Source organism: Tasmannia lanceolata, unplaced genomic scaffold (genome assembly GCF_043159265.1).
Source record: "Tasmannia lanceolata isolate RefF3 unplaced genomic scaffold, GAP_Taslan_0.1 ptg000008l, whole genome shotgun sequence".
Lineage (NCBI taxonomy): Eukaryota > Viridiplantae > Streptophyta > Magnoliopsida > Canellales > Winteraceae > Tasmannia > Tasmannia lanceolata.
In genome coordinates, this window is record NW_027518685.1 from 16,443,700 (window position 1) to 16,585,980 (window position 142,281).

The window sequence follows — 142,281 nt, forward strand, 5'->3', positions numbered from 1 at the left end:
AAATCACAAGAACATTGAAATCATTTAAAATCACAAAAAACATCAGAAATTTAAAACAACAAAAACATTTGGAAAAATATTAGACGCATTTGAAAATCAAAAACATTTGAAAACATCAAAAGCCTTAAATCATTTGGAGTGTTAAATTTTAGTGGTAGTTAGGAGAGTTCGATTTTCGAACTACGTTGGCTTGATCCTCTTCCACGAGGTACGTAGTGCAGCTTGGGATCTTCATCCCAAGTCCAGCCAAACTTTGTAAATAAAAAATGCTTTAACCCTTCAACTTTAAAACCTTGTTTTTAACAAAAATCTTCCTCTAGAGTTAGGAGTTTGTCTTAGATAGAGAGTTTTAGAGTTAGGAGTTCGTCTTTGATTTGTTGTGTGTTTGTTGTGAGTTTGTTTTAGAGTTAGGGGTTTGTCCTAGCTAGGAGTGCCTCCGTCCGGTTAGTTGGCGATTCACATCGCCGACTGATGACTAGGTCTTGGATACGTTAGCAATCCTATTGTTTTCCTTAGGGCATACAGCCTAGTTACACGTAGGTTATAGGAACCACCTGCATTAGCTTAAGGCTAACTTGCATTTAGTTAGGGCATATAGGGTGTCCTAAAATCTACAATTCACTGGAATTTAAATAATCGTTCAAGAAGCTTTAATAATTAGTCCGGTCTTTTAGATCGAGTCTAAGATAGAGGTCTAGGTGTCTTAGGCATCCTAGCTTAGAATAGACGCGAAGAACTACGTTGCCTTGATTCTCGTGGAGGCGGGGATACGTAGGCTTCTTTGGATGAATACCAGACCATCCGAGGACTCGGGCTTAATCATTTAGAGTCTTAGGATTTGTTGTGTAGTCATCGTTTGTTTTGCTATGTTTTCTTGCTTTCTTATGCAGACCTATACCTTTAGTTGTAGCATGCATGTGTTCGTCCACCAGAACTTAGACACCAGTTAGGTATGTCACTCATAACCTAGTTGTCATTAGGTGACATTTATTTCGGTTCTTTTGTGTGTGCTTATTTTCCTCTCCGAGACATGCATGATTAGATAGACGTTTTCTCGGAGAGGTGTGTTCCCATTTCATATGATTTTCGCCCAAAACTCTTCGAGGTTAATAATAAATGGCATAAGAGACCAAGTGTTCGCACTCGGGCGAATTGGGGGCGCTCTTCGGACCTTCTCCATTCGTCATCAGGCACGGACCTTCTATATCTCTGGTTATCCATTGCAAACAGAGCATTTGTTTTGGTTCCATGGCGTGTCCATGGATGGCGACTCTGAGTTATATTTTCAGATATATCTTGGTTTCGAGCTCTGGCTCCGGATCAGGATGTATCTTTCTTTTTATGTCGCCACTCATGCTATGCTGTGAGGGTGGCATCCGTTTCGAGAGTTCCCTGGCAGAGCTCTCCTTCACATTGTGGAGATCTTAGAGGATCGCAGGAGGGACCTCGCGTCCCTCGCCGCACTCGTCCTCGGATCGGGTTCCACACCTACACACTTTGCTATGTTGACCTTCAACACAGAATTCCTCTGGTTGTTGTATGTACAGTTCCTCAGTCAGATCACCATTCAGGAATGTCGTTTTCACATCCATCGGATGCACAATCATTCCTTCTATCGCTGCTAAAGCAATAAGAACACGAATTGTTGCAATCCGATAAACTGGTGCATAAGTGTCAAAGAAGTCTATACCTTCTTTATGAGTGAAGCCTTTAGCCATCAATCATGCTTTATACTTCTCTATGGAACCGTCTGCACGCAACTTCTTCTTGAAAACCCACTTGCAACCAATGGGCTTAGCACCTTCAGGAAGATCTACTAGCTCTCAAGTATTGTTCTGGATCAATGAGTCCATCTCATCATTAACAGCTTCTTTCTAGAGTAAAGTATCTCTAGAACTCATCGCTTCTTTGAATGTCTGTGGATCTACTTCAACACTGTATGTCATAAAGTCATCCCCAAAAGATTTAGCTTACTTGATACGCTTTGAATGAGGCTCATGAGATTCAGGAATGATGGAATCATCATTCACATCAACTTCCTTAGACATGGTTGAATCTCCATTGATAACCTCCTGAGAAGACAAATTCCTCTGGTTCAGTAGACTCTCATGCATGAGAGTTTTCTGGCAGATCACTAAGTGTAACATTCTTATCTTTGATGAATTTGTCTTCAAAGAACTCAACATCTCTAGCCTCAATAATCGAGTTAGTGCCAAGATCCAGAAACCTTCGAGCATCACTATCTTCTGAGAATCCTAAAAATACGCACATATTAGCTCGTGGTCCAATCTTTGGTCTCCTAGTATCTGGTGTTCTAACATATGAAAGACACCCCCATACTTTAAGAATATACAAACTAGGTGGATAACCATACCAAAGTTCATGTGGAGTGATCTTTGTCTTTGAATATGAAACCCTGTTCAGGATAAAATTTGCAGTCAAGAGAGCTTCACCCTAATAACATGAAGGAAGTCCAGCAGTGATGAGCATCGAATTCACCATCTCAATGAGTGTGTGATTATTCCTTTTAGTAATTCCATTTGATTGAGGTAAGTAAGAGGCAGTAGTTTCTGCCACAATACCATGCTCTTTGAAATACGCATTTGCCTCATTGGACCGGTATTCACCACCTCTGTCATTTCTGAGCTTCTTTACATGTCGACTCTATTGCTTCTCAATCCTGACTCGGAATTCTACAAACTTCCCAAAAGCCTTTTTTTTTTCTTCAACAAGTACACATGACAGAATTGAGTGTGATCGTCGATGAAGGTGACGAAATACTTCATACCTCCTCTTATAGTGAAGCTTCTGAAATCACACGTATCAAAGTGAATCAAATCGAGATACTCTGTACTCCTTGTAACTTTAGGAAAGGGCTTTCTAATAATTTTGGCTTATGCACACATTTCACACTTTCGAGGTTTATCACCCCCACATTTGGGTAATAATCCCAAACTTTTCATGTCTTGCAACTTCCTATAGTTAACATAGCCAAGTTTATTGCGCCACAACTCAGAAGAATAATAAGAACCAGTGATTTCTTTAACAACAGAAGATACAGTGCTCATTTTGTACATTCCATCAGTGCGGTAAGCATTTCCAAAATACACATTGTTATAAGAAAGAACAGTCTTACCACCTTGGAAATCAAGACGCATACCAGCATCACATGGAAGACTGCCAGACACTAAATTCTTAGCTATGGATGGAACATGCTTGACATTCTTCAGATTAAGAGTCTCCCTGACGTGCGTGTCAACACAACAGTCGCAGAACCGAGCACATTAGTAGTAGAACGATCTGCCATAGCCACTTTCAACTTTGAAGCCACATAAGACTCTAGCCGCCAATTTTTGGTGCACACATGACAACTAGCACCAGTGTTTAGCCACCAATTAGTAGCAACTGAAGTACCTTCCACATGAGAGATTACTGCCACAAAATTTGAAATCTCTTCAAATCGGGTTTCTCCTCTTGAACAGTGTATTAGATTTTAAGAAGTTGCATTCCAAAAATCACTTTTCGACGCCAATCGTTAAAATCAGAACTGTCAAAGTTTTCAAGCTTTAGGACATAAATTCCCATAGATCTTGTAGTATCCATCTTATACGAATAACGTCGTAAGATTGTTGGTACAAATAGGGGGAAATTATAAAATGAATAACTGCAAATATATATTTTTAGAGAAAGATGGAAAGATCAAACCGAATATAGATGATCCTCGGAATATGTAGAGCTGGTGTACGTCCTCGAACGCTTTGCTTAAGACGTTATTCGGCCCTATTCCGGTGCAAGGATCTAACGACCGAACCGTCTCCAGGAACAACAACTAAGTGTTGGTATGTACCTACCAAACACTTTAATGGCAAAGCTTCGAGTCTCTCTAGTTAAGCAAATCGGGCTCTACAAAACACTTTGAGGCTTCTTGTGTAGATCTTAATCTCACACCAAAATATGGGACACACCCTTGGTTGGGTTTCCTTTCACACACCACAACAATGGTGTAGAGCATTTTCCTTCTCTCTTTTCTCTCTTATTAGAAGTTAGCCAAGAGTCTCTTCATTTTTTGTAATTACCCTTAATGAGAGAACTAAAGACATTCAACTAAAAATGAGAAAACCAAAGAGCCACCATAAATGGAATACAAAGAGTCACCAAGAAAGGCCCACTCTTTTGTCCTTTTGTGAATGACTTTTGGAGTACCAAGGAATATGGAAAAGCCACCTTAGAGCCTCAGCCCAATTATTGAATATTTGAAACTAAAAAATTTTAATAAAAAAATCCAACAAATAACACCTCTGTTAAATGATAAACACTCCACATCCGCTTTCTATAGTTGTGCTCACAAGTCACAACCAACTCTTTTCTCTTTTGTTATCTTGTATTCTCTTAAGATTATTTTTTTGCCTAAACTGCACAACCACACCTTGTAAAGACGTTTATTGACGGAGTAAAAATAGTCAACCGATGTGAAACTGACATGTGGCACTTTGAGACTCAAAAGCAGCTAGGGCAAAAGGGTAATTTCACTACTCGACCCTTCAAGAAACTGCAAACTGCATTAATGTGGTATTTTGGGAAACCTTCTCTTCTAGAAATCCTTAAAGACATATACTGTGAAGAAGATATTTCATGAAACAAGCCCCCTTGAGAGGCATGATTCCTTAAAGGCTTGGGACTCTAATATATAAAAGGGTGATAAAATTCGAGGTACGGGTCTCATTCATGCATACACAGTTCAATTCTAGACTCTCTCAGGTCTTATCGTACTATTATTACAGCGCCTAACTTAAGCATCGAAGAGTCCTCTGGGTGTCAAACTCCAACCCTCTTTTTGACCGGTGTTGTGTGCATAGTCCATCCTTCCGGAGTTATCTCAGTGCAGGTTCTCTTCTGGGAGTCAGCTCAAGTTCTCTTTTGGGAGTCTGTCCAAATTTAAACGGCAACAGATTGGTGTCGTCTAGGGAAAGGAAAAAAAATAAGATCTAAGCATGGGACCAAGGAAGAGCAATCGCAACACCACCCAGTAAAAAACACACTCTGAACGTACGTGAGGAGTGATCCATCTCAAGGTGTGATTCTTAGAATAGGCCTCAACCTACCAAAGGTCGTTCTGACTCCCAATCAACACTATATCAAGAGGTTGCGGCAGCGATTGGCCAAGTGAACGAGTTAGCTAGGCAAGTTGCAACCCCAACCATCTTGGTTAAACAACTGATTGAGAAGGACGACAGTGAGCCCTCGTAACGAGGAAATTTGGGGAGGAGCGGAGATGACCAAACGCCCTCCAAAAAGAACACAAACAGCCAATCAGACTCCGTCTCGAGTCTTGACTAGTAGTAACGGCCTAGCCGTACCATGGCTTGTCATACCATGGCTTGCCCAAATAAGCCGATCTCAAAGAATACCAAGGTCCATAGGAAGATCGAGGAGATGAACTTGAAGATCACGGTGATGGTGAAGGAAAAGAGCATTGCGGATGAACTGTGGCTAGTAAGCGAGACACCCTTCACAAAGGACATCATAGTGGCTCCCTTGCCCTGGGATTCAAGATGCCCTAGATCGACCATTACGACGAAACGACAGATCCCATCGACAACCTCAAGACCTTCAAGGCAGTGATGCTATTGGATGGAGCGCCCGATGCAGTCATGTGTAGAGTCTTCTTCGATACACCTGGTTAGGTACACTGTGGCCATTGTTCTTAAGATCTCTATGGCTAGTTTGAAATTGGTTAGTGTACGCGCACATAAGATCCCCTTCGTAGTTGGTGCAAAGACGGATTTTCATGCTGTGAGGAGGCCGGTTACAGTTGTTGCAATAAGGAGGATGGATCGAGATCCCTCTCCAGGTATGACTAAGTGAGTTAACGGATTTGCAGCTACGCATTTGCATTGGCCGTGTTGATTTTGACAGGTAAAGTTAGAACCAGGATGAATCGATGATGTGTAGCTGGTACTTCGAACGGCCAATGGTGGTTCGCGGCGACATCAGATCGGTAGCGACATCGATGAAAAATCTTCAAGTGGTTTGGAAACAATCCAAGAAAGTTGCCTAGTTTCCTACTACTACTCTTTCCTATTTTGATTATGATTGTGGGTTGTGGTGGGAAGGTAAACCGAGAAAGGAGTCGGTTTACGTTTTTGGAGAAACCTAGATATAAGTCCTCATCAACACAAAAGTGTATGGTGGCTAAAACGAGCATGGAGAGAGAGAGAGAGAGAGAGAGTTCTCTTGGGTTTTTCCTTGGGTTCCTCTTGGGTTTTTCTCGGGTTACTTTCGTGTACGATGTTGGTTGAGACGGCAAGGAAAAGGGTTGCACTTTGCTGGTTTGCAGGTTACATTCTACCTAGTGGAGATTTTATTCTTCCGTGTCACTTATTGTAGCAGCTATATTTTCTCTCTCGACCTCGATCATGTCTTCATTTTTTCTATTTAAAAAAATTTCATAATTTCAAAAAAAATAATGGATAATAAACATCATGAGTATCTATATATAACATAAAACAAATTAGGAAGAAGAAATGCATTGGGCAAAATACCATATGTATCATAAAAATGTATCATATTTTCACGGGTGATTGCACGCATCCGTAGGGAATATTTTGTTAGAGTAAGTGCCCTAAAAATGGGATTACTCTCTCTCTCTCTCTCTCTCTCTCTCTCTCTCTCTCTCTCTCTCAACTAGCTTTTGAGTTTTTAACTCAAAAGGCATTCAACAAGCAAAGCTCCATCATCTTAAAGGTGTTTTCCCATATACAAATTCTGATTTATATAAGAATACAATTAAGGACAATTGTTGTTATATCCCCTTTGCGCAAAACAAATGATTCTATCGAATCAACTTGTGGGTTCGCGGTGTTTAGAACGATCGTGAGCGTTCGTGGAGTAAATTACGTAGAAGTTTTTCTTCGCAACAACAACTGAGGTAATTATTTGTTACATGTCTTTTATTTTATCACCATAAGAAAATCTATAAATCTAGATCCTAGAATTCCTTGGCAAAGGGCAAAATCGTTGGAAATTTTTTATTCCACGCGATTTTATTCCACTGCACATAGCGATTTTGCCCGGGAGTTACAACCCTTCTAATATAATCCCGCCCTAAAAGTTGGGGTGGAGATACCCTATGTCATAAAAAATGTGTAATATTAAACAAAAGATCACACTATCAACAATTGATGAACAATTGTAAAGAGTGTCCGCTAATGGTCACTGCCACGGATATGCAGCATGTGCCTAAGAAATGGAAATTAACAAATGGTCTATTTAATGAGAACAAAATAAATTATTTACTATTGGAAGACAAGAAATCTAATGCTATATGGTAGGTTTTAATTTGCAAGACTTTAGTATATATTACGAGAAATTGTGGCTTATTAATAAATATATAATACTATATATTAGGGATTTGCTAGGGACCATCATCCCAGAAGGCATGCAACAGCCGGTCCTCGAAATGGCTTCTGCGATGGTCAGTTGCAAATCCCATACCATCTTTATCATCGTCACCTGTATGTAGAAATGAGGGGTTGAGCTTTTGGCTCAATACCTAAGGCTTTCTATATCAAGCTCGAGGTCGCAGGTTCGATCCCAGCTTACCTAAAAAATGTATATAGAAATGATAAATTTAAGGAAATGATATCAGCACAACCATGTTTTAATAATTACACAAACCAAGCTCGTCTTTTCATTTTTAATTGGCTTGTGAGAGCTTTTTTGGGAATGGTAATGACCTTTGACCATGGTTTTAAATTTCAGTTTCCGTACGGGTTTTGAACGCCACCGAAATCGAAATTTCGAATGAAATTTCGGCCAAAATCCAGCGAAACGATAAAAACAAAATTTTATTCGATACCAAATTTCGGCCGAAATTTCAGTAAAATATTAAATAAATTAAAAAAAAAAACAGGTTTTTGATTGAAAGTTTGGAAAAAAACAAAATTTTCACCTAAATTTCGAACGAAATAAAATACCGTTTCGGGTATTAGACGTTTCGGTGTCACTCCCAACCAAAACCCGAAATTTCGGATTTCGGTCGAAATTTAAAACAATGCCTATGGCAGCCCTTTAAATAATAAAATACAAGATAGTTAGTGCAAATATAAAAAGATGGTATGTGGTGATATCATTTTCCTAAATTTATTATATGTACAATTTTGAATATGAGGCAGGGCGGGTTTCTCAGGTACTAACAACTAACAAGGTGCATCCAAAGTAAAAACATAATTATAACATGGGCTTTGAGAAATAGGCCCAAAGCTATCTTAAATAAGTATAAAAGCCCAAACTCTTGCCCAAGATGGTTTACTTGCTTAGGCTTTTAGTCTAGCCCAACCCAACTCTCACCCATCTTTGCATACAAATGTAACAAGGCATATATTTATAGGAGACTTTTTTTTTTTTTTTTTTTGCTATGTCCCTATGCGATCAATGGAAAATAATAATAGCATTATTTTTTTACTACATAGTTGGGCGGATATAAAGATCATGAAAAAAAGTGGTAAGATTTCCTTTTCTATTGGGTTGAAATTTTGCAAACTTTAGGCTTACATCACTACCCTTAGTAATAAGCACTACAGAACCCTTTCAAACTCCCTTCTCTCGAAAATGGACTCCAAGCTCTCGTTTCCAACATCAGCAACAAAAATCTCCCTTGTCTCAGAAGACCCAAAAAACCCATGAGAAAGCAAGCCACCCCTCAGTCAGGAGAAAGAAAGCCAATGAGAAAAATAATGTCATCTCCTCAGTCACGAGATGATAGCCTTCCTCCCATTGAGGGCATATCATCAGATACAGAGGACAAACCACTGAAAACAAACCGGCAAAAGTTCAAAAAGAGTCATAGAATCAGGATGTTGAGTCAAAAGATGATAGACCTCCTAGAACATTAGGGGCATCAAGTTCTCCCAAGCTATCTACCCAGACTGGCATTTCCATGCTAACTTTAGCTTTGTCGAAAAGGGGAGTATCTGGCTCCTTTGGGTTCCAAAGACAGCCCGATCAATGTGCCAAAATACGTTTCTTCGCCATCGGTTTGCTCATAGGGTACTAGCATTTTGGGATCATTTGAGTCCTTTGTTTCCCTACCTAGTGTCACAAGGATAAGGACGATGGTTTTCCCACTTAAATGTTTCATCTTTCTTTTTATTTAATAAACCGGTAGGGGCCCCCGCCAAACCCCAGCTTAAGGAGAATTATTTGAATTCTGTAGAGAGCAGAGAGACCTGATGAATTTGCTCGTATATGAAATCCTGCTATTATTTGAACTTCCAACCCCTTTATTTTGTTATTATAATTCCCAATGAAGCTTTCATATATTAAAGGTGGATTCTGTTTTCATATCCTATATATATATATATATATATATATATATATATATATATATATATATATATATATATATATATATATATATATATAAAGCGGAATCCTATAAGCTAGATGAAAAACTCTTGATCAAATTAATGTTATTTTTTTATTTTTTTTTATTTTAATTTAAAATTTGATTAAAAATATGTTATCGGTTATATTTCCTTACATAATCTCTTTGGGTGGACTAATTTAAATATTGAATAAATGTTTGGGCTCTTTTTCTTTTTCCTTCTTTTTTTTTTTGTAAAGTTTTTCATGTAATATATGTTATTTAAATAAATAACATATATTACAACTTCCAGATATGGTTTAAAATAGGGGTGCAACTTGGGTTGGGTCGGGTTGAGCTTTTGCTAAAAAATGAATAGGAATCAACCCGAATTCCTAAAAATTGACCCGAATTGCACCCCTAGTTTAAAATACAATGAATATAGCATTTTCATGCATACAACTTCCAGATATGGCTAAATAAATACTACTTCCAGATATGGTTTAAAATACAATGGATATATAGCATTTTCATGCATGATTTTCTTCTTTTTATTAGTATGAGAATCTAATTTAGGTGCATTCATATTGTTACTAACAAGAGGATGTATTTGGATGTGCATTGAAAGTGCAATTTTGGGTCACTTTGGAAAGTTTGACACGGTCTGTACTTTGACGGATATGCAGTATGTGGTCTTTCATGCATCTGTGGATGTTGAAAGGCTAGAAGCTTATCAGGTATACCTATAAATTTTTGCTTTTTTTTATGGTTTATAGTAAGTAGTTTTATTTTTCCACAAGGGATACTGGTAGATAGCCTGAATATGGTTGTGGGTTATCTTGAAGGAATACTATATCAGAGGCGGGAGAGAGAATGTGTGATCCAATTTTTGTTATATCATGGTTGAAAACATTTCAATGTGGTTTGAAAAAATTGAAATGTTTTTAAATCCCATCAAAATCTCCACTAAAGTCGTCATTAAAATCCCACTTATTTTGCCATTAAAATCCCCATTAATAGGAATCCCTCTATTCATCTAAGTGGTATTTGAAAATTAGGGATTCAAAAGTCACTTACGTATTCCAAAATCTATAATTACTGATATATGCTGATTTTTAGGAATCTAAATAGGTATTAAATCTATTGAAACCGAGAAACTTAATCCAGTTGCTGATTTTTAGTCAAGATGGTTTATAGATTTTTTTATAAGTTTTATAAATGCATACTCTTTCCTCAGCCCGTGCATAGCACAGGTTTGCAACTAGTACTAAGAAAAAGAAGAGGAAATGACTAAATACCACCCTCATTTAAAATAAGAGGTGGAAATAGTGAGTTAGAAAAGTGCCAACAGTAGGCCCTAGGGATATTATTGTTTAGAATAAAAAGCTGCAGAGTCATATGGGATTGCAGAAAATCCATAAACCTTCTCACAATGTAGTTTGAAAAAATTGGCTCAACGACAGCAGGGTTGAGTTGTTCACTTCTCAACTTCAAGGAAACCACACCACCTTACCTTATCTGCTAAAAAACAGCTATCATGAGTCCCCCCGCCTTTAATTTTCATCTGATGAGGGCCCATGTTACGTTGGGTCACGACCCCTCTCTATTGGATATTTTTAAAATATTTAACTTTTGTTTTATCGAAAGAGACACTTCTTTTATGTGAAATGATATTTCTCTTCAAAAGACACTCGAGGTGGAATTGGGCCCTGCCGGGCTGTGGGTTTTGGCAAGCGGCATGAAACGGCACGCCACGACAAGCGGCCCGCCAAGGCAAAATCAGTTAAAAGTGAGCATATGTGGTTGTTGTCGTAGGCCGGCACGGCCTGGCCGCGGGCTGTAGGCCGTGCTTAACCTCAACCTTATTCGTGCCGGCACGGCCCGTGGCCAAATAGTATTGTGCCGTGCCGGGCCCATGGGCCACATTGGGCCAAGAAGTATCGTGCCTTGCCGGCACGGCATGGCCCATTTGCCACCTTGAAAAGAAATTTGTGTTGTCACATTGTATTTTGATTGTGAGGAATGCTAATTCACAGGGGCCCTTGCAAAATAAGGGGCAAAGGGTGCCCCCATTCGTCAAATACCATTAAAGACAGCACAGATAATTGCAATCATAATTCGCTGTCTTTAATGGTTTTTACCAGTAGGGGCACTCTTCTCTTTATCTCTAAGTACGAGTACGGGCATACTGCTCGCTATTGAACTTGGGGTACAGCCATGATCATAGCATAGGCATTGTATGCTCAGGACTTGTTTCCTGGTAGCCATATACATAAGTGGGGAATTAAAGTCTCTAAGAGAAAGCCTTAATTGGCTTGTCTTGCCTAACTCTCATTTCTAACCTTTTCTAGTTCCTCTTTGTGTTCCCTACTTTGATTATTTGTGTATCTACTACCATTTGGTCATTCATCATACCAATTTGTCGTCCCAGCACTCCCTCCCCTGGCTACCGCAATTACAGATCAATCTTTTCATCTGATTTGGGCCCAAAGTACGTGGGTCTAGTGGTCCCACACGTCTCTTATATTCATTCCTAAAAGCCCAGGCCCACGGTCAACTTCTCACTCGGCCCAAGGCCACTTAAACTTATGTGAGAGAGAGCGAAAGATGGGCGATGGAATCCAAAGGACATGTAGCCGGGTGCAAAGGCTGAGTAAAAAATATCCAATAGTTCTACTTTCCTTGTTCATCAAATGGAAATAAAGACAAATCGGACCAGAGAGAGAGGCCCATCATGGATGGATCATGGGCCAAAACCTAAGCCCCTCAAATAATCTTTATTGTTTGATCTATGATCTTATGAATAGCTGGTTTACAGTCTCTGTGGATACCACCAAAATGGGTCTGGATTTGTAAATAAGATTATATTGTTACAATTATTTGAAAATTAACTAAGCATTAAGGCCACTTTGGAAGCCATTAAAAAAATTAAGATATAAAACTATCATAACCATTATGGGCGCATCTATTGTATTTTTTGTACTTGCAAATTTCTATATTTTCTCTATAGCTATGTAAATTCCAATATAATGATTAACTAGCTTATATTTTTAGCATTTATAAAGAAAACTAGTCAAATGTTTGTGCATTGTGCATCGCGTTTTCTTATGAGATTGTATGCGACGACTATATACATATAACTTGTAAGATTAGGAAATCTTATTTGAAGGATGCGAAGGAAAAATATGTCTTGGTTTTGGGCTTGGGCTTCATTTCTCATAAACCTTGAACTTAACCATCATTAAGTCTTTAAGCCAAAGTATGCCCGTTGGGCCTATCTTTTTGCTAACAAACATCCAATCCAAGTGGGCCCCAAAGTTAGACGGCTTTGACCCACCAAAGGTGGGACCCATTGTCCCATAGTAGGCGCATCTTACCATAGAAGTCTTATTGTATGTGGGCCCCGCAAGTGTACGAGAATTCACGCGGTTTACATTGATCTGGTCAAAGGAAATCCCTACCCATGCGCACCGAAATTGAGTCCCCACGTGTACGGCTGTGATGCCGTCTCGTTTCATTGGATGGTGTCCTTTTCCTACTCCGACGAGATTAAAGTGTTCGGGTTGTGTCCCACGTGATGCCACCAGAAATATCAGAATCAAATACTTCAAAAAATATATATTATTTTTTAATTTCCCAGTTCAAACCAAAAAAAAGTAGACAGCGACAGCGAAGACTAATGTCTTCGATCAAATGAATCACCACCGTCCACTCATTTACTCATCCGTGGATCAATATGATGGCATGGTAGAGTTAACGGCGCCGTTAGATGGTGAAGAACGCCGTCTCCTGCTCCCTCGTTGGAGGACCGTCTAGCAAAACCGCCGAACCGCCGCCACCGTCACAGACAAAGATGACGGAGGCGCGTGCGAGAGATGACCTAGAAAACCGCCGTGATGGCTCTGATACCGACAAATCTGGGCCGGCCTTGGGGTCTTAACTATCGACACGTGTCTCATGGAAGGACCACACGAGCCGGCCGTCAAATCCGTCCTTTGCTGTATGGGAAGAAGTCTACTTACCGCGTTTTTTTTGTCTTCCTTTTTCCTTTCTGGCTCTTTTTTCTCTTTTGTCCTCACCTCTTCCACGTTTAGCAACTACTTGTCCCCTCCTTTTTTATAAATTCACCCATCTCTTTTGTCCTTTTGTAAATGAAATCTCGTGATATTAAGGAGAGATGTTAAATACGAAATTTTCAAAATCCCGCACTTCCGTCTGGTTCTCCGTTTCCCTAGAAAACCAGACGGAAAGTGACAACACTGGTAGCACATGGAAACCCTTTTCCCCATTTCTACTCACCATTTATGCCGAGGGCTAAAGCACAAGTCTCAAAAGCGGAAACATGAAACAGACCCAATAGTATACACGATTTGTTTCTGAGATTAAGTCTAATGAGCAATTATCAAAAAAGAATAGAAAGATGAGGAAAATCTACGCAATCTTGCTCGCCATATGCTCTTTGGAACGATCTCTTTACTTTTTAGAGTAGAAAGATTTTTGGGTCGAGCTCGGAACCTTGCCCGAAGCTCTCAAGTTTGAAGGTTTCTTCGTCCCGTTTGTTGAGATATCATGGTTAAGCTTTCCTTAAACCCAATGAAAGAGAGAGTTCCTCACATTTTTCAGATAAATAAATACAAGAAGGGACGATGTTGGGTAGTTGTACGCCCTCTTTTTGATATATCTTCTACTTCTATATTTCAAACTTTTTTTTCAACGACTGTTGTTTACTGCGTGTTGGAAATTATATTAAACCATCACTACAAACAGAAATAAACAAAGGCAAAAAAAAAAAAAAAAAACATGCAACGTGTATGTATATTTTTTTTCATCTTCATATAAAAACGAAGGCATATTTACAGCAGGGTTTGGACTAACTGCTCTCTCTCTCTCTCATGCAAACCAACATAAGAGGATAAAAACCAGAAGCAAGAAGAAGAGACATAAAGAGAGAGGGAGAGCGAAACAAGATTCCTGAGAAAAGACAAAAAAGCAATTATCTCATTTCAAAAAGCAAAAGACGAAGTGGGGGGAGGCTCGTTCAAGTCAATCGACAGTCCACGTCTTACAATGCCGACAAAAGAGTCCGGTGTCGGATCGGGAACTCGTTCAACGGAGGACGGAGTTCCGTTACGGACAATACGAGTGTGGAGGAAGTCCGTTAAAACGGTGGGGGTAGGGGAAGGGAGGTTGAGATCAAAGGGGAGAGCTGGGGTGGAAGAGGGAGGAGGAGGTGGGAAGTTAGTCTTGGCTTTGGAGCCTCTAAGAGCCCTGGCTGCACCATCATAAGCCATGGCTGCTTCTTCAGATGTGTCGAACGTGCCGAGCCACACTCGTGTTTTCTTCCACGGGTCTCTTATCTCTGCAGCGTACCTTCCCCATGGCCTCTTTCTCACTCCCCTGTAATGCCCTTCTCGTGAAGAAGCCATGAGAAAAGGATAGGAAGGGTGAGAAATATATCGAAGGGAAAGGAGTTGTTTCACAGGAGTGTGGGCCCCAGAGGTGTCTGCTTCCGTAAGAGTCGGCTGGGTGGCACAGGAGTGTGGGCCCCACAGGTGTCTCTCTCAATGTCCGACTGACTAGATACAGGTAATTGTGGGGCCCACATGGTACTTTCACTTGAAAACGAGGCCGTTGATTTTGTAGAACATTATGACGCACGCAACCAACATGATCTCTACGCATATTTGAAATCAAGGCCATTGATTTTGCAGAACATCATCATACCACCCAAATGGTTTCTCTTTTACTCCCTCCATTAGAAGGGTCGACTAGGCGGAAACCCTACACGAGAAGCGTGTGAATAAGGGCCTGGATCATCCGATAAGCTCAATCACTTTTGGCTGGAATTATGGCCACCGTTGGATCAGCTGGTCGATTCAATCACTATTGTGGAGCTGCAAGTGCATGGAAACACTTTCTATTGTCATCCAAAAAATTACCCACTTCCACACGAATCCTTTGTCGTATTCACTAGGCAATCTAATCATCGCCGAAGGTTATACAAAAATTAGGGGTTTTTTTGAAAAACTGGTCTTCTACGTACTTTAAAGTTATTTTGAAAAAGAGTCTTCTGGTTTGACAATTTGTATATTGAGTCGTCATTTTTGTGTGAATTTTGCAAATAAGAATATCATGGGCCAAGAATGCTACTGTATATAGAAATGATAATCCCATAACCTTATTCAAAACTTAACTTTGACCACCGTAGGTAATTTTGGTCTCTTTACAAGGTAATTTTTATCTTTTCACATACAGACCGAGTCAAAAAAAATATAGCATGGTAAAAACCATCTGAATCTACGATCCAGATCACCAAGCTCAAGATTCTCAACCAAGTAGTACACATATCTGTGATCTCAACCAAGTCTTTCACATGTGTGGAAATGTCATCACCATATCTCAACCAAGTAGTTCACATGTGTGGAGACTGACAACACATCATCGTCACCATGTGAACTCTCAGTTGTACTTGTAACTCGAACATACATTTTTTCTTCCCTTCTCTTGAAATTTCATGTAGTCATTCATATGCTTCTGTGGCAATATTAGCTCTCTAACTTGCGACATTTTCTCGACTTTAATTAAGGTTCCTTAATAAAATATACTAGGTGTGCAACTTGGTTGGGTTCAATTTCGTGTTGGGTTAAGTTGACATTTCCTCAAGTTGGGTTGGGTTAGGGTTTTGAAAATAAACTGATATGTATATGTTATGGTGTATAGAAGAAGTAGCAAGGTAGTTATTGTAGGGATTTGAATTCAGGCTTGTGGGTTTGTGTTTTAGAGTTATGCGTGGTAGTTATTGCCTATGTGTGATGTAAATGGGTTAGAGGGTCAGCATGTGACAACTACTTTTATTCTTGTATTTAAGTAGAGTATTTTAATGAAATTAGGTGTGAAGAAGAGAAAATTACAGCAAACAAGGGAAACTTTGTTTAGGAGAGTCATTTTTCCTCTCGATTTGATCCACTAGGAGGTCCGTTGCCTCGAATCAACCATTCCATCACCTCTTTCTATATTTTTTCTTTGTTTAATTCTGTTACGGCTAATTAGGCACGTAATATAAACCCAATTTAATTGTGTGTGTTTTACTGTTTTTGTACGAGCGAGATTGAAAGACCAATAATAGTTGAAAATGAAAAAAAAAAAAAAAAAAAACACCTCTTCTAGTAAATGCAAGAATATAAACCCGTATAAAAGATGAACCAACCTCAGCCATTAGGTCCAAGATCTAATCCAACGGATAAAAATAGTCATGACTACCGTTCAAGGTGAGACTCACTCACCAAGCTGAAGTGAGGGTCACGCCGCCGTCCATAAAGTTTTCTTCCGTGAACCGACTAATATGAAATGCTCCGAATATGACCAAGAATTCATGCAACTGACGGGATGTCTCCTGGTCAAAGAAATAGCAAAGAAAAGCACCAAAAAGCGGGTTATTGGTAGGCTCTTTCCTAACGGCTTGTTGGGCCCACATTTTGTACTCATTTGTCAGTCTGATTGGCAAACAAAAGCCCAACTCATGGCCACTTGGTTTGTTGATCCTAGCCCTTTATCCATCAAGCCTCAATTTATCTTCTATGGGCTACAAGATGAAAGGCCTAGATTACGTAGGTACATATCACCCCAAAATTGATGGTCACGATTGATTCGGATAAATTCCCCTACCCCCACCTCACATTATCCGTTAAGTTTTGAAGGAAAAGAACAATGATAGAGAGGGTGAATTTATGCTCAAGGGTGAACCATTATCACAGGAACCGATGCGGTGGGGGTGGCGTGGGCAGGGGGATATCATTTCTCTAAAATAATTGTCTTTCCTCTTTAGTGCTTTGGAGAATTGGAGCACAATGTAAGTACGTCAGAGCCAGAAAACGATCCAAGTCGTCCACTAGTTTTTAACCCCAATCAAAGTTTACCGGTTGGCCCACTCAAATCCAAGGTCTCCATGACTAACGGAATAGTGAGAAGGCAAAGTAAAAGATGTTTACCCCTCTATATTTTTTATAATATTATAATACACGGAATTTTACTATTCAAATGAGTGATAAATAAATATAGGGCAGTGATAAATCGACCCCTCAAAATGATAAATCGACTCTCATCTATCTCTCCTCTCTAACCCGGGTTAGAGAGAATGAGGATAGAGATAGACACACGGGGAGTCGATTTATCACCACCCTGAATATAACAGAATAACAGGGAAGAAAAAGAGAGGGCCGGCTTGTTGGAGTGCTCGACCTCGAGGAAACAAATTCGTCTTTCAAAGGAGAGGAAGTGGCCCACTTCTGCCGTCCAAACCCAACTTCCCTCTTTTGGCGGTTGCTTTAAAGCGTCTCTCACCCATATACGTGGCGTAACCAGCCACCATGAGCCATTTCAGATGTGGGTCCCACTGGTAAGACAAAACTACCGCTAACTATCTCCCAATACGTCACGCTCCCTGGCGGCCGCACGACGTACGTACCCAACCCATGCATGCACACATGTCATCCATACCTATGACCATCACCATAAATAAAAAAACTAATAAGAAAAAAGAAAAGAAACAAAATCTTACGCGTAGATTCCTATGGCGACGACCGGACCCACTAAATGCGGCCGCCGCGCCTCCGCTACCAATGCCGTGTCGTGTGGGGCCCGGCCATCTTACTTTCTCTCTCTTCCTTCCTTCCTGAGATCTGAAATGTACACGTGTTGCAGTATCAGATCTCGAGATATTCATCGTCAGGACGGAATTAGTTGAAGCCCCTCAAAACAAGCCTCGTGATTCGTTCGCGGAACCGCTCCGCCGTCCGTGCCGTCGTCTCTATTAATTTATGAGAACAGAACGGAATGCATGCGGGCTACTGTTTCAAGAAATTCCGGATTTCAGGCACCATTGAAAAGAAGAATTAAACACGGGCTGATCTTCGATATCAGTTGGTGAAAAGACCTTGATACCCTTCTGACATCCACAGAGTCCTCCTTTTTCATTGCTGCATATTAAATTCGCACACTTCATGAGTCTTCTTTTAGTTCATTTGAATGTGTAGTTGAACTCATTTGAATGTGTATTCTAACTGACAAAATCTTGGGTTCATTTCTATCATGGCCGTCGGAAATAACTAGAGACAGATGGATGCTTGACATGTGTTGAAAAACTTTTAGGAATGCTGACGCTATTGAATACGTTTTGGAACGCTGACGTTGTCTTTTCTCACTTCTCTTTTAGCTTAGAACGGTAATGTTATTGAATAAGTCTCTTTGGCTTAGAATATTTTCCTTTCTCTTTTGGTCCTCACTATTTATACCAGCGTACCTATTATTTCCATCGGCGTACCTATGAATTCCGCCGGCGTACCAATTATTTCTGTTGGCATACACCCTATTTCAGCTGGCGTACCCTTTAATATTCTGCGGCGTACTGTAGAATCCAGCGGCATTCTCATCCAAAAGAGACGTGAGAAATAAGAAAATATTCAAAAGCGTCGTCGTTCTAAGCTAAAAGAGATATATTCAATAATGTTACCGTTGTAAGCCAAAAGAGAAGTGAAAAGATTCTATGCCAAACGAGACGTATTCAATAACATCATCGTTCTAAGCCAAAAGAGAAGTGAGAAAATATAATAATTGACTTTGGGTTGTCAGCGTTCCAAAAAGTTTACCAACATGTGTCAATCATCTATCAGTCTCTAGTTATTTCCAACGGCCAAGAAAGAAAGTCCGAGTTAGAGAGTTAAGAGTTAGGAGTTCCCGATGGCCCTTACACTCGGATGTCGCTTGGTGGTTGGATTTCTAACCAGGACAGACAACACCAGAGTGGAGAATTCCTTAAAGATATTAAAAAGGTGGCTTAAAGATAAAGAAGGTTGGTTGACCGCCTCTTTAATGTCCCTTGTCATGAACATCTAAACGTGCCTTTTAAGTGCCTACAGAGGTATTGTATACAAACGTTTTCTCCTTTCAACAATTAGCACGATCTAGCTTAGTCTATAAGAAACCTAATCCAGTGTTTCATATCCGGGAGGCCCTTGTATAATAAAGGGCCTCACGCCTCGAGCGAGTAGGAACTCTTTTAAGCGCCTAGTGGAGGTGAATTCGAGATGGAAGGAAGCCCTTGCCGGGGTTATGGGGGAGCTCACGACATGGTATATAATTAGATTCCTCATTTAGTTGAGTGTTCAGTATACTCCTTACTCCTTATTTTATGAGTAAAGGTTATAAACGTTATATTCGATTCAAGTACTCCCTTACTCCCCCTTTTCTTCTCTGTTTGTTATTTGTTTCACCTTTCTATATGTTGCTTTTGGTGGTGTGAAAGCAAGATAGTCACATTGAAAATCAAAGGATTTCGAAATAATCGGAGGAGGGCTTTGACAAAAGATGAAATTTGTTGTTTTTCTTTCCTTTGAAAACTCTTTTCTTATTTTAGCAAGTGGAATACAAGAGGCTTCACCAAAAACTGTGGTTTGCGAAACGAACCCAAGGTTCAGCTTAATTTGAAGAGGAAGAAATGAAAAATGAGACTCTGTCGATGTCATATCAGAAGGGTATTAGGGTCTTTTGACCACCTAATTTTGAAGTTAGCCCGTGTTTCATTCTTTCTTTAAACGATGTCAGTATTCCGTAATTCCTTGAAACACGAGCCCCAGTCAGTACTTTTCTGTTAATTTATTCCTAATATATTAACCCCCTTTTTCTTCCTGGGGCCACCCCTTCTGCCTAAAAAACAGTATTTATAGGCGGCGGCGGCAATCAGCGTCGCTCGGGAGAAAGAAGAAGGCAACGTACATTAACAACAAATGCTTCAAATCACTTGACAATGAAAAGGATTAAGGTGGAATTAGTATTTCCTTAAAGAAAAACATTTAAGAAATTTTGGATATTAGAGAAAGATAATTAACAGAGGAAAGAAAGGATTAATGTCATATGAATTAATCTCAGAGAAGATTACATCTGCAATTAAGTAAACATAAAGAAACTCTGGATTTCTTGGTAAACACAAAAAAGATGGTTAATCATCCTATTTACAGAGTCATCGCTCCAGAGTGATTAACAGTACAACAATAGGTTAAGAAGCTGCTGCGCTCTTTCAAGAAAACACCAAAAAAAAGAAGAGAGAGATCGAAATTCCGATATAAAATAAAAATCCGGCACCGGCGTAGGTCACGCAACTTCCGACGACGGCGGGAAGTTCAGATCGAAATCAAAAACTCTCCTCGGCGGTGTATGATGCAAATCAAAGACGGAAGAAGAATCGGAATCGCTCTGTCCGCTTCCAGCATGGTAATCGGCAGCGAATCTCAGCCGTTGATTCTCCGCTCTGACTATAGAGTCAAAGTAGAACAGAGGATGAACGGGAGGGAAGGATGAGGAATGGTGCTGATCAAAGGGGAATCGAACGGTGGCGCCTTTGGCGAGATGACGGAGGTGAAGATCGGCCGGAGGAGGAGGCGGAATCGGCGGCGGAGAGAAGATTTCACGGCCGGAGGACTCGACGGTGCTGCTCTGGCTAGGGCTCTGGTTTTCCAAGGACGGAAAGTTGGTTTTGGCTTTGGATCCACGGAATCCTCGAGCGGCCGAATCGTATGCCCTAGCCGCTTCCTCAGCCGTATCGAAGGTACCTAACCAAACACGGCTTTTCTTGCAGGGATCTCTGATCTCAGCCGCATATCTACCCCACGGCCTCTTTCTCACTCCTCTGAAATGCACTTCTTTCTCTCCTCCTCTCCCTCCGCCATTACCGTTTCCCTTTGGCGCCATTAGGAAAAAAAATCAATTTCTCGTGAGAAGATTGAAAGAGAGGGAGAAGGTTTTGAAGTGAGTAAAGATGAGGCGGAAGAGGGGAGTTTTTATAGAGGACGCGAGAGCGTGGGGAGGAGCCAAAAGAAAGCGCATGTATTTATGCGTTATTTTATAAAACTACGTCTTGTTTTCAAGTATTAGTCAAAATACTACCTCTTCGTAGTGTTTTTCACAAACACCACAACGCGCATTTACTTGACTTTTGTAAAAGACCGATATACCGTTATTATATAAAAAAAGAAAGGCTACTAATATTCGCACGACTTAATTTTGATAAAGAAAACCCCATGTCAGAAATTGTGCAAAATTTGACCTCCAAATATCCTTTTGTATTAGAAAGAGATAACAGCAGACTTAGATAATGGAAAGAATAATAAAAATAAATCCAGTATGGAACCCTTTCCTTGTTTCTTCTTTCCTCGTACCTAATAGAAGAGTTTGTTTTCTCGGATTTTTTTTCTTCCCACTTTCTTTTCTTTTTCTTTTGGTTTTTTTTTTTCCAGCCCCATGATTTTCAATTGAAAAACCTGTTTGAAAGAACGAATATTCTTCAATTTTCATCTTTTTGCTTAACTAAGAGGGAAACTGAACAAATCCCTACATGGAAAAGTATTTCTAAGCACGTACTTAGGGAGCTCCCTAAGCACAAGTGGCTTAAAAAGCCACCGATTGGTTGCTTTTGTAGACCCTGCAGAGGTGGACCACCCATACGAACCAATCTTTGTGCATGTAGAAACACTTTTCTCTTTTTGAGAAAATTAGGTAAAAAAAAACATGAGAAAGCTTTCGGTTAGGCTTGAATTTTGAGTTAAAAAGAAAAGAAAAGAAAAACAAATAGAGAAAATTGTTGTTAACAACATGTGACGAGTCTATTTTTTGGATTGAGATAAAATTAGAGGTCGTGTTTTCTAAAACCCCAGAGAAAATTGAAAGTATTAGCGTAGCGGTCAACAAGCGGTTTGACTGTCCCGCCACAAGCGTGTTTTCATTTCCTTACTATTATTATTGTCCGGTGATTACGTGGCACGCGGGATTTCGAGAGACACGTGTCACGTGGCCATTTCGTCCCGCGCTGATCGGTGACACACGGCAAGAAAATTGTCTAACGGCCGTTAGACAATTTTACATTCATGCATGGGAAGAACATACACTGTCCTTTCTAAGTATACGCTTCACTGACTCCGTTCTCACCTTATCTAATGACGTATGGACACGTGTCCCTGTGCCTACCTCGTGACGGAAGGATATACGTCCGTTTCGTCTCCTCGTACGGTATCAAAATGAGGGTTAATTTAGATAATGTTTAGATCATCTGACATCGAGGGTTAATTTAGTAATTTCGAGTATCCGCGGCAAAAGATCGAGGTTGCCGCGGATGTTAGGCAGGATCAATATAAGTTGATTGATATTCGCACCCCTTTGTTTTAGTAAGTAGTAAGTTAAGTGCACGCCATGACGACGGTGTGACGCGTATCGGCTGCCGAAAGGCGGGCTCCACCTTGAATTACTGCCGGCTAGTTATAAAAGGCTTTTGACATCCCAATCAAATGTCTACAGATGGACGGTTGTAAATGGAAGATAATCTGTAAATGGATGGCTACAGGCCTACAGTTACCCAACCAATATTATTTTAAAACAGGTGACAAATTCATGGTTGGGCTCACACGTTTGACTCTCTTTTGCGCGCATGATGTACGTTGTGTTGCTTGTGGAGCGGCTCAGAGAAACCACTGGTGCTACCGTTCTGATTCCCCTCTAAACAGAATGGAAAAAAGATTAGGAAAGTGATATATTCACCCCCTTTACTTTCTAAGGGCACCCTGATTTAGTGTTTTACAACCATGGTTTTAAATTTCGGTTGAGAACTTGAGGCCAAGGTTTTAAATTTCGATTTCCGGGGTAGTTTTGGTCCTCACCGAAACTGAAATTTTCGGCAGAAATTTCAAAATTTCGGGCGAAATCCACGAAATCAGATAAAACAATATTTAATTCTATAGAAAATTTCAGTTCCAGAAAGTATTATTAATGTAAAAAAATATACTTTTTGGGTGAAATCCCTAAAATTTCGGCCGAAGTTTACGGGGAAACGAAATTTTATACCGTTTCATGTATACACAATTTTGGTTTCTTTCTCGACCGAAACCAGAAATTTCGGTCCGAAATTCTGGATTTCAGTCGAAATTTAAAACCTTGCTTAGAGACCGAAACCAAAATTTGGCAAAATCCGTACCGTATTTCGGCCAAAATTTCATGATTTCAGCTGAAATTTCGGTTTCAGCTAGGGCCAAAATACATACCAAAACTGAAATTTAAAACCATGTTTACGACTACTTGTTTTACTCTAGAAGGGGGTGATCCAAGAAGGGGCCAAGCATATCTGATGGAAAATTTGATGAAAAAACTAAAAAATTCATTACAACTGAAGCAGAAGCAGAATCATCGTACCGCCCATTGGGAGGGAAAGTGATTCCAATAGTTTCTTCATTAATTCCGCCCATCTATGTTTTTGAAGAAATTATATGATGAAAGGCCTTACGAACACGTAAAGGTGGTACGATAAAGGTATCACCCTTGATAGAGCTGCTGTTGGATCAAATATCAAGGATGGGATGATGAGTACATCATACTATTTCTCTATTTTAGAGTCGGATGAATCTTTGATGGACTATCCAATCTGAACTTAAAAGGAACATAATCTTACATGGAAAACACTTTCAAAACGGGATTCTGTGTGGAAAATAAATACTGGAGTGACATGATCTTGACACATTTTTTATTCCTATAATAGGATCGAAAATTATCTCTTCGAATACATACAACTTACAAAAACGGTTGGAAACCTAAATCGGAAATTATCTCTTCGAATACATCATTGGAGTGCTTATTGATTTGGCCTCCTCCATGTTGGTCTTTTGATTGTTAGATTTGGAGAGAGGCCTTCTATCATGGTGAATCGATCAAAAAGACTAACAAGGCATGGCATTTTGTTTCCTGGAGAATCTGCTATTATGGGAGCCTACTATGAGGTTCTAAGCATAGTACTAAAATTCATCAAATCAACTCAAAACTCTTCCAAGTTGAATCAACTTGCTTACAGAACGAGTTATTTCGCATATAACTCGGTAACCAGTAGGAGTGAGCATTATTCGGTTAAAACCGAATGTCGGTTCGGTTCGGTTTTTTTCTTTTCGGTTCGGTTTCGGTTTTTTTTCTTTGGAAGTTCGGTTATTCGGTTTCGGTTTCGGATTTCTCAAAAAAAAAATTCGATTAACCGAAATTATGGATGAAAACCATTTTTTTTCAAAAAAAAAGTGTTGTATGTGCACTCCGTAGGATGATCAAAACCGTCCATTTGATTGATCACAACTTAATTAGGTTATGCTCAAAAAATCATTTCGATCAGTTGATCCTAGCCCTCCGATCCAAACTGAGATTTTGATTTTTTTTCCCTCTTTTTCTCCCACAATTCGGTTCGGTTTCAGATAATTTCGGTTTGGTTTCGGTTACAGAAATTTGGTAACCGGTCACCAAATTTCAGTCTATTCGGTTCGGTTTAAACCGAATAACCACCCCTACAACCTAATATATCTAAATTTTCCGCTTTCAATCACTACAGACCACACCTTGGATGGATTAATATATAAGAAAAATAAATACTCATAAAAAGTGGATGCAAATTACTAGTAAAATATACTCAATTTCTTTTAGTCACCACTGACTGAGCCTGAGCCATCGAGATGACTGAACTCGACAAACTTACGAGTTGAGATGAGTTTTTAAACTTCAGATTCACAAAGTTCTGGAAAGATGAAAAACAGGGATAACATTGCAGACCTACCCAATACAGAAAACACAGAGATACCATATATAGATGAAAAACAAGTATTACAAATGGTTGAAAATATAAACCAAAAATACCCACTTTGTTTTACATGGATGTGTTTTGCTTCAGCAAGCACAAAGACTAGGAGTTGAGTAGTAGGAGTTTTGAGAGTGAGCTACCACTCATCCAGCGGCAAGGACCCACAACTCTTGAACGGCCTACCAACAGCCTGAATCACTGTAGCAAAACCTCTGTTAATCAAAACAAGATTTCGTAGTCATATAGAGATTTTTTAGAGAAAAAAAGAATGGTAGATGACTGTTGAGAGAGAGAGAGAGAGAGAGAGAGAGAGAGAGAGAGAGAGAGTTGTAAGATGTTTATGAGTTTAACACTTAAACTATCATGATTCGGATATGATCTTATTGATTTACCTTGAGTCCCACATACCATATATGTATAAAGGAATTTACATTCTCAGATAATTAATAGCTATAAAAGAATTTAAAGACGTAAGCTGTTTAATAGTAAAGAGAAAATTACATTTTGTAAGATGTTTAATAGTTAAGAGAAATGTACATTTATAAGTTATCTGATAGCTAAAGAGTTACCCATGTTTTCCTATTATATAAATTCATTCGATATAATGTGTTTGTTATGCGGGGTATTTAATAACAAGATATTTAATAAATATAATCTTTAAAAAAAAACTATAGAGATATTTGATAGCTATAACGAAATTAATACTGTAAGGTATTTAGCACTTTCACCCCTTTTGTTTGTCATAGGAGGGGGTAATATCAATTGCCTAAGATTTATTCAACTAATTTTTTAGAGATATGCAAAGAGGCCATTAGCTGTGGAATCAAAGATACTTTATGAAAACAAGAAAATGGCACGAACTATGTGTCATGTGAAAACACTCTTATGATTCAAGTTTTATGAGGCAAAAATAGAGCCATAGCCATAGCTTACCATTCAAAAAATAATAATACAGCCATAGCTTAAAAATAAAGGCATTTAATAGCTGGCTATATAGAAATTTACATCTATATGGTATCTAGTAACTATATAGAAATTTTCTTGTGTACGATATATAATAATAATGGAGAAATTTACATTTTGTAAGATAATTTAATAGTTAAATGAAACTTTACATTTTAAGGTTTTAACTTCCAAATAACTTTGAGAGCCACCCAAATTCCAACCCCCTCCCCTCTACATATAGTATGGATAGTGCATACAAACATTTAATGATCTGAAATCAAGGACAAAACTACTGTAGACATGCTGAACCTACCACATGAGCTGTTCATATCAATGTGGGGCCCCATGTGAATGATATAGACAAAGTAAAAGTAATGGTAGTGTTAAGCATCCAGGAAGCATTGGTAGACAAGAAAAAAAAAAGAAAAAAGTAAGCCTTTCACATTTGTGCATATGGCTTAATCGAAGAAAACTTAGAACCTTTGTTGAACAATCCCAGCATTGTGTTACAGAAAAGAAAAAACAAGATTATAGGCTGTTACAACTACATCGAACATGTAAAAGAGAGAAGAGAAGAAGGTTTTGGGGAGAAATCGTGAATTAGAGAGTTCTCCCTCACGCACATATTTATTTATATATATGTAGCTCAGTTACATGCAAAGACATAAATACCCCCCATAAAGAGGGTGTGCACATATACTACGATATCCAACACTCCTCCTCAAGCTGGAGAAAGTATATCATACATTCCCAGCTTGTTACATAAATCACTTAATCGAACCCTACTCAATGGTTTTGTAAACATATCCGCTATTTGATCATTTGATCTTGTAAACACCGTGCAAATCTGCCCTTCTTGAATCCGATGACGAATAAAGTGACAATCCACCTCTATATGTTTTGTCCTCTCGTGAAAGACTGGGTTCATGGCGATATGAATGGCGGACTTATTGTCACAGTGGAGAGACGCAGGCGACGAGTCAGGTAACCCAATCTCTAACAAGAATGACCTCAACCAAATCAGCTCACAACTTGTATATGCCATGGCTCTGTACTCAGCCTCTGCACTTGACCTTGATACAACTTCCTGTTTCTTGCTCTTCCAAGACACTAAATTACCCCCAACAAAAGTATAGTAACCATTTATGGACCTCCAGTCTGCAGGAGAGCCTGCCCAACCTGCATCAGAGTATCCCTCAATCTTCATGTGACTATGCTTTCTGAAGAGTAGTCCTCTACCAGGAGCTTTCTTCAGATATTTCACTACTTGAATGACCGCCGACCAATGAGATGTCCGTGGTGCACTCATATACTGACTCACCACGCCAATTGCATAAGCGATATCCGGACGTGTGACAGTGAGATAAATCAATCTCCCAACTAAACGTCTGTATCGGCCTGGATCCTTTAGTAACTCCCCCTGATCAGATGAGAGCTTGACATTCGGGTCCATGGGAGTCTCAGCTTGCTTTGCTCCCAGAAGGCCAGTCTCCTCCAATATATCTAGTGCATACTTTCTTTGTGATAAAGATAGCCCTATACGTGAATATGCTACCTCTATCCCTAGAAAGTATCTCAAACGACCAAGGTCTTTGGTGCAGAATTCCTTCTGAAGGAACTCCTTCAGCCTCTGTATACCCACACTGTCACTTCCTGTAATTATGATATCATCAACATACACAATCAGAAAAATCCTACCATCTTTGCCCTGAGAGCTGAACACTGAGTGATCTACAGCATATTGTTTCATTCCAAATCGTATCACCGCCTCACTAAATCTTCCAAACCAAGCACAAGGAGATTGTTTTAGACCATATATCGCCTTGTGTAACTTACATACAGCATTCCGCATCTCTCCCTGAGCAACAAAGCCAGGAGGTTGCTCCATATATACCTCTTCCTGCAGATCACCATGCAAGAATGCATTCTTGATATCTAACTGATGGAGAGGCCACGACCTGTTGACTGCAAGGGAGATCAGAACTCTGATAGAAGGACTCTTGGCCACAGGAGAAAATGTCTCAACATAATCAATGCCATATGTTTGTGTATACCCTTTGGCAACCAATCGAGCCTTCAGCCTTTCTACCGTCCCATCAGGTAAATATTTCACTATGAAGACCCACTTACAGCCCACCACCTGAGCACCCGGAGGAAGAGAGACCAACTGCCACGTGTGATTCTCTTTCATAGCACACATCTCTGCTTCCATTGCCGATCGCCAACCTGGATGAGCCAAAGCCTCGACAACAGAGGGAGGAAGAGAAACTGAAGATAGAGATGACAAAAAGGAATTGTACAAGGGTGAAACATAAGCATAAGAAACCACATTAGAGATAGGATGATGAGTCGAATGAGAACATGTACGAGAGGCAATCGGAGCTTCAACAGGTAAATTACTTACCTCAGAAGCATCAGGTGAGCTAGCAAGCTGTGATGAGGCTGGAGGGCATGAAGGGGCATCTTGAGAAGCAGGATGGTGATGACGACGAGAATAAACCTGCGGAGGTTTAAGGGAATCTACAGATGACGAAATCGGTACTGAGACGGGCAACGGGACAGGTAACGGCAACGGCAACGGAACCTCTGGGTCAGGAACCGGAGAAGAAATAGGTCTAGTAAAATAGGGCTTATCCTCAAAAAATGAAACATCAGCAGAAACATAAGCACGATAAAGTTGAGGACTATAACACCTGTAGCCCTTCTGAGTGTGAGAATAGCCTAGAAAAACACATTTAATCGCTCGTGGTTCCAGCTTATCTAATCCCGGGGTAAGGTCATGAACAAAACACGTGCAACCAAACACTCTGGGAATTAAGGGAAACGGATTCCCAGAGGGATGCAAGACAGAGAAAGGAGATCGATTATCGAGAACAGATGACAGAAGGCGGTTCGCCAGAAAACAGGCGGTGAGAGTGGCTTCAACCCAATATGATTTAGGAACATGCATTTGGAAAAGAAGAGTCCTCGCTATGTCCACAAGATATCGAATTTTCCTCTCTGCAACCCCAATTTGCTGAGAGGTATGGGCACACGATGACTGGTGAATAATTCCACGACTCAATAAAAAATCCTTAAAACCATTAGAAACAGAGAAATACTCATGTGCATTATATGTGCGTAGGCATTTAATGGAATATGAATACTGAGCAGAGATTTCAGCATAACATGAGCGAAATATATTAAAAACTTCAGAACGATCTCTTATTACATATAACCAAGTCATCCTTGAATAAACGTCTACAAAAATAATAAAATACCGACCTCCAAATATAGAAGGAGTCCGACATGGACCCCAGACGTCAGAATGAACCAGCTCAAACGGACGTAGGACACGACTCACTGAACGAGACTTGTAGGAAACACGATGGTGTTTTCCATACTGACACGACTCACACTGAAACGGACTAACCGGACCAGACACAACCGAAGAATACTGCAGACGATCAGCTGGAGGGTGACCAAGACGGCAATGCCACATGAAAGAATCAACCGAAGTACTCAGTGATGTAGGTGCAGTATCACCGCCAAGGTAGTAGAGTCCATCCACTTCATGTCCTCAACCAATCCTCCTCCCAGTTGCTAGATCCTGAAAAGAGAAATAAGAGGGAAAGAATGTTACCGAACAGTTAAGACGACGAGTAAGTTGGCTAACAGAAAGAAGATTACAAGGGAAACTAGGTACACATAAAACAGACGAAAGAGATAAATGAGAACCAACAGATGTATCCCCTGTACCAGAAATAGGGCATTTTGCCCCATTAGCCAAAGTAACCAATGTCGAAGAAGAATTAGGCTGGAAGGGGCTAAGTAGGCTACTGTTACCAGTCATATGATGAGAGGCTCCAGAGTCAATGAACCATGAACTAGAATGACTGAGAGAGCAGGATGGGGTGCTACCTTCCTTCGCAAGAGTTGCAGTTGGTTCCCGTTATTTCCCGTTGTCTCGTAGACGTAGAAGAGCCTCGTATTCAGTGCGGGAGACAACTAAGGTGTCAGAAGGATCAGTAGGAGTCTCGGAGGGAGTCCCTAAAACATGATGTGCTGTGCGAGATGGTCGCAACTCTGGATGTAAATTATAACAAAAATCAATAGTATGACCCTCCATATCACAATGGGAACAATAACGGTTTCCACGACCACCAGTGCTACGCCCTCCTGAATCACGGCCAAAACCACGACTACGACCTCTGCGACCACGTCCACGCCCCCTTGTGCCTCGACTGTAACCCAACTGAACGGCCATGGCAGACTGCTCACCAATAGTATCCCCATGATCCTCAACACGCAATGCTCGCTGAACCCGAGAGAAGACAGCATCCATGTCTGGTAAAGTACCACGGCCTAAGATCTGCTGACGAATAGGCAAAAAATCACGACTCAGTCCATCCAAAAATCGAACAACACGTAGCTCATTTTTCTGCTGGGCTAACACAGCAAGATCGGTAGATGGAGGATGATAAATATCTATCTGCTCGCACAGGCCAACAAAATCAGAATAGTACTCAGAAACAGATCTCTCACCCCGCTTCGCGCTAAAGAAGCCGATGTAAACATCACAAATCCTAGTGAGATTGTTAGTCCCCGAATAGAGAGTTTCAGCACGTAGCCAAACTGCACGAGATGTAGGCAGAAACAACATATGACCAGCAATCTTGGGCTCCATACTCTGACATAAGAGTGACTGAAGAAGGGCATCGTCCTGACTCCACTTTGCGTAGGAGGGATCCTTAGAATTGACGGGATCCGAGATGATAAAACTCAACTTGCCCTGCCCTCGGAGATAAAGCTGAACAGATCAACTCCAGGCGGGATAGTTGGATCCATCAAGCTTGATGGACGTCATAGAGGTCACAGGAAACGAGCCAGATAGTGTAGACAAGGTGGAAGGCAAAGCCATATCGAATCCCCAAAGTATATCTCAATGTTCTGAATATGTAGATAGCAGAAACAAATAACGACAGCCACCAACTACACACGCAACCACCACAATAACCAACAAAGAACCAACCACCACATAAACATCAACCAATAGGCGAACAACGAATAACAATCAGGGCACAGAAATCACCAATGATCATCACAACTCATAAAACCACGAACGTAGTCACGATCCAAGAAGGAGAAACCAATAGCAACGAGTACCAACAACCGATCACCATCCAATCACTAGTAAACGAACAATATCAGCATAAAAAAAAAGGGTATGATATCACACTCGAATCACCAAAAGCCCGAGCCAACACAATAATCATGAGAAAATCATGAAATAAGAGCTCGGAACCAACCACAAGATGAAAGGATCAATTAAAAGGAGTTTAGAACATGAACACGAGGTAAAGGTGAATAAAGAGAGGTTGAGGGAATGATTTTTGTGAAGAATGGAAGTAGGGATAGGGTTTGAAGGGAAATAAGAGGCTGGGTTGTCCAGGGGGGGCAAACAGTGAAGCTGCTGAGTTTCCAGGGGGGGGCAACCAGGGGCGGTTGCTAGGTTAGGTTTAGAGAGGAACTGTTTCTATTTTTAGGGCTTATGAGTTGAGGTACCTTCAATCGCGATCTACGATCATCTTCAATCGCGACACAGCTTTGATACCATGTTACGGCTACATCGAACATGTAAAAGAGAGAAGAGAAGAAGGTTTTGGGGAGAAATCGTGAATTAGAGAGTTCTCCCTCACGCACATATTTATTTATATATATGTAGCTCAGATACATGCAAAGACATAAATACCACCCATAAAGAGGGTGCAGACATATACTACGATATCCAACATACGCTAACTAGATCCACCATAAAACATTTTATATTATGATATTTCTTTTATCATACACTGCAAAATATCAGATATGAAAATGGTTTGAGGACAACAGTGAGGGTGTCGGGGCAGGGCCAGCTGCCGCTCCCTGTGTGCCCTGCACATGGGCTAGAGTAATGATCACGCACATGGAGAGTGGCCACCCCAGCCCTAGTGTCTCCTTGGGCATCATGCTAGTACTTCTCTATAAATACTGCGAGAAAGGAGAAAAATAGTTTATGAAATATTTTTGTTGTAAAAAATAATCTTGCAATATATTATTTTTGTTGTGTATACAACAAAATAGAATATTACAATAGAACATGTTTATTTATTTTTTATTTTTTTTGAGACATGATAACGAAATTTTATTCATAAAAAATGATTACAGAATATGTTTATTTTTTAATCCAATTAACCCCTCAGCCTTTTTAATTTAATTTGGTTTTGAAAAGAAAATAACTACAAAAAACAAAAAACAAGGCTGCCTAATGAGTTTTATATATATTAGGATTGTGCTCAAGTAAGCAAACATCTTTCTTTTTTTGTGATATATAATTTGAGGGTTCTTCATATTTTTCAAAGAAAAAATATGAGCCAGTAGAAGTACAAGGGGGGTCCACTTGTTCAGTGATCCAAACCGTTTATTTGTTAGGCCTTGTTATGAATGAGTCATGCGTCAGAATCTACTCTCATTGAACGAGATAGAATGGAACATGTTTGTATCTTTAGCTAAAAGTAACTGTGAATTGATGAGTACATGTTACCTTTTGTACAACAAATGGAGTTGCCACTAGGCATCTTCACCATCACTCTCACTTGTGCGGGAATCGGGATAAAATTCTGAGTCAACTCCATCGACTATCCTCCCCCTTTCCAACAAACCAAAGCAGTTAGTGGGTTAGTATTTAGCCGTTTGTTGGTCGGTCGAGAACACAGCCCCCGCAACATAAGAAAAAAGATTTTTTTTATTAAAAACACGAGAAAAAAGATACGGAGACATGTCAAGCCAATTCAAGAAGAAACAATGTACCGTTCCAGAACAAATTTCCCTTCTTTATACTTCTGACTGATTTCATGGGCTGCCTCCTGAATGACATTTTAGTGAGCAGTGAGAACAACCACAATGCTAGAGGTTTGGTAGTCAGAAAATACTGAGCAACTCCCAATCAAGATGCGACACATGGCGAATAATTTAATTATTCCTCGTACGATAACAGTATACCTTGAGGGAGCCAACTTCCTATAAAATGTATCCAGCAACTCTACTTAAACCTAGCTAATGAGTTGAATGAGATCTTACATATTTCCATCCAACGATTTGCCCACAGCAGCAGCAGAATATGTCCGCTACAGTATGCATTCCAGAAAGCATCATCCTCTCTTCATGAACTCCAACACTGATATTCACCCTGAAACAAATGAAATATCAAATAAAGTAAACCCCAATAGACTTATTTAGAGCTCTAAATGGCACATAATGGGCTTTGAACATTGCGAAAAAAGACAAAAATATCCACAACGTAGAACTAAATAGAAGTTAGGTGAACTATAGAAGAAAATCAGGCTCACATTTGAGTGACCTGTCTAACTTGAGCTGATATTGTATATAAATCCACTGGTTGTCAATATAGCTTGTTTGCCTTCCGAGAGGGGTTTTGCATAGCCTCTTGCCAACATTTATGAAGGGGTCATCCTTTTCATTGGTATTTGGTTCTTAAATGTAACTGAGAGCACTGAATAAACACACTAGCATTTCCAGGATGTGTTTGTTGTGGCCTCTGACAAGGACGCCTTTGTCCAAGATTGTTACGAACAGGTGGAGGGGTGGGTTTCTTAGAAAATTAACTGCAGCAAAACCTTTTTAATAGGGAGATTGATCAGGTCATCGGGTGACTCATCTCTTGAAATCATGGATTCCCGTTACATACAGAAATATAGTAAAGATAAAAGGTTTGGATCTGGAGCTGTTCGGGGTGCTTATGGTCAAATCGTTCTACAACTAAATTGTTCCTAGCCCTCCTTCCTCGAAGCCGGACAGAGTTTTAAGCATTCCTACACCTCTGAGGGCCTGTGCATTCGGATGGACTGCTTTTCTTAATGGGATTCTCATTGTGAATCACCTGCGTAACTGTAACATGTTGATTATTTTTCAATGTGCTTTATTTTAGGAGGCAGGGGAGGCTGTGGACCATGCCTCTTCATTGCAGGTTAGCCAGAGACATTTGGAGCTGCATACTAGGGAGATTCAGTATGTCCTGGGTCTTTCTCTCCTGGCTTGCTGATCTCCTGGAGTGCTGGTTTTTTGCCCCTTGGAGGAAGGGAGAATTTTGTGGAGAGCGGTGCTCTTGGCCATTATTTGGGTGATTTAGAAGGAAAGGAATGATCAGATCTTTAGAAGTTCAGTTAAAAGCTCGCAATTCATCTTCACGAAGGCGATCTCGCTAACTGTCTCTTAGGTAAAGATCCTTCCTACCTTCAGATTTATTTCTCGTTACGACCTTCGGCGTGCTTGGAGAGATATCTTCTCTAGCAGGGAGCAAGTTGAGGTCCCTGCCCCCAGGTGGGACCCCCTGTGTATGGGCTCTTCGATGGATCTATAGCCTGGAAATTCAGGGTTAGTTGGATCAGAGCTTTCGTTCGGATGTGGTCACATGGCAGCAGGATCTCTATGAGGAGATTAGTGATGACTCAAATGGATGACCTATTCGGAGCTCTCAAGGCGGCAAAGAAGATAGACCAGATTCTTTACTCAATAGATTCTTCAGTGAGACATGGTCAAATCTTTTTTAGTGGGGGAGAATGATGGAGGACAGCCTTCAAGAGGGTGGGGAGGGCATTATGAGAGTGAGACCTATTAGAAGTACCTTTTTTTTTTTAATGGTCCAATTAGAAGTACCTAAGGGTTTTTCCTTGGCTTGTAGGGGCATGTTGGTTTCTTTGAGAAGCTCAATGTCATGGGGATCGGTTAGTTTGATCTAGAATAGAGTTTACTATTCATGTGGCACTATTCACCCACACGTTAGTGTTTATTATTAGTTTTTATTTTCATGAGTAATTACATGAGAAACACCTAGACTTAGGGTTTTTACTTGCTTATGTTAAAGAAAGCCCCTTATTAGAGTTTTAGCCGCTTAGAAAACTTTAAAAGTTGTCGGACAAATGGACATGTTATATGCCTTTGGGCAAACTACAATATGATATGAATGAATGAAAATACTCTTTTGCTCTCTTGCAAAAACATGGATGTGATGTCTGCAAGTCTTGGTGTGATGCCTTGATTTCCTTCGATGTGATGTCCTAGGGGTGGCTTCGGTTTCGTTGGTGTGACTCCAACAAATTTATCTTCTCCTTCTACTTCAAGATGTTATGCCTTCATCCCCTTTGGTGCCTAGGGTTCCATTAGTATCATGCAGTGGACTGGTTAGTGTGATGCTTTTTTTTATAATGGTAGCAAATTTCATTAATAAAGAACGATTGAGAGAGGTCGGCGATACAAAGGACAAAAAAAAAAAAAAATCCGATTCACAGGGGAAGAAAGTCAAACAGCTCTAGATTCTCCTTAACTCCAGCTTCCCTAGCCAATCGGTCTGCAGCGCTATTGGTAGATCTCCTAACATGCAAGAAAACAATCGACACTCCTACAGTTAAATCGGAGATTTCATCAAAGAGATGCGCAAAACGCCACTGAGGGACAGCCGACCCTCGAAGCCACCGGATGACATTGAGGGAATCTCCCTCCACTATCACCCTATGCAACTCACTCTCTCTAACCTCTTGGTACCATGATGAATGAAGCGAACCTCAGCTTCATTTGGATCTGCTATACCGATCGGTCCTGAATATGCCCATAAAACTTCACCAATTGAATCCCTAAGGACACCATATATGCCTACCTGACCGGATTGCCCATACTAGAGCCATCAAAATTTAATTTTAATAAACCCCTCGAAGAGGGCTGCCGAACTTGCAAGATGGGGCCTCTCCTTTCAGAACTATTTAGTGTGATGCTAACGTATCTATCATCTTTATTCTCCAGTGGTTTTCTTCCATTATTTACAAAATCTTCTAGTTCTCTTTCCCCAAGTTCTACCAGTAGATCTCTAGTTTTAATATTTTGGTTTTTAGTTTTTACATAATCTAGGACTGTTTGCAACTCATTCAAATCCCCGAGTTCTCAATCCCTTACATCATCTAAACTCTCGATCCCTTACTTTTACAACTGAATCGTTCATATATTCCTTTTATCATACTCAACTCAACTAAGCCTTTGTCCCAAACTAGTTGGGGTCGGCTAATGAATCCTTCAGAAAAAATTTCATGAAGAAGGCGAAAGGATCTACCCAGCTCAAGTTGACTAAGGTAAATCTAAACCCTATAGGTGATCGTGTTAATACCAGCCAGTTCAGTTTGGTCAATTATTTACTTTGTTAGATCTGAACTAGTCCATTATATAGCCCATTGTAGACAACTAGACAACTAGTTGCCCTACAAATCAGATCTGTAGAATTTTCTTGAGCTTCATTCCCTTTCCATATTGGTCCTACATTAGCAAGCCTACCATTTTTCATTCAAACTCATATTTTTTCACTTTTGCCTAATTTTTCTCTCAGATATCTTCTGACTGTGAGTCTCAAGTGAGGTGCATGTTAGCATATCACTTAAATGCCCTTTTAAATCTATGCAAGGGTCCACTTATCTTTCACTTAAGCTAAGAGATTAGCACCATCTATCAAAAAACACTCCCCTATCCAAAAACCCTTCTCTGTTCATCCAGACCCTAATTAGCTCTCATTCAAGTGTTAGGGCTGCACTTCTTTATCTTTTTCCTCTTGCCACCTTTTTCTCTCCTACCCTATCTTTTCCGCAGCCTTTCACTGCTCTTTTATCTATTGTTTTACATCCTATTCTTCTTCTTTTTTCTATTTCCCGAACACCTTTTTTTTCTTCCATATATTCATTTTTCTTTCATTGATGGCACCTCTTTCTTTCTATTGTTCAGTTCTTCCTTTCCTCTACTCCCACAATTCTTTTTAATGGTAACCTCTACTCCCACAATTAGTCACTATCAAATTTCTTTATAACAATTTTATCCTATGGAAGGGTCATCCTTTCTATTGCGTTCGCTCAAGGGTCAAGGCATTCATGGTCACTTATTCTCTTTCCTCCCGTATGAATATAATTTATCACCATGTCTTGTTTGATGAGTCTCATTTATATAATCCTTCAAGCATTGTCCATTAGCTTAAGGAGGAAACATCCAGAGCAGTACTTCCACAGGCCACTCCATCAACGACTCCTAGAATTACCGCAGAGCCTTGTGACAACGTAAGAGCCATAGCTTGCAACCATATGAGAGATAGTATATTCGTAAAAATAAACATAAACAAGCCCTGGCCACTCAAAAAAAAAAAACATATGGATTGAAGCAAACACCCAGAGCATGGTTTGATAGCTTACATTATGCACTCGAAAAAAGGAGATACAAGAGAAGCATGTCAGATAATTCCATATTCATCAAATACAGTCAGACACATATGGTGTTAGTAGTAGTTTACAAAGATGAAATTATAATCAGATAGACTTGAAATTCAGAAGAAGACAAATAACTTAAAAGGGGATTTTTGACATTAAAGATCTTGGTGAGTTGGGATTACAAGGACAAGGGAAAAATGTTATTGCCACTAGAAAAGTATATTGTAGATCTCTTCAATAGACTCCCCATGTTGAATTGTAAACATGATAGTACGCTAACAACTTTTAATAGCAAGATCAGTTAAAGGAAGGTGAGAAAGTTAGAGATCCTCATACGTAACACAGTTATAGGGGCTCTATGGTATCTTACATTTAGTACACATGACATCATCTATGCAATTAATCAAGTTTTTCAGTGTCTTAAAGATCCGGAAGAGAAGTATTGTAGGCAGCTAAACTGATTATGAGATATATTTAAGGTACATTATACTATGGATTATTTTATAAAACTCATAAGACAAAGAAAGATGGTGTGCAAGGATACTCAGATGCTGATTGGGCAGTAGAACTAAATATAAGGAGAACAGTTATTATGGTAAAGATTGCTTAGTTTGTTGGAGCGGTAAGAAAAAAACGAACACTGGCCAGATCCAATGCAAAAGGAGAGTATAGAGCCATAACATCAACCACTACACAGCTCGTAGTTGAGAAATCTCCTTACAATAGTGTCATTTGAGGAATGATTCTCATACTCTTCATTGTGATGATCAAAGTGCAATTATCTCAAAATCCAGTTATCCATGCCATGACAAAACACACTGAGATTATCTATCTCAAGAAAGTTGGGCATTCGCTATCATTTACAAGAAACTTTCAAATGAAATTCTAAACAACAACGGTGATTTGAGATTAAATGAGAAGTGAAGAACTATAAAGAAACCACAGCATCGTATCAAAATCATTATTGTCAGAATGTGAAGATAGCTTGTAAGGAAGAAATAGCATTTCAAAGCTCAATGTGGTGCCTAAATGTGCTTTAGCTTCGCCTCCTCCAAACCATTCAAAAAAAAAAAAAAAAACTTCACCGCCTCCAATCTGGCTTCATAGCTACAAGGCAAGACTTGAGGTGCACCTAGACACACTTGTGAAACCTAGAAACCAACACAGTTTCCCTACATGGCTTAAATTGAATGTCACCTAGTGGAAAGTCACATGGTTGTATTCTAAAATAATTTACTAACAACAAAATCACCAATAAAATGAAGTTTCCATCCAAAGACAAGACCCATCATCAACAACACAAATAAGCAGATTGTAATTGACAATAGCGTGCATACAGCAGAATTGTAAAGAACTCACACGTTATTGAAAAGGTATGCCTTCCCTCGATGACAATGGAAAGCCTGCTACGGGTGGAAAATAAACAAAAGTCAAACATGATTACAATATTACAATCCAGCATATACTGATACAACATGTGATATTGAAACACTGGCAATTGCATTAAAAAAGGACTCATGCAAGAACAAGGTTTTAGTAGTATCCAAAAGCTGTACTAATTCTTCCCTTCAAGGCACCAAATTCTTTCACCACAGGTAACAAGCATATATGATAAAGAAAAAAGAAAGGGCATGGTAATAGTTCCATCCAAACAAAAATAAGGGTGCAATAAGTGCAAGCTTTCAAAATCTTTGTTCAATCATCATTCATTTTCATTCCATCGTGGCTAACAGAAAAGTGTCATGAGGCTTACAATATATATCAAAAATATGAGAATTAGAAAGGTCTAAAACCCTAAACAGAACTTCACACTTTTAATCTAAAATACCCTCTAATGACTTAATACACTCGTAACTCCAATAACTTAAGTGATTTTTAAAAGACACAGAGAAGTTAAAATTTGAACTTTATGATGGTTCCCATCAATTTTTCTTCTAGGAATCTACAATGATTAGGGTTTAAATTAGGTCCATCCATATCTTTCAACCATGTGAGGAGTAGGTCGGCTGATTCGGATGCCGACAGGCTAGAGAAAGTCGTTTGAACTTTTCTATTTTCTTCCTCTGTGAGATCAATTTTATATGTTCATTCTTCCTTTGTTCATTGTATTGATCATCTTGGTCTGTCTGTGCTCTTTTATTAATGAAATTCTTTACCATTCAAAAAAAAAGTATCAGAATACTATATTCTTATCTTTGAGAAGAAGAAAAAAAACCTAGCCTGCAATCTAACGAATGTGTTTCGTAATGTATACGATAACCCATCAACAACATAAGACCAGAAAAACGGTACATGAGCAAAAGAATAAGAGACAGGATATTGAATGGAAAGAACTTATAGAGAAACAGATGAATGAATGAACGGAGACGAACCCTAGAAACGAGGTCTTCGGCAAGGGCTAAGTGGGTACGACAAAACTGGCATCTGTAAACCTTACCATCCAATTCCACTACAAAAACCCTTCCCATCTCTTCTTTTTCTTCAAACCCTAATCATCCTCCACCCGCTTTTTCACTGTGTTTATCTGATAAATGGCATCCGTACTCCACGAAAAAAAAACGAAAATAAAAGTGAAGAAAAGTACGGAATAGGGGTAATAGTTACGATGAAGTACGGATTTCGAATACCTTTTAAAGTAATCATCACACACGGGTGATTTTTCAAAAACGGACCCCAATACTTCTAGCATCAACACAAATCTCCTTGCAGCTTCCTTTTTTTCATTACCGTATTTAATACCGACAAAATTGGCACGCTTCACAAGGCTCGTTTTGGTTCGTCTTGATGTGTATTTGAAACGACAAAACCTTGGGTTTGTTTCTATCTTGGTCATCGGAAATAACCATAAACGGATTGATGCTTTACATCTGTTAAAAAACTTTTGGGAACGTCGACGCCTCTATACACGGCTCGTTTAGTTTGGATTTGAAATTTTCCTTTGAACCCAGAGTCTCTTGGGTTCGTTTAAATCTTGGTCGTCGCCAATATGCATAGGTCGGATCCACGACACACGAACATCAATATGGAACGGTAGCATCTTCTAATAATACCGACATCTCTTTGTATGAGATTCTGTCAATGTACCCATTATTTCTGCCTGTGTACCCCTGAATTCCACCGGCGTACCCCTTTATATTTCGGCGGCATACTCTAGAATCCGACGGCGTATTCGATATTCTGGCGGCGTACTCGATACATTTGGAACACATGTTTGAATCCAGAAAATCCGGTAGCATACCCTAGAATACGGCGGCGTACTTGATATCTTTGATCGATGGGTGTTTCTTGAATCTAACGGCGTACTCAAGAATCCGGCTGCTTTCTCAGCCAAAAGAGACATGAGAAATAATAAAATATTCAATAACGTAACCGTTCTAAGCCAAAAAAGATGTGATAAATAATAAAATATTCAATGACATAGCCGTTATAAGCCAAAAGAGGTGTGAGAAATAATAAAATGTTCAATAACATCGTTGTTCTCAATCAAAAGAAATGTGTAAATAATAAAATATTCAGTAACGTAGCAGTTCTCAGACAAAAGATAAGTGATAAATAATAAAATATTACTTTAAAGATAATGATTGACGTTGGGCTGTGAATTTATCAGGAAGAGAAACATACGACATGTCTTAAGGGAATTAGGGTCTTTTCCCACCTGCTTTTTAAAAATCACCCATGTTTGATGATTAATTTAGAAGGTACCTAAAATCTGTAATTTTTGGTAATTAGCACGCCCATTCCATACTTTTCTCATAAAAGTGTTCAGGTGCCTATCAGCCAACGAACGGCTGAGATTAGACCAATGGCATTCTTTTCCTGATTTGAAATTTTTGTTGTTTGTGCCGAGGGGTCCCGTATTCTATAGAACCCCTTCTTTCTATAGAACCCCTTCTTCCACGTTCTTATATAATGTAGGCGTTTGGCCTTTCATTAGAAAGAACTACTGAATAAAAAGACAGAGCTTCGCATTGATTCTACTTAATTTGATGACATGTTAGGCTTTTATTAATCAAGCTCGGGCCACCTGATTGACCCAAGCATATTTGAAACCCAACATCTAAGAGGGATGATCTTAAACATAGACTGTTTGATTTCATGCTGTTATAGTAGAACTAACTACGTCCCATTTTAATGAGGTAAGGTGTCATGCCCTTGCTGTATCCGCAAACAATGTCACTTGGATACATTACAATCTTCATGCTATATAGGTATTGATATTGACATAGGTAATGTACCAATGTCAGTACGACATGTATGGTTGCAAGTCTAGTCCTGTATGATCAATCGAAACATATTGAGATTGGCTGCCACTCTGCCATAGGCCTGCAGCGGGTAGTTTTAGGGTTTTTCATGTACCTGGTATTGAAATCAGGAGAGAGCGAGAGAGCGCCTTATTAGGAGGATGACTGCATAAAAAGTCTATTTTTACAATCAATGTTAAATTGTAAATTTGGGTAAGTAAAAATCCTTGATCTTGAAGAACATCGGAAGGCAACCCACATGATTTTAGTCTTATCCAGAACGAACATCCCATCTGTAAGATAGAGGACTAAAAACAAATCAACCGTTGCGAAATCCTGACATGATGCTTAGTAAGTCAAGTGCTTATTGTTGGGGGGGTTTCATGTAAAAGCAAAAGATCCCACGTCGGATAAGTGCAAGTGTGTAGGGGTGCAACTCGGGTTGTGAAGAGAGGATCTTGTACAGAGGAGAGAGAACGTGAGTTGTGAAGAGAGGATCTTGTACAGAGAAAAGAAAAAAGTTCTCTGTTCATCTTAGGAAAATAGAAAAGAGGATGTACAATTTATAGTTTTTGTGAATAAAGTATTGGAATAAAATCTCTCCCTCTCTCCCCATCTTCTCCTGTCCATTGTGGGTATTGCTTCTTGCTGTGATTTTATTTTCTTCGGGTGTATCAAAGATTTAGTGCTTTGATCCGTGATTTTCTACATGTCAACCCTAACCCAACCCGCCACTAAATTTCTCAACCCTAACCCAACCCATCTAACCAAAATCGGGTTGGGTTGGGTTGGTTCGAGTTCCCTTGGACTAAATAGAAAAATACAATAACCCATAGAAAATCAAGATAAAATTAGAGGGCGAACGTCGGGTTGCCGAAGCCTCAACCCTAACCCAACCTGAAATTAAATTGGGTTGGCTTTTCCTAACCCTAACCCAACCTAACCCGAGGTAATGCCAACCCAACCCGAGCCAAAATCAGGTTGAACCTGTCGAGTTCGGGTTGAGCCCAACCCAAGTTGCACCCCTACATGTGTGTGGATGGACTTATAAGAACTTGCGCACCCTCATAACGACTAGCTTTTAAGGGTACAAACTACCCAAGTCCCAACAAGTGGTATTAGAGCCGGGGTGTTGTAACCCCTGTGTGCTTTTGAGGACGGAAAATTCCCTCAAGAAAGATCTCGGCGACTCCGGTATGCATCCGATGATTGAAAAATCCCTCGGAAAAGATCTCGTAGTTCCCAGGTTGCTTCCGCGTGAGGGGGAGTTTGTCGGATGGAAAAATCCCTCGGGAAAGATCTCATAGTTCCCAAATTGCTCCAGCATTGAGAGGGAGTTTGCAGAGAGAGACTGTGGGGTGAGGGGGTCCACGTAAAAGCAAAAGATCCCACTCATGGCTTTCTTCCGATCCCAACGGATCCAATCACATAAATGAGGCAAAGCATGGGACCCACTTATTACTTTTTAACAAGGAGCCTGCATGTCACTTTCTTTTTTTAACACCTTTCCACTCATCAAGAACTATTTTTTTAAGCTATGGCAGGGTAGGTCGTAACCAAATTAAGTTAGCCGTGTAATACATCATAAGTAGGGTTGGTAAGTTGGTCCTTAAGAGGGTGGTTTTCTGAAGTTGGTGCTGTACCCCTCTGCAAATCAAACGAGGAAGACTCATTTCCTCACTTTTGTAAACAATGTCTCTTCATTTCTAATAGTAAATACCAAACTAAAATACTCACATGCACCATAAATTCCTCGTATTTATGGGTCAATTATTTTTCCTTTTATTTTTATGAGTGCCAGTTGTACACCGCCAATCAAAACTGAGATTGTTCTATTTCCACGGCGAGATTATTTTAGTGGATTCATCATTATTTCTTAAGAGTGGGCCATACGTTTATTCACCAATCAGAAAGGGTCTGCGAGTGTCTGACTGCATCGTTAGCTAAATCCAAATCAAAAGCTGGGCCTTTTGCTCTGGTCGATTTTTATTTCAAGAGATGATAAAAGGTAAAAACCCACCTTGGTTTTGGGTTTTGTTGGTCCAAAAGTCTTCTTGTATTTCATTGTGTATAATAAGAATTAGGAAAAATTATATGACATTTGGGTGAAACGTTCCTTGTGCATTTCGTTTGTTAGACTCTCGTTTTCTTCCCCATTTTCCTCCCTATTTGGTTGTTGGTTGACTCCACTTGAAGCAACCGTTGCCTTCAATCTCTCTCCAAATCCTTCATGGGTTTTTCTGGGTTTTGTTTGATTACTAAGGATTTGTTGAAACAGAGAATTTTAGAGGCATTTTGGGATTGAATTCAGGTGGTGAGATGGTCAGGAATTTGGATTATTCTCCACTGCCCAAAATAAAGGGTGTTGGGGGTTTTCTATCGGATGTTTTTGTTTGTAGCTTTGTCCTTTCGGGCTTGTTTTTGCGGTTTTCAACAGCTCTGAGGCCTCTCAGGGAGAGGGCTGGTTCGTGGGGCGATGAGGTGGGTTTCTTTTTGCGTCTTGTTCCTTTGTTTCTATGCTTAATCTCATCTAGGTTTTGATTTTATCTTTGCCTTTTAATGGATTGTACTAGTTCCTGCTAAGACCATAGAGTAAACATTTGCCTATTTTTATGTGTATCTAGTAGTCTGATACAGAGAGTAGCATATTGTTCATGTTCTTGAATGTGAGATAATTTTTTGTAGATTGAATCTAGATATTTAAAATGCTTGATGTTCATGTTGTTTGGATTTGTATTTCCTTTTAAACAACTACAAACCTAGTAGTTGTGGACCAGGGCTATCACTAGGTTCCAAAAATTTAGCTCGGGCCCCGTTCGTTTAAGATTATGAAAACAGATTGTGACTGCTTAATGAATTATTGGACTCAAATTTAAATGTAATTTTGAGTCTCATAAATGAATAGGGACTTGAGATTCGAAACACTATTGATCAATCTGTTTGACAATTGCTTGTAAGTTGAACTAGAAGTCATAAACTGGGAGCTGAAGGACTTAATGCTCAAGAGAGAGAAATTGGATTCTCTGCAACTAGAGAGAATGGGCTGGTGAATTTGTTTGGCAATGGCTTGCACATTGAACGAGAAGTCGGAAAATGGGAGCTGGAAGATGTAGGGTTTGAGAGAATAATAAACAGAGAGAATATGGGCTGGTCAATTTGTTTGACAATTGCTTGCACATTGAACTAGAAGTCAGAAGTTGGGAGCTGAAAGATGTAATGTTTGAGAGAAAATGAAGCTGATTTCTTTTCATTCACTCAAAAGGAGGCTGATTTCTTTGTAAACAACGAGAGAGAATGAGCCGAAAGTTGATTTTCTCTATACACAAGTAACAAAAACCATGTGCGATGCATAAGATTTGGTATCAAAGCGGCAACTCTGGTTCCTCTTCAATGAGTTTCTTAGCTCTTAAAGCTACAATAGATTTGATCTTAGTCTTGATGATCAAAGTATGGAGAAGATCTCAAAGTTGCCGTTAATGGAGGAGGTTGCTGATTTGGCTGGTAGTCCGCTGCAGGCAATGTCTAAGGGGAAGAGAGCAAGTCGAAAAGAGGGAAGAAAGGGCTATTCATAGCCAAGATAAAAAGAGAGAGATGAATAGAGATTCAAGATCAAGAAAGGAATCATGACTAAGAAAGGAATCAAGATCAAGAACGGAGAAAGATAGGGGTAGAAGGGGGCGGCTTATTTAGCCAATCGTGAGGGTTTGAGAAAGATAAGAGCAGAAGGGGGTGGCTTATAAACCCAACCTTGGGGGTGCAAGAGAGAGGAGAGGAGAAGTGAAAAGGATGTAAGAAGGGAGAAGGATAGGGACAGAGGTGAATAATGTGAGGGGAGAAAAGAGAGAAGGAGAAGAATAAGAGAAGTAAAAGAAAGAAAAAGAGAGACAAGAAGGGAAAGAGAGGAGACGAAAAAGAAAGGGGAGAGAGGGCGCGGGTACATTGACGCAAGAGGGGGCTTCACCTTTTGATTTCACAAAACTCAAGAGTTTTAGGTGGTGTGAGGGGTATTTATAAGTAGGGGCCAAAGGTCTGGCCAATAGGATTATAGAAAGCGATCTAAAGGAATTTTGCATAGTTGGATGGCAGTATTTGTCTCAGTAATTCCTTTCTTCATTTTCTTTATTTAGATGTTTCAGACAGTCAGACATGCCCAGAGCTTTTCTGTTCATCAGTTCCAATTAGTATCTTTTTCTGCCGAAGCAAAAGGAAACATGTTTGCCCACTTTTGACACATAGTTGCATCTGATATGTGATCCCCCTCCTCCTCTGCGGGGAGTTTATATACTTCGGTTGTATTTATAGCTTTTTTGGTTCTTGCAGCGGCTATTTACTAGAAGAGATGAGAGTGACCTGGGTCCCTACTCTCCTTGGAACATTACAGGAAGCTACAGAGGTTCGTGTGTTTTGTTCTTAAGATGCTATTCATCTGTTTGTTTGTTATTTCTTGCCCTTAAAATTGTCAAGTTCTTCATGCTATGAAAGCTCACCAAATTGGGTCCTTGGTGCTAATTGGGTGTCAGGTTTGTACTCCAAACGTATTTAGTTCAAATCTTAAAACTGTTGCATGTGTCCATGACCATGGTTTTAAATTTCGACCGAAACCGAAATTTCGGCCTGAGTCCCAAATTTCGGCAATTTCGGCTGAAATTTACTTTTTCCCAAAATTTAGGTCCAAATTACCGAAATTTCAGCACAAGTTTGAAAATTCTTTTTTACCGAATTTTGGCCGAAATTTTGGTTTCAGATGTCCGAAACCGAAACTGTAAACCTATTCCATGACTTGTCAACAGTACTTTCCACTAAAGCAGGAGTGCACCTAATATCAATCATTTTTTCTTTAATTATCTGAAAGCAACCCGTGATCATAGTTTTGGGTCATTTCATTCAGTGCTTTGCATTTTATAGGGTGCATATGCACCAAAAAGGCATATGTCCTTGTTGACTTAATTGCTCAGGAACTTACATTTGTGCAGTGAGTTCTTTTCATGTTTAGTTCTATCCTTCCTAATTTGCTCAATCTCTGTCAAGCCCGCTAGACAAAAGTGCATAGGATTCTACTCTCATATTATTCTCTGGTTTCGGCTTGTATATGATTGGTTTTTCTGATGGTACCTACGGGAAACTGCGAGATGCAGGAACTTGGAGCTTTCTAGAGACCAACAATAGCTCTTCTAGGTTTCCTGATTTTGGAAAATCTAATGGTGTATCTGTCTTTGAACTACTGAGTACTCCGACAAAGATAACTGGTGTACATTATGTACAGGTAAGGAGGCCGTTACATTCCATTTCTATTTGTCATTTGATGCCTATATTAGTCATTCTGGCTCATAAAAGTGTCCATATTATAGAGATTTGCCCTATAAATGATCATTAAAATTCTCTCTTACACAAAATATTTGTTGGAACTTGGAACTGAGACTAAGTTCAGCTTACAATCTATTCGAAAAAAAAGTTCAGCTTGTTAATGTAGAAGTGTCCTATGGGACTTCTGGTATGGATTGTTAGAATAAATTTGAAGAGGCAGGTCTTTTAAAATTTTAATTTTTTTATGTTTGAGCGATTTAAATTGTTATTTTTGCTGTATTCCTTTCATACTGCAGATATGACAACTGAAATTCCAAAATTCCTTGCACAAAGTGCAGTTTTTTTTTTTTTTGAAAATGGACACAAAGTGCATTTGTACATGTAAAGTAGGAAGTTACAAGAAAAACAGCGTGTATTCTATGGGTGTATGTGATGACATCTTCCCTAATATGGGTTCTATGCCATAATAAATTCTGTTATGCTACCTGGTTACTTCAGATTGCAAAATTTCTTAAAATTTTGAATTAGTAAAATGGAGAATGCTGCTGAAGGTCTACTCTCTTTTCTAAATAAAGATGCTGATTGCATCTTTTCTAAATTATATTTCCTATGATTGGAATCCAATATAGGGCTATGTCTTGTGGTATAGATGTTTGTTCTTTAATATGCCTGCTTATGTACTTGTATATTATATAACAAATTTTGCCTGCTGATATCTGCATGACCATGTTTTTATAATGGGGTGAATTCCCCTTGTTCTAGATAGACTTCTTAATTGGATTCTGAGAGCTTTTTGGGAACTGTAATAGCCTTTTACAGTTGGTTAAGCAGTGCAAAACAAGGTGAATTTGCCCCATTTTCAAAACATGGTCGTGCGGATATCACCATGGTTTTAAATTTCATCCAAAACTAAAAGGTAATGACCGAAATGTTTCCATTTCCATTTCCATCCCCACCGAAACCAAAATCGAAACAACCAAAATGTATAAACCAAAATCGTAAATGTAATAGTGGGATACTAGATTAGTATGTATTACATAATTATATTTATATGAATTGCATGCAAGATGTGGTGCATGTATTATGTATAAATATTTATATGAATTACATGCGAAATTTGGCATGTAATAAATTATCAGAAATGTGCGACAGTACATGTTACTAGGTATTCGATTTTTTAAACAATTATGGATGGTTTTCTTACTTATGTGATGGGTTTTAAGTGTATATTTGTACTTATTCTAGCATCTTCTGAAGTACCATCTTTAAATTCTATCATTTGAATATGCTTTTGTACAGGATTTCCTCCGGCATTTCCAACTGAACCGAAATGTTTCCGTTTCCATGGCGTCCAAAACCGAAACTGAAATTGAAATTGAAAACCTTGGATATCAGCAGCGAAAATTTTCAATGCAAAATTCATCTTTATTCGTTCCATCTCCCATTTGCTTGATCTCTTACATGACATGCCATTTGGCCCATTTCTAACACAATGATCTGCATTACCGCTGCTAGGGATAAACTGTTATAATTTAAGGCAAGATCTTTAAGAGCTGTATGATCCTAAGAGTATAGACATAATTTCTGAGGTGAGGTTGCTCCCATGCAAGTAAATAATACACACCCAAGTGGGTTTATTTGTCGCACTGATTTATTTTTAATTTTTAATTTCTGAGGAAGTTAACTTTTGTATTGAAGAAAACAAAGAGAAATATAGAAGTGATTACAGCCTCTGGCAGTAGAGGGGATAACAAAAAAGACATAAAATGTGCTAGAGCACCATGACTTTACATCAGTCATGTACATCTGAGGTGCAGTTTCTACACACCTGCAACCAAAATTTGCAAAACAATTCACTATTGAGTTGCTTCTCCTGTGAATATGAGGCAATAAAGACCTCTCCAAACAAGACACCAAAGCTTTAATCTCCCTACCTGAAGATAATAATCTTCAAGGAGTAGGAGGATCTCTTATTCAGCTAGCAAATTTAAGTCCGCCTAGATCACCTCCCCTTTACCACTTGAACTACATGTCACAACTTGAGTTGAAACTGATCTTATGCTTAAGTATTTTGCAAACACCAAGACGACAGTATATTTCATAAGTTGTCCATTCCAACACATACAGTAAGGTCCTGTATGGATGTAGTTATTTCTTTTTATCGGAAAAAAACTTTCTTCAGAAAATGAGTTTTCTATGGTTTTTTTTAATCGTAAAAATTTCATTAAAGCCAGGAAAGACCGAGATGGTCCACTCCAAAAAGAGTACAAGATGAGAAAGCAATACAAAGGGTTTTTTTTTTGAATGGCAAAAATATAGGGGTGCAACACGTGGACTTCCCAGGAGGTCACCCATCCTAGTACTACTCTTGCCCAAGCAAGCTATATACAAAGGGTGTGAAAGAAAAAAAATACAATAAGCAAAAGAGAAGATCTATCAGGGGGCATAAAATCAAACATCTCTAGCCCCGACCTTCCAACCCCTTCCCGCGTCAGTTTTCTATGGTTTGGTGATCTCATTTAATAAGGATTTTACTTTTTTGGGAAACAACAATCTTTAATAAACAAAGACAAAAGAAAACCCGCCATCTTCCTTTGTTTAAATGAAATGGTATCTTCTTCATTCTCTCCTCAAATCGGCAAATCCTGATTTTGGGTTTTGCGAAGCACGATAATAGTGCGTGGCAAAGGTTAGGGTTTCACTGGAAGGCGACTCAGAGCTCTCTTCTCTCCCATCAGTATTTAATTTGTACCCTAATACTCTCCATTTCCTGTTGTGGGACCTTGCATGCTGGATATAGTTGCAGCCGCTGGAGCATGTTGTTGGCGGTATGTGGTTGTGAAGAAGATGAGGGGATTTTCACTTGCTTGCCAGATTACTTGCCTCTAGAGCATGCTATTTCCAGATCCACCTTGATTTTGACTTCTACTGGCCATGATTTCCTACTAGGATCACAAAGAAGACAGACATTGTATTTCTTTAGAATACAGGGTGGAGAAGGAGGGGACCCGCTTGCTTGCCGTGAAGAAGATGAGAGGAATTTCTTACAATCGCGAAAAGGGGAGGAACCAAACATGAGACTTTAAAATTTCCAAAAAAATGACTTATGTAAACCAAACCATAAAAAAAAGGAAATCCAGAAAACAGAAACCTATAAAAAGTTTCCAAGACAGTTTTATTTTCCATAATTTTGAAATTCCTACATCCAAACCTGCCCTAAGTGAAAACAGTAAACAAAATATAGTAAGTGTTAAAAGTGTAAATGATTAAATAACGCCTTCTCCAACAGCTTAAGCTTTTGGAGTAACTGGTCCTTTCACAGTAAGCAATTTTAATATTCTATTGACAACCAAGACCGACCTTTTTCAATTTGGAACTATCATCTGGGACAGCATTCTGAGGTACATGATCTGAGTAATGTGTTATGTTCTTGCTTAACAGAAATGTATCTTAAAGCATGTCAGGGTTTCACTTTTTTTTTGAATAATAATGACATAAATTCAAAAGAAAAGGGCCAAAGGCGGGAGGCTGAGATGTTTAGTACAAGCAATGCCAAAAAAAAAAAAAATTTACTAGCAAGAAACAGTCACGAAGGAAGAAATTCAAAACGTTCCAAGGCATCTTTTGTTGATGCTGGATTGCCCTAATTGACCGGCCTCGGAATTTGTGGATCTCCAAACCTGTTGAAACTTGATTAAATGATCCTCCATTTCGGCAAGGATCTCCTCAATCGCATCTGCTCATCTCTAGAAGCAATCCTCTCTTTTGGTCATCCAATTAATCACATACAAGGGATCACCTTCAACGATGTTACGATCTAAATCACTAGCATCACTATAGTGAATCCTAACCAAGAGGGCTTGCACTTCCGTGGTGGTCATGTCCAACCAACCCAACGCCCTGAAAAAGCCCACCTTGTGGTTCTACCATTGTCACGAAGAAGACCCCCAACCCCATTCGGTCTCGGGTTCCTGAAGTTGGATTCGTCAAATTTGAGCGTAATAAATCAAGGAAGGGGTGGAGTTCATCTAGGGGATGTAGTGCTGGATATGACCTTGCTTAATCTCACTTCATCCCACGATCTTCTTAGCGTATTTTTTGTCACTGCCATGAAGTTCGACAAGATACCTGTCAATCGCAGAATAAGAGAAAAGATCCATTGTTGATACTTGCGAATATCTGTAGAAGTTCTTTTGAAAACATGCATGTTTCTTTCTTTCCAAATGCTCCATAGAACTTCTAGAAGGAGCAAACTCTATAGAGCTCTCAAAGAGGTGGAGTTTGCAGTGACCGTAAGTCTTGTTTAGTCCACGGGGCGAAGGACCAGCTCTCAAAGAGGTCATCAAATCGGATAGATGAGACACATAAGACTAGATCGCCCAAGCAAACCTTCGCAATTAAAAATATGGTTGACGGATTCCCCCACCTCGAGGCAAAGGGTACAATGATCATCCTTTGGCTACACAAGTGGTTCACTGTGAGGATTTTGTTAAGACAAGATGTCCAGGCCAAAGCATAAACTCTAGGGGGCAGATGTTCTCCACCCTATGTTTGCCGACGAGGGGTGTGTGTGTGAAGCTGGCCTTAGGCAGTTGAAGAAAGAATAAACAGAGAAGACGCTGTCAGGTGCCAAGGTCCAAATCCTCCAAACCTCTCCATACCTCACATTCACTAATTCTAAGAGCTCCAAAAGACTGACCACTATATCAATCTCTCTGTCGAAAAAATTCATGTGAAACTGAACACTCCAGCTTATACCAACACGAATTCTTTGAATTGCCTCTTTGACCAGGCATTCTCATGAAGAAGTGGTATGAGTCTATGAGAATTTAGCTTTAAGGGTCTCCTCTCCACATCACAAATTATACCAAAATCTGAGTTATAACCTTTGCACGCTCTAAAGAGAACTCCTCTTTGTAAAAGAGGAAGACCTGAGATAATCCCTCTCCACATTGTAGCTCCCATGTGCCTATGAGTATCTAGCGGAGGCCACTTTTTTCAGAGGTGTCTACGATCCTCGCCGAATCTCCAGATCCATTTGCCTAGAAGGGCTTTGTTCATAACCTTCACGTTTCTGATTCCTAAACCACCAGAGCACTTTAACTTGCACACAACCACCAAATGAAATCTTCTCTTGGACTCGGATCATTCCACAGGAAATTCTGTTGTAGCTTTTCGATGCACTTGTTGACACTAACCGGTCGTTTAAACAAGTACATGTAAAACATATAGGGATTTGCAGTGACTGCCTTGATTAAAGTGATTCTGCCGCCCAGAAAAATGGTGCTTTATTTCCAAACAGAGACTTTTCAACCTTCTAAATTATCGGATCCCATAAAGCTCGATGATGACTACTTCCACAAATCAATCTACGTGGAATTTTCCCAACATCACAACTGAGGATGCTGGTAAAATTTTCCTCACACCAAAACCTATGAATTTGTCTTAAGTTTATTAGATTTGGGCAAATGGTTATGGAGATTTCGTCGCGAGGGCTCTCATCTTTGGTGAAAGTTATTATTGGGAAATATGGTGTGTCTCGTGGTCATTGGGTGGCAGTTGATAGATTCAGTTGTAAGGGAGTCATTGTTTGGAGAGAGATAATGGAATTCCACACAATGTTTTTGGAAGGTATCAGATCCAATGTTTATTCGGGGGAAAGAATCAGTTTCTGGAATGATATTTGGTGTTCTGATCGGCCTTTGAAGCTTATTTTTCCTGTTTTGTTCTTGATGGCAGTTTCTAAGGACACTGTTGTTTGCGACTAAATGGAGAAGAGTGAGAATGGAGTTGTATGAAGGCCTGTTCTTAAAAGGAACTTCTTTGATTGAGAATTGAATATGGTAACTAGATTCTTGGAACTCTTGGAATCAGATTATATTAAGCAACATGGGGAGGATAAGATGGTATGGATCTGGAATTTATCTGGTGATTTCTCTGTCAAGTTCTCTTATCAATTCCTTATAGCAAGTCCTATATCTTCCATGGCGGCTAGAGTTTGGGAGATGCATGCTTCTCCAAGGGTGGGTACTTTTGCTTGGGCGGCTCTTCTGGGTAGGATTCAAACTGTGGACTTCTTGCGCAAGCGTAAGATGGGGATTGTTGATCATTGTTCTTTGTGCATCGAGGCCGGTGAGACAATTGACCATATATTCATATATTGCAAAATGGCCTTGGCAATATGGGGAACCTTCTCAAAAGATTTGGCATTACATGGGTATTCCCTGAAACACTGATGGAGCTCTTTCTATGTTTGCCTTTGGTCCCGTGGAGTAAAAAGGGTAAAATTTTGTGGAATATGTCTTTCTTAGCAATGCTATGGGGTTTGTGGAAAGAGAGGAATGTAAGAATTTTCAAGGGAACGGCTAAAAGTCACTCCTTGTATGCATGGTTTTAAATTTTCGTTTCGGCCGAAATATTTCGGTTTTGGTGGAAAACGAAACGAAATTCACATTGAGTCGGAAAAGTAACAAACTTCGCCGAAACGTTTTGGAAATTTCCGAAATTTCGTACCAAAACGTTTCGGTTTCGCTGATGACCGAAACCGAGATTTAAAACCTTGCTTGTATGTTAAAGTAGTGGGTTTAACTATCTCTTGGGTGAAAACCCTCCCTCCCTTTATATTCATATTATCATTCGACCTTTGGCACGGATGGAAGGAGATTTGCAATGGTGGAGAAAGAAGACAAAAAGTCTTGCCGAAGTGGGAACTCCCTCCTGCCGGCTTTCTCAAGTTAAATTTTAACGGATCTAGTCTTGGTAACCCCGGTCCATCTGGGATTTTTTTTTTTTTTGGGGGGGGGGGGTGTTCTTCATGATGAGATGAGTGTGGTTGTTTGGGCCATTGCTAGGCCAATTAGTGTAGCGGGTGTAATGGAGGCGGAAGTTCGGGCTGCTCATCAAGGCATTATGTTGGTGAGCCAGGAGATGCTAGAGAACTTAGGGGTTGAAGGGGACTCCCTCAATGTTATTCATTGGTTGGAGGGAACATCATCGCACCCTTGGAGATTTGATAGATTTTTTGATGAAATCTCGGACCACATTGGATCATCTTCGCTTATCTTTCGGCATGTACGGAGATCGGCAAATGACTGCACTGATAGGCTTGCGCGGGATGGGGTTTCAAAGGATGCTCTTGTCCTCTTCGATGAGCTTCCCCCTTGAATTTCTTATATCCTTCTTTTATCCCTTTTATTTCATGTTACCGGCTATATGTTTGTTTTTCATCTTTGTATTTGACCATCTCGGTTTATCTTCATTATAAATTTATCCGCCACTTAAAAAAAAAAAAAGGGTTTATTAGATTACCAAGTAGGCTTCGTTTGGACCAGTGTGCACAGTGTGAAACTTAAGGAAGAAAAAAGAAGGAAAAAAAGGAAGAAAAACAAAGAAAAGATCGTCTTCCAAATATCATGCTTAAAAATGTGTCATAAACCTTTCAAGTTGTCCAAGAAGAAGATTTATCGAGACATCAGCTTTTACCACAGACATTGTATCCCCCAAAATTACTTTCACTTGGGCGGCCTTCTCTCTAAAACAGTTTACATGGAATGGAACAGTTAACTAGATATTTGTTTGTCCTTCAGCATCTGAACTTCTTGCATAGATTTAGAGTTAGAACCAATAGTCTGGAAATAACTTCTCTATATACAGTACACTGAATGTGGCCTTTCTCAAGTGGTCAATTATGGTTAGGGTGGGTGAAATAATTATAGCTCACCTATCAGAAATGAAAAAAAAATGTCGTGCTGAATACCATTTATAATTCCTGTTTCTAAACCTGTAATGGTTGTTCTTCTGATTTTTTTGTAGATGATCCTTGTGTTCATCTTTCCGTGTTACTGCTGTAACTTTAATTGCTTAAAATTTGTTCCTTTTCCACATGTGTTACAGGGGACAATTATTTTCCCTGATGTCTTGGACAATGAGCATAATTTTGGAGTTACTCAGATCAGAATGGAAGGTGTATATATATGGCCTTTCAGACAACTTCGAATGGTAGCCAATAGGTAAAATGCTTGTATCTTGACTATGCAAGTCAATGTTAAATCTAGTATAGGCTTAACTCTATATTGGCTCACCTATTGTTTTACAATTTTAGAATATTCAAGCATCTGGTTTTTATTTCATCTTTTTGTTGGATAATCGATGGTCCAAGACTCAATCTATGTTAGCAAAACTTCACATTTTTTTTCAAAATTTTAAAAATATTTTTTTAGTTTCTCCGGAAATATATTATTGGATTTATTAAACTTGAAAACTTTATTTTTTTTAAATAACTTCATTTTAATTTATTTAAAAAAAAAAATGAAAAACTTCGTAGTGGACGAGCATCTCTCCACTCGGGATTTTGAATTGAGATATGGTGTTGGGTGTGGAGAACAAACTGTTTTAGATTGTCTAAATTATTCTAATTCGGTTATATGCTGATATGATCCAAATGCATTATAGGTTGTAAGGATATTTTATCAATTTTTGTCAGGTTGAACTGCTGTTTTTTATTGGTTTTTATGAAAAATGCATGTCCCATTCTTATGTGATTGAATCATTTACTTCAGATCTTGCTCTATCCATTTCACAAGGCAATACAAAGTGCAGTAGCAAGTTCCTTGCTGTGTTAGTCTCCAAGTTGTTGGACCAGATTTTTCTCTATTTTGGTAAAAGATGCATGCTTTTTTGTTTTTTGAATGGTTATGGTAAAAGATGCATGTTGCACTTTCTTTTGACTTTATTTTCTTAACTCCGTCATTACTTTGTTTTTTTGAGTTCTCTTCTACTTGAAAACTACATCTAATTTGCTCAACTTGTTACTGTATGAAGTGCTGTGATACACTTACCCTCCAAATAAATTTGTAATTGCACGTTTCGAATTTGACATGTAACTATTTACTTTGATGATCTTACTAAACATTTTCCATTGACATTTTATCTAGAGATGTACCTTGATTTTCATCTAATTTTAGAGCCAATAGCAACTTAATTTTTACTGTTTGATGCTTTTATGCTGTAGTGGAACAGATGCAGAGCTGGGTCAAGAAGAGGATTATTTTTTATCCAATCCATATAACTTGGTAAGTTGTCATTATTTTAACATGTTATGACTTTTTTAATGTTACATTTTTGTGATAACTGTAAATGGCACTTTAATTGTGCTGTGTTAAGCTATAAGAACGAACTACGTATTTTTCTCAATTCCCCACCTTTTAGTTTGTCTTTATTATAGTATTGCTGTAATAAAAAGTACGTATTTTTTCTCACCTAAGAACGAACCACGTATTTTTCTCAATTCCCCATGATCTCTGTCTTTTTTAATGAAATTGGCTACCATTCCAAAAAAAAAGAAGTAATGCTGTACTAGATTTTGAACCCTGTAATTCAGTTACAGCTATAAATAAAGCTATCATACTTCAAAAAAAAAAAGTATAGTTGCGTGTCACCTATAAAATTGGCCTCTCTTACAAAATAGTAAGCATTGGGATCTGCTCTATTCTTGTATGTGAGTGATCTCCATCACATGTGGTATGTTAAGTTGGCTGCAATGTGACAAGGAGTTTGCCCCCATTAACATCTTTGTACTCGTACTATTGTCGCATACTCCAACCTACACATTTATTCATTCGATGACTTGCAAGAAATTCATATATTCTCATCTAGCACATGCATACCTACTAAGTAATAGCTCTTAATCAACCATTCAATCAAGGTGATGTAAGTGCTGGTTCAAAATCTCATTCTAGATGTGCAATGTGCAAGGCATTTGACACTACTTGAGAAGTGGATATGGCTTGTTGCCGACTCGTGACTCCTACACACATGCATGAGTCATAAAATGTCCTAATACACAGTTATTTATCCCAGATGAATAAAACAAATCCCATCATGATAACATACATGCCTTGGATTAATATAACTAGTAACTTGCATCTGTTTTTTCATATTTATTTATTATTATTAATGGATAAAAAGAAAGCTTATAAAACCAAAGATACATCCAAACCTACAAACCCCAAGGAGAGGGCCTACCAGGGAAACTAAAAAGAAGAGGTGTACTGGTAATTGATTACATCTTTGAAGGACTCCGAAGTTAGCTAAATGATCATCCAAATTATTTTCCTTCACGATCTCGGTTATCAATCCCAATTTGTTTCGTCCATTTTCAAATGAAACGTTTCGTACGCAAAGGAAAACCGATATAGAAACCAGGTATGAAACGTCCCTGTCAAAATTATTTCTATACCGATCTGTGTTGTTCTGTTTTGTTTGTGTCATTTTGTATGTGTCAGATGGAACATGACGATACAGGGCGAAATGCTCTGTTTCCTCAGAAATTGTATTTTTTAAAATTCCAGTAATTTTAGAACTTTTGTTATGTTTTAGTTTTTTCCTATGTTAGCTTCAAGTATTTCATAATTTGTTTGAGATTGGAGGAGTTATTAGGTGGGAAGGTGTCGATTTTTGTGGAGGAATGTTACCTGGTTGGTTTTTTTTTTTCGAATGGTATTACCTGGTTGGTTCTGCCAGTAGTCATATGGTTGTTCCAAAAAACTGGAGACGTTATGAGGACGCCCTTTTCCAGATTGTTGAATGACGTAAGGTTTTTGTTGCATTGTGGGTCTTTCTTCATTCTTGTGAGGTTCTTATATTGGGAGGAAGATTTGATATGGCTGGATGGGTTTCATTGAAGCGGAAGAGGTTTATCTTTCATTGTTAGTGAAATCTAAGATTTTCTGGTGGAGTTCAATATCCCATTATCCCATATTTTGCATGTGGCAAATGATTTAACGGGTTTTCATTATTATTAAGCGGAATCTTAATCTTGTCTCGGGTCATCTTTGCAGCTTGGAATGTATGTCTGATTCATTTTCTTCTGTGTTCTTACTTCAAACAGCTTGGAGTTTTCTCATCTCAGGTGTTCCAGGAGTCCCCTCGAGAAAAGATTAGGAGGAAGAAAAATTGTAATGCTACTGTTTAGTCTTGCTTTAGATTCATTTTGAATATAAATTGAAAGTAATTTTTATCCTTTCGTGTTGCAGCACTTACTAATGATGTGGAAAGACACTGCAATTTAGAGATTGCAGCTCAAATTTCACGTATTTCATCGGGCCAAAGTGGTACGGAACTTAAAATTATTTCCCAATTGAGCAAAATTGCTATTTTTGTGTGTCTGCCGACTCTGTCCTCTCTTTTTTTATGCGTCTGTCCTCTCTTTTTTATGCTGGTAATTCTCTTGTATTTTTTGTTGAGCATATGCATGGAATTGATTGTTTTCTTTTATTTGATTAAAGTAGTTATTTACAAAACAGAGCAACTTTTTAAATTGACATGACCTGGTTCGATACCACTTTGGCGAATATTCCAAATATTATGGCACAAAGAGTTTCACAGTTTTGGTTCCTTAGATTTCCTTTAGAATGATCCTTGGTTTGGAAAGTTAGGAAGTTTGGCATAACTTTGAGAATATCTCTTGTTGTCTGTGTTACTCTGGCTCTCTGCTCTATAGGATGTGTATGAAATTTCCCATGTCCTAGCCAGAACAGTTGAACTTGTAGGTAATTTTAGAAGGGGCGTCAGAGAGGTCTGTCTTGAAGCAGCTGTTAAATTATAAAAGATAAATAACGCCTTTCTCCAATAGCTTTAGCTTTTGGGGAAGTCGGTAAGTTTGGAGAAGTTGGTAAGTTAACATGGTATCAGAGCCAAAGGTCTCGAGTTCAAACCTCCCGGATAGCGAAAATCCACATGCAATGGTCGGCCCAAAGTGGGACCACATGTGCCACGCGTTTGCCAAGTGGGCCACATATGCGGGGGAGTGTTAAAGTAAAATAGATAAATAACGCCTTTCTCCAATAGCTTAAGCTTTTAGAGTTGGTAAGTTAACAGCAGCAATGGATAGATAGTAGCTTATTTGAAAGAGCTGTTTGCTTTGTTTTTATTTGCATAATTTTCTCCGAATTTTCACTGTTTCTCCAAAAGTTTTGTTACCTACAAGATTGATGGATTTGTGGTTTTGTTCTTTTTTAAATGAACAATCGTTCTATTTGCAAATTTAGTATCTTAACTTTGGAACTACCATCAAAATTTGGTTTCAACCATCCTATAGGTGGAGGAATCCATTTTGTACGATTATGATCTTCATTTTCTTTTCCTTCATCACCATTTTCCATATTTTAAGAACAGACATTGCACCATCAAGTGATCCAACAAATCTCCCATCTTGCAGAAGATCCACCAGTTTGCAAGGTGCATTTTCTTCTTTTAAGGCGATCTCATGTATTGATTTTCTTACTCACCATTGATCCTTCTTGCATTTGCCATCCGATGGAAGAATTTGGAATTCTGATCCCCTCCTTGAAACAAATAGCACGGGATTTTAGATGCCAACTAATTTCATTTCTTCGCAATATCTCTTCATGGTCCACCTTAAGAGCCATCCTCTCTTGCCTTTCCTCCAAAACATTCTCCTCTTCCTTTCTATCAAGGAGCTCTATTGCTTGTAAAATCTCCTCTTTTCTGAATTTTTTCTTTTATACTCTTTGCTTTTCCTTTATTTTGTTTTTCAATGCTTTCGGCTTTCTGCCCTTTCCAACCCACCTCATTGCTGTCGTTCCACCAATTTCTTACTTTTTCATGAAATCATGTTATCTCACGAATTGACATGGCCATTTTGAAGGGCCTCGGACCCCCATCAGAATCATTTAGCTCCAACAAAAGGGGACAGTGGTCGGAAATTTGCCTACGTAGGGTTCTCTGTATAGTTAGGGGAAAGTGCTCCTCCCAATCTTTGGATATTAACACCCGATCCAACCGACAAAGTATAGGATTCTCCTGGTTTTTAGAACAAGTGAATTTTGAGTTTTTGACCCCTCCAACTGTAGATCTGAGGCTTGATCTTATGGATTCCAAGGAATAATGAGCAGATCTTGGATGGAAGTTATGAGACCAATCATAAGGGAAAGGAAGAAGGAAAAGAGAATGAAACTTCGTGATAATGGGTTGCTTGTTGTACACTCTGCTTGCCCCTTCTTATTCACTTAAGAATATATACATGAAATGGAAGTTGTAACCCTTTATACATAAGTAAATACCAAAACACCACAACACAGATGCGATATTATGTATATCTCTACACCAAGGAGTGAATAAAATGATTTTCCATTTCGGTATGGTGAAGTGGCACGTCTATTATAAAATTGAACAGAGAAGTGAAATTAAAAACTCAAATCAGTATTACTTGATCCTTAAAATGAAAGTTTTAACTTAAAAAGTTAAATATATTTTCAGATGTCTATCTTGAATGATATTTCCACAATTTCCACTTCTTTCAGATGTTTTAGGATTTTATAATCCATCATCTGGTTCTGGCATCTACTGAACTTCTGGGGCTTTTGATGAAATGTAATTGTAGTGAGTCTCTTTGCTCCACATCTTTTTGGAACATCTAGACCATCTTCTGACTCGCTACAACTATGCATGGAACAATTATTTTCCATTTTACTAGCATTGGATTGTTTTTGGCTCTGTTAGTTTAGAGCTTTTTCATTGAGTAATTTGAAGCAAATTTCTTGTCTTTGCCTTTTACTATTCTATACTAGTTATGCTGAAATTTATTTATTTATTTCCAGTAGCTAAGTCTCATTTTACATACTACTAGATGGAGATCATGAGCGTTACCATTTGGGAGGATTGATGGAAAGTCCTGCCTTGGATGATGATGGGGATTGCTTTCCACCTATTGTTTTAAATGCCACCTCAGTCAACATTGAGGTCTACTACAACAAAGCAGTCAACTATACTTTGATGGTCACATTTGTATCCTCCATAAAGCTAGACTGCGTGGCTTTGTCTTCTCATTATTAATTTGTTATCATTTGGATGCTTCGTTTGGAAGCCTTACATTTTAACTCCAGGTCTCTTTTCTGCAAGTTCTTCTGCTGATTCGACAAATGGAACATAGCAACACTCAATCTGTAAGATTTAATTTATGAGACTTGTTTAGTACCATCTGTGTCATCAGTCAATGCATTTTATTCTTCAGAGTGCTTTTGAAATATGTATCTAACTAGTTAGATATTGTTTTGTCATCAGGGGGCTTCAAAAATTTCAATTCTAATGATTGGGCAACAAGCCATCATGGATGCTTATCTTTGTCTTGTACATCTAACCGCTGGGATATTAGTTGGTGAGTGCAGTGAGTGGTGCTTTCTTTTTTGAATGGTTTTCAGTGAGTGGTGCCATCAGCCTGTTCTAAAAGGCCTCCCCGACAAGGATTGAAATTTTGGTTTCGGTTCCGGTTTCGGCCTCAGCTGAAAACGACATTTCTGTTTGGTGAAAATCTTATAATTTCGGCTGAATTTTTAAATTTCGGTCCTGTCAGAAATCCAAAATTTCTGTATTTCAGCCGAAATTTAAAACCATGCTCCCCGATGCGATTTTAAATTTGATTTCAACCATTTTTTCTATCGGTCAATAAACTTCACTAAATACCGTGTTCCTGTTCAAGTGCATATACCCAATCAGAAGATACATTACCAGTTTGAACTCTGAAGATTGCTGTCACTTCAACAAAAACACTTCTGGCAATTTTTTTTGGTTTTGATTAGTTGTGTGAATTCCACCCTGCGATGTTAAGCTAACAGTATGGATTTCATGTCCCTTGTAACCCCTTACACAACCTAATCTACTTGGAGAACTGTTAGGACCGATATTCAGATGTAACTATAATATTAAGTTGTACCATTAAAAAAACTATAATATTCAGGTGTAAATGTATTGGCATTATTATAAAAGAAAGAATCTAATATTCAGATGTAACTATTTTATTAAGTTGTATCATTAAAAAAAAACTATAATATTCAGATGTAAATGTAACGGCATTATTATGAAAGAAAGAATCTAATATTCAGATGTTACTATTATATTAAGTTTTTTTTTGGTAGGTATTATATTATATTAAGTTGTACCATTAAAAAAATACTATAATATTCAGATGCAAATGTAATGGCATTATTATAAAAGAAAGAATCAAATATTCTGATGTACCGATAATGGCACATTTTGTAAAAGATGGGGGCAGGTATTTTGTTAACTATGATGGAAGATGTGGCCGCCATGTTACACGGATTCTTCTGAATGTGTGAAGTACTCGTGTTGGACACATTTTGGATTCCAATACTTAATTATTCACGACATTTTTAGACATCTGTTATCTTTTTTCCCATAAATATTACTACCACAACTTTACAATTGATCATTGAATTTGGGTTTTTGACAATTGATGCTTGAATTTGGGTTTTTGACAATTGATGCCTGAACTTGGGTTTTACATGGATTTTTGACAATTGATGCTTGAATTTGGCCTTATGCTGCTTTCCAGTTGCATTGACATACCGGGTTTTTCATAGAGCATGTAATTCAAGTGAATGTCCTTATATTCTCTATTCTGGGGTTGGCATGACGTTTCTGCTCGCATTGATCCTGATATTATATTGTATATGCTTTTTTGCAATTTTAGTTGCTGCTTAAAACTGTTATAGCTGTTGTTTGCAACTATGACTTTTCTAAAGTTATATGTCTTAACAAAGATTTTATTCATGATAAGCACATTTATCAACTCATGGTTCACATGCATTAAGTAAATTTTTGTAATTGGATCCAGAATCACTTTTTAATGCTTTTGCGACGGCTGCCTTCTTCAAGTTTGTGGTCTTCTCCATCTTTGAGATGAGATATCTTCTTGCAATATGGAAAGCGGGTAGACCAATGAGTACTGGAGAAGGCTGGGAAACAATGAGACGTGAGCTATCAGTTCTCTATAGTCGTTTCTGTAAGTACTCATGGTGAATATAAACTTTTTCATGATTATAAGACAACATGATGGTATGTGGCTTGCATTATTGACATGATGAGATAGAACGTATTTTTAAATTAGTTGCAAGGTTAAATTGAGCAGATATTGGTTTACTTTTATTCCACTTACATTCCCCCTATGTAAATTCTACTTTGTTTGCATGAAAAATCTGTCAGTGTTAAATCATGACATAAAGTTGATTTCGAGAATCAAATTGCACAGGTCTTTGTTTGCATTTATGCTACTCAATGATATCCACTGTGAAAATTTACTTTGTTAGCATGGAAAATCTATTAAATCGCTTCACCTAGAAGGGTGCAATATAATATGGAAGTGTTGTAATATTCTTTAAATGGTTGCATATAGATAATTGCATGTACACAAACTTCTGAACTGTTCAATTGAATATTATGAAACTTGATGTTGGAAGTTGGAACCTACTTTATTTGTCAGTAGTGATATGCAATCTGCCTGATCAGAGGAGGCTGTGTACACGACTCCTCAACTTTTTTTTTTTTTTAAAGACACAGGGTATCCCCACCCCGTTTTAGGGCTGGACTAATCCCTATGGATGTACAAAACTCCTCAACTTATTAGGGCAGATTAACCTTTCGTCTAATGGCTCTTTGGTGACAATGGGCCTGCAGTCCGACCTTTCAACAGGCCAATTGCATATGCCTGTTTGCCTCTTTGAGAGACCCTTGATCAGATGAAATTAGCGCGAATTCTTTCCTCCTAGGCATGCTACATTGTTGACAAAACCAAAAAGGCTTTGCTCAATCCAAAGACTGAGCATAAATTAATTTTGTTAGCGCTCTTATAGAGCAGGACAGCTACGTTGTGTCCTGTTTGCGAGTCACCGAGGATCCACAACTGAAATGGGGGGGATTTACCCTTAGTGGTCTAACAAGAGAGTTTATCTTTCTAACTGTATTCTCTGGTTTTTCTTCTGACAGTTATTAGGTGGTGCTGGCTTGTTAAAATGCAAGCCTAATGAGTTCATGATTGGACCATATTTGGGATGGTTTTCATGTGTGGAAAGCTGGCTCGATACTTTGTTTTTTATTCATGTGATGAGGGTGAACCTAAAAGAACTTGACATCAGCTAAAAACTTGTTACTTGGAGAGAATACTAAAATTGTCCAAGTTGAACAAGTTGATGAACTTGTTAATAATGATGAAACTAAAAAAACTCTGAAAATCATAGAAGAATACTCGAGACATTTCTAAGTCAAAGTAATTGTGAAATAAGGATGTATCAATACAGAGAGAAGATCGATTGAAGGTGTGATGTCGACCGGTTAAATTACAGCTTCGGTTTAGATGTTGGATCAGGTGTCCTAAAAGTGGGGGTGAGTATTGTAAATTAATAGGAAGATATGCACTCAAATAAACCTACGTTGCAGAGGAATCAATGTAGTAAGGCGAAGTTACCCACTCAATCCAACCTAAATTATGACAGTGATCGTTGATGCTGAGTCAGGTGTCCTAAAAGTGGGGGTGACTATTGGAAATTAATAGGAAGATATGCACTCAATTAAACCTAAATTGCAGAGGAATCAATATAGTAAGGCGAAGTTACCCACTCAATCCAACCTAAATTATGACAGTGATCTGTCTATGAGGTCTGTTTGATGACACAAATTGGATGATTTGCACAAATTGGGAGGTCTAATTAAGAATTGAATACTTTGATTCTAAGGATGGTCAACTTTTGGTATTTTGCTGGGTCTATTAAACTTGGAGAGTGGACCCAGATCATTGAAGTTCATTTGATAGTGTATGTCAACAGTCGTTGTGAAGGGATGAAAATTGGTGTTTGTGTTTTCTGTCTCACTCTTTGTTCTTTCTCATTTCTGCTACTTCAAGTAATGTTTTTGTTTACATCACTTGCACATATTTATGTAAATTCATTATACATTGATACATATAACTAATGAATGACAGTCCACACTATATCAATAGTGTAAGGATTTCTTAAACTTTACATGGCCCTCCGGTAAAAGTCGATCAATAGCTCTTCTCCTTCGTTTATCTCTTTATACTTTTTTTCAAGACTTCTAAGACGTGTGATCTATGATTTTCTTCCTACCTTTTATTAACTGTGTCTTTTCTTCATTATCTTCTTATTTCAGAATTCAGATTTCAGACCCAGGATTTCACATATTTTTTTCCCAAATATTTCTTCAAACTTCATCCAATTCTCCATTAAAGCCCATAATCATCCATTAATTTCTCTCTAAAATTTCGCTCCTCATTCCATATGTTCATATCTTCCTTGGATTTTGCTAACTTGCACCACATTTAAGTTTGGAGCATGCTAGCAACTTAACATTTAGGTGAATGTTAACACCCAACTTGACCATTTTTCTTTCAAACTTCAAGTTTTCTTATGCTTAATGATTGTACCCTATTCTTTTCCTTAATAATTGTCGCAATCCGTGAATCTCCTTATATTTTAGCCACATCCAATACCTCAGATCACACCGCAGAAACAAGCCGTTCTCTTTCATTGCAACACCCAAATTCTCCTAAAATTCTATTTGTAAAATATCATTCCTCATTACCCTTTTCAACAAATTGCAACCAGATTGTGTTGATTTTTAATATACTGAAAATAGATAGTATACAAACTGCCTGAAAATAAACGGTCAATTGGTCTGTCTGTCATCCAACGGGGAAGGAGAGGAGGGGATTAAATCAATCAGATTTTCTCCCTGCACCTCCTTACCAGTTCTATATGTTACATGCATCAAGAAATTACCCAATCTGACTTACTATATTATCAGTTAGTTCTTTTTCTATGCCTCTTTATTGAGTGTTGAAGCCGCCAATATTGAGTTAGATGAGTGTTTTCAGTGTTAAATCTTGGTGTGACTTTGAATATTGCTGCGGAAAATTTTTAGTTGCAATGACCCTTATTCAGCCGCAGTGTCTAGATATTTTGCATTCTCCACTCAGTTAGTACGATTAATCTTCTATTTCTAAGGAAATCTCATCCCCAATCTTGCATTAATTTATGTTCAACTTCTTGATATTAATTTTTCAAGTGTTCACTCGCTTTAATAATTCCATTTTAAATTGCCAACTATGATCTTATGAAGAATAATTTCTACTTTAATTGTGAGTAGAGTACATATACTCACGAATAAGCAGACTGTAACAAGTTGCATAGTACATAAAATCACTATTTGACTCAATCTAGTAAGTTACAGATTAGGAATTTAGGAGAGCTTTGCAAATAATATCACCAAATATAATATGAAACATTGAAACTCTAAGTTGTTAGAAACATTTCTCGTGTCCAATTCTGTCACAATCACCCATCACATTCTCGGTGTTATCAAATTCATGGTCATCATGTTTAACTTCCTTGCCATATGCCAAAGTTTCCCTGAAAATTTCTGCGTCGGCCTTTTTAACTTTGCTTTTGTACCCGTTAGCCTTGTACATTTTCTTATCTCCAAAGTGCAGGTTATTTCAAAAGAGGCCCCAACCATGGTTTTAATTTCAGCCGAAACATTTCCATTTGCCCAAAATATTTCGATTTTAGCTGTTACTGAAACAAAATTCATTTGAATTCGGAAAAATACCAGATTTGGCCCGAAATTTTGGGATTCCGTCCAAATTTCAGGCTTTCGTTATGTTGGGTCGAAGTATGCGAAACATGCCACTTTTCAGATTAATAAAAGTAAAGTTTCTGTTGAAATGTCGACATTTAGACATAAACCCTGACAAAAAGCAACTCCACTCACAGATAAGAGAAGAACAATGAGATTCATCTAAGATATTTTTAAAAAGGGACAAAAATTAAAAAGAAAAACTTTGGTGAAGAATCTTTTCTGGATTTCGGTCATGATTTCTTGCCAAAATGTTCCATGATTTTACAAGATTTGGGCCCAAATTTCATACTGAAACCAAAAAATTTCTGTTTCGCTGATGACTGAAACCAAAATTTAAAACCCTGGCTTCAACTCCAATAACTACAGAACAATATAAAAAAGAATCTGTCACAATCTCTCCTACAGCTTGCTCTTTTCATTTTCGTGTTGGTACTAGTTGTGTCTTTGGAGTACGGTTACCAAAACTGCAGAATACGATATTTGAAGACTAGTAATGACCGTCAACATTGATGCAACACCGTCTATCAAGTTCTTATAGGTACTCAATTACTTGCTCTCTACTTAAAGTCTTCCGCATACAATATTTTTCTTTATTATATACCTTCTTTAATGTACTGGTGCTTGCTTTAACAAACCATTCTTGGAATTTTCAAATCTAGATATTTATGATGAGGAATATAAAAAGAACAGAAAGATTTATGCTCAAGAGGTCATACTTCTTTTATTTATATATGAAAGACCAGACACCTAACCAATAGGAACATAAAAAGAGCCAAAAATGAGGATACGGCTCAGCCATAACTGACATGTATCCCACACTCTTAGCTCTTCCTGTTGAGTCAGGTACTCCACCCAATTTGAAGGATCCTGGTTTCATAGATAGCATATGCTCCTGATGAGTCATTAATTCAGGACAAAATAAATATCTGCAATTGTATTAGCTACTAAGCAAAAAGTTTCACCTTGTGCTTGTTCTCAGTCGAATGGCCAATTTTTCCGGGGAAAGATATCTGGCCAATAATTAAATAATTCCAGGATCCTTCCAGAAAATTTTGAAGTAAATAGTTTTCTTTCCATAATGCTTCTATCTAAATGCCATCTTAGTTATTTTCTCTATGGTTCCTCCCCTTATCAGTTATGATGATCTTTTTGTTGTCATTTTTTCTTCAAGTTAATGAAGTTTAAGACGCTGAAATATAATTTGCTTGATTAATCATCATTTCTAACACTGCTATATTATTTGCAGATGGCATTCTTTTGGGAGGCATTCTAGTCATGTATGAGTTGCACAATTTTCTACGGCCTATTCTTCTCATTGTGTATTCCTTTTGGATACCTCAAATAATCACTAATGTCATCCGTGACACCAGAAAACCATTACATCCCCATTACATATTAGGCATGACAGTCACGCGACTTGCAATTCCATTATATGTTTTTGGTTGCCCCGGTAATTTTATGCGCATTGAGCAAGATAAGAATTGGTGTGTATGCTTGGGGGTTTTCATGGGACTCCAAGCATCAATTCTTCTCCTTCAACATTATCTTGGATCTCGATGGTTCATTCCTCGCCAGGTTTGAATGTTCTCTTATTATTTTTTATTGTACTTCTTTTCAGAAATATAGTTTACTTTTGAAGGTACATAAAATGTGTCTTTGATGGACATCCCTATTGTGCATAAGGGTTTGTTATTTTAGATATCAAAAACATATTATTCTATTGAAGCTAAGCGCACTATCTTCGTATATTCTATATATTCAATCAACTCTTAAATCTTTTCAATATGATATTCTGGCCTATAGATAGATAGATAGATTGATATATTCTTTCACACCCCATATGCTAGATAAATTTGTCTTCTTTTTCTCTTTTTTTCGTAAAATAAGGGAAATATATTAGAAAAGGAGCAGGATTACAAAAGTGGCAGACATTGCCCCTAGGTGAGGGCAATCTTCTGTACACCCTCTTTCGCCAACGATCGGCAACATTTTTGGCCTTTTAATAACTTAGAAACGAAATTCCGTACTCCTGCGTTAGTCTAGAATTTTATCCACAAAATGAGTTAGCCTCCAAGGCCTAGGGTTACAACAAAGCCATCATATGATGCCCGTAAAGAGAGCATGCACATCTGCTTCAGTAGGATTTGTGAAACCAATAGGACTCAAGAAAGCTTTAATAATTTCACCTACTCTAAACAGTGCCTATTCCATGGTAAGTGGTCACGAGAGAATCCACTTTGGTTTTCCTCCATAATGTTACAGGTCTACTAATTCTTAGCCTCACGAGAGAATCCACTTTGGTCTACTAATTCTTAGCCGCATCATATGATGCCCGTAAAGAGAGCATACACATCTGCTTCAGTAGGATTTGTGAAACCATTCGTGCAGCGCCCCAACACTAGCCAGAGTCTGCCTAGCTGTACGAGACTTAGACACACACAAGGAAGCACATAAGTGAATGGAAATATGCCTTGTATTGTCTCAAGAAAGACCGCTTTCATGTTCTAAAGTCCAGATGGTTCCAATGTGATTTGCAAATGAGGAGCTCACTTCTCTTCTTTTTTTTGAAAAAATGACATATGTATTCATAATATCAAGATGTACAAAGATTGGGGACAAGTGATCCCACCCCATTACATACAACATGACAGCCAGTAGAGTCCCCTCCAAAGGCCCTAAACAAACAAAGAAAAAGAACATCAACAGAGAACCCCTAAAAAACTTCTATTGCTACCCCACGCTGCACCTTCCAACTGAAACCAAGCTTCAGTTTCCCCCAAATACTCACCTCTATTTATATGATCTCTCCTCTCATACCAATTGTCCAGATTGTGCCACTTGGTAATCATCCAATTGCCCATGACCATCATTGAACCTTATAGATTTACTAGAATTCACCGTACATGTCTACAAAAAATCCTCAAGAATACTATAGAACTCCCACAAATGTGTACAAGTGTCTGCACACTTCTAGTTCTTCAAGGCGTCTTCTAAACAACTCTAAACTTATTGAATGTTCTTTACTCCTCTAAGCTTTTGTTGAACCTCCTTGAGCCTATAAAATTGTATCAATGGAGACTGATTCTTATCCCATGACAATCCTCCTGATTTCGCCTACGTCCTCGTCACGTGTATCGCCGCCTTCAACGACTCCTTCGTTGATTCTTTTGATATGGTGCTCGATCCTCCCATTGAGATTCCAATTGACTTGGACACTTCAAACGTCCAATCCTTGAAATCCATATTGCTTCTTTTCCGAAACGAACGCCGAAACGTTCCATTCCACTGACCAAAAACGAAACGACGAATGAAATGGAATCGATAACCAAGAGCATGAGTGTTGTGAACTACTTCACTCATGAATCAATCTAGTGTGTGCTTGAGGCACACCATTTTCTTTCGAGCCAAATACTCTACATTCTTCAGAAGGAATTGAATCCTCAACTACTTGCGATGTTCCCATGTTTTGATGGCGCAAAGGCTCTTCACTACATCATCATTACACCATTTCTGCCGAAGCATGGCATTATTAGCAAGCTACATGGTTGTCGTTCTTACCTTGTCTTCTTCATCTTCAAGCTTATTAGCCCATCTTCATTGCCCCGACTAAGCTGATGGATGTCGTCGTTCATAGAGTCCACCTTGGTATCAATGTGTGTATGATTTATCCAAATAAGCTTTGTATAAAAGAAAATAAAACCTTTGTACTGACCATCTCGGTCTTTGCTTTTCGAAAAAAATAAAATTTTGCCGCCATTAAAAAAAAACAAGAAAAGAAAATAAGACTTTCTTTCTTTCTTTCTTTTTGAAAATTGACATATTTCATTAATATTAAGATAGCAATCGGCACCAGTAGTCCCATCCTGCATTACAAAATATTAAGGTAGACTGGACCGACATGCCGGCACCAGTCCAAAAGAGATATACAAAGCAGCACTCAGATTCTATACAGTATTCAACCACCATTCAGGTCTTCCCAACATTAACTTCTTTTACCAAAAAAACGAAAACTAAAATTCCCCAAGAAGTCCCATCCTTATAAACTATTATCCCAAAAAATCTCATTCTACTTCCTTGCCATCTTTACATTTTATCCATCCAGTCATAAACTAATTTCCAGCTCCCAAAAAACCGTCTATCAAGACCCTTTTAAACAAAACATCCAAACTACTCTGGCACAAAACTATCACGCACAGTCGCTCAACTCCACCAATAGAATCCCAAAGTCTAAATCCAATTCCGTATCTTCGGAGAAAAAATCTGAGGCGAACTGCAAGTAGGGGACCTCTTCCATCGGATCCATCCGGATTGCTATCAGTTCGGATATCTTTCGAATGCAAAGGGTTTGCTTCTCCTCCCATTCTAACCTTCTCAAGTTGTTCGCGTGCTCCAAACAGCCTCGGAAAAAAGGAAGTTTGTAAACCGGTATACATATATTCTTTACATTGTAAGTACCTGTTAAAGGGAAAAAATCCTCGGCAATCATCCTATAATCCTCTTGAAATTGCTTCCATTGCCGTTTAATAATTCCTTTAACTTGTTCAGGGACGGTGGGAGCTTCCACCGAGGCTTTTGCCCTATTGTATTTCAAGCTACGAGCCCACCGGTGATGTTGAAACCACTCGGAACAATCCAGAAACTCTCTCCGTAATCTCTTGTAAGTTCGAGAATCCGAAGAAGAAGAAGAAGCAACCATTTTTCTGAAACTAGATAAAGATTGTACTTACCTTTTATGAGGAAAACCAACAGGCCAGTTAAATTAGTATTCATTACCATTATATAATATAATAAAATAAACCGCCCATAACTTCGTATCCTTGGGCCCACGACCAATTCTCGAAAAAAGCAATTATTACGAGACTAGATTACTTCCCTAAGAAGGCTAATCATAAAATCGACAAAAAGGAGCCGTCACCACCCTACAATAAAAGAGGCAGTGGAAAAGCCACCTGTACCAAAAACCGAGGGAGTAATTATTCCTTTCCTCATGCACTTTTCCCCTAGAAATCATATCTGACATAATCTTTTGATATTCATAATAGAACCCATTTCTTCCTAGGATTGTGTCTTCTTGTCCAAAAAGCTAAAACTAGAGAAGGGAATTACAAACTCTTCTCCAGTTTTGGCGTCCCATCAGTTGTTGAAGCGTCTGACACAACCTATGCAGGCCAAATTTTGGAAAAGAGAGCTGAGTGCTAAGCTTCTGACCCAAAAAGTTGATCAGAAGGTTCCTTACCATTTGTTTTCCTTTCAAGTTTGAATTTTGGAACTTTTTGGCCAGCTGACCCTGTTGTCCCCTCTCTTGACCTTTCGTATCAAGGGCAACATCCTTGTGATTTCCCCAGGATTTCTCTTCATCTCGGGTCTTGAGCCATAAATAAGACTTTCTTTTGGAAGACCCGTTTCCCTTCTACTCTTTTGATAAGGAATGAGACAAAGGAAGCGGTGTTCGAACGAACCAAACATTTTGAACCGGTCAAGCACAATGCATGTGCTTCAGGGCATTATTTACATAAAGGAGGGAGACAACTATATTGAAGTCAACATCGATGACTTACCATTTTTTTTTAATTATTTTTTTTATAACTGATACTTGTCATTTGTTTTTTATACTTTGAGAATTGATATGATCTTGTTGTATTATTTTTAAGATTATGATCCAAGATGCATAGGTTTAGATTAGAAATTGATGATTAATATGTGACAAGTTTGTTAGCAAATAATTCGTATTGTGACGTTGAATAACTAACCATGGTATTTTCTATGTAAATTAATGGATTTGGATGAAAAAAAGAATAATTGGCTATCCTCCAATTTATTTATAATTTTTAATAATCTACATGTGGGATTTGCCAGGCAATTTCGTGGCGCACATTTGCAGGAGAGAACAGCCACTTCAGATGAACTAAATGAGTAAGAAAAAATCTGCTAAAAGTGAGCTTGTGTGGCTGTTCTCTCTTGCAAAAGTGAACCGCGAAATGGCTTTCCGCGAAATTGCCTAACAAATCCATAAATTATGTGTGTGTGTGTGTGTGTGATTTACGATTTACGATTTGACCCTTTTATGTTTTGGGATTCGATTGCGATTTTCAAAACATTGGCTTAGCTACTTACAGTTGCACGACTTTCTCTTTCCCTTGTAAATTATAGCACCTTTTTTTTTAATGGTAGCACCTCAAAGTCTTTGCTATCAACTAACTGGTTTATAGGTGTTGGACCGCACATGAAATGCTATAGTTAGCCCATGTTACCATTGCTTAAGAAACTCACTTTTATGCAATTATTGGCAGATCCTACCTGAGAAATATAGCTACTATCGAAGGTTAGATCATGATACAACTCATGCTACTGACTGTGTCATTTGTATGACTTCCATCGATCTGACACAGCAATCCAATGACTGCATGGTACTACTATCCATCTCATGATTTTTTTTTCTATTTTTATGTCCCTTCTTTTGGTTGATTTTTCTCCGCAGATCAGAACTCAGATAAGCAATCCTCCTGCAGGTAACTCCTTGTGACCATTTCTTCCATTCTGGTTGCTTACAAAGATGGATGGATATAAAGATGGAATGCCCAACTTGTCGCCGTCCCCTCCCTCCGGCCTAGGAGATGGAGAGCATACCCTGTATATTATTTACAATTGAAAAGACATTGCTTCACATGTATTCAACTCGTAAGGCTGCGGTAATGGTGGAATCACAGAACTCCTTTCTCTGTAATTTCGAATTTTAACTATTTAGAAGACCCAGAATTTTTCAATCTCCAAGAACTTATAGTGTGACCTTTTTGGTTTCAGGTGCACCCAAGTAAATTCAAAACAAGCATTTACGACACCAGCTAGTTGTCTTTTTAGTTTTTAGTTTTTTTACCTGTTCAGGCAGAAATTCTAACTGAAAACTGTCAATCTGCATAACCAGTCGTGACCGTCGATTATTCAATTTGTATTATATGAGTATGTTTGGATATATATATTTTTTTCTTTTAATAACAGGGTAAAGAGTGGTTCCTTTCCACAAATGGCATTTTTGGAAATGAGAATAGCTTGCTTTTTTTCTGCTGACCATGGCTTTGCTACTGCTAAAGCTACCAAATAGAGCTATGTGCTTGCAATTTCAACCATTCTGCATTAAATTCCGAGATTCCTCTGAATAGCGTGGCACAAGTTTATGTGAGGTAGATAATCTGTTAAGCTACATTCAGAAACTTCTGTCAGTGATATGCTCTAACATGCTCTACTTGTGTTAAATTGGACATATTTTTCCTTGAATCATCTACTGGCAGTGTTATTGTATGCCAAAGTTCCACAATGCTGGGGCAAAACTTCACTAGGGCCCTGTTCGTTTTGGTTTTTGAGTCCCATAATCAGTTTTGGACTCAAAAGCCAAAACGGAGGTCCTCTTCGTTTAAGATTATGACAACCAATTGTGCCGCCCCACAAAAATCATCTGATTATAAGAGTTGGGAAGAAAGTGAAAAGGATGCATCTTCTTCACCAACTCCATTCCACCAAATCAAAGAGAGAAAATAAAAAGGCAAAAAGAAGACAGCAGCAATTGAATAAGAACACCTGACAAGAAACAATGCAGACTGTAAATAACAAGGGAAATCATCTAGTTGCCCCCTTTTCATCCCTGGACCACGCCATTTCAAGTGCAAAAAAGTAGTCACTACTCACTACTCATAAATACACTAAATGGGGTCGCCCATCGTAGAAAACAGGGTGAATATATCACTGCACAATGACAATACATTTGATTACCACCGCCCATCTCAATTCCATGCCAAGCTGATCGTTAGCTCCAGATCATCAACTAAGATTATACTTCAGAAAAAAGAAAAAGAAAAAGGAAACAAATGCCACTGGAACTTGTTTTAAGATGTTTTGGAAACCAACTTTTTAAATCGTAATTAATGGTTTTTAAGGATCAAGACCATGTGAATAGCCTCATAATGTTCTACATTATCAACGGTCTCGATTGTAGATGCATGTCCCCATGTAGGACCCTAGAAGTGATCCTCACCATTGATCCCTGACAGTACTTTCTGCCTAGTTGTTCTCTTTGTAGAAACTGGAAAAAATACTACTCAAGTTTGTTGCCACCTGACGATGAGTTGCAAATGTTAAAACACTGAATAACAATTTGATGGAGGCTGGTAATTCCCTGTAAGTCAATTCATCTCTAGAGATGTAATTACAGTAATAGAGAAAGGGGAATGGTACCATCAAATGTACCTATATGAAATGGTCATTGTTGGGCCCACACCACAAGTGATCCTAACCGTTCGATCAAATGGCTTGCAAATTGACAGTTACTTTATCTTTCATGTGGAATTGTGATTGTGGCTGAATGTTCAGAAGGCTTGAGACCATATAAAGCAGTTCAAAATCATCAATGGAAGAATGATATAAAAGTTTGATGGGGTAAACAGGCAGTGAAGCTATACTTTACCAAGATCAGTATGCAAGAGGGGGGCTTGTATTCCCACCCTTAAATTAGGAACTTCCACACATATCAGCCTGTCTAATATATTTAGAAAGGCAATACTATATCAAACAAGAAAATATGGCACAAGTTTTTGGTTAACAACATCAGCCCTCTATGCATCTACAACCCTTCTCATGAGCCTTATGAGAAGTGATATCCGCACTCCCCTTTTTTAATAATGACGCTCCTCTCTATTTTACACTTCTCATCGGCCCGTCCACAACATTTTGGGAATTGTAAGACTCTAACAGCCAATTATACAAGGATAAAGTTAAGAGAGGAGTGTCATTATCAAAACAAGTGATTTCAGATATGATCTTCCTGCTATACTTGAGAGATGGTGACATGTTGCAAGTCATTTTTCATTCGAGGTATCAAGCATAAGTATTTGAATCATTTGAACTACCAAACATGACTAACTCAGAGTTTGTCAGAGGAAATAGGGCTTAACTAACAGACCCAACCCAACTTCATTCTTTATATTACAATAAACAGTTATCAGATATGTATACATATGAAAACCGTGTAGTATCAATGAGAATTTGAGCATGCTACCTCGCCCTCGTGAGAATGCTGGCTACAGTGGCCATAAATTGCGTCCACATCTGTCAAGAGGTCAAATTCCCATTTTTTTTCTTAAGTGAGACATCTCACTTCACTTCAGTTGGAGCTCCTCTGCGACTGTTGATGCTGCATACACAGCTCTTGTTCTTTGAGATATTGAAGAAGCAGAAGCTGCTGCTGCTGCTGCTGATGATACGTTTGTTCAATCACACCACTATACCCATAAGGACTTATTCTCTGGTAATCACCATAAACAAATCTCTCTCTTCTCTCCCTCTCTACATCAACACCATATGGAAAATGCATAGGAGGTGGCAGCCCAACTGAGTAGTTCATTTGCCATCTATCGTATGCTGATAACCTAGAGAAATCGAAATCTTGGAACCTTCCGAGATGGGTTGGTGAATAAAACTTGTCTAACCAGATACGGTTATTGAGTTGATCCTGATACGGATTATCCCAATATCGATGAGGCCATGGTGCACCCTCTGCTCTTGCTGAAGGCAATAATGCTGCAGATTTGTTGTACTCTTGATGGCTAGGATCACATCCAGATGGACCCGGAGTTCTGAAGTAGTCATTTACGGGTAAGGATGCACCGATAAAGTTCGACCTTCCTTTAGTGTTATTTGAATCCTGCTGTGTCAAAATTGCAGTATCTTGTCTCAAATGATCCGGGTCGTCCTTGTATCTAGCATACCCTGATGATGAATCGCCACTACATGAGATCTCATCTATAGGTAACAATGGCGCAGATGGCAGTGGGGCCACGTAAGGTGGTGAATAGTAAGGGGTAGCAGGAGAGTTACACAGAGGATCATAATTGCAATAAGCCGTGGAAGGCAATACATTCCTATCTGACTGTTTCTCTGAGGTTCTGTTGATTGAGAGGTTGCCCAAATATCCACAAGAGATGTCCTCAATGCCACCCCAGCCATGTCCGCCAAAGTCAGTCATGCATTGTTTTGCAATGCCCAAATTCTCTTGTTTAAGGGCCCATGTGCTGAGAGAGGGTGCAGATAGTAAACTATCTGTTCCATATTCCCCTATCCCAAGCCTAGACTGGTCTGTTGCCAGTCCGTTCATGCAGAATTGAGTGCTTGAATCAGAACATGGAATAGTATTGCGATTGAAATCTGTGGCGGTTGAATGGAAACTCAATGAATCGTTGGATACCTGGGTTCTCCCAATTGGTAATGAGGACGCACGAGGCACGCATTCACCGGCAGCTGCCAACTGGTCACGCATGCCTTCAATTAACACTTGTGGAGTTGTGTTGCTACTCACATGAAATGGTACAGAATTATTTCTTATGATAGGCTTGAAAACAATTATTTCATCCTCTTCTACATCAATAGAGTTGCGATGTACATCAAGCTTTACTAACATATAAGCATTCTCATCAACCTGCAGCCCGATTTCTTCTGCAGATCCGCATACTGGTACAACTGTGTTACACAAAGGAGGACGATGCAACTCACTTGTTTCCAGATCAACAGTTGTCTCCATTGTTTCCGATTCTCTATTGTTTGATTTCATTAATTCTATGGTATGGAACTTGTTTTTCGATTTTTCATAGAGAATCCATTTATGAGGTCTACTTGACCAGTTTACCATCCTCATTGCTGCAAGCAAGATACGATGAATGCGGACACGATTTTCATGTTTCTTTTCAAACTCCTTTTTGTTGCCATTATCATACATGAAACATAATGACTCATGAACTGGAGAAAGAGGTGTAAAACCTCGTAATTGTCGATCCTCCCACAGGGCAGTATAATCTGGTAACTCAGTTGCACCCACAGATTTATTACTATTCTCCTCATTATCACCAAATTTGTTGAGAAATTCTACAAAAACACCGAAAAAGTAATTGAGTGCACTTGTAGATTTTTCATGAACCTTGTCTATAGCCAATATATCTGGCCAGCATGCTAGCCACTCCACAAATACCAGTATAGCTGGTAGAAGAGGACTATGATATACTGGATGGGTTATCCCACATCTGTGGACAAGGCGGCCCATACATATGAACGTTGCTGTCAATGCCAACTCTATCAAGGCTGGTTGTTCCATATTTTCCATGCTTTTTGGCCTCTCTATTTTCTGGCTCTTTCCTAAGGTATGAAGAGTAAAAATAAGTGCACAGACAAACTGTAGCACTCGAAAATCACTAGCTCTAACTGCATTAGATCTCATATGCTGATAAGACTCCAAAACTGCCTTTAGTTTTGAATCATCATGTGAAAGCAGTGTGTCTAGTTCACTTATAGTAGAGGCAAAAGTGAAAGTGAAGTCCTCCGAACTGCAATATATCAAAAGATCCTTCTGAATTCATGACCCATATATGCAATGACTCCAGATGAACAATCAAAGTTTTAAATTTCGGTTTCGATGGAAATTTAGGCTGAAATCATGAAAAAAATATTGTAATAATTTTGTTTTTTTTTTTTTTTTATTTCCACCGAAATGTCTAAAATTTAATATTTCGGTGGAAATTTTTATAATTTTGGAGGACATTCTTAAAATTTCCGTGGAAATTTAATTTTGTAAAAAAGGGTAAAAAAGAAATTTACTGAAATTGCGCCAAAATCTTGTAAAAAGATGATTTCATGTAAATTTCATTTCAGCTGAAGATGTTTCGGCCGAAATTTAATCCAATTAGATTCAGAAGTACAATGTTAGGAATGGTACAGCAACGTAGTGTATTACTACTTCATATTTATGGGAGAATGATTGTATGTGATGTACTTATATGAGAATTCCTATGACAAGTAAACATTGGGCAGATGCTGGCAAGTTAAGAGAGATGTAGATTGAAAATATAATTGATCAGATCTAACACTCTCAATCTCAGAAAAATCAATGAGGTGCCATAAAATGGCTTACCTTGATTTTATGTAAAAGATGCTTATCATCCGAACAATGAAATGGCTTACCTTGATTTTATGTAAAAGATGCTTATCATCCGAACAATGAAATGGCTTACCTTGATTTTATGTAAAAGATGCTTATCATCTGAACAATGAGGTGCCATAAACATGTTTCCTCGGACGAAACAACACCTTCAATGGCTTCCAGCATATTGCAATTTGAGTAACAATCACCTGGTTTTGCTTTTTTCTTTACCACAGTTCTTTCAGATGGTTTAAAGAAATTGAGAGTGGCCTCACTGTACAGGGAGGGCAAATGAGATGACCTATTCTGTAAGATCACAAAATATATGATTTGAGCAATCCGTGCCAGTAGAAGCTTCCAATGTGTGGAAAACAATGCAAGATTAATAGAAGCAAACTGAAGAATGCACAAATCCAAGGAATAGTTTCGTTGTTCGAGGCAATTGGGAGAACCTCCAGCTTCAATCAAGTCTAGCAGCAAAAAGCCATAACAATCATGACTGATACCATGTAAAGTACTATCATTCCTATGTGCAAGCTTAATAATTCTGATTAGCAAGAAATAAGGAATAGACATCTATAAATACAATATAAATAAGGAAAAGACATCTATAAATACAATATAAATAACAAATCGCCTTATTATTGTCTTTTTGGGAAACCCCGTACTATTCTTTACTACATGTCTTTGGATGTGTCTGTTTTGTTCATCTTCCTCCACATGACCGGGACAAACTTTCCCCTAGTGTTGCCAAATATATGTTTGTTGATTATGGAGATGGTTAGAAAGAATACCATTATTATGACCCTAGTCAACACTGTATGTATGTGTCACGGCATGTTATTTTCATTAAAAATGTTTACTTTTATTCCCTCTCAAAAGAGAGCCATCTCGGCCCACTATCTCAAATCTAACTTCTTTTCCCGAGAAAGAACTTATTCTACTTTTAATGCTTCTCTCTCCACCTCCAATATTTCTAATCACTTATTGATGAAAAGTGAAGAAAGACACATAGCCTCACCAAGATCATGTGCTACGTATTACGCCTATAAACTATCCCGTTGGATGATTGTTGCATCGTTCTAAATGTCGAACTCATCCACCTGATCATCGTGCTTTTCCATTAAAATTTTTTTTTGCTGAACTTAGCCAACACTTTGTCCTTTCTACCTAATATACAAGCATCAAAGCAAGACTATTGTAAAATGGCTATGGATGAGGAGTTTCATGACATCTGTCAAAGTGACACAATGGACTTGGTTTCATGCAAGGTTTCCAGCTTCGATTTCGGTATGTGCTTTGGTCATGATGGAAAAAGAAAAAGTGTCAGTTTTAAGATAAATTTTTTGGAGAAAATCTTGTAATATTAAAGAAACATTTAAGATAAAACTTTAGGAAGTGTTAGAATAAGCACGAATATACACTAAAAAACGTATAGATTACCTATATGCATCATTGTGGAGTTTATATGAGTCAAATGAAAATGCCTCTGTAAAAACCGCATAGATACACCAACTTAAGCATAGATAATTAGATAGGATTTTACTTTTCATGCCCTATACTTAATGTACTATACAAAAGGGTTATTCTTGTAATTGGTTCAACATATTATGATAATAAAGGAGAGAGAAGTTGTGGGTCTTGAATTGGCTTTCTATGTCTCCCATTTATGTCTGTAAGCCCTTGAGCTCTTCCTTTCCTTGTATCCCATCTTCTTCAAGAAACTTGGCTCAAGTTATCACTTTTAACAATATCAGGCATGGGAAATGCCACAACAATGACACTAGGAACGAGGCTCATTAAGCAAGCAATTTGATAGATACAATGAGTGTATAGATAGCCATCTAAGGTGGAGTCTCAACTACACTAGGCTTGTGAACTGAAGGAATCATGTAGCCCGAAATGTTGAAATTGGTGTGTCAGTACTAGTATTATATCTATTTATGCAGGGGAAGAATTTCCATGAGAAACTTAATAGTTTTAGTTATTAACTTCATGGATTTAATTACTGATTTGTTTTCTTAAAAACTAAAAGTGCCAATCAATTAACAAGCTCATTTGACTAATGAAAGGCACTAGAAAAATGCATAAAATACCATTTAATTTTCTCATTTTTGGGGTGAATCATAACTAAGTATATCCTCTAAATAGCTTGTAGGTGGGGATGGAGTAAATTAAGTTGAAAAGAACAGAGAATTGAAGCTTTAACCAAAAGAACGCAATAATACAAAAATTTTACCTCCTCAAACAGTAAAATAAGATTGTCCCAAGCATTGAGGAAAGGCTCTTTAATAGCCAAACTTCTTACACAGTGATACATAGCCAATACCTCATCGCCTCTATATGTTGCCAATACAGCCAACTGTGGATTACTGGGTTAGATAAATAAAACCTCCAGGCCACGGTCAAAATACACATTTTTCATTCAGTAAATGCACCAACAATGTACAGAGAAGAACATAACAAGGAAAAAAAGGAATATAATAAAAGGAAAGACCATAAGTTATATATTCTACCTGATTTTGAGGGTTTCCACTATCTGGCCAAAGGATTGATGCATTTAAATAATGGGTGGCTGCAGCTGACCAGTTACAGTTCTTACTGTCATGATTTCCATACATTACATCGTATCGAGCAAGATCACCAAGACAAACTAAACAGCGGTGGCATAAAAATTGAATTTTTTGCATTTTTGTCGATTCCATGCAATTCGAGAAGCTGACCTTCTTAACAGTCAAAACTTCCATTGGAACCCCATAGCATTCTCTGATTTTTGTGATCAATTCGTGGTAAAATTGAGTTGCTCCTGACAGGAAAGTTCTAAATCCTTCCAGAAAATTATCAGCGGCCTCTGGGGGTATTGCAAAGTCCACTGTAAATTCTGTATCAGCAGAATCTGCCGGCATCCTACTACGAAATTCATCAATATGCTTGTAGTGAAGCCTCCACATAGCGTGTTCAATATCATGAAGTTTTGCAAAGTCATGGTCATTTAATATAGCACTCTCATAGCTAGATCGGGCTTTGCGGTACAACTCCTGAACACCGGGATCCAATGGGCCGTTGGAGTGGATCAATGTCCACAACTGTATTTCTGCATTAACAGCCTGAAACACCATACCAATGAACAAAACAAATTCTCAAGATCAGTTAAAAAACCTTAAGGCTCCTCAAAAAGTCAAAGTAGAATTACTTTTCACAAGTTGCAACCTGCAAGCAAGAGACAAATCTTCAGAACTCACCTCAATAATAAATTCTTGGGTGTCGTTCGGATCTTCTCGAGGAATGATTGCATCAGTGTGAATGACTGAAGTGGACATAACTAACTCAGAGAAACAGTATTCTAGTTAAGAAAAATATGAAAATGACTTGTAGGTACACTTAGGCTTCCTGAGTGCATAATTCATTTAATCCACTCATTGGTGAAGAGGCAGAACCGTTAGGTTGGATTGAACAGTCGTAAAGATAAGGAATTGCCTTTGGTATTCATAAATGCAGTGTACCTGTTAAAAAGACGAAAAGTTAATCTGAATGTCCATGGAATCAAAACCGGTGTACAAGGATCAAGAACTGAAAGCCTGCCTTCCTTTAAGAGATCTGTTGGATAAAAACTCGGTATCTATGTGGCCTATTCATAGAAGAAATTATTCACAGTGATGCAAGATCAATAAAGTGCAAGATAAAAATGTAATCTGACAAGTTAAGGTTGCTAAAGATCAAGTCCTCAAGTTTATTTTCTAAAAGAACATTACGTATGCCCAAGTTTGATGTGACATGAAAGCAACTTTTAGAGAGTTCCCTCCAATTTAGATATTGACGTATTCTTTAGTTTAGATGGTATACCAACAAATTACAATTTCTGCTCTCATCAAGCATATTTCAGCCATTGGCCTCAAATGTGCTTGAGACATAATGATGGAACAAATTTATGTAAGATAAATGAGAATGGTGTGGCCTGACATCACATCTGACCAATTTGGAGTTGTGCAACAGGTTCCAAGATTCCACCAACCTCAGTTCCTGGTCTGGTACTTGGTGATCATGGCAACTACATCTAACATTACTATGTTTTTTTCATTTACTTACCAAAATACTTCATTTTTCTTGTACTATGAGATTTCACAGTTACGCCAGGGAAACAAATCGCTTTATGAATAGTATGCAGATCTTTGTGGGTTGTGGGAAGAAACAAACCTCTTTTTGAAGATGTAAGATTTCATTGTACGCACGATGCGGAACGACTTAAAATTAGTAAAGAATAAGAGGATAGTTGAATTACTTACAAAGCTTGAATGTGGAGTTTGAACCCATTCAAACCCATATACATGGAAATCAGACCCGGCCTTCTCTAAACAATGTGGAAGAAATTCTTCAGAGAGAAGGGCGGAAAGATTGAAATGAATATCTCCTCTTCTATGAGTAATAGATCTCCTCTGATCTATGATTCCAAGGGATCAGAAGGAAGCGGCAAAGGTTGTGTAAGAGGGATTAATATACATTGGTCGTTTGAGATACTTTATAGGTGAGCAAATTCTCTTGTGGAATATTATTGTCATAGGGAAAATATACATAAGAACTGTTAGAGACTGGCAATATTATGTGTTAAACCTATTGACGCTCCCATGAAACTTAATCACAGCCACAGGTTATTTAGAGATATTAGCCAACCACAAGATAATCTGAGTAGGTATCAGAAGGGTGTAGACACGCTGATATATCTGACCATAACTCATCCTGATGTTACATAGTGGTTAGTTCCATTAGTTGGTTTATGGACACTTAAAAAACATTTCATATGGAGATTGGTCATTGTATTCTAAGATACCTCAAGTAATCATCAGGTCATAGAATTTTGTAAAAAAAAATCAATGGACATCTAGGCATCACAACATATATTGGTGTAGATTGGGAAAGTGCACATAATGATAGGAGATCTGCTTCAGGATATTGTACATTGATGGGTGGAAATCTAGTAAGCTATAAAAGTAAGAAACAAAGTGTTATGGCTCGCTCCAGTGCAGAGGAGTATAGGGCAACGGCTTTGAGCATTTGTGAATTGAATTGGGTTAAAAGGTTACTTGGTGACATGGGCTTCAATGTAAAATGGCCTATGCCCATGTTCTCTAGCAATCAAGCATCTATTCACATACTTAAAAGGTTATTTTGTAACTTGGGCTTCAATTGGCAGATGTCTTTACTAAGGCCCTTAGAAGAAACCACCATCAATTGCCCCCTTCCAAGATGGGAATGCTCAACACCTATTCACCAGCTTGGCGTGGGTATTAAGATATATAATAGTTTATATTTATTTTTCATTTTTTTGAATGGTTAGTTTATATTTCTTGGTTCGTATTTAAGATGGGATCCATCTTACATTACATGTATGTGGCGTCTCACACACACACACACACACACACACACACACACACACACACACACACATAATTTAAATATAATATAAATCTTTTTTTTATATGAGTTGTAGGGTGAGCACTCCAAACCCTAACGAACCCCCTTCTCCTTCTTTTTTCTCTTCTCTTCTCTCTTTTTATTTCATCCATTCTTCTTACATCCTTGACTCAGGAACAGTCCTTTCCTAAACATAAAGTTAGGAAAAAAGTAGATTTTATTTGGCTCATTCATTTGTGAAGACCAAGCAAACTTTTTGGTCAGTGTTGTTACAATTTCACATCCATCCAGAACAAGACTAGGTTGTATTTGGCCCATCTTTTGTGAAGATTGTCCTATCTTTTTTAGTGAATGTTACAATCTGCTACATCCATCCTGTTGCCAGCCAAATTGGGACTCAACAGTCTCAGCTTGTTTGACATTTCAGAAAAAAGGGAATTCCCATACAAAGCCTTAGATTAATTAGTTCATGGAGCATTTTGTTTCATTAATAAACTCCACCACATGGACTGTTTGAGGTTTTATGTCTTGCAGATACATGGGATTCTGAGGAACACAATCATCTGGCTTTGTCAGCTTCAAGTTGATAGTGGTTCGGGACTTTTATTCTTCACAAAATGATCAAGACAGTTTTTGCCAGTACCAGACACCTTTGGAGGTCCATAGTTCTTCACTCTTAAAGTCAATTAATAGAAAGTGATACAGCAACCTTTTTGTTTCATACATCGCCAACTAGTAGTGGATTTGTATATTGTTTCTTATCGATTCAAATATCCAGGTCAAGTAATATTTGTGCATTGAGCTTGAATTCTAACAGGAGCTCATTCATCCATACTGTCCCCTAGCATTAGGTTGATGATAAATCCAATGCTTCAACAATTATGGACATATCCATTATTTTCAATGAGGGATGCACTCTTCGACTATGACATTGACAGAGTAAGTTATGGGTTCCCCAAAATATGAAAATCCATATTTGGAGACTAAATAAGCAGGCAAATGCCTCGATGTAAGTAAGCGCTATATCAAAGTACAGTAGATTTTTAAATGCTTACTCTCTTTTAATCTGGTGGTTTTATTATGTTTATTCCTTGATGCCCTTTTGCCAGAACCAGTTGCCTAATTGGTTATTATTTAACTGTCTAGGGGAAAGTATGAATGTTTCCATCGTGCAATGTCTCACCCAAATACAAATTTCAGAGCACATATGACAATAATATCTATCTTTGAGCCGTGTTGGCATCAATTGTTCATGAAACCTTATTAGTGGGCGTTTAGGTATTCTCTGGGTGAACAGAGCAAAGTCTAGACTCTAGAATGTGGTGGGTCTCCTTTCAAGATTTCTTTCTTCACTTAGTTCCCTCAATAATCTACAATTAAATCAATCACTCCTTTCTTTCTTCTCAAAAATAAACACACCCATAAAACATTATGCTGATTCCTAAATGTTAGAGCTTAGTTGGTCTGAGTCAACCATTGAATGCTAATGACTGAGCATTTTTTTTTCAAAAAAGAAAAGAAAAGAAGACATCATAAGAAAGTAGCAATTAACACAGAAACAGATTGCAAGCAGATATATCCATTTCAACTAGCTAAATAATCGACCCTTTGAATCAAATGGCAAGCTAAGAACATTTAAGAAAAATGAATACCAAGAACAAACAAGTAGAACCCATTCAATTGAGACAAAAGCTTCTCTAACAAATCAAAAGGTAAAATAAAAGGAACCCATCACCCAACTAATTACTTCAAGATGCATATTTTTCTTACCACCCATGAAGCAAAAGAACAAGAGAGTTTCCCCAATAACCCAAAACAACAGAGTTCAAACGAAGAAAAACAGCTTCTCTTACATGGAGAATTCGATTTTAGCTGAAACATATGCAGGAAGGCTGTATTTGTTTCTCAAAGACTATCCATCAATGTGAAACGAAACTGGAACACGTGTAAACAGTAACAGCGACTGCGAGAATTGGTTGAAGGATGAGAAGGGAAAAAAGTGACGAGTGGATGAATCAAAGACCTCCATTTGTCTTGTATGTTGAAAGAACAAAAAGATGATGGCTTCTTCTTGCGGTCTACGCTACATCAGTTTCAGTCCACGCCCCTCGTTTTGATACGTCCACCCTTCTGTTCAGTCCCACCGACTCTGGAGTGTTTGGTTGCACAAAAGGCAGGAAAGTTTAGGGGTTTCACTTTGCGTTTGGGTACATGTCAGCAAAATCTCTTGTTTGATATTGAATGTAGCATTGAAATCTTTGGAGACTACTTAGACAAGTTCTTTATACCTTTCAAGCCAAATTTCTCATAAAATGTGGAACTTAGCTCGGAGAATGATGCTTTTCTCTTTCTATTTTGGTAATGACACCCCATCCCACTACCTGATGAGGTGGGCAACCAAACACTACTTGTCTACGAGGTAAATTCTGGGTAGGTAATATGTTCATCTCCTCCCTATTGACTAGTATCACTAATCTACAAGGTAACTTAACTAAAAATAATTGATATTTACAAAAGGGTTTTGTAGGCTCGGAGAGTAGTAGAATAAGAAGTCAAAAGTAGGGGTGCAACTTGGGTCGGGTCTGGTTGAGCTTTTGCTAAAAAAATGAATAGGAATCAACTCGAACCCCACCTGATTTTAAGGTAAAAGCTTAACCCGAATTCCCAAAAATCAACCCGAGTTGCACCTCTAGTCAAAAAGGAGGACATACATTGGATTTATCTAGAATTACCTCTTAGAAAATAGTGGAATAGAATTACAGTAGCGTTTGGTTGCACAACATAGACTCAGAAATTAGGGGAATAAGTCGGGGTGTCATTACCAATATAAAGAGTGAAGAGAGAGAAGACAGAAAAAAATGATCAATTCTTAAGATTTTTCAACTAAAATTCTATCTTTTTTTTTTAGAATTTGATTTGGAAGTGAGTAAAAGGGGACATGAATGATAGGCAGACATGTAATAATTACCTAGGAAACATGTCTACTCTTAGGAATTCCATGTAATATTAGCACCCAAACAAGGAATGGTATTTGAAATTCCTTCAAAATGCTAACGACTACAGAGACAATGTGGGCATTTTTTCTTTCCGCCCACGATTTCTATCTGCTTTATTTTTTTAATAATTTAATCGACTTTACTTATCTTCAAGGATTTGCACAATTACAGTTAGTACATTTTTCTTTTCTTTTTGGAAAAATGACAAAAAAAACCCCCTCTTTTGCACGAATATTAAGAAAGCAGTAGTGATTTGAAAATGACCAAAGAAGAGTGCTTTTTCCTGTTCATGGATTTTGAGGACGAAAATGTCTTTCACCTTTTTTCAATCACATCTATTATTTTATTATTACTTTTTGAGACTTACCTCTCTCTTCCTTTTTAATCACATCTATTATTTTATTATTACTTTTTGCAAGACAAATTTCAACCGCTATTAAAGGGTTTTTTTTTTTTTTTTTTGAGTTTTGCAAAACCAATTTCAACCACTATGTAGGGGTTTTGTTACGGTTTTGCAAATGTGAACCACTATTTAGGATTTTGCAAAACCAATTGGAACCACTATTTAGTGTTCTGTTAAGGTTTTTCTGTGTGGAGAACTACTATTGAGAACCCTAGTGGTTAAGAGTATTCAAATAGAGGTTGAAAGTTCTTAAATAGTGGTTCAATTTATAAAATAGTAGTTTATAGTTTTGAAATAGTAGTTTCCAGTGAGGAGTTAGTGGTTGAAATCTTGAATTATTGGTTGAAATTGGTTCAAAGTGTGTGTCCATAGTGGTCGGAATAGGTGTAATAGTGACAAATAACTGGTTGAAATATGTAATTAGTGGTTGAACGTGTCTATTTAGTGGTTGAAAATGTGATTAGTGGTTGTAAGTGTCTGTTTGAACCACCAATATGTAATTAGTGGTTCAAAGATCTATAATATTCAAGTAGTGGTTGAAAATGAGAAAGCAGGTGTAATATTGTGGTTAACAGTTACAAGTTAGTAGTTAAAAATGTCTATTTAGTGGTTGAAACTCTGTATTTAGTGGTTTTAACTCTGTATTTAGTGGTTGAAAGTGTCCAAATAGTTCATAAACTCTGTAATTATTGTTTGGAATGTAGTTGAATTCTATAATTAGTGGTTGAAAAATGTCTTTTTAGTGATTCAAATTGTCTATAGTGTGTAAATAGTGGTTAAAATGTGAAATAAGGTGGTTGAAATCTGTTTTAGTGCTTCAAAGTGTCCAAATAGTAGTTGAACTCTGTAATTATTGTTTGAAATATGGTCGAAATCTATAATTACTTGTTAAAAGTGTCTTTTTTAGTGTTTATACAGTGTGTAAATAATGGATGATAATTCACAACCAGGTGTAATAGTGGTTGAAATCTTCTATTTAGTGGCTGAAAGTGTCAAACTAGTGGTTGAACTCTGTAATTATTATTTGTAATTGGTTAAGAGTTACTATAGTGGTCTTAATAGGTGTAATAGTGGTTTATAGTGATAAATTAGTAGTTGAAATATGTAATTAGTGGTTGAAAGTGTCAATGTAGTGATCCGAAGTGTCGAAATACATGTGCAAACTGTGTATAATGAGAAATTTATGGTTGGAATCTGTAATTAGTGGTTGAAAGTGGTAGTAGTGGCTTATTGGTTGAAATTTGTAATTAGTGGTTGAAAGTGTCTATATTTTATTATCTTTAGTATGCATCTACTCCGGTATAATATATGTTCACATACTACAATGGTTTTGTTTCTGCAGAGAAGGGCGAAGTAAGTAAAGCTACACTGACACTATGGTGAGTAACTATGACTTCAGCTCGTACATTTATTCATTCATTAGCGATTTTTTGTAAGTGTTTACGCTTTTACGATAATGCATTTCTGTGCAGGCTATTTATCTTTCATCTAGATGTTATCCTTCCTTTTCTCACGACTGCATACAGTCCAACTTTGGAAAGAGCATGAAGATTTGATAAAAAAGTAGCCCATTTGGACATTTGGTCAAACTAGAAGGTGTCGAACTGCACAAAAAACTTATGATCGTTTTAGTGCGGTGTTGGCAAAAATAACTTAGGGTGTTTAGAATAGGTGGTGTGATACTAGTGGTTCGAAGTTAGGGATGTGACATAAATTTTAGGGTTAAGTATGGTAGGCGAAAGATGTAGATATAAGTGCATTTCAAGTGGATGGACCTGCTCAACGACCCATTTAAAAAAACCAGTAATGTAAACTAATTTCAACTGGTCCCTACAACTTTGAAATCTCTTCAGTTCTAACTTCATGTAGTCTTCATTTCTTGCAGCTTTGATTGTAGGCTATTTGTTATGAAGGAAATGGAATGCCTGAGCAGATATGAAAGTTTTGACTTCGTGCATGCTGATATTACTGCTATGAGAAGAACTCTACTCGATGAATTCTTAGAGGGCGTGTATGGGCGTGTCAATATATACGACTTTGCCAACATTGTACATGAAAGGAAAATTTGAATGTCGTTGATTGTTTTCTACAATTGAATGTACATGGAAGGAACATATGAATGACCACTTTAATTTCTGTAATTGTTCTCTGTAATTGAATCTACATGGATGGAACAATATGAATGGCCACTTTAATGTCTTTAATTATTTTCTGTAATTGAATATACGTAGAAGGAAAAGTTCATTGTTTTCTTACATGTTCAAAATTTGGGCGTGTCAATATATAGCTTTGTATGATTTGGGCGACTCAAAAGGCTTTTACTTATTATGATATGCAACATAAGGTTCGAAGTCGACTTTAGAGTAGATTTTAAGCAAAACAGTAGTTTCAGAGTCGACTCAGGTTCATTTTCTTTTGAAATTGACTTTTGAGGCGCCTTGCAACGTTTCTGTTCAATTTTTAAACAAAACAGAAGTTTCGAAGTCAAAGCTTAAGTTGACTTTCGGTTGTTTTTTTTTTTTAACAACAACCTACACCTATAAACTACTATTGCTAGAGTTGGAACCACTATTTATACCCTCTAAACCACTATTTATACTTAGAAAACACTATATAAACACATGAACCACTATTCCAACACTCCTGAACCACTATTTAAGTAGGTGAAATTCAATCCAATGAACCAATTTAAACTAGATGGAATCGAATCCAATGAATCACTTTTTACAATCCTGAATTATTATTTATATTATTTTAACCACTACGTACACCCATGAACCACTGATGGTAGAGTTGGACACTGTTTATATCCTCTGAACAACTATTTACACCTAAGAAACATTATATAAACACATGAACCGCTATTCGAATACTGTGAACCACCATTCCAACTCTCCTGAACCACATTCAAGTAAATGGAATTCAATCCAATGAACCAATTTTAACTAGATGGAATTCGATCCAATGAATCACTTTTTACAACCCTGAACTACTATTTATATTGTTTTAACCACTACGTACACCCATGAACCACTGATGGTAGAGTTGGAACCACTATTTATTCCTTATGAACCACTATTTACACAGTTTTAACCACTATTTACACTTAGGAAACACTATGTAAACACATGAACCACTATTCGAACACTATTAACCACTATTCCAACACTCATGAGTTACTAATGAAAAAGGTATGAGGTAAAAGGTTGAACAAGAAAGCTGAAAATGAGAAGACAAAAAGATGAGAGAAATGATATTCCCCCGACCTCCCCCTTTACAGATACAATCCCTCCTTTAAATGTTATCTGTTAACTTTCAAAGGTAAGAAAAAACGTTAAAGGGGGTGAATTTATCATCAAGTGGTGAACCATTCTCATGGAAAACGTTAAAGGGGGGGATTTTATCCATCAAAGGGCGTGGAAATATCATTTCCCAAAAATAAAAATGATTAAGTCTTACTTTTAGCCTAGGATTTGTGACTGGCAAGAAACCTGGTGGAATGGGCAGGAGGCGCATTTCTGTCCTCGCAAATATATGAACAGTATAAAGTACTCTTTTTTTGTCCTTTTCACAACACCACAAGAAAGGGCTTTTTTTTAGTCATTTTCTTTTCTTTTTTTTCGTTTTTCCTGCTATGTAAGGACTAATGACTATTTATTAACTTTTCTTTAGGAAATCAATCACCTAAAAAATATAAAAAAATCAGCCACTGTATATCGGATACAACATTTTCAAGGAATAAAGGAAATTGATATTCGCTTCATCCTATTCCCTCTTTTGTCAACAATTGAGCCTTTCTGTAATATACCTCTTAAAAAAAACCTATCTCAGTAAAACACTGCGGGAAAATTTCTGTAATGATCAATCTTTAAAATCAAATGCATGAGTGAGCGTTAGCCTACTTGAGCCCATTGACAATGACAAGTGTAGATCACTATTGTTAGGCTCAATTATTAGTGTTATTTTTTGGGCCTCAGGTGTGCCACATTGACGGAATCGAGCCCATAGATCCAACGGCTAGCACAATTCCCACAGTTTGCCACCTTACCGACCTTTATTAGATGATCATAACCCTTGATCTAGCAAGCCAACGTTTAGGGTTTTACCAAGAAAAGTTAGGATGTTGTTTCTTGTAAGCCTAAATCTGTATACTTTATTATTCTAGTAATAAAGGGTTGTTTCTTGTAGGCCTTAATCTGTATACTTTATTATTCTAGTAATATAGGGGTGCGCTTTCTTTCTCCTAGTTGTTATATTTTCATTTTAGAACGTGTGTTTGTTGGATGCTTAGGATCATTGTTAGGCCTAAAATCGGTAACAGGTTATGGTAGGACTGGGTGGTCCGGGCTAACGAGCCACGGCTGAATGGCTGGTTGAGTCCTGCGCTGCACAGAGTACAGACAAGAAAGAAAAGGGTCAGAGGACCAACCCGGAGTGATACTCCGGACGGGTGCTTCGACACTCAAGTCAGTATGAGCAGGAGTGTAGAGCAATGTCAGAGCAAAAAGCTTAGAGTTTTGGTTCTCAGATTTTCAGGACCCTCACCTTAGAACAAGTGAAGGCTATTTATAGTGATTCTGAGCCACCTGTCTAAGACAGGTGGTAGTTGTGAGCCAGGTGGTGGCCTCTGTATGGACCAGGTTTCATGCCTAAGGAGGGCAGGTGGAGGTCCCTGATTGGTCCAGGTGTCACACCTAGGGGAGACAGGTGTTGGCCTTCCAACGGTCCTTGTGAGGGCCACGTGCCAGAAGCTAATTGGATGCTGAGTTCGGACCCCTCAGTGCTGAGTCCGGATTGCTGAGTCCGGATTCCCTCAGTGCTGAGTCCGGACCCTATCAGTTGAGTCCGGACTCCCTCAGTGCTGAGTCCGGACCCTATCAGTTGCCCCCTGGTTCTTCAAGCCATGAAAGTGGCTAGAAGAAGCAAAGAGAAGGTAAAGACAGCGTCGGGCCGGCCTTAAGACCTCCAGGCAGCTGAGGCCGGGCTCAGACTCAGCTAGGAGAAATAGTGGCTGGACAGGAGACTCCTGGCGCCCTGGCCTGGCCTTGGCGTTTAGCCTGAAGGAGTACGGCCGGGCAGAAGGCATTCGACTATCCAGCATGGCTGAATTTTTGACCAGGGGCCTGGGCGGCCAGGGGTCCTGGACGTCCTTGGTTCAGGAAGTCCTGGGGTCCTGCTCGGCTAAGGCTGTGAACGGCCAGCCGGGCAGGTCTTTACTGGTGAAACTTTTTGTCGCCTAGCGCTTTTGTCGTCTAGCGAACGCGCCATATCCTGTCCGGACAGCCGGACAGGTCTCTTGTCTTTTGAATTATCCTGTCCGGACAGCCGGACAGGTCTTTTATCCTCTTGAATCATCCTGTCCGGACAGCCGGACAGGTCTTTTGTCGCCTAGCGCTTTTGTCGCCTAGCGAACGCGTCGTATCCTGTCCGGACAGACGGACAGGTCTTTTGTCGTCCAGCGCTTTTGTCGTCTAGCGAACGCGCCATATCCAGTCCGGACAGCCGGACAGGTCTCTTGTCTTTTGAATTATCCTGTCCGGACAGCCGGACAGGTCTTTTGTCGCCTAGCGCTTTTGTCGCCTAGCGAACGCGCCATATCCTGTCCGGACAGCCGGACAGGTCTTTTGTCGTCTAGCGCTTTTGTCGTCTAGCGAACGCGCCATATCCTGTCCGGACAGACGGACAGGTCTTTTGTCGTCTAGCGCTTTTGTCGTCTAGCGAACGCGCCATATCCTGTCCGGACAGCCGGACAGGTCTTTCGAATGCCCCATATCCTGTCCGGACAGCCGGACAGGTCTTTGTCTTTCGAATGCCCCATATCCTGTCCGGACAGCCGGACAGGTCTTTTGTCTTCTGGCGCTTTGGGACCTGTGCCTTGTATTTAATGCAGGCGGCGCATTTAATGCGAGCGGCGCATTTAATGCGAGCGGCGCATTTAATGCGGAAGGCGACGTGGCGCACTCCGGCTGGCGGAAATGGGCGGGATTTTTCCCGCTCTTCCCAGCTTCTCTATAAATACAGGAGTTTACTCTTCATTTCTTACTTTTCATCTTTTACTCTCCTCCTCTTCTGTTCGGCTGCTCAAGTTTTCTGCCCGCTTCGGATCAGTGAGCCCGGAGGTCCTCGTCCAACACTCCAGTTCGGTAATCTTTTTTAGCTTTTAGCCTTTCTTTCTTCTTTTTTTTTCTTTTTATGTCTAGCACTAGTTCGGAGACGGACTCCAGTTCAAGGGAGTCCGGTTCGACCAGTACCGCATCGGGGTCCGAGGCATCAGAGAGGGCGGTTCCGGCCTCACCTATAGTGGAGGCCGGTGTTGAGGGCGAAGAGCTAGTGATCATAATAGACGAGGAGAGCGGTGAGGAAATGAGTGTGGACTTAGACACAATCCCGGCCTGTGGGGACGGACCGGATCGGGTAGAAACCGGCGACGATGATGAGGACGTCGAAGTGGCAGTCCCTCAATCGTCGCGCATGCCAGTCGAGGTGATAGCGGAGGCACAGATGGAAGCCAACCCGCAGTATAACATCGGGGCCCTATACGAGGTGAACCATCTGTGGCCGAACAGGCTTCAGATCGTCAGGGACAAATACTGTATTCCTAGCCGGTACATTCTGAGGGCGGCTGTCGAAGGGGATCGGGCCAGCAACGATAGCGCAGACCTCTGCGTGTATGAGGAGGCCTTCCGGGCCGGGCTTAGGCTCCCCTTCCACCCCTTCTTTGCGGATGCACTGAATTACTACGGGCTGGCAGTTACACAGGTCGTCCCGAACTCTTGGAGGACACTGATCGGCTTCTTGTACCTTCTTGAAGTCCGGCTCCGTAGGAACCCCACAGTGCCCGTCTTCAGGATGTGTGCGCACCTGAAGAGGCATAAGGACGGCGGCTGGATCTACATTAGCCAGAGGCCTGAAATGAAAATGATCACTGGGATACCTTCTTCCATTCACACATGGAAGAACAGGTTCTTCTATGTAAAGGACACCGCGCCGGGCTCGCAGTGGCCGTTCTCATTACAATGGAGAACGCCAGACACTCGCCGCCTTAGTAAAAAACCAGCTCTCGAAGACTATGACCATATGACCTTCGCTCTGATCAAAGAAGAGCTCAAGCGAGGTCCAGTTCACTGCTCAGAGTTCGAAGAGGAGGCCGAGCTGGTCGCACTCGGGGTCAGCCGTGCGACGCCGGCACGTACGTAGACACTATAGGATAGCATTTATTTTTCTGAAGTATTTTTCAACTTTCATATTGCTGACTGCGCTCCGTTCTCTTTTGCAGAAATGGTGAAGCAGATGTCCCTCTTGGACAGAATCAAGCAGTCTTCGGGCGCGTCCCCAGCGCAGGAGCAGCCCCAACCAAAGGGCAAGAAGAGGAAGGTGCCGGAGTCGACCCCGCCGATGGTCGCGCTGGCTAAGCCTCTTAAAAGCAGCCGGGCGACGCATAAGCTTGCCCTTTCTAGCCGGGCAGACACCGCGGGTCAGAGCTCCAAGTCCGGAGCGGCGACGGGGTCAAAGCACGGCGGGGCAGTACTGGGTATGCCGGCTACGGCAACGGTTGGAGGCGACAACGTCTTCCGCCCGAACTGGGCCGTGCAGAAAACGGACACCGGCCTGGGGGATACCCGGGTGGCCGCAGAGTTGATGTACAAGGGTGTCCTCGCCCGCGACCGGCTAGCAGTCGAAAAAGAGGTGCCGGAGACCTGCGAAGCGGCAATCAGCTCCGCCCTCTATCAACTCCAGGTGTACTCAAGGGATATGGCCAAGAAGCGATATCTCTTCTCTGAGACGATCACAAGGATCGAGTCCGAAAAGGCCCAGCTCCAGAAGGAGAACGGCGAGCTCAATGAAGCCGTCCAGATCAAAGAGGCCGAGCTCAACAGCTTACAGGACGAGCTGCAGAGGGTAAAAAACCGGGCCGTGCAGGATCTCCTGAGTGCGGCTGAGAGGGCCGGAAGGAAGGAAAAGGCGGCCGTGGAGGCGGCCGTGAAGGAAACTGAGGAGAGGAAGGAGGCCCAGCACTTCGACTTAGGCCTCCAGGCCTACAGGGCGGGTTTCCTTCTCTGCTCCGAGCAGGTGAAGAGGATTCACCCCGGCATCTCCTTGGACGGGCTAACCGTCCCGTATGCACCTCCAGAGGACGAGGAAGATGAGGAGGAAGACGAACCGGACTCCTCCCGGCCTATTGAGGTGGATGCGGAGGTGACTGTGGCCGCCGTCTCCTCGGCGGAGGGTGGCGAGCTCGCAGCCCTCACTCCCGAAGGGGTCGTCACCGAGGTGGTGGCCGACGAGGAGGCCTGAGCAGCAGCCTTCTTTCTTTTTTGTTTGCACAGTCGGTAACGCCTATTCTTTGTAAGCCAGCTCGGCGAAGAGAGCAATTTTGTAATGCGAATATGAATACTGAATACAAATACATTTTTTGTTAAACTGTCTGTACAGTATTCTTATTTTTTTGTACGTATTATTTCTGTGCTTCATCGAGAACCGAGCTGGGAATATTTGAAGTTGGTTTCCACCACGGGCATCCTGGCTGGAACTGATCTCCAAGCCACTAGGACGAGCCGGAGTGCACCACTGCTGCTCGCCCTAAGTCTGAGAGAACCGAGCTGGAAGCTTGGTACTCAAACACTTAGGAAATATTTGGAGGTGGTTTCCACTGCGGGCGTCCTGGCTGGAACTGATCTCCAAGCCACTAGGATGAGCCGGAGTGCACCACTGCTGCTCGCCCTAAGTCTGAGAGAACCGAGCTGGAAGCTTGGTACTCAAACACTTAGGAAATATTTGGAGGTGGTTTCCACTGCGGGCGTCCTGGCTGGAACTGATCTCCAAGCCACTAGGATGAGCCGGAGTGCACCACTGCTGCTCGTCCTAAGTCTGCGAGAGCCGAGCTGGAAGCTTGGTACTCAAACACTTAGGAAATATTTGGAGGTGGTTTCCACTGCGGGCGTCCTGGCTGGAACTGATCTCCAAGCCACTAGGATGAGCCGGAGTGCACCACTGCTGCTCGTCCTAAGTCTGCGAGAGCCGAGCTGGAAGCTTGGTACTCAAACACTTAGGAAATATTTGGAGGTGGTTTCCACTGCGGGCGTCCTGGCTGGAACTGATCTCCAAGCCACTAGGATGAGCCGGAGTGCACCACTGCTGCTCGTCCTAAGTCTGCGAGAGCCGAGCTGGAAGCTTGGTACTCAAACACTTAGGAAATATTTGGAGGTGGTTTCCACTGCGGGCGTCCTGGCTGGAACTGATCTCCAAGCCACTAGGATGAGCCGGAGTGCACCACTGCTGCTCGTCCTAAGTCTGCGAGAGCCGAGCTGGAAGCTTGGTACTCAAACACTTAGGAAATATTTGGAGGTGGTTTCCACTGCGGGCGTCCTGGCTGGAACTGATCTCCAAGCCACTAGGATGAGCCGGAGTGCACCACTGCTGCTCGTCCTAAGTCTGCGAGAGCCGAGCTGGAAGCTTGGTACTCAAACACTTAGGAAATATTTGGAGGTGGTTTCCACTGCGGGCGTCCTGGCTGGAACTGATCTCCAAGCCACTAGGATGAGCCGGAGTGCACCACTGCTGCTATATACTGATGGCTAAATGAGTTACTCAAAGAGGGACAATTATTTGGGAAACTTATTTTATTCATTACAGAATTTGGATGATTACAGCAGTTCTTTACAAGCCTATGAAGGCAAACAAAATTACTGATAGTAGATCCGAAGATTTCTAGAATTCCAAGCATGTGGCAGTATCTGTTCGTCGAGGGACTCTAACCGATAGCTTCCTGGGCGGATGACTTCCTTGACGCGGTACGGTCCTTCCCAGGTCGGAGAGAGCTTGCCCACGCTTCTTGGCTGGGAAACGGAGGCTTTCCTCAGGACTAGGTGGCCAGCGCGGAATTCTCTTGGTCGGATCTTGACGTCATAATATCTGGATACTTTCTGCTTATAGGCCGCCGACCTGATCTGAGATTCCTCACGGACTTCTTCAAGCAAGTCAAGGTTGGCACGGAGTCCGTCCCCGTTGAGCTGCTCACTGAAATGGACGATCCTTGGGGAGGGGGCGCCGATGTCAACCGGGATCACTGCTTCTGTTCCGAAGGAGAGATTAAAAGGCGACTCGCCTGTGGCCGTACGCGGAGTAGTCCGATACGCCCAGAGCACATGATACAGTTCATCTGCCCAACGCCCGGCCTTGCCATCTAGTCTCTTCTTTATCCCCTGCAAGAGGGTTCTGTTCGTCACCTCTGTCTGCCCATTCGTCTGAGGATGTGCCACAGATGTGAATCTTTGCTCTATGTGCAGGTCAGAACAAAACTTTCGGAAGTTCCTCGAGTCGAACTGCTTGCCATTGTCCGTTATGAGGACCCGGGGGATTCCAAACCTGCACACCACCGATTTCCAGAAGAAGTTCTGTACATTCTGCTCTGTGATCCTGGCCAGAGGCTCTGCTTCTACCCATTTGGTGAAATAATCAATGGCGACAACGACGAACTCACGGCCTGCTGAGGCCGGCGGAAAGGGGCCCAGAATATCCATCCCCCATACTGCGAAGGGAAGAGGACTGATGATCGGGGCCATCGGAACGGGTGGCTGGTGGACGGCTGGAGAGAACTTCTGGCACTTCTCACACTTTTTCACAAGGCTCAGCGCGTCCTTCCTCAGCGTAGGCCAGTACAGACCTCTCAGGAGGATTTTGATGGCCAGGGCCTTGCCCCCGAGGTGCTCTCCGCAGATTCCTTCATGGGTTTCCTGCAGGGCTAACAAGGCATCACTGGGGCGAAGACACTTCAGATACGGGAGGGTATACGACCTCTTGTATAGAGTCTCGCCATCCAGTGAAAACCTCGCTGCCCTCTGCACGACCTTACGGGCTTCCTTTCTCTCTCCCGGGAGCTCTCCGCTGCGCAGATACCTGATTATCTCATCCATCCAGCACGGTTCATCGTCAATCTGCATCACCACGAAGGAGTGGGCGTCGATACTGGACCTCTTCAGGAACTCCATGCGAATTTCCCTGAGGGCGGTGTAACCTGAGGCTGCGAGCTTTGATAGCACATCTGCCTTTACATTCTCTGCTCGGGGGATTCTGACGACCTCAAAGCTCTTGAAATGAACGGCAAGACTGCGAACCCTCCCCAGGTACTTGATCATTCGCTCTTCACGGGCTTCATATACTCCCTGGATCTGACAGACGACGAGCTGTGAATCGCAGTACGCCTTTAGCCTCTGAGCACGGGTCTGCACAGCAAGATTCATCCCGGCGATGAGCGCTTCATATTCTGCTTCATTATTGGACGCACGGAAACCGAACCTCAAGGCATAGTTCAGGACGAAGTCCTCTGGTCCAGTGAGAACTAGCCCTGCACCACACCCTGTCTTGTTCGATGACCCGTCCACGTAAACTTCCCAGAGCGGCTCTTCATCAAAAACTGGGTGCGGGATGACGGTCTCAGGCCCGGGGGGCGGTGATGCTCTGGAAACGTCCCGAGGATCTGGCACGGCCAGCTCTGCTTCTGGAGATGGAACTGCTACTAGCCCGGGGTCTGGGTCCGGAACTGTGCACTCGGCTATGAAGTCAGCGAGGATCTGAGCTTTGATCGCCGGCCTGGGTAGGAACCTGATATCAAACTCACTGAGCTCCACGGCCCACTTGACAAGCCGGCCCGAAGTGTCTGGCCGGTGGAGGATCTGTCTGAGAGGCTGTCCTGTCAGGACCTTGATTGTGTGTGCCTGGAAGTACGGCCTTAGCTTCCGGGCCGCCGTAATGAGGGCGCACACGAGCTTCTCTACTCTCTGATATCTGGTCTCTGCATCATGGAGGACCTTACTAACATAGTAGATCGGCTTTTGCTGATTAGATTCTTCTTTGACCAGTACTGCTGCAACCGCCAAGGGTCCCGCTGAGAGGTACAGAATCAGCTCTTCTCCTGGCTCCGGCGTGGACAACAAGGGAGGGGAGGACAAATACTGCTTCAGCTCCTCGAACGCTGCTTGACATTCCGGAGTCCAGGGCGCGGTTTTTATACCTCTGATCGCATTGAAGAAAGGGAGGCATCTCTCGGCGGATTTTGAGATAAACCGCCCCAGAGCTGCCACCAGCCCGGTCAGCCGCTGTACTTCTCTGATAGTGCTGGGAGGAGTCAGCTCCATTACCGCTTTGATCTTCTCCGGGTTCGCCTCTATTCCTCTCTGGCTTACCATGAAGCCCAGGAACTTGCCCGCTCCGACGCCAAACGTACATTTGGTCGGATTAAGCTTCATGTTGTGTTCCCTCAGGACTTGGAAGGCCTCTTCGAGGTCGGAGACGTGGTTGGAAGCACTTCTGCTCTTCACTAGCATATCATCAACGTAGACCTCCATGTTCCGGCCAATCTGATTTCTGAACAGCTTGTTGACGAGACGCTGGTAAGTGGCTCCCGCATTCTTCAGTCCGAAAGGCATCACCCGATAGCAATACGTCCCCTGGTCGGTAACGAATGATGTCTTCGGGATGTCAGACTCGTACATTCTGATTTGATTGTATCCCGAGAAAGCATCCATGAAACTGAGCAGCTCGTGACCCGCTGTAGCGTCAATGAGCTGGTCTATTTTTGGAAGTGGGTAGCTGTCTTTTGGGCAGGCCTTGTTCAGGTCTGTGAAGTCTATACAGGTCCTCCACTTCCCGTTGGACTTTTTTACCATTACCACATTCGCGAGCCAGTCCGGATACTGGATCTCACGAATGAAATCGGCCTTCAAAAGCCTCTCCACCTCTTCTCTGATGGCTCTCCGTCTCTCCGGTGCAAAGTGTCTACGCTTCTGCTTCACAGGCTTGCAGGTCTGATCGACACCGAGCTCGTGGGTGCTAATCGACGGGTCAATGCCGGGCATGTCTGAAGGAGTCCAGGCAAAGACATCTGCATTGGCCCTGAGGAACTGAACGAGATCCTGCTGCGCGGCTTCTGGCAGGGCAGAGCCGATCTGGACAACCCTCTGTTCGTCATCGATGCTCAATTGAATAGAGATGAGGTTCTCTGCGGGCTGGTTGACTGTGATCTGCGCTTCGTCTCTCAGATCGTACAGCTCGATTGGAAGAGACTCAGACGCATTCTTCCCTCTCAGTGCTGCCGCATAGCATTGTCTTGATTGGGGCTGATCCCCTCTGACTTCACCTACGCCTCCTGGCGTAATGAACTTCATCTTCTGGTGATAAGCGGAGGGAATCGCTCGGAGGAGGTTCTGGCCAGGGCGTCCTAGAATGGCGTTATAGGCCGACTTGGCCTTAACCACCAGGAAGGTCACCATTGCGAAGGACTGGCAGGGCGGCTCCCCGATCAGAACTGGAAGCTCAATCTGCCCTTCGACCTTGACAACTTCTCCCGAGAATCCGAACAGATCTGAGTTGGCCGGCTTCAGACGGTCAGCTCCGATCATCATCTGTTCGAAGGCGTGGTAGTAGAGGATGTCGGCGGAGCTCCCGTTGTCGACCAGGATCTTCTTCATTTCCCAGTTCGCCACTAGCATTGTGACGACCAGGGCATCATCGTGCGGGAGGATCAGACCGTCCAGATCTGCCTCCGAAAAGGATATCTCATTTTCTGGTTCGGCCCTCTTGCTGCAGGCATGGACGGCGTTGACCTGCCGGGCATAGGTTCTGCGGGCCGATGAAGAGGTCCCTCCCGCGGTCGGCCCTCCTGAAATGGTACCAATAACACCATGAGGTTGGAGTTGAGGTTGAGGTACCTGAGGAGGGAGAACGGCCGGGGCTGGAGCCTGGATGCGGTCGCCCAGGGGTTGGGCGTCTCGAGGACTTCTGTCTCTGGGTCTCGGGTTGTCCTGGCGCTCCCTTCTATTGTCGTTATTTTTTAAGTACCTCCCGAGGTACCCTCTGCTTATCAGCTGCTCGATTTCCTCCTTGAGATGAATGCAGGCGTTGGTGTCGTGGCCGTGGCTCTTATGGAACCGGCAATACCTGGACATGTCTTGGGTGCCTGCCTCCGACGTCTGCTTCTTCGGCCACCGGATGAAGTCTTCTTTCCGGATGGCTGCCAAAATTTGAGCCCTAGACGCGGTGAGGGGCGTGTAGCGCTCCCTCGTCGGGGGGCTACTCTCCTTTCGAGGCCGGGGGGAGCTCCTTTCCTTCCGGGACGGACTGCTCTCCTTCCTCTGAGGTCTGTCATCCCTACGCTGCTTGGCGGGGTTCTTCTCCTCTGGTCTTCTCTTGCTGACGGAATCCAGGGCAGCGAGAGTCTCCTCGACGGAGATGTACTCTTCCGCCCCGGTCATCAGATCTGCCAAGGACTGCGGATTTCGCCGGGCGACTGCTCTTCGGAAGTCGGTGGACCGGGCTCCGGCCAGAAGAGCATTCGTTGCCGCGGAGGGATCCAGGTTGGGTACCTGAAGGGCCTCCCTGTTGAACCGGCCAACGAACGCTTTTAAGGCCTCACCGTCTTCCTGCCTCAGGGCCATTAGTGAAGCCGTCGTCTTTCGAGGCCTCCTGCTGCTCATGAAATGCCGGGCCAAGTCGTCCCCGAAGTCGTCGAAATTGTCAACGGACTTGGGCTTGAGCCGTGAGTACCAATCTCTTGCGGCTCCGGTTAATGTGGTGGGGAGTGCCCTGCAAAGGAACCCGTCCGACGCCCCTTGGAGAAGCATCGTGGTCCTGAAGGTCTGCAGATGATCCACGGGGTCGGTGGTCCCATCATACTGCGGGATCTGTGGCATCTTGAAGCCCAAAGGGACTGCCGCAGCGAGTACCCGATCTGTGAAAGGGGGATTGCTACTAAAGATCCTTGAAGCAGGGCGGCCATGATCTCTAGCCAGCTCCTCGATTCTGTTATCGATCTTCTGGATTCTTAGCAACATCGGATCATCCCTCTGTTCGGCCAGACGGGCAGGTCTACTTCTTACGGCTGATGGGCTCCTTGCGGATCCGGACTGGCTGAGGGGACTCCTTCGCCGGTGCCGCGATCCCTCTCCGTGCGTAGGGTCTCTCTTGCTGCCCCGCTTCTGCACGGAAGGAGATCGTGACCGGCGATGCTGTCGACGAGGCTCAGGACGCACGCTCCTGTCCCGCGAGTGGTGGTTTCTTCGAGTGGAGTGACGAGTTTGGTCGCGGGGTGGAGACGCGCGTTCTCTGCGGGAGCTTTCTCCCCTCTGAACAGGTCGAGAAACCTCGACGGGGTGTTGCTGGAGTGCGGGAGCCGCATTCCTGAACTGCGCAACTACAGCGGTCATTTCCTGAAAAAGGGCCCTCATCTCCCTCGGGGTCGGGGTGGGGTCTGAACGGTCCGAGTGGGGCGAAGTCCCCTCCACGGCCGCCCCGACCTCCACCTGTGAGGCCAGACGCTCACTTCGTCCTTCACGGGGGGCCGTAGCCCGGGTAGCCCGAGAAGTCGGAGGTGCTCGCTTGCCGGTCTGTCCTACCATTTTTATCTGGGTGAGATTTTCGAACAGCTTTTTGTTGCGTAGTCCCACGGATGGCGCCAAATCTGTTAGGCCTAAAATCGGTAACAGGTTATGGTAGGACTGGGTGGTCCGGGCTAACGAGCCACGGCTGAATGGCTGGTTGAGTCCTGCGCTGCACAGAGTACAGACAAGAAAGAAAAGGGTCAGAGGACCAACCCGGAGTGATACTCCGGACGGGTGCTTCGACACTCAAGTCAGTATGAGCAGGAGTGTAGAGCAATGTCAGAGCAAAAAGCTTAGAGTTTTGGTTCTCAGATTTTCAGGACCCTCACCTTAGAACAAGTGAAGGCTATTTATAGTGATTCTGAGCCACCTGTCTAAGACAGGTGGTAGTTGTGAGCCAGGTGGTGGCCTCTGTATGGACCAGGTTTCATGCCTAAGGAGGGCAGGTGGAGGTCCCTGATTGGTCCAGGTGTCACACCTAGGGGAGACAGGTGTTGGCCTTCCAACGGTCCTTGTGAGGGCCACGTGCCAGAAGCTAATTGGATGCTGAGTTCGGACCCCTCAGTGCTGAGTCCGGATTGCTGAGTCCGGATTCCCTCAGTGCTGAGTCCGGACCCTATCAGTTGAGTCCGGACTCCCTCAGTGCTGAGTCCGGACCCTATCAATCATGGTTTCAAATTTTGGTTTCGGAATGTGTTTCCGTCCTCACCGAAACTGAAACTTCGAGATTTCTAATGAAATCCAACGAAATCGAATTAAGTAATATTTTTATCTGGTACAAAATTTCAACAGAAATTACCGAAATTTTAGAAAAATATTAAATAATCAATAAATCCAATTTTTTTTGGTGATGTGGTCTGAAATTTCGAAATTTCGCTCGAAATAAAGTAACATTTCGAATATTAGAGATTCGATTTTGGTCTCCACCGATCGAAATTTAAAACGTTGGTTAGGATCTCTTGATGCATCTAATTTTTCAACGTGCCTTCTTTGCAGTTCGTAATTTGTTGAATGAACGAACTCCTGACTTTGTAGTTAATAAGGGAAAGGAGAGAATAGGGTGGAGATGGGAAATTAACACCTGAACAACGTCTTGGACTAGGCGAGGGGATAGTGGGCCCCAATACAGCATAGTTGGTCCCACACATCATTAATCTGAACCGTTTCTTCATAGGTCTTGCTTTCAATAGTGGGCCCCAATACAGCATAGTTGGTCCCACCCATCATTAATCTGAACCGTTTCTTCATAGGTCTTGCTTTGAATTTCATAGAGCCTTAAAATCATACCAATAAATCAATTCTAAATGTAATAATTTTATTTGAGGAAGTCTAAACTGAAGGGCGCCCTTTGAAAAATCAGATGCCCATTGGTTACTCACCATCAAAGCGCATTTATTTTTACAATTTCCAGTGCTGTCATAAGGCCATAAGGGCGATATCCCCCGCGCCTCTTAAGATAATGCACCCCGCTTTTAACGTGAATTGACATAAAAAAGCGTTAAAGACTGTCCACAATTCACGTTAAAAGTGGGGAGCATTATCTTAGGGTGGGGAAGAAAATCTTCTCCCTGTCATAAATGCATTTCGGTGATGAGAAACGATGGGGGCGCTTCATCTTATTATTGGAAGGGTGCCCTTCAGTTTAGACTTCCTCTTTTTGTATTTTGTCGCTAAATATTGTCACCCGTAACTTACATACTGTCAAAGGTTCAGGTACAGCAACAGAAATGCAAATTACTTAGGGAAATGATATCACCACTACCGTATTTTGGTGATGGCACTCCTCATTTTATTAAAAGGTACAGGATAGCCCGCACCATAGGATAATCTAAACCGTCCCTTAGATGGGCCATAGCCTAAATAGGTTGTGCCCCAAAAAACATTTCCGTACGTTGATCCTAACCCTCCCGCTGAATATTATAGGGGTTGATCCTAAATACGGTAGTGGTGATGTTACATTTCTACAAGCGAGATGATATTTTCACTCCCCCTGCATTATGTTTACGCTCCCTTTAGAACGTGATTTATGTCAAATCACGTACTAAGGTGAGCGTGCAAGTAGGGGGGGCGGGTGGTGGTGAAATTATCACCACTCTTCCATAATTGTCATAATTTATGGGTTTAAGAGATCCCAACCGATGTCTCGCAGATGAACAGTTGGATCAATCAAAGGTGGGACACACTATGCCATGGTCAGTGCACCACACTATAGAGATTTCACACGTCATAATAGTGTATCTTTAGAAGAAAAAAAGTTTCAGAGACCCCCATAGGGTCCTTTTTTTCTACCCCTGTCTTCTGGAACGTTCCTAACTGCCCAAGAGACCCACATAGGGTCCTTTTTTTCTCCCCCTTTGTCTTTTGGAACGTTCCTAACTGCCCAATCAAATCGAGTCTTATTATTCGCATTAAATGAGGTTTGTTGGCAAGTTGATAGTTGTTATTATTTCGCCAACTTTATCTCTAATTTTTGTTTCTCAACGAATCCTGACCAGTCGTTGCTTAACACGTGTTGAATGTTAGAAGAATCTGGACTAGATCAATCCGACCATTGATTTCTCGTAGATCAATCACATTTAGAGGCAGGTATGCCAAAGGACTACCTGTCCCGATGGATCCAAATGGGTCTGGCCCACTATAGCCAATTGTGAACATGATTTCTTGGCTACCCAGATCCCGATTGGGTATCTGTGTCCAAAACTTACTTGGGGGCTGGCCAACACAGTTACGTGGACCATTGATTTAGCTTATTGATTTGTATTATAGTGCAATCTCAGCCCTTCATCTTGATCCTCTATTTTGTTTTGGTGATCCTCAAATTGTAGCCCTTGATCCTCTGCCAGTTCACGTCTACAAGCTTCGTATGAATAAGGTTTGATAATTCCCTTTGATCTTCTATCTTCGTTTGGTTGCTAGTAAAAAACAAAGGGTTTTGCTCAAAACACATTTAATATTAGAGATATGTTTCCCACAATTTCATTTATCTAGGGAAACATTAAATTTGTTGTTTATATGCCGGAAATACAATTTCAATACAAGAGGTATGTGCATTGGGGGAGGGTCTGGTTTTGACAAAAATACCCTCATTACTATCTACATCAGGGCCCAACAAAATGAATGGTTGGATCACCAAAAAAATGCGGCCACCAGTATTTTTTTCGGGTTGCATGTACGTGCAGAGCCGTCCACCATATAAATTCTCTTGCATTAGATAGGGTCTTTTTTATTGTTTTCTATGAGGTCTAAGTATATTGATATTTTTTATGAGTGAGTGGTACTTCGATAATTTTCTATGAGATAGGGTTTTTTTATTTTCCATGATATATGAGTATTTTTTTATATTAGAAGAGATAGGTGTATTTAACACTCTCTATGAGATATAAGTATTTTTGTCATTTTTCATGAGATATAAGTAGGAGTATTTTCGTTATCTTTTATGAGATAGGGGTACTCTTGTTATTTTGTCATGGTGAGGGTATTTTTGTAAAAACCAAACCCTAGCCCACTGAAGCCTCTTTTGTTGAAATTGTAATTGTGGAAATAAAGTCTGGATTACAATCATTTCTCCAATAATAATTGTGTTTTGACGATATAAGCGTGGGGTGCATGAAAATAGGTGCTTTAAATGCTCCTTAACGAGTGCCTTAGCAAAACCCAAAAACAAAAATATATTGGATTTTTTTGGAAAAAGGAAGGTGACATCAGCATTACCTTGGAAGTCTCTCATGTAATTTTGTAGGGAATGGTGCTCTCTCTTTCTCTCTTCTCTTTCTCTCTACTCTTAATGACACCCTTGTCTAATAAATGCTTGTCTCCTCCGTTGTCTCCTCCCTTTTTCCATAAAATTTTTAATGGAATTTGTTTTTACTTGCAAGTTGCAACCAAACGAAGCCATTTAATGTGTCATGATCGTGCTAATTGAAGATTTGGGCTCCAGCTCTTAATTCTCTTAATTAGATTTTGACAGCTTTTAGAAAATTAAATAGGAGATTGATATCCGCATTACCACATTTTGATAATGACACTACTCACTTTGTTTTACACTTAGTGATTGGGCGACATTATATAGGAGACTGATATCCGCACTACCATATTTTGATAATGACATTACTCACTTTGTTTAACAATTTTCAGATTGAATGTTCGCATCTTGAGTATTCTAACAGCCCTAAAAAGATGAACAGAAAATAAATGAAATCAGCATGGCCATTATCAAAATATTAAAGTGCGGAGATCAATCTCAAGTATGTGGATGCATTGTATTATTTACCATGGTCATAAACCTGTCAGGCACGACTTAATTGAGATGAATCATTCACGTGGTAGGTTCCACCTTGATTTGACTATAAAACTTAAAAAAATCAACCGTTTTAGTCATGTCTAACTTCCTTTATTGGTCACTAAATATGGGCTGGTTGCTGTGATGTGACCCCTCGTAATATAGCGATGCATAGAGCATAGTGGGTCCCACCTCTGAATCATCTGAACCATCCATTTGATAGGTCTTTACTTTGGATCTCCTGTACCCCAAAAACCAAGCCAATCATGCAATCCTAGAGTGTACTGTTTGTTCTTAAACGTAAGCAGTTGTCTCGACGTAGTTTTTGACCTTCCATTTTCAATGGGTAAAAAATGAAAAGTAAAAACACATTATACTTGATGTTAAGAGGGCGATTGGCATGACCCTCTGGCACTAGAAGATTCAAAGCAAGACCTGTCAAATGGACAGTTCAGATCATCAACGGTGGGATCCACTACGACATAGTGGGCACACCCCATTTATTATAATGAGGTCATCATACCGAAGCATTCCTCATATAGAGAGAATGTGTTGTAGATAGAAAAACACATGAGTATGGGGTTTACCTCCACAAGACAGAAGTTGGCATGGAAAATAGAAAGGCAAACCACCAATAAATATTAAGTCTTACCACCAAACACTCCCACGCTGTTTACAAAAGCAGATGTGATCTTTTCATCCTCGTTACAGAGGGAAAACACGGGACTAAATCAGTAAATTACAAGTGACTGGAACAGAGGCACCCACCTCGGATTCCAATCAAGTAATGGCCCCTACGAGACAACCACAAAGTGTTAGGGAGAGGTCCACATTTAATGGATTCGAAATACACTGAACCACATGGATATGACTGTCCAATTGGAGAGATTTTTGGGACATGGTGGATCTAAAGTGTATTTTCACCATACAATTCCCAGACAAGAAGATAATGCAAACACAAATGAGAAAACACAGATTTTAGTTTCACTTAATAATAACAATAATAATAATACTTCAATTTTCAAAAAAAAAGTTTCACTTAATACTAAATAAATATGAGTGGATTTATACCTCTCAAATGTCTCAACTTGGAAAAGTAAAACAGAGACAAACTCAACCCCTAACCTAGGAAAAAAACCACATGATCCCTTCACTTTCTTGCTTGCCAGCCAGGATATATTTGTTTGTTTTGAAGAAAAAGAGCACCTCAAATGGACAGCAGGACCCACCACCAATGTTTGTTTCTCTTTAATCATGGCCCAACCAAACCCTCACTGTAGGGGCTGGACCACTAGGCATCAGCTTTTTGTGAAGTGTAAGGAATGGAATCCAAGGGAGAAAAGTACGGAATGGGGCCGATGTTTAGTGAAAATACAGATTGCGGGCACCTTTTAAAACAAGAACAAAAAACAGGCTAATCTTCAAAATCGGGTTGGAAAAAGACCCTGATACCCTTCTGACATCAACAGAAACGTCATTCAGCCTCCTTTTTCATTATTGGCATGTTTCACGAGGTTCTGTTGGTTCGTTTGGTATTTGAACCGACAGAAGTCACAGAACCTTGGGTTTGTTTCTATCTTGACCATCGGAAATACCTAGAGACGGATGGATGCCTGACATGTGTTGAAAAACTTTTTAGAATGCTAGCAGCTCTATACATAGTCGGTTTGGTTTAGATTGAAATCTTTCTGTGAACCCAGAGTCCTTGGGTTCCTTTAAATCTTGGCCGTCGCCAATATGAATAAACGGTCAGATCCACGACACGTGGACATCAATATGAAACGGTGGTGTCTTCTAATAATACCCCTCTCTATAACCATTATTCCCTTCTCTGTAACTATTATTTCCGTCGGCGTACCCATTATTCTTATTTCCTTCTCTGTAACCATTACTTCCATCAGCGTACTCATTATTTCCACCGGCGTACCCATTATTCCCCTCTATAGCCATTATTTCCATCGGCGTACTACTCATATTCCCCTCTCTGTAACCATTATTTCCGCCGGCGGGTACCCATTATTTCCCTCTCTATAACCATTATTTCCGCCCGCGGGTACCCATTATTCCACTCTCTGTAACAATTATTTCCATCTGCGTACCCATTATTTCCGCAGGCGTACCCATTATTCTCCTCTCTGTAACCATTATTTCCATCGGCGTACCCATTATTTTCGCCGGCGTACCCATTATTGCCCTCTCTGTCACCATTATTTCCATCGGCGTATCCTTTATTTCCACCGGCGTACCATTATTGCCCTTTCTGTAACCATTATTTCTACCGTCGTACCCATTATTTCCGCCGGCGTGACCATTATTTCCCTCTCTGTAACCATAATTACATCTGGGTACACATTATTTCTGCCGGCGTACCCATTATGTTCCTCTCTGTAATCATTATTTCCATCGGCGTACCTATTATTTTCCGCCGGCATACCAATTATTTCTATCTTGGCTGTCGGAAATACCCAGAGACGGATGGATGCCTGACACGGGTTGAAAAGATAAGTGAGAAAAGATAACATCTATCGTTCTAAGCCAAAAGACAAGTGAGAATAGATAATGTCAGTGTTCCAAAAAGTACAATCGGCGTTCTAAAAAGTTTTCCAACACGTGTCAAGATCCATCCGTCGTTATTTCCAACGGCCAAGATAGAAACGAACCCAAGGTTCTCTCGGTTCAAATACACATTTAAACGAACCAAAAGAAGCCTCGTGAATCGGGCCAATTTAAGAGGCAGTAATGAAAAAGTAGGACTCTGTCGATGTCAGAAGGGTATCAGGGTCTTTTGACGACCCGATTTTGAAGTTTAGCCCCTTGTTTTAAAAGGTGCCCGCAATCCGTATTTTCAGTAAACATCGGCCTGCATTCCGTACTTTTCTCAATCCAAGGGGTGGGTGACTTATGTTATAAAGACATTCGAGCAAGAGAAGGAAACCAAAGCAGAGTTTTGTATTGAATGTTCAGAGTAGCGTTAACAGAGCCATGAAGTTTTTGTTTCAGTGCCCATGTTGCTCGTGTTTCTGCTTCATGAAGCCCAAAAGGAGCAAGCCGAAGGAGAAGGAAGCACCAAAAGCAGCATAAAATGCAAGCATTCACCTTATTCTCATCATGTAATGGAAATAATTCCCATATCCATTTAAAGCTTCTTCTTGTCTAGCGTGTGTCAATTGTACGTATCTTTCTCCAGGTGATATAAAATGGGCTGAGAGGTTTCTCATTAAAACCGATCCTCTGTTTTAAATGCTATATATAAGGTGACGTTGCTAACTCTGCTAGCTCTTTTTGCTTAGTTCGATCTGATCTTTTGTTGCAATACCCATCTCCTCCATTTGTTGTTCAATTGATACAAGACCTGTCTCTGCAAGAAAACTGCAAAGGAAGCAACAAAACACAGGAACCTCATAAGAAACATCTCCAGTGTAAACTGTTAGGCCTAATTTGCTATTATTATTATAATAACTTGTTTTTTCAAGCACAATTTTTTTCCCAAAAAGCAATCTATTGCATCTCATGAATTGTGTCCCAGAAATATTATTAATGGAAAAAAGAAGGCAATTTCAGAATCAAGCAGCATGAGTAGAAAACAGATCCCCTAAAGGAAATCAATAACTAATTAGTGTTGTTCCATTTCAACAAAATATGGGATAATTGCTACTCAATAGGTTTTCACAGAGATTCTAGATTTTATTTAGGGTGCATTTGGATGTGCACCCAAAGTTGCAATTTTGGTGCAAATGGGTAATTTTAAATTGCAAGGTAAGTGTAAAATGTAATCCGGCTGTAATCCAGCAACCCGTTGTGTTAAGGGCATACCAATATACCATTAAAGGGATTTTTGTCAATCCACCCCAAGCAAGAATAGTTGACGGCAGCCCTCAAAGGGCTGATGTCGAAGTAGAGAAGAGCGTCTCCTTTTACTTCATATTTGAGTCACAAATCTCTAGGAAAATAAATAAAAAGAACTAAGGAAGAGAAAGCAAGACGGATCAAAAACCCTAGGGCTCTGGTACCATGTTGTTTGTGTGTGTGTGTGTGTGTGTGTGTGTGTGTGTGTGTGAGAGAGAGAGAGAGAGAGAGAGAGAGAGAGAGAGAGAGAGAGAGAGATTAGGGTTTCAGGTTAGCATATTATGCTACCTTCTAATACAATGCAAAAGACAAAAATGCCCCTAATGGTATGCCCTTAACACATTGGTTTTAAATCATGAAGCTATCCGATGCATCTAATGACTTTGGTGTCACAAAGAGAGGCCGAAATTATGTCATTTCAGAGTCTACAGAGGACAGAAATATCTTTCTTATGCAAGCAATGCACATCACATAAACCCTTCATGAAGTTAAACATAAATATTATCTACTGAAGAGATATAGCCAACATAAAGCTAGATAAGCGCGGCTCACAGAATATATCCTGCCCAGCCAGTGCCGATGGAGTAATATTTCCAAAAGAGTTGCACCAATTCAAGCATCTGAACATCTAATTATTTTCTGTGCTGACTCCAAATATACGGTCAGTTCATAGGAAAGTTATGCAGTCATAATGCATCCCTCACTAGTTGCTGATACATGTATAACTACAAATTCTATAATTAATTTAAAACAGTTCTGGCAATATAAGCTTCCAACTGAGAGTGGATTCTTTAAGCACAATCAATATTATTGAGGTGGAAGGCCTCGATCTCCTTCCTCCACGTTAAGCGGACGTCCAATGAGGAGGTGGACAAATTGGCAAGGGAAGGAGTTTCAAGAGAGTCTAGAGTTGTTTGATTTTCTTCCTCCCTAGATCCTTTTATTTTCATTGTACTTCTATTTTCTCTTTGTTTCTCTCCTCTGATGTATCTTTGGGACCTCCTTGGTCTCGTTGGCGGTAATGAAATCTTTTTATTTTTATTTTTAAAGGTAACAAATTAAATTAGAAATCAGGGGACAAGATGTCCCACAAGATGAAACAGTACAGAGTGCAAAAATTTGCCAATGAAACAGTAATGAAATCTTTTCACCATTCAAAAAAAAATTATTGAGGTGGAAGTAATCCCAATGAACATGAGCTCAAAGATTTGCCTGTCAAGTTATCTAATCAATTTAATAACAGTTCTGATAGTAAGCTTAGCATGACTGAGGGTGGATTTTTTAAATTGATATGAATTGAGGCAGAAGTTATCCCAGTGAATATAAGTTCAAAGACTTCTGAGGAATAATAAGTTACATCGAGACCAAAAGGCAATGTGTTGAGCAATAAATGAATAAAAACTGAGCATGACCATTCACCGTGAATTATTAAATGATTTGAAGTTTAAAGTTTTTAACATAGCATAAAGCAGATTCCCCATGCAAAGATAACAAAAAAAATTCTCATTATTGTCTGATCAACCTTCAGATCTCCACTAAGATCCAATCAACATTATAATAGACAGAGAGCATAATAAACTAGAGCATACAATATTCCTAAACTTCCAGACCTAACAGTTATGCTTCCGCATCAACTTATCTTGAGCTCTTTAAGATTAACTGCATGCATCATGATCATCTGATTTTCACTTGATCGGCTCCAAACGATAATCTTTTCCAACTTTTACCTGGGGCTAAAGAGATCTGGTACTTTTATTTCTTTTTAACGAAAGATGACAAAAAATTTTATTAGAAACTAGAGGAGAAACAAAGAGTGGGGATGAGACGAGACCAACAATAGAAAAGGCAAACAAAACGAAAAATACAAAAGAGCAAAAGGCAAAAAAAAACTACACACAGAAGCAATTACAGAAGATAGAGTCAAAGCAGTCCTTCAAACCCCTCACTAGATAAAGAAGCCACCATACAAATAGTGCTTTTAAAGATATTCCCAATGCCAGTAGGGCCAAAGAAGTCTTTGATGACCTCCCAGTTGATCTTGTTAAACACTCCGATGCCCTCAGAGCAACCATCAAGGTTCACTTCAGCGAATTAAACAGGGGTGAGACATATCTTGCAACAACTACATCCTATATTGGAGAGATAAAAGAGACCTCTCTCCATTCCCAAAACAATTCAATAAATGAAATGCCAAAAAATCCTTTCTAAGAGAAGGCAGGAATTGATAGAAATCTGATACCCAAAGTGAAAATCCACAGCGCATTGAAACCCCATCTACAATGCTATTTATGCATTCCAAATGCCCTCAAGTACTGCAAAAGTAGTAATTGTCCAAAATATTCTGCCCCTGTCTCTAAAAATACCTTTACCCCAATAAGAGATCCAATAGGAAGGCCGGAAGGAACTAAAAGATGCCAAAGATATTGAGAAGAATTGAACAAGTTGTGAGCCCACCTTTAACCAGATGAGTATGCCATTAGTTGATTCCTCATTACATAAAAATTACATGCTTTTGAGTCTAAAGGACTTTTTAAGAAGGCCACAAGGGTTTAATGTATCACCCACCACCATCCAAGAGAAAGTGTCCACAGATGAAGGGAATATGTACCCTCAAAGGATAGTGATGGGAAAGCTGCTCACAAACTTGAAAAAAGATACGAAAAGAAAGATATAATAAAAAAGGAGACCGTTGCAATAACTATAGTTTTAAATTTTGGCCAAAATCCAAAATTTCGACCAAAAATTTCGGTTCCGGCCAAGGCCGAAATGAAATTCACAATGAAACGGGTTTTTACACGATTTCGCCAAAAATTCCCCGAAATTTTGAAATTTCGTTTTTCATCCTTATTTACAAAAATTTCCTCCGAAATGAGATTTTAACCGGAATTTTAAAATTTTCCATCGAAATTTAAAGATTTTGTTTCGTTAGAAATTTTATTAAAACCGAAATATTATCTTTTTTTACATAATTTTGACCGAAATTGTGGCCGGTTTCCGAAACCGACATTTAAATCCTTGGCAATAACACACCCAACCTCTATTTTTTTTTTTTTTTGAAAGATGACTTTATTAATGAAAAACCCAAAAAGGGGACAAGATGTCCCCAACACAGTGCCCAGGCCTATTAATGCACGACCATTACAGAAGGAAGTACAAACTAATCACTTTACCTCTACTCAAACTCTTCCCCCATTACGTTTCCAGGAATTGTAATACACGTCGATTGTAGGGTGGCTCCCCTATTAGCCAACTCGTCTGCCTCTTCGTTCGCCGTGCGTCGTCTGTGATTTATAGTTGGTCGAATTGAGTGAAGTAGATCTTTTACTTTCGCAATGTAGTTCCAAAGCCGCCAGGGACCCTTCGATTTATCCAAAGCCCATGCGATGACATTCGACGAATTCCCTTCTACAATCAGCGGCTTAGAAGAAAAAGTAGAGTACTACTTGATACCAAATAATAGTGCCCTCACTTCCGCCTCGTTAGCGTCGCAAATTCCGATCCGTCCCGAATAAGACATCACTATACTCCCTTTTTCATCCCTAAAAATACCGCCAATACCAGCCGGACCTAGATTTCCAAAGGAACTTCCTTCGAAATTCAACTTAATCCATCCCGCCAGTGGAGGATTCCATATTGGAGTTATGCGATGCTTAGCTTTCCTTTTCCAAATTATTGCGGACCAATTCCTCGAGATTTCCCCAACTCCGAAAATACCACCTTTAGAATTCTTAGCCCATGAAATCAATTCCATCTTAATTTCAGTGCAAATTCGATCCAGAGATTTGGATTTATCTTCGAATATGCGATTGTTTATTTCCTTCCACACATTCCATATAACAGAGTATGGAAGTAGTTTCCAAAGTAGGTTGTGTTTCACCAAAAACGCTGCCCGTCCAGTTAATGAGCAATCTTCTGATCGATTTCGGAAAGACCCATTTGACGCCGAAAGATCTGATAATTTCCATCCATATGTGGTGCACGAAAGAGCACCGGAGTAGCAGATGATCCACCGTCTCTTCCGCCTTCTTACACATCACACACCAGCTAGCCATCGGAATAGTCCTCCTTTTGAGACGGTCGCACGTGTTAATTTTTTTGTGAACCACTGTCCAAGCGAAAGCTTTCACTCTTGATGTGTAAGCGAAAGTTTACACATCACCCAACCTCTATCTTTTTCAAAGGGAGAAATGAAGATGGACTCGATTGACCACAAAAACAACAGTAAGCGTTCAAACTCAACATCTTTACGATTTAAACTCCCATACTACCCATTCAACCAATATTTTGTAGCAATTCCTAATGCACACACAATCCTAAAGAGATTAGGTAAATCACGGAAGAAAGATCTAAGGATACTAACCCAACCAAAGATCCTCCTAAGATTTAACCACGTTCATTTTGGGTTACGCAAATCGTGGAACTATGCCCTGTCCTCAACCTAGTGTTGCCCAAACCAAGGATCTGTTCTCTTATAATTTATGCCAACTCCTTTAATCAATGAGGTGCTTCATTTAGCTCTCTTCTTCCTTTCCTTCTCTAAGAAAATATTTGATGCTTCTTCAACCGCCCTGTTGTAGATCCATGGATCTTAAACGCGGACATAAAGCACACCGACATGGTAGTAAGCGAAACTTTGAAAAGGGTGATTCTACATCCAAAGCATAGTTTTAAATTTCTATCACAACTGATACAAAGCATTTGAAATGTTTCTGTTTCCATCACCATCGAAACACATACCAAAACCGAAACGCATAATATGTGTATTAGTAGTATATATATTACATAATTATATTTATATGAAATGCATATGAAATGTGTACGTATTATGTATAAACAATTATATGAATCGATAGGTACGGAATTATTAGACAAGTACGACAGTACATTTCATTAGGTGTTCAACGTTGTTAAAACCATAGTCGTCGGAAACTACTTGGGCGGGTGGGAAACCCGTTTCCCATAAAACGCGTTTCTCGCGGTTGGGAAACTCGTTTCCCCTAAAACGAGGGAAACACGTTTCGGAAACGTTTCCAAAATATGACACAAAATTGAAGAAATGTTTCTGAAACACATGGGAAACATATGGAAAACTTATGTAAATAATGTGTAAATGCAGTTTTCCAAATTAATCCTGCATGTACATATAATTAAGAAGAATAAGTGAGTGATTCATACACAGCATCTCTTTCTTTTATCAAGGGTTCAACCAATCGATACGTGTCTACAAATAATTGAAATTCAATTTCTTGATCGGTATCTTCAATTTTTGGAAACTTATGAAGTTCTTCCGTCAAGCACTGATCAATGAACCTAAAAAATCCCTCAAATTGTAAACATATGCAACACTCGTAGAAAGTGCATATGAAAGGTGTAGGAAACATGTGTGGAACTTTCAAAAATCATTTTGCAAAAAACACATCATTTCCTAAGACGGTTCTCGTACGATTTTCTATTGTTTCTCGTTTCTCGTTTCCCCTGTATTTTGTTCATGTGTTTCCCGTTTCTGTTTCACGTTTCGTTTCCCGAATTCGTTTCCCACCCTGATAACTACGGTTAAAACATTATGAGTGGTTTTTTGCTTAAATGATGGTTTTTTCTTGTGTATTTGAGCTTATTCTAGTACTTCTTGATGTTTCATCTTAAATGCCCATCATTTGCATATGTTTCCATAATTTTAAAGGATTCCCACCAAAATGTTCATTCGAAACCGATATATTTCCAGTTCCATCACAATCAAAGCACATACCGAAACCAAAATCTAAAAACCTTGCTCCAAAGAGAGATAGCTCTTCTTCTAGTAAGCCAACTTCTTTCACCCCTCCACCCACCAAAGCACTTTCAAGAGAGCAAAACGACAAAGCATCCCAAGATAGGTAATGAGCCTCTCATCCTTGCACCTCAATCTATCTGCAAGGAGTTTCGATCAATCCCCAATCAACATCCAGATCCAAAAATAAAGCTCTTTCCAAATTCATTCCAAGTTTGGAGACCGCCTCAAACCATCTTATAACATTGGAAGATTGCCACGATCATCCCAGATCACATTTCAAAACATCAATACATCATCTAAAAAGAGAAAATAAGAAACAGAAAAGGAAGACCTCCCAACTTTAAAACCTTAAGGCAAGTTCTCAGTATTTTTCGGAACCTATGAATTTGGACACAGACTACAGCAACATAGGTAGTGGCAACGGTACCAGCAGCATCATAGGCATCATCTTAGCAGATCGATAGGCAGATTCCTTCATGATCTAGAGCCATACGAGCATCACTTCACCCAGCTCCATACATAGATTCACTAGTTACCTTAGCTTGATTCCACAGGTCCAGGCACAAGTTCTTTACTCCTAAGTGCAACTTTCCAAGATTTACCTATGAGTAAAGAGATCAACAGTCCTTTACTCCTAAGTGTAACTATCTTATCTCTGGAACCAAACTTTCTTTTGGTTCTTATGTAAAAACCAGCATGAGTACTGATTCAATAACTCAGCTACTAAGCCACTTAATTGAAATAGACCCATACATGGTTAACCCTGTTCAACTGAAAAATGACTTCATTTATCAGCTCTAAAGGCAGGTCATGAGAGAAACTTTTCCACAGTAAAATCTCACGGAGGGCATCGATTACTTTTAGCGGCTAGATAAGGTCAAAGAGGAAATGTATGGTGGTCAGCCATATTTTCCAATGAAAAAAGGGTGGGAAAAGTACAGGTGGAGACCATTTGTTCAATGACCCAGACCAATATTTTTTTGGTCCCCGCCACGGTCAGCCCTTGCTGCAAAAGTCTTCGACCTTGGGCTATCCAAACACTTCAAATTGTGGCTGGACAAGTGACCGAAAAGGGAGTCAATGGTATAAAAATCTCCATAAATCGAACAGTTAGGATTGTCCAATGGCAGATAATTTTTTCTATATACAGCCATCCATTTTAGGGCCCAGCAAACGAGTTGTTTGGATCATCAAAACGGCAGACCCTACCTGTATCTTTGCCATCAGTATTATTCACTTGAAAAACATGAGATAAAACCTAATTCCTCAAATATAAAGTCCCTAATGAAAACTGAACATCGCAACGTGGTGATTGCAGCCCCACAACAGCAAAACATAGAAAAAGAAAACAACTCACTCAAGATCATCAACTCCCCGAACACCAAAGAAGAGGACAATCAGCATATTTCCCCACAATGATAATGTTAGAGGTGGTCGAAACCCATCTTCAACAAAATACATCAGAGTTTTTTTTTTTTTGTAATGTAAGCTAGAACTGAACCCATGACCTATGACAAAGAGCATTAAAAATATAGGGCACCGCTAAATGGAATTAAGATGCTCTATGCTATAGAGTTTCCAATTTCACACGAAGAAAAAGGTGCAAAGAACAATGGGATTTTACCAGTGACCTCAAGCTAGCAAAATCAGTTGAGACCACCCTCCTTGTCAATGATTGAATCTTCACATAACTGCGTTGAGCAACGTTGATAGCATTCACAAAAAGGGGTGGAGGGTCCTCAAGAAGGGGGGTGTGAAGGCAGGGTGCACTGAGGGGGAGGAACATCATCCTCTTTTAGGGGCAAAGGATGTTCCTTCACCTCCTCAACAAATGACATTACAGTGTCGCATTTTATAAAGCTAGGTTCAAACCTGTGACATTAAGTTCATGATATAGGGCATTAATATCATAGATCACCATCTAATTGAGTTAGAGCTCCATCATTCAACGCCAAAAATAAACATCACCAAACTTGGGAAATTTCATTCCCATTAGAAGTAGGGATATGTAAAAAATATTACTGTCTCATATCTATTCTCTTGCAATGATCAATAGGTGCCCATCTAATTAGTCTTTCTACCATTTTCACCATATTATATTTTTTAATATAGAACTCCGAATTATTCACTGTATTATAAAGAAACCAATGAGGACTTCCATTCAATAGACAGTTACACAAAACTACACAACCCTACCAGAAATCAACCAGAAATTAACACAAAGTATGGAGACCCGCAAAAGTTTAAAAACCTGAGCATGTGGTGAAAACAACTCTTTCAACTCAATAAAACCCTATAGAATATATAATTATGCATCTAGATAGCAATGCAAAAAAATAAAATGAAAATAACATAAAATACAAAACTTTGACAAGCTACCTGGCTCTGAAACTAAAAGAAGAGCTAAAAATATTTACAACAGACGCATCTAGGAAAAGGAAGCAAAAACGAGAAGCATGGAGAAGCCTGGAATTCAACAAGCTAAGCATGTTGAACAAAAGAAAATGACACTTTCCAATCAATATAATCCTAGAACCACATAAAATAGCAGAAAGCTTACAATACTAAAGAACAATTGAACAAGGAAGAGATCGAAAAAGATAATATCAAAGAACAAATTTGATCTGCAACTCCAAGACCTCTTCCCTCTTTCCATCCAAACTTCTTCAACAGTAATAGGAAGTGGAAAAACATAAAATATATCAGGAAAGGGAGGAGAGGAGGAACACTCAAGGAAAGAAAAAGGCAAAACCAAAATAAAGGATGAGAAGATGACCTGAAATCCAATGTTGGAAGAGTCAAATGCCAGCAACCGAGTTGGATCCCAATACAAATCCAACCAAATGACTTCTTTCCCATTATCTCAATCAGATTTTTAGTTCGGGAATTTTGTTACCACAATCTAGTGTCTATGTATATAAAAAAAAAAGCATTCAGTGCTTGGGCATTCTTTTCTCTTCTCCGTGTTAGTGACTCTAATTTGTTAGATGTGGAACATATGCACATGATAGAGACTGCTCATCAAGTGAGCTCAATTGTGGATGGGTCAAAGACCCAAAAAACACCACCAAATGGGTGATCCTAGCCATTCACTTGGTACAATTCATCCTTATTAACAAATTTGCATTTTGCATGATCAAAAGAATAAGTATTTTAGTTCCTAAAATTTAGCTAGTATTTTGAATTGCCTGCACACCCTGAACAAGACTCGTAAAATAATTTAAGACAAATCACATAGATTGCTCAACTGTATAATAGCCAAAATACTATTGAAACAAGGAAAACATGACAAAAATATGAATACTCAATAAGAGAAAATGTTGGCAGTGAAACATTATCAAGACATCAATAAACTGAACATAGGAACCACACATTTAAAAATAGTTCGCTGCAAACTTAAGTTTCTTTCAGGCGAAACCACAAGCAAGATATAATATGATCATAGCTAACAGGAAGGGGAAGACCATAACTCCAATAAGTCGTTTTTTTAATGGTAAATGTCCATGTATAACAAATAATGTAGAGAATTTCCATGCCAGAAAAACATATATTTAGATGTGATGAACATCAAATAACACTGCTGCTGTTTCCAAAACCGCATGATCTTGTGGGTGTGGAAAGTTTTGGGGATGGAAATAGTGATGTCTTTAAATTACAGACAGTGGATCTCAGAGAGAATTGTTTTCAAACAAAATTTCACTCCTTTTTCAAGCTTCACACTTCGTAACTTTAAGAGTGGGGATAGAAATAATTACCGATTAAGAAGTACAAGCAAAATTCCGCTTATAACAACAAGCAAAAGAACATGTATTATCATAATGAAATCACTTGATGAGAATGCTAGAGCCAGCATTGCAGCAAGACAAACACCAAGTGTCAAAAATGTAATTTTGATCATTGACCATGTGGGACCCTGAAATCCAGCAAGTAAAGTGAATCAGCTTCCTTACACCAATAGAAGATTGCATGGAAATGAAACTGTCCATTACCAAGCAAAGCAATGAAAATATATGATAGAAGCTAGAGCCAATTCAACTATAATTTCTGAAAAACCATACATACATTAACACCAGAAGCCAAAGCCCCCAATAGCACCGCTTTTGCAGATGATACGTTGTTGTCAATGGGACTGGCCATTAGAATCCTTCAGATACAGTATCTGGAAAATAAAGAGTTCACACATTTAGGAGACAAAAAGGTGCCCATCATTGTGCATTGAAGGAATTATATTCAAACTAGTACACAGTATGCTTAGATATCAATTTGAGTTTCAAATATAACGAAAGCCAAAATGTGTGTTCCAAATTAATGAGTTTCTGTCAGGAGAGAGAGAGAGAGAGAGAGAGAGAGAGAGAGAGAGAGAGAGAGAGAGAGAGAGCAATACACACGAAATGATGAAAAAGTAAAGATTTTCATCAACTGGAAAGAAGTTACAGAAAGTCCAATGGAAATTCCAAACGATTATGTGCCATAGCACATGAAAAAAAATAGTACACAAAAGGATACACAATAGTTGACAAAATCCTTTTTTTTCACCATTAGAAGAAAATAACCACAACTCAGACAGTGCATTATGTAAGTGAGGTTAGGTGAATCTTGTCTATATCTCGTTCGATCAAAATAAAAACTTTTGTATAACAAAAATTCAGGGAACATACCACTCTCACATCTGTTAACTAAGAGAGCTTATATTTTCAAATATCAAAAGTCAATCTTTACAAGACATTTGCAGCTGACTAAGAAGCAGATCTCTCGTAGTTGGAATATCACAATCTATTTTTTTTTTCCAAGATCTTCGGGAAGACTAACAGTAACTCCTAAAAGTGACCTTTTCACTTTCCACATCTACCCCAATCATGTTGAGCTCGTGTCATGTCCTTCGTAAAAATGCATTCCAATTGATGTGATGACAGAACATATGGAAGTGAGATCCACCCTCTTGAGTAACAATTATATCTAATTTATGTTATGGAAATCCACCTCAATATGTTTCATTCTTTCATAAAAAAACTAGATTGGCGGCAATATGAAATATGAAGAGCACACTTATTATATCAATAAAGTGGATTTCACAACCGGCCCAAGTGAAGTTTCCAACTTCTTGGGGATTGGAGATTAAAGTTTAAAAAGTCTAAATAATTGTAAATTGCCAAACCATGCATGATCAAAGAACATAGAGAAAATAAGAAGAAGAAACATGGAAAATCCTAATCAATGAAATTAAGAGTTCAAGTCCAACTCACAACGTGCCTCCTCGCCTTTATAAAAACCATCATCAACAGAATTTACAAGAAAACCCTTACGTTATGTAAACCGAAGGACATAAAAGATAAACCTAATAACTTACAAACAAGAAACTACAAAGAAATTATGTATAAATTAGAAAATACAAAGAAACCCATCAATGCAATTTATATACACCGTGTAAGGGTGTATATAACTCATCTATTTTCCACATAAATTAGAATGGGAGAACTGATGGATTGAGCATGGATAGTTGCATATTGAGTGGCATAACCAGATGACTAAACATTAGTAGATTCCATGAAAGGGTAATCATAGAAGAAATATCCAAACTTGAAGAAGGAAATTGTATTTTCCTTAAGACTTTGTTTGGATGGCAGGGAAAAAAAAATTCTTACAAAAAAATTTCCTCAGATTTTTTTTTTTCATTTCCACGATTTAGAAGGAAATGTTTTAGTTATGGCTTATTTAGAGGGATATCATTATAAATTGAAGGTCCCTCTAAATAAAACTTGAACTGCGGTAGTTCAAGTAACTTTTTCTCATTCGTAATCAAACAGTGGAAATTTTATTCATTCGTAATCAAACAGTGGAAAAGCAAGAAATTCTGGGGGGAAAAAAAAATCTTTCTCCAAACTTTTCCAATAAAAAAATCCTGCAATCCAAACAGGGCCTAAGGTTGATGGTAACCCATTTGCATAAAAGATGATTCACACATAAAGCAGAGATTAGAGTCAAAAGAAACCTCTACATAGGGTACTTCGTATAAAATCAGGTTATAAGAAATTAAGAGAAGACGAAGACGAAGACGAGAAGAGGATTATAAACAGACCTGAAAATATTTTTACGCTTTGGAGGTTTTACTCAATGTGAGATTGAGCGGTTGGATTTGGAGAGGAAAACCCTAACGGCAATTCGATCGCATTTCAAAACCCTAACGACAATTCCAGTTCAAGAGTTCGTCTACTGCTTTCATGTGGGGGCCAAAAAGACTGAATATAAAACCAACTTGATCGTCGTGATTTTCGAATCTGACGGCAGATATTCACCATCGAGATTAATCCTTATGATCTATTTTTTGATTGCATGTGAGGAATTCGTGTAAAATCGGAACCGTTGATCTTGTAGACCATCATGTGATGGCCAACACGGTTTCGATCTCATGCCTAATTTAACGGTGAGATACAGTACTCTAGAAATCAACGGTTACAGATTTTCTTGCAGGAACCATAAATGAGGATGGATCAAAGGGCTTGATCTTCCGGTTAGGCTGGTGTTTGTCTCTAGTCAGATCAACAGACCAAATCAAGAAAGTTGGGTCTTCAAGGGGTGAGAAGTGGCTGAAAATCAAGATACAAAGCCGACCTTTTCCCAATTTTTAGCAACCTATCACCCTCATCTCAATCGTCCGCCACCCCCCCCCCCCCCCCACCCCCAACACCCCGCCCGCGCGCAAATCTCTACCCCGATCTCATCTTCTCTCACCACTCTCATGATAAAATAGTGTCTCCATGTGGTGAGAGAGGTGTACGGAGGGCAGACCTGGCAAACGGGTGGGTCGGGCCGGGTCAACCCGCGGGTGATGCGGGTGCAGGTCCACGGGTCGGGTCATCTCATGACCCGCATTTTTGCGGGTCAGAATTTACGTGGCCGGCGGGTGGGACGGGTCAACCCGCAGGTCACCGCAAATACGGGGGATTGTAATTCTCTGAATTTGACCGCATCAGTTTTTTCCGTAATTGTCATAACTTTCTATATTTTATTGGTATTTTTTTCGTAATTTTAAAACTTTATAACCATTTCCAGGTAATTTTTCATTTAAAACTAAAGTTAGCTATTTTACTATTTTTCGTAATGATTACTTTTTTTTCTTTGCTAGCAACATTTGTCATGTGCGCATCTTTGCATCAGGATGGCCGCATGCCGAGAAGTGGCATAGGAGAAGTTTGCTAGCAAATTCGTATAAAAAAAAACAGAAGGAAATGTTATCAACACTACCGTTTTCTTATTAGCGCACTCTCACTTTATTAAAAGTATGGTATGGCCCACACCATAGGATGATCCAAACCGTCCATTAGATGGGCCATAGCCTAAATAGGTTATGCTCCAAAAATCATTTCCATAGGATGATCCTAACCCTCCAATCTGAATGTTAGAGGGTTAATCCTAACCCTTTATAGATCGGAGGGTTAGAATCAACCAATGGAAATAATTTTGGGGCATAACCTATTTAGGCTATGGCCCATCTAATGGACGGTTTGGATAATCCTATGGTGCGGGCCATACCGTACTTTTTATAAAGTGAGGAGTGCCCTCATAAAAAAACAGTATTGTTGATAACATTCTCAATAAAAAATTAAAAAATACGGTAAAAATGCGGGTGCCCGCGGGTTGACCCGACCTGACCCGTGTTTTTGCAGGTTGGGTCACTCGCGGGTTAGTTTTGACGGGTCACTAAAACTTAGACCCGTGCCCGCAAATTTGCGGGTGGGTTGGGTCGACCCGCGAGCACGTGTCGCTTTTGCCAGGTCTAACGGAGGGGGTGGTAGAAGGAGAGACATTTGAGAGGCAAGATTGAGATAGGATTGACTTTTTCCTCTTTGTTAGACACTTCACCCGCCCTACCCCTCCCTCTCTCACCACTTGGAGACACTAGTTTAAATTGGGGAAAAAAAATCATGGTAGCCAAGCATGGAGTAGGGGAGCAACACGGGTCGGGTTAGATTGGGTTGAGGCCAACCCTAGCCCAACCTGCCTCTAAATCTCTCAACCATAAGCTAATACATTTCACGTGTTTTATTCAAATCGGGTTGGGTTCGGATTCAACTAGATCCAAACAGAAAATACAAGAAAAAAAAAATCACCATAAGCAGGGGCGGAGCAAGGAATTTGCTCCAAGGGGGCAAAGAATGGTTGTTATAGCATGTTGGAGCCCGCCATTTTACACAATTTAGACATTTGTTGTGGGGGCCACTATTTATAATTCATGTTCTTATGAATTGGGCCCTAAGGGCTCTAAGGGTTTTGATTGAAACCTTAGTTTCCCTTGGATTTCAAGCGAATGAGAAGAAGAGGGGAGCATCTCTTCTACTTTGGGCTCTAAGGGCTTTACTCAGATGAAAAATGCCTTTTTTTTTAGTGTGGCACGATGCCAAATGTGGGGATGGAGACACACGTAGAATGTGAACAACTTGCAAGAAAGCATTGGTGCGCACAAAATGTAAACAACACCATCGACATACACAAAATGCAAATGACTCTCGAGATCGATTAACCAACTAATAGAACAACGCAAAGAGAAGCTACTTCGAGGGATAGGGAATTAAAGAGATAAACTCACCTAATAAGATGGATTCATGTTTTCTTTTTCTTTCTTTTTATTGGTAAGCTGGGATCGGACTTGAGACCTCAAAGTTGAGAAACAAAGCCTCAACCGTTGAGCTAACGTGTTTCCTTAATTTGATCAGACAATCTACAAATATGAAAAGTAACTGACAGTGCAAAAAGTAAAATATAAATGCTAAACACATCTTGTTGTGTGGTTCTAGGACCTCTTATGAGTCGTTCGTCTCTTTTTAGTTTTTATAGCCATTTCTCTAGTAGCCGATCTCCATTGTAAAGTGTTTAGAGAGGGAGCTTGTAATACTAATAATTACTCACTTATGGCTCCATCTTTCTCACGCTCCCTTATTTCAGATCGCCCGCTACTCCACCTTTCTAGAAAAGTGACGACTGGCCTGTAAATCCCTTAACCTTGTCTAACCAGGTCCTCATCAGGTAACTCGATCTCTCTCGTGACCAACTTCAAATTGAAAACAGGTGTAAACAAAATGTGAGAATTTTTCGGTATATTTTACTATCTTAACGTGTGTTTTGTTGATCCGCACATTATTCAAGAACTACTGACAGACGCCATGTGCAGTATATTATGTCCAATTTCTGCTTGCGCAAGATGGAAAATGATGATGAAGCCACATCAGTAGACAAAAAAAAAAAAACAGGCTTGCGGATAAGGATAGAAAGCCAGACCAGCAAATGTAGCAACTAAAGTTTGACATTCTACCATGAATTATTTTTTTCCACGATAAGCTAGTGACTCCAAGTGGCGAGAGAGGGGTAGGACTAATGAAAGGGATAAAAATCAGGAAACAAAAATCAAGAAAGTTGGGTCTGGTGAGAAGTGACTGAAAATCAGGAAACAAAGCAGACATTTTCCCAATTTTTAGTCACCTATTACCCTAATCTCAATCGTGCCCCCGGTTTGGGTCGATTTACCAGGGCCTCAACCCTAATTCAACCCGAAATTAAATCAGGTTCCCAACCCCAAACCCAATCCTAACTCAACCCGAAATTAGATCGGATTGGTTTTTCTCCAACCCTAACCCTAACGCAACCCGAGGAAATGTTAACCCAACCCGAGCCAACATTGGACTGAGCCCTACCCAAGCTGCACCCCAACCCAGGATAAACTAATTTATCATGGGAAAAAGGGAATTGATATTTTCACCCCCTTTTCGTCCCGGGACACACCCGTTCCAGCGTATTTTACGACTACTCGTTTTACACTGGAAGTGGTGTGGCCCAGGGACGGAAAGGGGGTGAACATATCACTTCCCTAAAAAAACAAATTCATCATGAAAAAAATCGTCGCCACAGACATGGCCCAAAAAGTCCATCATTCATTCCCCTCCATTTTCCGCGGCAAGTGAGAACACAGACCAAAAAAGAAGATACGCGGCGACCGAAAAACGACAAGCTCGTATAATTTTAGCGAGCCGAAATTCCCTCCCCCATATTTACTATTCCCACCCCTTTACCTCTCTCTCGCTCAATAGACACTCTATACCTCCCAACACTTTCAGGATTAAATTCGATTAAAAATTCCGGGCGGGCGCCGCCTACTATGACGAACAGCAATTAGAAATTGGTGAGCCTACAAATTACAAAATCTTCACATCAGAGAGAGAGTAGAGAAGGCTATAAAGGGGTCTCTCTCTCTCTCTCTCTCTCTCTCTCTCTCTCATTTACCATACAGAGAAGGAGAAGATAAAAAATAATAGTAGAGGGAGATGGGTTCTAGTGCAAGTCCTTTGTTAGAGAAACAACACTATTCTAGTTGTGATGAAGAAGAGAAGAGATGGTGGATGAAGTTGTTGGATGTTGAAGAAGCCAAGAAACAGGTGTTGTTCTCCATCCCCATGATGATTACCAATCTCTCTTATTACTTCATTGCCTTAGTCTCTGTCATGTTCGCCGGCCACCTCGGTGAACTTGAGCTCGCCGGTTCCACCCTCGCCAATTCCTGGGCCACTGTCACTGGACTCGCCCTCATGGTATCTCCCTCTCTCTCTATTATCTTCTCTTTTCCTTTACATGACACCATGATTTGAATTCTCTTTTGTTCATGATTGCTTTTTTCCTAGGTTCTGGGTTTTTTTCCTGTTTGGTTCTAATCTTATTAGACAAGTCGTGACTTTGTTGAGAATTTGAATATACCAGTTGGTTTTATTATTGAAAAACTAGTTAGGTTATTATAATTAAGATCATTTTTTACAATTCGTGAAAAGTCCTTTGCAATCTACTAAGAACAATTACATGGTCTTGATGTTTCTTTTGAAATGTTTATAATGATACTTGGGATCAATGTTGATGATCTTTTCTTTAATTCATTTTTTTTTTTCAGTTTCTAAGAGATTAGTTTCATATAAGATCATAAATTTCCTCCATTTCAAAAAATAAAATAAAATAATCATAAATTTCCTTGCTCTTAACGTTCTGCTACTACTTGGTATCCAAGAATTTGAGTATGTTATTTTGCTAATTGGTTGTGGATTGCCTGCATAAACTTGTTTTCGAGTTCTCTTGAATATGATTGATTTTCTTTTGCTAAAGTGGTTAGGGGGTCCTTGGATTCATCATTCGTCACCACAGTACATGTCAAGGTGTACTCAATATTTTATGTCCAAAAGTGGGTGGTGCTGTGGATGGAACACAATACATCAAACTATCATAATTGTCAAATTAAGGGCCTTCACATGAATGGTTGAGAAGATACTGGTGAAATGTCCACGTACAATGAGCAAACGATCATTGATCTGATGGTTACAATTGTCTGGTGGGTTTGATTTTCATACCAAGGTCATCCATGGCAATGCTCGCCAGTGGACAGCCTGGTTTATCTGAACATACATCCATTTGTACTGTGTTTTTTGGTTGATAGCCCATATGTGTAACAAGTGATGTGCCCAAGACAAGTTTTTGTTCCTACAAATTGATGAGCTGGAAACAACTAGTTAGAAAGGGAGAATTAGCTAGCTTGGATTGATGAATAGTCTTTTCCTTTTCCGGTAATTAGTTTAAATGGATGATTCCATATTCAGGTTACTCCCAACTCACTCTTTCATTTATCCGTGGTCCAACCTGACCCGTTTTCTCTGCTTTGATTAGATGGTCCAAATATAGAATAAGCACTTTCCGTACATTACACTTCAATGCATGAACTGTGAAGCATACTTTGAATTTTCAGACCCATGATAACCACAATTTTATTGGATGTGAATTTGTAATGGGTGTATCTCAATGAGGGTCGATGATCCAATTAGATAGCTCCTGAAAACTGAACTTCCCTTTTTTTTTGGTAGGTAATCTGGGATTCAATCCACAGCCTCAAGGCTGTGATACAAAACCTCAACCAATTGTGCCATAGATCCAACCCCTAGTAGATTCAAATACAGAGGAGTCCAACAAAAGGACTTCCCAGTAGGTCACACATCCTGAAAACTGAGTTTCTTTTGACTATTACCTATATTTTCAAGTAGATAGATCAACTTATGAAAGAAGCATAATCTACATGACAAGAGAGTTTTTTCATTCTCATCTCATAAATCCCCTGTATCATTTTGGTTGATTTATGGGCCTTCTGAGTATAAGGGCAATCCCTTTTTTGATGATTTATGTTCAATGAATCGTATGATTATTGCCAGGTAGAAAGGAGGTGCTGCCTTTTTCTCAATACATTGTCCACCAGAAATGATCAATGGATGCTTTCAGAGAAAAAAAATACAAATGCTCATACTGATAGCAAGGAGAAAAACAATTAAAAAACCCATCACAACTTGACATTAAGAATGGCAACGTTAGAAATCTTAACAGAGTCCAAGCAGGTGGTCCTGGAAGAAGAGTAATAGAATGGGCTATCCATGATAGATGTCACATAATCTAGAACCCAAGAAGACTGATACCTTATTATGCTAATGGTAGTTGGTAAGTAATGATGCACTATGAAAGCTTGAACCATCTTATCCATAGTCTTAAAACTCCTCCGTGTTATCATGGGCCCCCCTGATTTGACTCCCTTTTCCCTTGGCCGCACTAGGTGTTTTGCCCTACAGAGTCAATAAAAACTCCTTTGACTCTCTTGAGTTATGACTGTGTCAACCGAGTACTCAGTCGCGTTCTTGGCCGCACCAAGTTGATAAGGATTTTTCTTGGCCGCATTTTGACCCCATCCACGTTTTTAAACACTGATCTTATCAATGGAAGGTGGAGCTAAAAAAGGACTTGGAGAAGAATTGGTAACTTGTGTGCAGCTATGATGCAGTGAGATCTCCTTGCACATAAAGCATTATCATGTCTGAATTGATGAATGACAGTTTTTTTATATGTCCCAGTTGTCTAATGGTCCCAACACTTGTGAAGGGTCTAGTGAGTTAATAATGAGGATCCTAATGATAGCCATACATTAGTCTGAAACAGAAAGGAAGCAGTCAGCTAACAGAAATGCTTAAAAGATTGCCAAGAGCATGAGCGCTAGTCATGGAGGTATATAATTTCTCACCACCATAATATATGATTTTCCGGTTTCATGGTCAGATTATCTTCCATTGAGTACGATTTGGCAAGTAAGAAGCTCCAGTCGTAAATTTTGAGAAACCACTGAGATCAAAACTGACTGTAGAAACACCACACGTTCGCGTTGTTATCTGGCGCTTGTTAACTACCAGCTAATTGACCAGTATACTGTCAAAGAGCTATCATGAGGAGTAGGTGACAGAAAATGAGTGAAAGGACAAAACGTAGAGGCCAGACTGATCTCACGAAAAAGTCCCATAATAAAACATAGGGCTCAGAATCATTGTTTTATATATAAACCTTAATAGGACAATAAATTAAAAATATACCACACAATTGTTTGCACCCCGAAGCTAGCTTACCATGGTCAAGTCGTGAGGCGGCTTGTACTTCAAGAACGTAGTCTTTCCTCAGTGAAGGTTTTGTAAAAATATCAGCTGTTTGATCATTTGAACAAATGAACCTTCAATTTTTATTTTTATTTTAATATTTAGTCTTCTCTGGAATGAAATGTCGGTCCTGAATATGTTTCGTTTGGCCATGAAGAACCAGACTGGAAGATATGGCCAATGCACTTTGGTTGTTATTATATAGAGCAGTTCCTAATTTTTTTTTCCCAATTCCATGGCTATGTTTCTTATTCATGTTAATTCATCTGTAACAACTGTCACTGCCATGTACCCTGCCTCAACTCTTGATCTCAATGCAGTTTTCTGTTTTGGACTTCTACTCCATAAAACTAAATTTCTTCCCTATAAATATGCAGTATCCTGTTGTTTCCTTGTGGTTTGATCTCCTGTCCAGTCTGTATCAGAGAATTCATTATGAGTAATGGGTTGGTGACGTGTAGACTGTTCTTAATACACAAAGAGTAATGTTATCAGCACTACTGAATTTTGATGAGGGCGCTCCTCACTTTATTAAAAGTACTGTATGGCCCGCACCATAAGATGATCCAAACCGTCCATTAGATGGCCACAGCATAAACAGGTTGTGCCCCAAAAATTATTTCCATAGGTTGATCCTAACCCTCCGATTATAGAGGGTTAGGATCAACACTCTAACATTCAGTTCGGAGGGTTAGGATGAACCTATGCAAATGATTTTTGAGGCACAACCTATTTAGGCTGTCGCCCATCTAATGGACGGTTTGGATCATCCCATGGTGCGGGCCATACCGTACTTTTAATAAAGTGAGGAGTGCCCTCATCAAAATACAGTAGTGCTGATAACATTTCCCTACACAAATCCATCATTTAGAGTTCTCTTGGTGTAGTGGAGAATTCTTTTCACAGCCTCCATATGTTTTGTATGCGGTTTGTTCATGAATTGACTCACTTGATTCATGACATATGCAATATTTGACCTAGTAAAGATGAGAGATTACAGGGCACCTACTATGCTCTGATCTTCATACCCATCATGGATAATGATAAGCTGAAGGATCTGATAGGCTCATCGTCTCAAAGGAGTAGGCTAGAGAAGTCGTGACCCTGAATGTTAGCATCAAAGTGGTGATAGCTTTGGGCTACCACATGATAAGGCTCTACACACAATTGACAAATGATTGACCCAGATGCGCCATGGGCATAACTGGCAGTTGGAATGACACCAAGTGTCCAACATGAATTCTGTTGGGAATTCCTATATTTTTTGCCATTTGGCTTGGAAATTCCTCCACAACGGCCTAACTGCATATATATAATGTTGGCCATTTGGCTTTGGTTGGGAGAAGAAACATTTAATATTTTAATTTCACCTTCACCTTGTTCTTTTCTTCGTTTTTATGAAACATGCTCTCATAGTGAGGAAGAAGACTTAGCTTTGAGTAAGATGGAGGCAAGGAACGTGTTATATTATTCACCGAGTTACTCAAGTAAATTTGTTGCTTTGTTGGAATCTGTGACAATCTCGCTAATTGAGGCTATTTCATCACAAACTCCTAAGACTTGTGAAAGTATCTCAGGTATTAGAGTTATGTTGAGCCACCCAACAAGGGATTGATCACTCAATATGTTAGGTTTGGAATCGTCTTAGTGGTCATGCCCTGGCTATCTTTTTATCCTCTTCCTCTATGAATTGAGGAGGGACGGGATCAATCCCATCATCATTTGACCATTCACAGAAGGTACTACTTGACTTGCAGAGAAGGAAATTAGACGAGTCAAGCTTAATTCTAACCATACAAGGTGGCATTGATGGGGTTAAATATGTAGAAAAAAATTGAAGGCATGAGTTTTTTTATGCAGGAATACAGATCTAGATCTAGGGAAGACAAAAGAGGGGCATGCATGATAAAGAGATTTAGGGGACATAGGAAAATAAGTATGAGAATGGAAGACGAATGGAGGCAAAATAGTCGAATGGGAAGTATGCAGGTTCAGGAGGAGAATGAGGGATTGAGAAGGGATTCATGATGAACATAGTAATACAGAAAAGAGCAATTAATGGAATTATAAGGCCTAGAGGTAGTCCGATATCAGAATGATCTGAAACCATGATAGAAAATGAGTAGGAGCTCTCTCTCTCTCTCTCTCTCTCTCTCTCTGTTTACACTATAATAGAGCGGTAAATTACAGTTGTACCAGACTACCTCCTTTACTATAAATTGATCCATTATGATTGACTGACATATTTTCACAGATCAGAGGCAGATATTGTCTCAGGATTGAGTAACTAATTAGACCGGTATTTTTCATAGTTTTGCACCTTGTGAGCCGGATCCTTTAAGTTGAGCTAGCATCCTGAATCAGGTTGGAAGCTTCTGTATTGATATAGTTGCAAAGTGAGATTTCAGAGCCAAATGGCGTGAGAGCTAGAAAGATGACTGGAACATGATGCTCAGTCCACTGAGAGGAGAGGAATTATGACGTACCGAAAAGTGGTTTCCAGTAGATGCAAGGGGTCCTTTCCTTAACTGAAAAGCTATATGACTGATCACTGAGTGCCTGTAAACAGTGCAAACCAAATCTTGAAATCCACAGATCCATCTGATCATATCTATTCGAGCTGTTAGACAAGACGAATTTTGATTGAAATGAGCAGAGATGTGAAATTCAAGCTAAAAACGGCTTCGATGATGATTTGATTTAATTAAAAAGTCAGAGTAGAAAACTGCCTCCTCGACTGAAACTATTTCAGAAAGATGATGCAAATCCTTGGTCTAGTAGGAGACAGTATCCCATAATCAAAGAGAGATCCATAACCTCGTAAAATTTTACTCTACTCCGGGCGTTATCTATTGTTTGTTTTCTGCTGTGAGTCTGTGACAAATGGTCCTACTTCCTTTCCACATTGACCTATACCTCCTACAATTGGGACATTTATACATGACACCCCCTCGAGATTTTGTGAAAATAGTGGTACCCTATCATTACATTTGTTTTTATTTTGTTCTCCAACATGTTTTTCCCTTCAACATCAGTTAAAATAGATTGTTCATTATTGATGCTCTTGCTGATGGGTTGCTGGATTCATTCTTCTATTTAGGCTGTAGTGAATGTGGCAGAATATTTACCGCTTTTTCGATGGATGTCTGCATATAAGTTTTCACGTGTTTTTGTTTCAGGTTGGTCTAAGTGGGGCACTTGAAACTCTTTGTGGCCAAGGATTTGGTGCAAGGATGTACAAAATGTTAGGGATTTACCTACAAGCCTCGATCATTACTTCTTTCTTATTTTCTGTCATTGTATCTGTGTTGTGGTTTTATTCAGAATCCATACTAATTTTGCTCCATCAAGACCCTGAAATAGCAAAAATGGCTGGCCTCTTTTTGAGGTATCTGATTCCAGGAATATTTGCATATGGGTTTCTCCAATGCATTTTGAGATTTCTCCAAACACAAAACATTGTGATACCATTGGTCATATTCTCACTTATTCCATTGGTTGTCCATGTGGGGATAACATACTTATTGGTTCATCACACATCTCTGGGCTTCAAGGGGGCAGCGCTAGCGGCTGCAATATCATTTTGGATATCGTTTCTTATGTTGACACTCTATGTGAAATATTCGAAGAAATTCAGAACCACTTGGGAAGGGTTTTCGCTCGAGTCCTTCCAGTATGTACTTCCAAACATGAAGTTGGCAATCCCCTCAGCAGTGATGGTGTGGTAAGTGGCATTCTTGTTTCGAGTCTTTTTTCATTCTTCTACCATGTATGCAAATAGATCATGTATTTATAATTTTTCATTTTTTTTTCTCAATAACATTTCAAAGATTTGAGCTAGGTTATTTGTGTTTTTGTGAGATTGTGAGGGAGTGTTCTTCATTGTAAATCAAGCCTACAAGAGGCCATATCAAGGTTTATAGTCTTCTTCAACATTGTAAGAGTTTCACAACTCGCTCATAGAGGGTCTACGATTCGGTCCTGTAAGAAACGTGAATCAAGCTTGTAAGAGGGCTTCTTGATCCGGCCCGACTCTGTTGAGCCCCCTTCCGCCTCATTACCAGTGACTACGGCTCCTTTTCCTCTTCCTGTCCTCCCTAACTCCGTTGAGCCACTTCACCTCCATGGAGGCTTGAATACTTTAGGGTTTGTTAGCTCAGATAGCTGTCCATATTTGGATGCATAAGAAAATGGAGTAACCATAAAAAGATTAAGGATTCCATAGAAAACTCTAGATTATCAAAATAGATAATTGTTTTTAGAACATATTAGCTTTCATTGGTCTACTCCATGTGAATCTCTTATTTTTTATTTTTTTTGGAACATATTAGATTTTTTTTTTCTACTCCATGTGAATCTCTTATGAACCTTTAAAATGTGCAAGTAACAATTTTTTAGAATATCATTTTGTAAGTTCCTGTTGATTTCACTTACACTGGTGTGAACATGTTTCATCAGGCAATATTTATCTTGGATGAATTAAGTTGTGCTGAGAAAAAAAGATGGCCATTAGAGACTTCATTCCCTTTTGCTCGAGAAGAAAAAACCATGCTTTTCCTGCTCTATAAGTTGCTTGTGTCACTAAGGTAGCTAAAGTCAAGTGTATGCATTACTGAATACTAGCATCTATTCTCTACCATTATCTACCAGATAAGCAGTTGTTAGAAACATGCTTACATACATACATATATACATATACATACACACACACACACACACACACACACACACACATATATATATATATATATATATATATATATATATATATATATATATATATATATAAAGAGAGAGAGAGAGAGAGAAATTATATGATGGGTGGCCGTGAAAACACGTGAAGTCTGGAAAGTATGGTATGGCCCACTCCATAGAAATGATTTATGGAATCTTCTACAGATCGGAGGGTTAGGATCATCCTATGGAAATGATTTTTGGGGCACAACCTATTTAAGTTCTGGCCTAACAGATGGACGGTTTGGATCATCATATGGAGTGGGCCGTACCATACTTTCCAGACTTCACGTGTTTTCACGGCCACCCATCATATAATTTCTCATATATATATATAAGCTGACCTTAACCCATGACCTCTTGCTGTCAGTGTTGCTCTAGGTTGCACTCTCATTTTATATTTTATTTTATTGTTATTGTTTTGCACATTAATTCATTGTAACGTCTCTTCATTTAAACGACGGAATTCAGTTTTTTTCTTTTCTTTTCTTCCACACTCATTGTATGAGAGTAATGCATTAGCTCCTGCAAATTTCTTTATGAAGAACAGGGGGTTTCTTTTCATGTATACTGTTCATTTTTCTCTTTCTCTTGCAACTATAATCCTATTCCTACCCTTATTTGACTCCATTTCTTTCTGAAATCTCTATTCTCTAAGATTTCCTTCTTGGATTACTGTTGTTTTGACCTACAAGGACATAATGATATGTTGTGGGTGTACAACTTGATAAATTCTTATTTGGTGTATCCATTGCCCTATCATCTGTTTGTGTGTTTGGAATTCCTTTGGTCCATAAGCCATACCGCTCTTTGGCACCTCTGTTCCACCTCTTCTAACAATTCCTTCTTTTTTCCCTTAACCTTCTCAGTTGTCCATTGTGTCCTTGTTCTCCCTTCGTTCTTCGTCTCCCTGCTTATTTCTTCAAATACATAGAAGCTTTCACTTTTTCTCTTTAACCTTCTTTTGAAACCACGGTGTGCTATTGAGGATCACATGCTATTATTAGAACAGATGGTACCAAGTGCATCACGATTCATTTGTGGCCAGTTGGCCACAATAATTTCATAACCATATAAATATAATTTGTCAGTTCCACAATTGTGGACATTATTCCAAAGCTATTGTGCTTCTTTTTTAGTGTTTATGGTAGACATCTTTCTGTTTCTTTTTATCTGTTAATGATGTTCTTGGTAACACATCCAACTTGGTGTTTCTTGATAAGATATTTGATCGTTTAAATGTCTAGAAATAAGACTACTTCCCATACCAATAAAAAGAAAAAGAAAAAAAAGACTACTTCCCACAACATAAGCATTCTCCATAAGTTCCATTGCTCGCCATAGGTGGTTCTCCATATTCATTGCTATTAAGTCTACTCACTAATTGCCAATATTTGATGTTCCATATTATCCCAGCTTGGAGTACTGTGCTTATGAACTCCTGGTGATACTGGCGGGATTGATGCCAAACTCAGAAAACACTACCTCACTGATTGCAATGTGGTACGCTTTCTTTACCCACTTGTTGCATTGTCACAGTAACCGTGATAATGATGGTTTTTGTAAACTACAGTATTGTGGCAACATGAGCCCAAATAACTGAATGTTATCTGCATGGTATCTACAGTGTGAATACCGGAGCTGTTACCTTCATGCTTACTTATGGTTTCAGTGCAGCAGTGAGGTATGTTCCACTAAATGCCTAAACTTTGCTAGTAATACGGGGGTCTGTTAGACTTAGACATGCTCCATTTGTTACCCAATTAGTGAGTGGATGTTTTTGTGACAGTACTCGCGTGTCAAATGAGCTGGGTGCTGGGAACATTGATCAAGCTAAGAAAGCCGTGGCAGTGACACTAAAGCTTTCTGTTGTTCTTTCTTTAGCATCTGTTTTAACTCTAGCCTTAGGTCATGATATTTGGGCCAGTTGTTTCAGTAACAGCCAGTTGATAAAGAAAGAATTTGCTTCGATGACTCCACTGCTTTCAGTGTCCATATTATTTGATTCTGTGCAGGGAGTTTTATCAGGTGCACAAATTTCTTATTTACTTTTGGCACCAGCCCCATATGTTGTTCTCAGATGGACAAATTTTATCTTATATTTGATGCATGATTTGCAGGAGTGGCTAGAGGATGTGGTTGGCAGCACTTGGCTGCATGGACCAACTTGGCAGCCTTCTATATCGTCGGCATGCCAATAGCTATCCTTCTTGCATTCAAGTTTGAACTATATGCTAAGGTTAGTTATGAATGTGGATTTCTTAGGATCAAATACTTCAACAGACATTTGTCTAACATTTCTGCTTCTTTACTCCCGATTTTATGTACGTAAAAAATTCACATAACACTCACTTTGACATGGCTGTCATGTTTTTCTTCTTCCTTTGTTCTCAATGTTTATCTATTTGAAGCAAATGCAACAAAATGACTTTCTTATGGTCTTGAACCTAATTTTCTTAACCAAAATAGCCTAAGAAATATAATTCCAGATCATTAGATATTGAATCAGTACTTCCATGTTCCATTTTATAGCCCGTATTAGTGAATTACTATTATCCAGATTCTTTGCAATCTTCACTGCTGAAACCACCATAGCCAATATCTTTTACTCAGAACTCTTGACTGGAAGCTGTTCTGAGTTTCCCATGCAATTTTTTCTTTTTTGCTCATTTCGGATGGACTTATTTTTGTTATCTAATGAAATTAGTCAATTGGGTTACTTGGATGCAGGGACTCTGGATGGGTCTGATTTGTGGTCTTATTTGCCAGTCATGTGCTCTCATAGTGATTACACTGCGCACAAAATGGGAGAAGATGGAACTGTCTGTGAATGATCAAGTTTAAAAATTAGTTTTACAGGAGAAGATACGAGTGAAAGTCATATAGAGAAGATTTGAGGTGGAGACTGGGAAGCATCTAGCTAGCGATCCGGCAATCTCCCTATCAAGGTGGATCATTAAGTGTGGTATAATCCACCTTTCGGTTCGGGGTTTAAACAAGTTCATGGCATCAATTGCTGCTTTGTTATATCGATATTTGTAGGAATTGAAGTTCAATTATAATCAATCTATCCATGAACATTTTGGATCATCATTGAATAATGACATAGCATTCGTCGATCATATGAAAGACCCAACCACAACGATTGCCGGTCGGTCTCTCATGTTTTCCTCCTTTACTAACTTTTTTGAAGGATTTCCGAGTTTTGATTAAAACCATATTTGGCTGCTTAGGCGGCGAAGACATCTAGTTACCTTTCTTCTTGTAACACAATAGAGATCACCTTATTAATAGTAAGCAAAGGGTCCATGACCATGAGTAATACCTGGGCACTGACCAATGACAACAGTAAATGATTCATTTAAGGGAAATGATATATTCGTCCCCTTTTCTTCCCTGGGCCACACCCTATAGTGTAAAAAGAGTGGTCATAAATAGACTAGAGTGGGGTGGTCTGAGGAACAAAGTGGCGGAATGTACCACTCCCCTTCATTTAGTCCCATTAAGAATTGCATTGTTTTCTCCTGCTACTAATATTCAATCAAGATTTCAGTGGATTACAAGAGCAAGGAGGAAGAGGACAATAAGCATCCACGAACATTTGTTCTTGATGTAGTGAAATAATATCTCTCAGTATGTGAAAACTACATTGAGGCTCTGTTCACTTGTTTTCCCGGGAAAGGAAAAGAAAAGGTTTCCTGGGATTCTGACGTGGCATCAGGAAAAGAAATCCAGGGAAACTGTGTGGGAAAAGGTTTCCCGCGCCTGTTCACGTGCGCAGGATCTATGCAGGAAAATGTTTCCCGAGAAACTGCTTGCCCACCTTTTATCACTAGTTTTCCCGGGAAAGCAAATCCGACCAAAATAATGGGATTTGGTTTCCCACACTAGTGAGAAAAGAGACATTTCCACGTCATTTTTGGCAATTCCATGTCATAATTTGACATATTCCACCCAGGCTTGTTATTTTCTCAGGAAAGCAAGTGAACACCAGAATTATGTCTTGTCAAGAAAAAAGGAGTCTGTTTCCAGGGATTTGCTTTCCCGGGAACGCAAGTGAACAGAGCCTGAGAGAAAGGTTCCTTAAGATCAGTCCATACCTCAGATGCAGTCTCAGCATAGATAATGCTCGATGCGAGTTCTCTAGACAAGAAGTTGAGGATCCAAGATTTTTTTTCCTACTCTTTGAACAAGGTAGGCCCGTACAGGCAGATGCCATATGCCGTTTACAGTTGGGCCCAACAGGGATCACTTATTGTATGACACAAAAGAGGGAAATGACATGTGACCCCGTTTTTACTTGGGACAACCCCTCTAATGTAAAAGAGTAGTCATAAATACACAGGAGGGGATTATTGTATGTAAAAGAAAGGGGCGAATGTATCACTTCCCCACAAAAGAGTAATATTATATGGGGTGCACGAGATCCAAACCATTTAGTTGTTGGGCCCCATCGTAAATAGACTATGCCCTAAAAACCATCTCCATAGGATGAACCTAACCCTCTAACTCTACTGATTGGAAGGTTAGGATCATCCTATGGAGATAATTTTCAGTGTGCGACCTACATATGTTCGGCCCAAAAACTAAACGGTTTAGATTTTCGACCAAGGGGGCCCCACCATAGTTAGCAAAATGTGATTCGGCAAAAAAGCGGGACAGTGGAAATTCGAGTTTAATACATGAAAAAAAACAGAGTCAAAAATCGAAAACACAAAAGAATGCATTTAAAATTGGGAAATGATTTCACGGCTCCAATGTTTTGATAAACATGCGCTCCACTTGTTTGTCGTGTAGTATTTAACGGCTTTAAGAGCTTTTTGACAACCGTAATATTCCTCCCTTCAAATACTACACGACAAGCAAGTGGAGCGCATGTTTATCAAAACATTAGAGCGCATAAATCATTTCCCTTAAAAAATTTCATTTACTTAATTTAGTGGGGGTAAGGTTGGCCAAAAAAATGTGTTTAATATGTTTGAAATGCATTTAAAATGTTTTTTTTTTTAAAATGGAGTATAGATCTAAGGGTTAGGATCTTCGTATGAGGATAATTTCGAACTATAGAAACATACACGGTGTTGTTGGTGTATAGATCTAAGGGTTAGGATCTTCCTATGGGGATGATTTTCCGGGCAAGGCCTCTTTACCCTGGGGCCCAACAAATAATGGTTTGGATCTTCTAAGGACATGCTTGTTTTAGATTATGACAACCGATTATGGAGTCTCAAACCTATTATTGGACTCAAAATTAGTTTAATTTTTGGTATTGGTTGGGGCCACAAAATCGGTTGTCATAATCTAGAAGTAAACAAACAGTTCATAAAAAGGCACTCCCAACTCCCAAGTGATTGTTTTACTTCCTTTCTTTTTTATTAAAAAAAAGGGAATTTGCAAAAGAAGCCTCCTACTTTGCTTTGTTTACCAAAAGAGTCCCAGTATAACAATATGCAAAAAGTCTATCACATTTGAGTAAATTTTGCAAATCACCTCATTGTGCAATTATTAAACCATGGTAATAGTTGCATTTAATAAGATTAATATTGCACAGGCAGTTCTCCATCTTCAAAGACATGAAGGTGATCAAATGACTTGAAAATAAAAATCCAAAACACAGTGACATGGGATTTTAACGTTTCTATCAAAAGGGTAGATTAATTTGGGAGGAAGAGAGTTAAGAAGTTTGGCAAAATAAATTTGGATTCTCCCAATCTAATCTTCTTGTCTTCTCCCCTTTGACTTCTTCTCCTAATCCCCCACCCAACTTCCAGCAACCAAACAGAGTACACAGGGATGATCCGAACTGTATGATCTATAGATGTTTATGTAACGTGCAGTCCTCGGCAGATCAGAGGGTCCCTATGGTGATGATTTATGGGGTACAACCTATTTACCTTGTGGCCCATCAAATGAACGGTTTGGATTGGGCGCCACTGTTCTTTCGGAAAGAGGGTTTAATTGAGCGAGTTGAGTTACCCGATTCGATTGAGATACTCGTGGCGACAATAACTGAGTTTATTGACTTGGTCTTTTTCTTTCTAAAGAGGAGGGCTCAGGCCGTACTAAAGAGAAATTATACAGTACCCGAGGGTGAAATCTAGTGTAGGTGGTATGACAAAAGTACCACCCTTGATAATTGATCCAACGAGGAATCCTAGATTAACAGAGCACCCTTGCAAATAAAGGGGCAAAGGGCGCCCTTTGCCCCTTTATTTGCGAGTGTGAATCTAGCATTCCTCTTATTCCAACAACAACCCACACTAATGAGGGCGCCCTTTGACCCTTTATTTGCAAGGGTGAATCTAGCATTCCTCTTATTCCAACAACATCCCACTTTTTAAGAGGCTGCTGTTGGATCAAATATCAAGGGAGTGAAGTCCGCTCGTGCACCATAGAAAGTCTCTGTAATAAAAGGTAGGGAAATGCTATCAGCAAAACCAATGTTTTAATAGTTGCACAAACGCAGCGTGTCTTTTTCTTTTTTAATTGGCTTGCCGCTTGTGAGAATTTTAAGGTAATTGTAATAAACTCTGATGCTCTGTTTGGTTGCTGGGTTTTTTTTGTTCCCAGGATTTATGTGGGTAAAGGTTTAGTGGTCACATCAGCTTTTTCTTGCTGACATCAGCAAAATCTTATCTTGAAAAGGGTGTTCTCTCTTTCTCTCTCTACCCTCTCTCTCCACTCAACATAATATCTTTCTCTAATTAATGCTTGTCCCCTCTTTTGTCTCCTACCTTTACCCACATAAATCCCAGGAAAAAAAAAAAACCCGGCATCCAAACCGAGCATGAGAGATTCTTAAATACTAAAAGACAAGCGAGTTAGTGAAAATATCAAAACATGGTAGTACTGGGGTTTTGTAGCAGGAGAAAGCTAAATTCACGTGCTGACAGTACCTTATGCCAGCTATTGTTGCAGTATTGCCCTCCTTTGTACATGGAGTTTAGCTTTTGAAAATTAAAAGATCTGGGGTTGGTCAGAGGGAGAGCACGCTATACACGCTATACACGCTGTTACGCTGGACCCGATTGTGACTTCACAACTAGTAAAATGGGTGATCGTGACCCCCCGAACTGATAGGTTGGATTGTACCGCATAAATCATCTATGAAAATCTAATGCTTAAAATTTAGAATGTTTGATGGATTTTGATTCTTGATTTTGGCTCTATCGGGGACATAAATCACATTTTGCGAGAAAACAGAGCTTAGCAGCATACTCACAGTCAATGAGTGTGTTCATAAACATGCCCAATTGCACTTCAAGTGCAATTTGGGCTATTTTTTAAAAAGCATGCTGTAAAATAAAATTAAAAAAAAAAACCCAAAATTCAAGTCAAATAATCTGAATTGCAATTTGGGTCTCCGTGTTGAAAAGTTCCTAAAAATAGCGGCTAAGGCGTTGGCAATTCTCAGATCTAAACCATTCATTCGTTGGGCACCCATATGGATAGGGCGTGCCCTGAAAATCTTCTCCATAGGATGATCCTAACCCTCGTCCATTTTATACCTCCACAAATTGGAGGGTTAGGTTAATTCTATGGAGATGATTTTAATGGCGCACCCTATATATTAGGGCCCAACAAATGAATGGTTTAGATCACCCAAACAGTAATTTCTCATTAACTAGGATCTTGAATCAAGTAAAACAGTTTGGTGAGGTTTTTGCCGCCGCGGGGGGTGGGGGGGGGGGGGGGGGGGGGGTGGTAATAGCCATCAGAGGTGGGGATGTTAACCCATCAAGTTCAGGTCTGCTTGTTTTAGGGACCTTTTGGCAATTATGCTTTAAAAGTAGGAC

The 142,281-nt window shown here is 39.7% G+C and overlaps 6 protein-coding genes across 10 annotated transcripts; 2 read left to right on the forward strand and 4 right to left on the reverse strand.

Annotated features, from left to right (window-relative positions):
* Positions 1-20,242: 20,242 nt before the first annotated feature.
* LOC143883310 (ethylene-responsive transcription factor 4-like) lies at positions 20,243-21,199 on the reverse strand. The gene has a single exon (XM_077386658.1). It carries the CDS (start codon positions 21,104-21,106, stop codon positions 20,510-20,512), a length of 597 nt encoding a protein of 198 aa, XP_077242773.1. The 5' UTR covers positions 21,107-21,199; the 3' UTR covers positions 20,243-20,509.
* An 8,687-nt stretch (positions 21,200-29,886) lies between these two features.
* On the reverse strand, positions 29,887-30,621 carry LOC143882748 (uncharacterized). Its single transcript, XM_077386176.1, has one exon. The coding sequence runs from the start codon at positions 30,619-30,621 to the stop codon at positions 29,887-29,889; it is 735 nt and encodes a 244-aa protein (XP_077242291.1).
* Positions 30,622-43,459: 12,838 nt separating this feature from the next.
* On the forward strand, positions 43,460-73,300 carry LOC143884590 (transmembrane E3 ubiquitin-protein ligase FLY2-like). 2 transcript variants are annotated; one of them, XM_077388237.1, is made up of 15 exons: positions 43,460-43,947; positions 45,787-45,859; positions 46,602-46,729; positions 54,664-54,779; positions 55,781-55,841; positions 57,659-57,725; positions 57,804-57,881; positions 60,419-60,576; positions 60,675-60,734; positions 60,853-60,946; positions 62,423-62,590; positions 67,484-67,812; positions 72,528-72,644; positions 72,747-72,926; positions 73,039-73,300. In XM_077388237.1, exons 1-14 carry the CDS (start codon positions 43,786-43,788, stop codon positions 72,846-72,848), a joined length of 1,713 nt encoding a protein of 570 aa, XP_077244352.1. In that variant the 5' UTR covers positions 43,460-43,785; the 3' UTR covers positions 72,849-72,926; positions 73,039-73,300. The 2 variants fall into 2 exon arrangements, with proteins under 2 accessions (XP_077244352.1, XP_077244353.1); XM_077388238.1 differs by having other exon boundaries at positions 72,747-72,915.
* A 1,786-nt stretch (positions 73,301-75,086) lies between these two features.
* On the reverse strand, positions 75,087-85,660 carry LOC143884591 (Telomerase activating protein Est1). 4 transcript variants are annotated; one of them, XM_077388240.1, is made up of 6 exons: positions 85,453-85,659; positions 81,433-81,693; positions 80,707-81,297; positions 80,430-80,552; positions 78,282-78,496; positions 75,087-77,597 (listed from the first exon to the last, which is right to left on the reverse strand). In XM_077388240.1, exons 2-6 carry the CDS (start codon positions 81,508-81,510, stop codon positions 75,389-75,391), a joined length of 3,216 nt encoding a protein of 1,071 aa, XP_077244355.1. In that variant the 5' UTR covers positions 81,511-81,693; positions 85,453-85,659; the 3' UTR covers positions 75,087-75,388. The 4 variants fall into 4 exon arrangements, with proteins under 4 accessions (XP_077244355.1, XP_077244354.1, XP_077244356.1 ...); XM_077388239.1 differs by having other exon boundaries at positions 85,370-85,659; XM_077388241.1 differs by having other exon boundaries at positions 85,340-85,659.
* A 23,917-nt stretch (positions 85,661-109,577) lies between these two features.
* On the reverse strand, positions 109,578-122,853 carry LOC143884592 (uncharacterized). Its single transcript, XM_077388243.1, has 4 exons — positions 122,344-122,853; positions 120,330-120,426; positions 120,023-120,180; positions 109,578-110,020 (listed from the first exon to the last, which is right to left on the reverse strand). Exons 2-4 carry the CDS (start codon positions 120,402-120,404, stop codon positions 109,924-109,926), a joined length of 330 nt encoding a protein of 109 aa, XP_077244358.1. The 5' UTR covers positions 120,405-120,426; positions 122,344-122,853; the 3' UTR covers positions 109,578-109,923.
* Positions 122,854-126,239: 3,386 nt separating this feature from the next.
* On the forward strand, positions 126,240-137,614 carry LOC143884593 (protein DETOXIFICATION 18-like). The gene is made up of 7 exons (XM_077388244.1): positions 126,240-126,844; positions 132,931-133,475; positions 135,902-135,988; positions 136,113-136,169; positions 136,275-136,513; positions 136,606-136,724; positions 137,216-137,614. Exons 1-7 carry the CDS (start codon positions 126,581-126,583, stop codon positions 137,327-137,329), a joined length of 1,425 nt encoding a protein of 474 aa, XP_077244359.1. The 5' UTR covers positions 126,240-126,580; the 3' UTR covers positions 137,330-137,614.
* The last annotated feature ends 4,667 nt before the right edge of the window (positions 137,615-142,281 follow it).

Bases quoted from the DNA above. Each gene is read 5' to 3' on its own strand.
- LOC143884592 (XM_077388243.1), bottom strand. From the start codon at position 120,404: ATGGCCAGTCCCATTGACAACAACGTATCATCTGCAAAAGCGGTGCTA. The intron at 120,181-120,329 runs GTATGTATGGTT...GCTGGATTTCAG, and splicing joins CTTTGGCTTCTGGTGTTAAT to GGTCCCACATGGTCAATGAT. The intron at 110,021-120,022 runs GTAATTATTTCT...CTTCCTTTGCAG, and splicing joins TTGCTTGTACTTCTTAATCG to TTTTCTTGCAGAGACAGGTC.
- LOC143884590 (XM_077388237.1), top strand. From the start codon at position 43,786: ATGGTCAGGAATTTGGATTATTCTCCACTGCCCAAAATAAAGGGTGTT. The intron at 55,842-57,658 runs GTAAGTTGTCAT...TACTTCAAACAG, and splicing joins TATCCAATCCATATAACTTG to CTTGGAGTTTTCTCATCTCA. The intron at 57,882-60,418 runs GTACGGAACTTA...ACATACTACTAG, and splicing joins TATTTCATCGGGCCAAAGTG to ATGGAGATCATGAGCGTTAC.
- LOC143883310 (XM_077386658.1), bottom strand. From the start codon at position 21,106: ATGGCGCCAAAGGGAAACGGTAATGGCGGAGGGAGAGGAGGAGAGAAA.
- LOC143882748 (XM_077386176.1), bottom strand. From the start codon at position 30,621: ATGGAGCCCAAGATTGCTGGTCATATGTTGTTTCTGCCTACATCTCGT.
- LOC143884591 (XM_077388240.1), bottom strand. From the start codon at position 81,510: ATGTCCACTTCAGTCATTCACACTGATGCAATCATTCCTCGAGAAGAT. The intron at 80,553-80,706 runs GTAGAATATATA...AGTAATCCACAG, and splicing joins GTGGAAACCCTCAAAATCAG to TTGGCTGTATTGGCAACATA. The intron at 77,598-78,281 runs GTAAGCCATTTC...GATATATTGCAG, and splicing joins ATCTTTTACATAAAATCAAG to TTCGGAGGACTTCACTTTCA.
- LOC143884593 (XM_077388244.1), top strand. From the start codon at position 126,581: ATGGGTTCTAGTGCAAGTCCTTTGTTAGAGAAACAACACTATTCTAGT. The intron at 136,514-136,605 runs GTGCACAAATTT...CATGATTTGCAG, and splicing joins TGTGCAGGGAGTTTTATCAG to GAGTGGCTAGAGGATGTGGT. The intron at 136,725-137,215 runs GTTAGTTATGAA...ACTTGGATGCAG, and splicing joins AGTTTGAACTATATGCTAAG to GGACTCTGGATGGGTCTGAT.